This window comes from Chaetodon auriga, chromosome 6 (assembly GCF_051107435.1).
Source record: "Chaetodon auriga isolate fChaAug3 chromosome 6, fChaAug3.hap1, whole genome shotgun sequence".
Classification (NCBI taxonomy): Eukaryota; Metazoa; Chordata; class Actinopteri; order Chaetodontiformes; family Chaetodontidae; genus Chaetodon; species Chaetodon auriga.
The window spans coordinates 4,065,374-4,183,805 of record NC_135079.1 but is presented as its reverse complement, the minus strand read 5'-3'; the positions used below and the strand labels follow the sequence as shown (position 1 = coordinate 4,183,805).

Here is a 118,432-nt window from a genome sequence, read left to right as displayed (position 1 = left end):
GAAGCTATTTAAAGCTAACAACTGATAATGCTAACTCCCTTCATAAAGCTATTTAAAGCTAATGATTGCTAAAGCTAACTCCCCCGATAAAGCTATTTCAAAGCTAACATTTGATAATGCTAATGCCCCTGATAGAGCTTAATCCATCACAAAATGGAAATCAGAGGAACGTATATCTGTCTGTTACGTTTGTTTTTAAATTAACCTGCAGTTATGTGTTTGTCCATCAAAGAGATGAAATGTGCCAGAAATGGCAGGTTTAGCTAACACTGAACACTTAAAGTAGGTCAAAGAGACATTGGGGTATTACGTAACTTCATGGAGTTTTTGGAATATTTCATGCCATTGGTCAGTCAGTTTCTTCACAGAAGAAACTTGAGTAATATCTGGTCAAATATTAGCTACATTCCCTTTGATTCTCAGCGCTGCACCACCAATGAAATTGAAACTTTGACACAGATATGAAACAGTGAAGATGCTCTATGATCATCATTAGAGTCCTGGTAACAGCAAGCGCACTTGGCTTTTACTGAATATAGTGGGAGACGACTTTCACATAATTATGCTTTTAAAGCCAGTTTGTTGCATAAGCATTTTTGTGCGTGTCATCATTTGATAGCCTTACTCACACAGAGGTGTTTTGAAACCAAGTAAAAGCACACTGAGAACAGATTTTAGACAGAGATTCCTATAAATATTCAAAGTAAGAAGTAAGGTATTTACTGGCCAACAGCACTAAATGAACAATATATCTGTGGTTGGTTGACAGTGTTGTTGATCAATATCAATGACGTCTCTGCCAGGTGCTGAGATATCTGACTTTCAAAATCCATTTTCCATCTTGCACCCCACCCGACGGAATTTCAGGACTCTCCAAATCGATCCCTGACGTACTTGCACTTTCAACGCAACAATGAAAGACCAGTGAGAAACAGTATCACGAGGCACGTCAGCTATAAAACACAAACGTGTGTCAGTTTGAGGTGAAAAAGTAAATCTGGCATGCTGATATATCACCCTGTTCTCCTCTTCTGTTGAGGTTTTTGGCAAAGGAACATCTCTCCATTATGAAAGTGTGACTTAATGTGTCCTGGGGTTATTAAAGCTGTATCTAATAGCTTTAAAAAAATACATATCTGTGCTCGACCCTCATACACTCAAACCTTGAAGGAAAAACAACACCAAAAGCATCAGTGATGGCAGGGATCAGTACCTGGATGGCGAGTACACATAACACTGACAGTTCTCCAGAGATAAATTCACCATTCCTGCGGCAACACTCAACACATTTTACCTCAATGACCATCTGACCTTTACAAATTGATAAAAACTAGACGCGAGAAAAAAGTTTGTTGATTTGCTCTGTAAATTTATATTCAACAATTTATTGTTTAGTCATAGATTTTATCGCAAAATGGACTGGCACAGATTTTTTAACTTTTTTTTTTCATGGTTCCCAGACAATGTATCCTCAGGACTTTGGTGACCTACAGTACAGGTGTTCCTGCTCCCCAGAGAATCCACTGCCATAACTTGAATCCCCCGCTCTTTCATCTAGCACCATCAAGTTAATCAAGTCAGGTCAGTTTGTTGAACATTTGGGTTTAAGGCCTAATACCTGCAAAAAGAACGACATTCACATCAGCCTCAGCACATGCTAGAATTGTCGTTGTGAGCATGTTAGCATGCTGATTCAGGATTTAGCTCAAAGTACTACTGTGTCTAAGTACAGCTTCACAGAGTTGCTACCATAACTGTAGACTCTAACTAACCCTAACCCTCTGTTAACACTTCATACACTGGGTAACTACATTTACTTCTAGATAACCTCTTAAAAATAAAGACAAACGAATGCTCAGAAATTTGTTTAAAAGCAACAATAATGGCAAAACTCCTCTGACTCTGAGAAATGTTATAAAATTTGTGAAGCTATCTGAGCTAACATCTGGTCTACCAATAAGCCAAAAGATATGAAACTGTGGGTACAGTATAAACCACTGAAATCAAAACTATTTGCCATCTGTGTTGATATCTGTGTAATTCATGAAACATGGAGGAGTCACACCACCGCAACATATAAACACCACTTTTTTGAGAAATACCGACAGCGCACGAAATGGTCAGAATATCAGATTAAATAACATCTGTCACTTATCGCTATGCTGAGAATTCTGGTCTTTCTGGTTGTTTTGGAAAAAAACACTCACCCCCATCCCCACTGATATGACACGGTACTCACATTTTTAACCGCTTAATAATGAAAAACTGTGCTATGACGGGGCTACTCACAAATCATTTTAGCCTTGATCTTAGTGTTCAAAAATTAAGCAGTGTCAGCCCCCATGCATCATTTTCAAAATGTGCACATTGTATGTCATCTTGTGGACAGTCACAAAAAATCCAAAATTCAAAACCCAAAGACAATTTAACAGGACGTCTGTGGTAAACCAAAAAGTCCAGTGAGGTAAACCTTTGAGTCCAGCTTTCTCTGCAAAGAGCGGACCCTCTGCTGTTTATGTGGCAGTTTGGATTTTAAGTTTGGCATCTGGACTCATGTCTACAACAGTTTGTGATGAAGGATAATAACCAGATTTATCTTTAGATAAAAATCTAGAACAGTTTTAAAGTAGCACAGTCACATACCAATCTAATTCAGTAATTGGTCTCTTGAGACAGGATAAATACTGATGGTTTGACATCCCTTTAATCTTTAGGACAGCATGATGCAGAAATGCTGAAGCCCAAAAGTCATGAAGTCTGTCTAGTCAGCATGTTTCTTGCAGCAGTTTCCTGGTGCAAGCAATAATCAGCAAGATATACTTTATTACCAGGCGTTCTGATCGAAAACTGCAGTACATTCAAGGAAAAAACACAATGGGCTGGTGGAGCATGTCGCACATTTAGAATGCAAAAGACAAGATCCCACAACTCTGTAAAGTTGGGGGCCATCATTTTATCTTCCATCTCAACAATTGCGAGGTCAACAGCAAAACTACAGTGTTCATATTGCAAAGTAATGGACCACGACTGTCAATTGCACATATCTGCTAATACACTGCAATGCCAAGTGATGCTGCACTGCTGCAAAAGGTGAGTCACATTGAACCTGCAATAACTGCTGGCCATCAGTAGCAGAAACACTGACATATCATATCAACTATTATTTGATTTGGCAAACTTAGTAGGACACAGCTCCGTCTTCACACATCCAGCAGTTGGAGAGCAACATTGAGCCTTCTGTGACAGGCTTTTCCAGACCAAGTGTGATCTGATGAAATCTTTCCATCATCTTGTGGGTCTGCCAAGACCACATGGAGGTAATATAGCTGGCATTCCAATCAGATGCATGAACCACCTCAACTGGCTTCTTTCAACACAAACGAGCAGCAGAATTATTCAGAGTTCTTTCAAGGTGCTCCTCACCCTGTCTGACACCCTGCAGAGGAAACTCATTTTGGTCACTTGTATGTGTAACCTCATGTTTTCTGCTTACTGTCCAGGTGTCATGACCATAAGGGAGGGTTGAAAGTATAGATGGGTGGCAAATTAAAGGAAAAGACAAACACAGAATCAACATAAAGTGACCGGCGCTGGGGCACCACAAGCCACAAGAACAACTTCAGGGCTCCTTGGTGGAAATTCTCCAAGTCTCTGAACTGGATGGATAAACACCATTCTTCTAAAAGATAGTCCCTAATTGTGTTTTTTGTCAGTAGGTATCCTGACAAATCAAGAACCTCAGCTTTGTTGCAGCAGTTGTGTACAATGTATGCATCACTGCTGACATAACACAGCCCCCTCTGATTAAATTAATCTGAACCTCACTTAAGAACAGCCCATCAAAACACTCAAACTACTTTAGGAAGTTTCAAAAAGCTTTAACTTCAAGAGTAGACAAAGCCAGCAATGTTTCAGACTCCGTCCCTCAGGGCTTTATTCTCAATCAAAGCTTCTTATCATAAACAACACAATAAGGTCACGCTGTAGCAGAACACACCAGACTGTCTTTCTATCCAGTTGCTCACCATGTGACTGTGGACAGCAGAGTCCTGCCGTGTGTCATCTATGCTTCAAGACCAAAGAAGTAAGTTACACTGGAGTTACTGATGAACGAAGTGAACAGGAAAATGTTGGTATCTCCTGCCATTTTCACACTTACTAAAAACATCTACTGAAGGGTCATAGAATGAATTAATGGAATGATGACCTCAGTCACAACAATACTGGCAGATAAACAGACTCTCCACATTTCCATCGCCTGACACAAGATTTACTTTAGATTCTGACTAAAGGTTCTGTCCTGCCTCATTCAGCTCTGATGGACTAGTCTCTCAGGGCAGCTGCTGAGACATTGGATTCTGAGTTTATGTGCTGGAATTCCCTTGGCAAACTTCTCAGGACTCACAGGTCCCATATGGTGTAAATCTGAAGCGCACAGCAATAAGCCATGCTCTCACTGGGCAGGAACTGTGGATTAACTGTTAGGGGTGGAAATCTTTGGCAATCGATTCCATTTTGGTTCTTGGTGTCACAATTCGACTCTGAATAAATTCAAAACAATTCTCAATTCAATAAAAAGAAAGGGGGACACAATAATTTGGCTCTTGTAATTTGTGGTGCACTCTGTGCTAAACCACTGCCTCCTACCCTTTGCCAACTGAGCTGCAAATGAAACATAACTGAGTTAATCTTAACCCTCTTGATGAACGTCACAGTCTGACCAACAGAAAACAGCAGAGAAAGGTGTGTGAGAGTTATTAAAAAGTTATTCTTATGTTATTTATGTAGCTGCATTAACTTGGAAGTATCTTAAGTCTTCTTCCTGTATGAAAATAATGATACGAAAAGGTAATTTACTGACTAACATCACAGCCAACATCTGTTAATGTTTCCAGCCATGGAGAATATCCTTTCTACTCCAATGCTTCTATCGGGGAAATGAGGAAAATGTTGTAGAGGTGAAAGACTTTTCAAATTGAACAGACGATGCTTTTTTTGTAAAGTTTTGTAAAGAACTGCAGTGCTTGTTATTCGGTGTCGCTTGTGCTCCAGTTTGGTGCTCCACTCCGCTAACGTTTGTCTGTAAGTGACTGGGTACAAAGTGTTCACTGAATAGTTTCACAAATCTAATTTTCAAGCTATTTAAGTCAAATTCTGGCAAATAATGAATGTGCACATCTATTCAACATTATGTACAATCAAACAGGAAAAACAGTCTAGAGCCATGCTAGTGGCTCTGTGAGGCTGTTGTTAGGCACAGAAATGCTATTGGGTAATGCTAACGTTGCCATACTAATATACTCACAACATACTGATGCTAAACATGTATAATGTTAACCATATTCACCATGTTAAATTTGGTAAGTAGTACTAAACACAACGCACAGTTGAAGCTGCTGTGAATACTATTCATTTTGCAGGGATTTGGTAATGAATTAAAGTACTGAACAAATTCAAATTCTGAACAGATGATGGCACAAGAGGAAAAGTAAGGAGATGGCAATCCATCCAAACGTTGTCAAGACATTTCACTCAAAACCACAGATGTAAACCCCACGGTGACACTAGAGGAAATGTAAGTGATCACAAAAGCCTGTAGGATGCTTTGGAACCACAAGTGTCTGCACCACATTTTGTGCGAATCCATCAAGTAGATGTGGAGATATTTCACAAGACAAGTGAAACGTTGACCTGCTGGTGGTGCTAGAGGAGAAGTCAGGGGATCACCAAAGTCATGAGGAGTCATCTTCTGGTGACCACAGACATCTGCATTCAATTTCATTAAAATCCATGTGAGAGCTGTTGAAATATTTCAGTCGAAACTAAACTAAAAATTGAAATAAATGGTGGCACTGGAGGAAAAGTCAGGGGACAACAAAAGTCTGGACGATTCATCATCTGGGAAACACGAACGTCTGTGCAGATCCATCAAATAGTTGTTGACATATTTCAGTCTGGACCAACGTGGTGGACTCACCGACAGACAGATGAATCGACTGAATGTTGTGGTCATGCAGCAAAATTAAGGAATTTTGTCTTGAAATCTTCTCATTAATTTCCACCTGTCTCAGTAAATCAGATCATCCATGCCCCCTGCTGGCCATTTTTGGTGTCTGGTCTCCTACACTCAAAAGCAGGGGCAGATGGCATTTCCTCTGCCATGTTTCCTGTCTGACATTAGCTCCTTTTAAAATAGAAACGTACATTTACACCAATCTTTACACAATGGGTTCATGAGTTACTGTTTTTCATTAGATTGGGAAAATAACACTTTCTTTGACAGGTTCCATAAAAATATTAACTAAAAAGCCCTTTCCTGGTTCACATTAGAATATCCAGCCGCTCACTACTTAAAAAAAGACATAATGACAAATTATGATTCTGCATATGTGCACTATGCAATATGTCAATTGGTGACCATATTAACTGTCAGTGGTTAAAAGGCCAATCAGTCGTTGCTGCTGCCCCTGCGGATTTCAAGACTATTTATTTATTTATTGGAGAAGAGGACAAAACGTATTTATGATTTATGGCTGTTGTTGCATTCCACTGGCAACATCTAAAATATGTGTTTTACATTTACAATGAAGACAGAATACAAAAGATCCTTAGTTCTGCTGTCTCCAGTGTATTTTTGGTATGTTGGTACTTTTGAACATCGTCCAGCACCAGATGTCACTCAGCTCTGCCTGCTCGCTACGTCTACAAACTGCTGTGAAGTCACGTTTTTTTAAGGGGGCGGCTAACTCGACTGAAAAAAGAACACAATGTTAAACCAGCCTAGCAAACACAGATTCAACAGCTACATCACTCAGTCTAACTCTCTGACCATGGGAATATGTGGAACGCTGTCTGATATTTTCCACCTGTAAATGGTAAATATCTGATGCTGTATTTTTCCATTCAAAAACAACACATACTGTGATTTTCCATTGTTTGTAAAGGAAGTAAGAGGAATGTTTAGGCCTCACATTTAAACAAATGCATATCACTCAGTACTATGGGAGAGAGTATCCTCTTTCAGAGCCACATGAGCACCATGGTATTACACCACGTAGTACATACCATGAAGGCAGAGTTAATAAAATCCCTATAATTCCAGCCCTTTTTTTAATTAAGTAATAATAAAGCCACAGAATGAAATGTTGAAATATAAATAGTCACTGAGTATCTAATAATATCACATAATGGGTGGCTGCCAATGTTGAGCTCACACTGTGTTCTACTGACCCCTGACTGTGAAAATCAATCACAGCTTCATCCGTCCCCTTACCAAACACCATATTGTCTTGATTTCTTGTACCTGTAATGTAAAAGCTATTCCTGCAGTAACAATTTGGGGAGGGGGGGGGGGGGGTGTCCTTGGCCAACTGATATGGACACAAAAAACATTTATCAAGCGTTAGTCAGATAGTACACTCTGCTTTGTAATACGGGAATTCTGCAGCACGAGGCACGCCACGCAAAACAGTCTATGGACTGATCTAAGAGCTGGAAAGGATCATGTTAAAACACAGATCACTGAATCACCCTTTTTGGCCTGTGAAGCGTGCCGTGCTGTTGCCATGACCACACTGTGTGTATCTATTCAAGGCATCCAAATGCATGAGTCATGTGCTTCTATAGACCGTTAAACCTTTATGTGTCAGTGGGTTTTGTAAGGTCATATCAAAACAGAGCTGACATTGGCACCGTTTCTTATAGAAATTTAGCCTACAGACACGATGAGGATGATGATTGTGGGGGTGGTAGTTGTTGTAATGTGGGCTGGGATTGCATCAGCTGTGCGCAGGTCAACACAAGTTGGAGGCAAAAGATTATGTGCAAGCTGGGATGGTCTCCATTACTTTAAATCAACTATCACTTCAGTTCATTAAAAGACCAGGATGTTAACTGTGCTAATTAATGGTCCCGAGGACAAAAAAAATGTCCTCACTGCTGTATATTTCCTGGTTAATGTGGTCTCTAAAAGCTCTTTTCCTTCTTATTGTTGCTTTTCTTGTTTGTGGCAATATTTACCATTGACTGTAACTTTGGAAACATTAGCTCTGAGTTAGCCTGGGGGCAGGGCTGGCTAACGCTTTAGACTTAAAAAAAAGCTAGTTTTTGACTTCACTGCCCAAACTGCATTAGACTAATTTATGAGGCAAATTAAGACTGTCCTAAAACTACAGACCAGTCTAAAGTATCTATGACAGACAAGCATGGGCAGAAATGTAACCACCCTTGACTCTTGAGATGAACTTGAACTGAAGCACTGATTCTTAAAAAAAACAAAAAAAACGTATTTTCAAATTGGGAAAGTTATTCTGCAGCTAACAAAGAAACCCACAATGCATGCTAATCTTCACACATGCAGAACACAGTGCCCCTGTGAATGCTTGGAAGTAACTACTGCTGGGTGCAAGTAGCACTCAGATGTGATTAAACTGGTCATCTGGAGGTTTACAAGTTCAGTGTAAAGCACATGTTCCTTCCCTAAATTTTCACAGTGCATGCAGTTGCCATAACAACTCAGTCCTAATTTAAATATACTTAACCTTTGGTAGCGAATTAAAATCACAGATGGCTAACTTGGACTGAAACAGAGCCATCCAAAAACACATGTCCTTTAGAATTAATGCAGCTATTAACAACATTTACACCCAATTTAACTGCCTTACAGCACGCATTGGACAATGAACACACACTTAAAACGACCAGTTACAAGACAAATATGTAAATGGACTTGGTGCACATAAATCTTCTATTTGCACAGCCAAAAATAAACTTTTGAGAGAAAAAAAAAATATGAGCAATTTGCAAAACCTTCAAATGCAAAACACCAACACTTTCTGAAAGAAAAAGGCTGTCTTAAATCAGAATTAAGATTTGCATCAACTAATAAGCAATAGTCACGTCAGTTTTGGGATTGCTGACTCGATTCTAATCTCTATCTGCATGTTTCTGGTTTGACTGTCTACATGTGGGGTGGACGGGGTTGACATGAACTGTCCCACAGTCCCTCCCACTGGGTCTGGCATTCAGGTACAGCTCCCTCCCTCCTTCTATAAAGCCTCTCATGTTAGCAGTGTAAACTTCAGACTTCAACTCATAGTAAACTCTGTACAGCCTTGGAAATAACACCTTACTCTGCTAAACAGTACACAACACATTTGGATGTGCACCAAAAACTCTCTACATCACAAAACAAGCTAAAGCCTGAGGTAAGTGACTTTTTCCACAATTTGGATGTAAGGTTAAGATTATTTTTAAAAGACTGCTGAAGGATTCTTCAAATATTTCATGATGTAAATTGAGGGACTAGGAGTTCAGTATGGATTTGAATTTTTAGTCAGTGATTTGGGGAAAACTGATGACTGGATGTTTCTTCAATAACATGCATTACAAATCCATTAATACTTATTTGCAATTGATAAATCAACAGAGTGGGATTCTTAAGGGCTATTCAACTGTCTCAATGCTGTCTTAGCCTAATCAATCATCAGTTGGGGAAGCAGTTTAAAGCCAACCTCCTAAATATTATTCCTTTATCTCTACCACTGACAGCTCCCAGCCAAAATGAGATTAACCCTGCACACAGTCATCTGCTGCTGTGTTTTCACCACCATCCTGCCACTGGTAAAAGGTGCCAAAGGGGACCTCAACACCAGCCTGAAAAAAAGGTGAGCTGCTTAATCAAAAAGCACTGTGAGAACATTGTGTTCATTCTGAAGACAAAGCCTCATCCTGCTGCCCTCGCGTCCAAATCAGGTGCTCGCACTGAATAACACAAGAGGAATTTCTATCAAGTTACGTCTGTTAGTAAATAAGAACAAGTGAAGAAAATATCCCAGTAAAGTCAGAGAATTTCAGGTTCACTACAGATCGACAGATACTGGATTTCTGAGGCCGATACTGATGGATATTTAAAAGTTGTAAACATCTGATGACTGTATCAGCCAATGCCTGAACACAGCGATAAATTATGTTGTGAACGGAGCATTTTACAACTGAAAAATAAACTTGTCAGTGTTCTCTGGGGGACAAACTATGCAACAGAGACACTGTCTCCAAAGTACCTCGAACATGTCTTTGGCATGCCTCTGCTGCAGATACTTGTGACTCATTAGACATTTACACAATATTTGCTGATAGCAGCTTTGATAGCTAATATCAGCTGATATGTCGGCCCGGCAGATTTGTTGATCGGGCAATTTTTGATAGTCACAAATCAAATAATATTTTCTAGAAACAAGTCAAGACCGGCCTTCCTTTGTGATAATGCTATCTGATCCAAGAACATTCTTGAAACTTCTTGAGCTACACTGGTATCAAAGGATATCATCTCATCTCAATCATCTTGTATTTTGGGCGTGTGATGCTGTGTCATGCTATGATAATATTGCGTTATGTCTGTACCCTGCACTTTGTCTCTGTGAACTAGTGGCAGTTTCTGTTATCACTACCTCTTTTGTTCATCACAGGTTTAGAGTATGGCTGCAGAGCCGTATGAAGAGAGACCTGCGCAACAGCTTAGTGACAGCCAATCAGGAGCACTCTGACACCCATGTTGGAACTCAGCAGGACGGGAATGCAAAAGCTGTCTCACCTCCATCAAGGTAACAAGGAAAGCTGCATAAATTCAGGGTGTTTTTGCTTTCATTTGATGGCTGGCAGAGTGGAAACGTGGGGAGAGAAAAGGGTATGAAATGCAACAAAGATTGCCACCTGGAATTGAACCAGGGGCAGCCCTTTTATATGCCGAGCCACCACCACATACACATAGATTACCAAAGACTCCCACACCACTGCAGTTTCTAAGTGTTTGAAGGTGCCAAAGTTCATGTCTGGAATTCCAAATGAAATGTCCACCGTGTGAGAAAAGACAGATATTTTTAAGATGGGTAACTGAAGACTGGATGATCTATTCTCTATTGCACTGATAAATCTACATGAATCAGATAAATCTTGATGACAATTTGGATTTAAACCCTGTCAACACATTACGTCTTGCCAGGTCAGATTTAACAAGCCTGAAAAACAGTCTGAATATGGAGCATAAATATGTCTTTTGCTTTTCCAGCTTTGAGCTAAATATCAGACCCAGGAGGTCAACATCATCCAAATCATCCGGCTGTGTCCTAGTCACATGTGCATACCACGACCTGCTCCACCGACTGCACCAGATAAACCAGTGGCAAAAAGAGGCCAGTGCCCCCGAGAGGAAGATGGGCTCGAAAGGCTATGGCCGCCGACGCCGGCGTTCACTCCAGGATGTTGCTCAGCTCGCCCTCCAGACAGGAAGACAAAGACGGAGCACTGAAGCTGGTCAGCAACTCTGCAGACACACAAGCGCATGCACAGTGGCCTAAGACAGGAATGGAAAGGCAAAGGAGAATCCTTGTTGGGGTTATTTGCTCACAGCAAATGAAGATAAGTCTCCTCAGAGGTTTTATTCCATAGATTTACGACTAGATTTGCAGAAAGTACGGCTGCTACATCTGTAAGGTCCTGCAGAGGAAGATTTGCTCAGGTCACTCTGGATGAAAGCGAGATTCCAATGACAGATACTGTTTGTGCATGCTTGGGTGCAGGTTTCAGTGGGTCTGTGTGTGATTTATGGATGAATTCAAGGCAGACCCGTGCGACTTCACAAGAATGTCTATCTCTTCTTCAGCTTCCAAAATGAGCTTGGCAAATGAGACAGAAGACAATCCCTGAAGATCTTCTCTGACATGTCCATGAACTGAGGAGGAACCAAGGCCGCAGCGGGGGAGGATTTTTTTCAACAAACTGAAATTATTGGACTCCAAACTGCAACAAGCAGGATCCTTTCAAAAGCGAACTCAATGTAATGAACTGCTTGTTTAGTGCAATTTATACAGTATGCACTCGGCCTATACATAGTCAAAAATATATAATTATCAGCTTGTATATAAGGATATATAAAGCCACCTTATATTTAAGCATATATCTATATTTTTATACAGGCAAAATGCATATTAAAAATGTCTCTTTCTGGATTTTAACTTCAATGAAGTATGTATCTTAACTGTGTAAATAATTACCTTGTCCTGTATTCTTCATGTGAATTATGTCTCTTCTAAGTTCTGTCTTTTGTCACCAATTGCTTAAACATTATTGTAATGATTATACCTTACTGGAAATGAATCATATTAGACATGTTTTACAGTTATTTGGGTGTGAAAGTCAAACATGGCAACTTAAAAACAACTGCAAAGTAGTCATCTAGTTTTTTGGCCAGACTCTGGAAGTTATGGAAAGTGATGGAGAGTCTCTTTTTGCTATGAAGTAGAAGAACTGATGAGCTTATGAAAGTGTTGTGCTGCCATCTAGCTTTACAGTAGGTAACATGTGACAAACGCAGGCCAAGTGGTTTCAAAAGTCAATGCAGCTTCAACAAAGCACTTTCTGTGGTTATGCTAAATATTTAATCTTAAAAGCCTTCATGTGCTTCTTTATTTGAATGTAATAAATCCTAATTTACTCATAGTTCAGCTGAAATTACCTGACATAACATGATTTATGTCTTGTTGTGGTGAACATGGCGGGAATTGTAATTGTTTTCAGCTGGCTGCGGTGTCCTTGTATTTGAAATAAATGAATGAATGCAACAATGAAAAGATCTTGAATCGACTTTGAAGTTATTTGGTGGCCTAACATCAAATATTCTGCTTGCACGTGCATGTGCTAGTTTTAGGAGGCTCATAGGCAACAGCACGTGTGCCTCCTCATTTCATGACGGTATGTGTGAGTTTTAGAAGTGTACAACCTATGAACCAATGGTGTGCATTCCATTCTAAAAATAACACACGGTTTATCAGCCACACTCTGCCAAAGAAATGCATGCACTGAAATTAAATTTGTCTTGGGTCGACATGTTCCGTAAATTGAGTAAACACGGCATTTCACAAAATGAATTATCTTTTGGCAAAGACAATCCGAGTTTTGATGGATGGAGAGAAAAAAGCAGCGTGCTCCTCGTCAAACCAGGAACACTCGAATGAGGATGAAATACAGATTATTAATCACTGTGGAATTTGACCTCCACTGATAATATGCAGAGCGGTCACACTGTCCTGAAATTACAAACAATTTCACTATAAATCTGGTTATTTTCATTAAAACATCATTATCTACCCCCACTGGAATGAGTAGATTATTATATAAAGAAATGTGAAAATGTTTGTTTGCAAAGACATTAAAAATAAAGAGTACCTTACTATAATCAACTTCTCTAACAACGTCCAGCAAACCAAACTAAAAGAACATGACTGAAGTTCTTTGCAGAACTATTTGGGTCAACTGAACAATTCACCACATACATATAATTCACAAGGCACCACTTAATGCAATAACATTTCAGTGTCAACGCTTTGCTTCCATCTTCATGCCAAGTGGGAGGAATTGTAGTCCTCAGCAATTCCTGACATACTAAACTCGTAATTAGACACAGGCTGATAAACGGCCGATAAGTAAGAAATTGCAGTACTTAAATGTCAAAGGAGGTTTCAGTTATATAATTTGTCCACCAGAGAGCAGTGGCACAGTGCCTGTTCAACTGCAAAATGTCCTGCTAAGTGTGTGTCTTTGTCACAATTCTTTACAAGAAGAAACAAATCAAAGGGATCCATGTCAAGATTGTTTTTGTTAAAAAAAATATTGGCCAATATAATTTTTTTATTTTTAAACAAATCCAGTATCAGTCAGGCTACAGTCATAATTAAAAATAAGTGTCACAGAAATGTTTTTTGCCCCAGAGAGTACTCTGCTGTGATCTTAAGCAACGCTCCGTTACTTTGAAAACTGTACTTCTGTAAAATCGACCATTAAAGGGAGGAGGAACCAAGTGAACGATGATGCATGCTCAAGTATCACGTCGTAAACCGCTCACTCCTCAGAGTATAATGCAAACATGAACACTCTTTGTGCCTTCATTGGCAGCCAGAAAAAGCAGCAAGATACAATGTGGCACTGTGTGCGTGTACAAGTACTAACTTTTTTGACCAAAAGCCACCAAAACTAAATCAGTCACTTCAGAAAAATTAAAGTACATGGAATTTTACCTGTGTCTTAATTAAAATACGATGTGAAATACTATTGTTTTCTGAGAAATACTGTAACAACAGTGCAGCCATCCGGGGGCTGAGAGGTATGGGAGATTTCCCTTTACTGTCCAGACGGTGGTGTTGTAAGCCTTTCTCCAGCACTCTCAAACCACCAAGACCCCAGCATGCATAGGACACTGTAGACAGCCCCGTCAACAAATTTGAACCACTGATGTTCATCAACAAACACTGACAGTAAGTTTGCTAAAACAAATTTCAGGAAATTCCCAGTACCCTCTCACTTTTGAAAATGATCCCTTTTTCCTTCCTGTGTATTTCTATATGAAAAGCACTTTGATAGGGATCATTTTTACTGTTTGTTGATAAGCACTGAAAGCTAACTGAGACTAAGGAATTACCTTGTCAACAGTACTGTACAGTTTTGATGAGGTAACCATGCAATATACAATATACAATGTACAATATACTTATGTGTGTGTATGTACATCTACATATACATACATACACACACATACACACAAAAAATACATATACTTACAAACACACACATACATACACACACACACACACACACACACACACACACACACACGCACACACACACACAATTATGCTTAGATAAACACTTGTACATACATATATATGCATATTCATTGCCTGCACAATGAAATACACATACATCCTGAATAAACAAGAAGGGGCGTGGTCTACAAGTAGTTTACATGTTGTTGAACAAGTGACAGAAGTCCTTACAACCTTCCGCTCGGACTTCCTCTACTGCACTAAGCAACGCGGATGCACATCACTTCCTCAAACCTTCTGTGAGCGCTATAAAGTCTTTATTGTAAACTGTTCAACCGTTACATTTGTTCAGACTGGTGGTGGGTTAACCTGCTGTGCCTCTGCATGCTGAAGAAACTGCCCTGTCAAGACTCGTCTTCTGTCCTGTGAAATGTAAAACGGGTCTCTACGGTCTTCAGAGGTGTTAGCACTGTGCACAGTTCTACAAACAGTAAGTACACTGCTGTCACTGCTGATTCTTTGCACCTGAGTTTTGTACTCTTTCCTCTTCTGTCGCTGTTCCATCTCAGGCCACATCTTATCATTTTCATCACTCTTGCATTCTTTTTAGTGCTTGTTCTACTTTGTCTGGTGGTTTCTGTTCACAGAAATACCTTAGCTGTATTTTACATTGGAGGTTAATACAAATCAAATATTCTAAAGCAAAGACGCACATTTCTGAAAAGTAGTAGATGATTTTCAGTCCGACATTATTTGTTTTCCAGACTGGAAAGCATCTAAATATATTAGAATAGAAGAATTTAAATATTTTGTAGTTGTTTTATTTCAGAGACTAAAAATTAAGAATTCAAGTGGTACTGTGTTTAACACTGCTGCTTCACACCAAACAGTTGCAGGGTGTTCACTTCTCAGCCTCAGCTTCTTTGCAGTTTTTGTAGTATATTCTGCTCATGTTTGCATTCTTCTTGTGTTCGCATAGTCTAGACACAAGTGAAATGAGGTCCATTAGAGACTTCACATTCACATTTACCACAGCTGAGACGGAGGCAAATGCACATACTAATCTGGTCCCTAACTGAAACACTTTAATTTCCCACCACTCTTTTTCACAGTCAGACCAAGGTTTCTACTTGCGGCTGCTTGCTGTGAACCTTTCATTGTGCAGAAAGCTGCCATTGTGTTAGTCCAGAGGGGCACATATTTGTATTTTCAAGGAATTACAACGAATGACAGACCCTCTCTGTTTCTTACAAGTGGAGAATCAACCAGTCCCTTATTAGTGTGGTCTCAATGGCTAAAATTTATATTTCCATGAGCACTTTTCAATTATCTTGGACTTGGAATTATCTTGCCATGCTAGCGGCTCTGTGAGGCTGTACATGAACTAAAAATTAATGCCAGCATGCTAACGTGCTTGTGCTAACTATGCGTGGACTATGAGTGCTAGAGAGGGCAAAATTACATGCATCTTTAGAAGTTTAGATTATTTTCAGAAAAATACACTTTGGTCAATTGTAATAATTATGTTTGACCAACACTTCTGTTGTCTTTGTGTCTGCATTTTTTCTACAGTTTCACACATTCTTAAAACGCACACAGTCATCCTTTATTATGTCGAACTTGAAAAGAAAAAAAAAACAAGGAAGAAATAACAACAGCCATGGTGCTTATCTCAGTGAAAACACTTGCAACTAATAGCCATACATTCAGCGGAAGGAGGTCAACTCAGATTATAATGTCAAGTTCAACTGTTCACTGCAAACAAGAACACTTCTTAATTTGGTTGCCTGGTAAATGTTTGGTCGTTGGTCATATTTCATTTTGTTTGTTCTGGATGTCAGTTGGCAAATGTGGTGCATTCCATTACCAGGCCAGAACTTGTGGTGCAGGCACGTCCCTTAAGAGTCTAAACATGCCTTTTAAGAGCCAGTTGTAAACAAGAAAAGAGCGGCTGTATGATCCTGTGCAGCAGGGGCTCTTAAAGGTCAGATGACTCAGTGATAATTTAGGGAGACAGCAAACGATTGAGGGCTGCACAGGGAAATTTGTGGTCACATAACAGTGTTTTAACATTAAATTCCTGGAGAACCGAAGTCACCTGCTTGCAGATAAGACAGATCACTTTATCTAAGAGTTGATCCATTATTCCTCAAAACTCCTTTTGTCCTCAATCATAAAACCTTCATCTGCCGTGGCTTTTGCATCCCACTTCAACATTAACTTGCTGAGATGTCCAAAACCACTGGCTAACAGGACTAGCATTGAACATATCATGTACTAAGAATCAGGAAAAATAACTAAATCTAACCTTAATATAGTAATATTACATCAAGAACACTTTATTCTACATGTCTCGTTTAAAATTTCACCAAAAATCAATCATTTACACCAGCCAGATTCTGCCAAAAACATTCTGTGCTCCTCAGCGCAACTGGGAAGCCTCGAATGATGACACTGTGGACTGCAATCACATGAATTGGGAGGAGGAGCCAGCAGCCAGGAGGAGAAACCAAGTCAGAAGGTTTATGGAGGCTGTAAAAATTTTAATATTTCAATATGTATATTTCTAAGTGCTTCCAAAGGCAACTGGACTTGTTTGTGGTCCTAGCAGACGTTGAGCCTCTCACAGGGGCAGCTGTGGCTCTGGAGGTAGAGCGGGCGTCTGCCAATCCGGACGTACAGTCATCGGTGTGTGAATTCATATGTACGTCACTTTGGATAAAAGCATCTGCCAAATGACTAATTGTAATCCAAAAGGCTTCTTCAGTTCTAACTGACTGGTGGGGAGTCCCAGACATTTGTCCTCTTGCAGGATCACAGCTCCACCCAGCATCATGTGAGTCGCTAGGGTCACATGAGTCAAGGTGTGGCTGGCACAATAGGTGTTGATGTCCCAGAGGCACTTATTATTTATGGCATTCGAACTTTGTTATACTCAACACAAAAAACATTTGAGTTCTCTGCTTCTAGCCACGACTGTGCCGTTTCCATAGAGGTACAAAACTTAAATACTGCAGTGGCAATGAGCCCACAGTGAGCATAAGTGCGATAGGCCAGAAACTGCTTGCAGGTGATTAAAATATAATGGATGCATTTCATGTCATGTTTGAGGACCACAGAAAATCTTTAAAGGGACCGCCATTGACCCACAGGCCACACTATGAGAAACTATGCTCTATAAATATTTGTTAGATTGACTGCTGGCCTACTGAGTGGAGAACTATCACATAAATTAAGTAGCATGGTTACTTGCATTGCCTGTATTGTTAAGAATCTTCATGTTTACTTTAGCACAAGTCACAGCACACTCATGAGCCTTCTAAACCCTCATACTACATTAACTGTGTTATAACGTTTGGGGAAATTTGAATATCTAAATATACACAAACCCACAAACAACTCATGTTAGCATAGTGACACAACATGTGTTGAGGGCAGAGCCTTCAGACATACAAAAGAGCAGTGTGACCCTATGTTGCAATGGCTGGCGGTGTGTAAATTCTTGTGACAGAAAAATACAGGAAATTCCTGTCAACACTGCATCTAATGTGAAACTTTCTCAAGCAAACGGTCAGTCAGGATTTCTCTTTTCCACCTCTTTTACTCTCACAGGTGTTGGTCACTTCGGAGTTGTATACTAATGGGACAACTCACATCAGCCACCGTTCAGTCACAGTTTAGTTGCACTAGTGGTCCACCTCGAAAAATCACACTGCGTGTAGACAGTACATAAATGCAGTCTCTCTTTGTCTCTCTATAATAGCGTAGTCAATCCCTACATACTCACTTTCTGAACAACAACCAACACACACACACAAACCAACACAATCATGGTGGGAATTGAAGAAACAAAACTTCCTGCTATGTACGTGTCAACGTGTTATTTCCAGGCCAGCTCTTCTTACCTGACATTCCACTTTTTTAACACCACAGTGTTAAAACAATGGAGGGAGGGAAAGGCAAAAACTAATAGGCAGAAAAGGTAAAAAAAAAAAAAGGGGGGGGGGTGCTTCAAAGCACGCTGCTTTACTGTACTTCCTGAAAAGCTGAAACATACTGGGGTTTTCTGTGAATATTCTAAGTTCAGTTTGGGGGCTCGAACAGCAAAGGCCAGGTCACCTTTAGTCACAACCAATGGACTGCATCCACTGATCTCAGAGAATGCATGTGCACAGACAGAGTCAATAAACCCCTTAAATAATTTGGATAAAGGCCATTTGATGCTTTAAAAATAAATATTTAATAAAACAGGCAGCCAGTGTAGCCCGCTGGAGCCATGTGTTGATATTTCTCTGAATTCAGCCAGCAGCGTTCTGCACCACTTGGAGTCAGTGGAGGGAGCTCTGATTTACTGTTATAGCCAAGGTGAAACAAATATTCCTTTCATAGCATTCACCAGCTGCAGATAACATCAATCTTGGCCATAGGCACCCTATCAAAACTTCGGTGGAACAGCTGTTGTTGAACTATGAGGCTCTCAAATTTTACTGTCATGTTTCAGCTTTTCAGGAAAAGATATGAAAGGATCTCTCTATGGCAAAATACACCGGCAAACAAAAGCTAGTGAAATGGAGATTAACCCGGAAGTGGTGCAGGACATTGCCTCTCTGTACATAACATGAAGTCAGCATACTGTACCACTTATCTCTGACCTTAGTTGGTTCTGTGGACATGAGTGAATCCACTACTCTACTACTGAACTATGAATTATTCCACTGTTAATCAAAACTTTGTTTCTTGGGTCAATGCAGATTAAAATGAAGAGAAGTGACACACCCCTTTGTAAGCAGCAGTCAGTACCCTGCTTTGGGAGAGGTGAGTAAACACTCCAGTGTGGTATGAACATAGCATACACAGGTGCACACACACTGATACAGAACAATGGTCTCACTGACGTAACACAATCACAACTCTTACTTCTACTTACTAAACGGCTGTCACAGCTCACCATTAATCAGTGCACGGTGTTTGCAAATCAAAGAGACAAACAAATCCAACTCTGTCATCGGTGCTGGACAAGAATTTCACTGTACGAGCCTTCTCAACATTCTTCCTCCACTATCTTATTCTAAGAAAGACTTCATTGATCGCACGCCAGGGAAAATTCACAGCAAGAATAAAACAAGTAAAACAAAAACACACTAAGGAAATACAAAATAAAATCAAGAATAGAGGCTATGTTATATACAAAAGAGTATAAAAATATTGCCTCGTGAAGAATGACTCAATTTCATTTTGAACTGCATATGAGCATATACACACACACACACACACACACACACATACATATATCACAAGATAAGTTGCACAGATGTAATGGATATTAGCGTATATATATAGAGAGAGCTAAATACTGTGCAGGAAAGTGTTTGTGTGTCATTGGTTGGCAACATGTTATGAAGAGCTACGATGACTTTGACTTACATGTAAGGGTAATCTAAAACTACAGTGCCCAACATGACATTTTCCCCACTGGCCCAGATGGTGCAAAAAATGAAACTAATTAATTCTTCCATAATTTAATAGTTTAATTGAACATACACTCCACTCCATCATACCTATCAATGCTCTAGTATGTTCTGCAGAGCACGTCCTGCCTCCACATCCAACCCGTGAGCCCTGTAAATGATTTTTTCATGACCACACAGTCACACCAGACACGCCAGTGCTCCCACTACAATCCTCCCTCCTTTAAAACAATTTGCTTTCACTTTTAGTCAGACTGGATTTGAGTTTTTGGAATACAAGGATACACTTTCTGCACTGCAGTCAGTATCCATGCACATGTAAGCATGAATTAATCACTTTCAAAACACAGCTAAGCATTTAGTGGACATGGCTTCAACTGTGCTTCTCTTAATCCCTTATCAGATTAAGGAAAATTAGTTTCTCATCAAAAAAATAGTTTGTTTCTGCAGTAAACACATTGGCTGTAGCTGTATAAATCTTCACATGCTTGCTTAACCTGCTTAATGCAGAACTGTTTTCTTTTGGCAAATAACAGACTAATCCAACTAAATGTCTCAGTAAAAACTGTTTACATTCAGTAAATAGCCTGTCTTTATGATCATTGGCCAAAGCTATATTTAACTCTGCCAGATGGGAAAAAGTAAGTTTTTCATCTGTACTTTCCCAGGACCTTAGAACCACAGTTTCATTCCGTCCTTATTGCCCCAGCTCACAGATAGCTGCTCACATGTTGGCAGCCAGTTGTGACATACCAGCTTGGATTAGTTGCCCCTGCTGCCATGACGCTCTCAACACCCTAAAATAGAGGCAGAGAGAGACACTCAAGACAGCAACAACGAGCAGCTGCATTATACATACAAGCACTGGACCACATAAACAGCAGAGCAAAGCCTGACTCACGCAGTCGGAGTGAGAACCCCGAAGAGACGCATCCCACACACGAGAAAGATACAGACACCCGACCTGAGGACGGCCTTGACAGTGTCCAGAGGTTTCAGCAACACCATCAAGTGCTCTCTGAGACACGACAACAAGTGGCAGACATATGAAAATAGTGGAGCCACAGGCTAAGTGCTAGGGAGTCTAGAAGAGACAGAAGCAGACACATGCAAGCTGAAACACTTGACTCAACAGGCAGAGACTGAGACTCAAACATGGCCAAAATCACAGGAGAAGGTAAGAGACAGGTTGAGCTTCCTCTGCTGATCCTGGAGCTGTGTAGTGACACTGAGATGCAATGCAATGACAATTACCAGTTATCCAGAGTTTCATTCGATGTCTATGGTCTGATACACTGAGGAGGGGAGATATGATGGAAGGCTCACTTCCTGAATTTAAGAGGACAGCTTTTATCCAAAAGTGACCAAAGGGGGAAAAAAGAGCAAATATACTATTAATAGCAAATATGGTTAATTACTGAAGCATTTTGTTGATGTAAGAAGTTGTGTTAAACATTTTTCCCCCCTAAAAACAGATCTGCATATTAATTGAAATTTTATTACATGTTAAAGACTCTCCCACCCTACCTAGAGTGCCTCATGTGGGTCAGGTTTCTATAATGGGGGATGTAGGTCAAGGTCATCCTAGAGGCTGCTCAGCTGTTCCAATAGGGTACACGTGCTGAGAGGCTCGTCAGGAATGACCGCTTCAGATATGTGCGAGCCAAAGAACGGGCAGAGAAATGTACCGATATGAGGGCAAAATGTTGATGGTGCCATCTGTGAAGGAGCCAAGATCGTTGACAGCTTTCAGACAGATAGAGTTTCATGTAAACCACTTAGGACGTGAGTCTGCAGCTGAGTAGTTTGCCACTTGATACTTCGGTACTGCAAATTCTGTCGTGTGCTTGTTGATTCAAATGCCTCCACAGTGATCGAGGCAGGAACTGGACGCAAGACCGACACTGGCTGCAACGTTAATATTATTAGTAACAGTGATGGCACGGTGATCAGAATAGCCAAACATCTCCACTACTGATGGGATGTTGGATAGCAACAGCACTTTTTACACCAGGGTGCCCATCATGTAGTCAGATGAAAATATAAATTCACAGGGTCTCAAGTTTAAAATAAGACACTAGTTCATGCCATGGGTATGTAAGAGAATCAGCTCAACACAAACAAACATGACTGTTTTCCTACCAAAATGTCGAGGGAACCAGAATGATGGTATGTGGACTGTAGGTCTAGGGTCAGACATTCCTTTTCCATTTAAAGTCAAAGCTCGAAAAATCTGAATCAATACTCCTCTGCAGATTCTTTGGAAATGTTTACTTAGTTTACTGTTGTTGAGTTTGTCTGGTTGAGATTTTCTCAAAAAACACTAACTTAGAGATTGAGCTGGAGATAAAAAGAATTGACTAATTTAAAAGATTATCATGGAAAAATCAACAATAAAGAAAAGTATCAATATAAACTCAACTGGCAATCAACTGTCAACCAAGCCTCTATAAATCATGGCCCCTAATAAAGCAGTCATTAATGCAGAGAAATTACAAACTCATACTTTATATAGTACTTAAACTATATGATAATGTCATGCTATTGAAATCAAAGCAACTACATTGACTTAACTGCTCGCTATGTTCCACATGAAACAACTAAACACAGTGATGCACCAGCAGACAAATTGCAGATGGTGGAAGAAAGATGTTTTCTGCTCTCTCGGTGTTACATACCATTCCCAGTGCTGCGTAACCACAGAGAGGGTGACACTTAGGGGGTTAAGAGGTCATACTACCGGGCTCGGACACCCGGGACAGTGATTGACTGTGTTTACTGTAACTTGCCTGACACGTTGGCAAAACACGTAGCCTTCACTGAAACACAAGTCAGCCACTCAGGACATGTTTACTGGAGCGAGTCACGATGAGGTGTTGCAAAACGTGCCAAGTTCATCCCTTAACCCCGCCACCGCCAACCACAAACACATATTCTCAGGTCTCATGTTTATCTTGGATTTACTGTCACCACTAACGTTATTTCTCCTTTAACTGCTGCCATATTTCATCACATTTAAGATGAAATCCAACATGTTAGCAAGTTGCTCAAACTCTAAAACAATGTCACTACATTGAAACTGTAATCTGATTACACAAACCACAACATACTTCAGTGCTACCGCTAATGAGTGACCAAACTAATTTCCCAGTGATCACAATTACTCTACAATATCACAATGGAACAAGCACGTAATTTCTGTAATTTAATCTTTGTCCAGCACCAGTGAAACAGAGTCTGTAGTTTGTCTCCTTTCCATTGAATTCCTCACCTGACATTAAACTATGTGAAGTGCACCAGCAGGACAATTTACATTTTATCTGTAAGGAAATGACTCAGTCTTTATCAGTGTAAAATAGGAACAGAAATATACACTTTTTTTCTGAGATGCCTTTTTAAAACCAACCTTTCTTGGCAAGACAAAAAAAGCATTCACTAAACTTCAAACCTTTCTCAACTCCCTCAGAAATGCCACGGCTTTTCCCAAAAATGTCAATGAGTCAGGTGGATGAGAAGGTACGAGTGCTAGCAGAGAAGGTGTTCGCCTCTGCCCTGAAAGAGGAAGACACCAAGGATGCTCTGGCCATGTACACCATGCCGGAGGACTGTCCCATCGGACTGCATGAGGACAGGGAGCGGGCGCTGCAGAAAGAGCTGGCTGAGCAGCAGTCCCAGGAGTCTGCTCAGAGGTAGGAAACTGAAATATGTTTGATAAATTATGTCTTTCTGCATATCATTTGCATTAAATCACCAGGCAAAAAAAGGAAAATACTACAAACTGCTATTTTTTGTGATGGACTTTTAGATTGTCAGGACGGTAATGTTGTTCTCTCTCGTGTGTCACTAGAAAGAAGAATTTCATGTTGAAGCGTTCGCAGTCGGTATCTTTGCAGATACCCGTCAGTGGTGACTGGGCCCAGTCTATAGTGTCCACAATGGTCTGCCCACCCACACCCGAACCTATTCTCCCAGAAAGCATTGCAGACTTCCAGAGAGTAATCATCAGTGGAGATTACTGTGCAGGGGTAAACAGGATTAACACTCTGGATGGATGAGGTGTTTTTAGATTCTTTAGAAGACTTAAACTGTATATGACTTTTCCAGATCACAGTTGAGGACTATGAGCAGGCTGCCAAAAGTCTCCTTGGGGCGCTGTTCATCAGAGAGAAATACTCCAGGTTGGCCTACCACCGCTTCCCCAGGACCACTGCCCAGTTCCTCCGCAGTGCCGAAAATGAGAAATGGAGGGAAGAGGATGAGATCATGCCAGGTATGGGCATTAAGAGAACTTCCTCTATTCCTCATTGGAAAAACTCTACAGGTGAATACTTTTTTGTCCAGTCTTTATTCTTGCACATCAAATAGAGCTACAAAGTGTGAGGAACTGTTCACTCTTCCCTTAGACAATGACAGGTGACTAACAGTTGGAGCATTTCTATGGCTTCGATCGACATGAAACACTCCCAGTTAAATCATCAGCACAAAAGATTAAAGACTGCATTTGTCAATCCATGAGTCAATGCCACAACACAACCAGAGTCAGGACTGTGCCACATAGCTAAGTCACAACCAGCCAGCCAACCCCGCCTGGTCTTAGGTTACAGTTAGTTAGCTAGAGAGCCACCGCTGCCTTGCATCGCTCTTGGCTGGTAGAAAACAATCTGCTTCTTTGATGAAAAAGTTCAAGGTACCAGCCTGTGTGCATAAAAACTTAAAAGGTAAGACAAGACACATCAACTCACAGAGCTTAAAGAAGCCAGATTGGTGGTAAAATTTGAAGGGACCAAGGAAATTAATTAAATTTTGGTTGGATCAAGGTAAAAATTGTTTTTTTAAATACAATATTTCGAATAGAGTGCAACATTAAGTTAAACACATTTCCAGTCAATGAAGTTTTTGTCCATATAACTCCACTGTGAAGCATTCTCTATAGTTTAACTGACTGAATATTCCTCATTTGCCATTTTGTTTTGTTTCCTTCATCTGCAGACATCTGGCCTTTCCCTCATGAAGGGGAGGACCCATACTCCATGGAGGGTATTCCTGAGAACCTGAACTACGAGCTGCAGATGAAGGATGGCATAGTTCATGTTTACGACGATGCCGAGGCCCTGAAACAACAGAAGCCTCACAGTCTCCCTTACCCCGACCTTGAGACCTTTGCCATAGACCTGAGTCACGTCCTCGCAATGATAGCCGACGGCCCAACGTGAGTACAAAAGTGTTTTAAATATCCTTAACAACAACAACAACAGGTCAAATAGACATTACAAAGACAGTTTGAATAGCTTTCTGTCGATGAACTGTGAAGAGAGTATGCCTGGAGCAGAGAACTAGCCAACAGAGTGGTGCTAAAAACTAAAAAAAAAGGCACATCTAATTTGCCTACATGAGATGTTTCTGAGCTTATGTTGTGTTGTCTCACAGGAAAACCTACTGTCACAGACGGTTGAACTTCCTGGCCTCTAAATTCTACCTCCATGAAATGCTGAATGAAATGGCAGAGCTAAAAGAGCTGAAAGGTGTTCCGCACAGAGACTTCTACAACGTCAGGAAGGTTGGTTGGTACTTTTCCATCTATTCAGTATGCAACTGATAAGTTAGAGTGGAAACTGTTTTAAAAAAGTAATACTAAGAAATACAACTCATCTGGCTGACACAGTTTCAGCCTGAGCCCTAAAGCTGAAGGGCTGTCTCACTAAAGCAGAAGATATTCTTATTTCTAGATCTAAAGTAATTTGTTCAATAATGTCTTGCACATTGTCACTGTTTGCTTTATGTGAAACACAGGTGGACACACATATACACGCTGCTGCCTGCATGAACCAGAGACATCTGCTGAAATTTATACAGACCACATACCAGACAGAGGCAGATCGTGTCATCTTGGAGAAGAGCGGTCAGAAGATCACACTCAAGGAAGTCTTCAACAGCCTCAACATGGACCCCTACGACCTCACTGTGGACTCTCTGGACGTGCACGCTGTAAGAACAAATTCATAACCGTCAATTCTTCAAAACAGAAACAATTCCAGTAACATTTCTGCCAGATTGCTGAGGCCTACGGCAGGTTTATCTTGTACAAAAAGAAACACCCTTGAGGAAAATAGAACAGGTAATCACATAATAACTCCATGTGTCTGCAAAGAATTAATTTGTCGTTTTAAAATAGCTACAGCTCATTTCACTAACCTGTGCTTATTGACACAAGGATTCAATTATGGGTGTTCATACATTTCATATGGTGTCATGCAATCAGTTTCTATGTTCCATGCAAAGTTTTCTTAATGTGTAATCTGAAAATAATCAATACAGTCACTTAGTTGGAATGAGAATGTGCTCATCGAGACACAAGATTCACTCTCTCTCACGATTTACTCTCCTAGGGCAGACAAACATTTCATCGGTTTGACAAGTTCAACTCCAAATACAACCCTGTGGGAGCCAGCGAACTGCGAGAGATTTACTTGAAAACAGACAACTACATCAAAGGAGAATACTTTGCACGTCTCATCAAGGTGTGGTATGAGTAAAAGCACTAAAATCACTGAAGGGCCCTGAACACTGGTACTTCCATTTATCCAGTCTAGTTAGATTTCTGCTCACGTTTAAGTTGGATGTAGCCAAACTGGAATTATGAGAAATCAATTAACTCCATGAACGAACATGATAATGAGGGTCAGGGAGAGATCGGTGAAGTAGAAGCTGGCATTATCCACTCAAGACAGCATTTTGCAACTGCAGTTAGGAAGCAATTCATCCACATTAGCAAGCAAGCTAATTTTATCTAACCATAGCCAGCTAAAACCACAATACATGTAAACTGCTTCACGCTGTCACATATTGCACATTAAACCAGAGAAACAAATTACAGCTGTGATTACATTTTTGGGGGGATCAGAGCACAAAAGACAAAACATGAAGTTATTTTGAAAACATTCAATAGTGCATGGGTGCATTTAGAGTACATGAAGTTTCCTTCATGTCTATGTTTCTTTGGAGCATAAAGTACTCTTGCTTTTTTTGATGTTTAGAACCAGCACGGATGTGAATTATTTGCAATCTGTCCTGTGAGCAATTACCCCTTATCACTTCTGCTTTATCAACAAACATCACCAGCTTCCTGTGGTTTGGCATCTGTTTCAGGAAGTCGCCCAAGAGCTGGAGGAGAGTAAGTACCAGCATGCTGAGCCACGTCTGTCGATTTATGGCCGCTCTGCCAGCGAGTGGGAGAGCCTGGCAACCTGGTTCATCCAGCATAAGGTCCACTCACCCAACATGAGATGGATGATCCAGGTCCCCAGGATCTAGTAAGTGCTCAGTGCAAGCAGTGGAAACCTATGGCAGGCAGGCCACGGTTCTCTGAACAGAGTCCATTTAAATGTTCTTCTAAGAAATTTAAAAAAGGAACATCACAAGAACTGTTGCAAAAGTATTGCAGCCATGACTTTAATTCATATATTAATAAACCAGTGACTCATCTTCACAGCTGTTATATTGTTTCCTTGTTTAAGAAATGGATCGTGAAATTCAGCTAATTAATTTAGGATTAATATTTTTTCGGGTCCAATTTTGCATTTCTTCCATTAGATACATTTGTCAGTGTTACCGAAGTTTTGGCTCTAGATTATTAAACTCCAAGCTTACAATTAAGTTAGGAATAATTATATTACTCAGTGGGCTGTTCTCACTAAGCAAGCAAAGGCTAAAATGTTTGTGTTGTTTGAATGGGAAGATGAGCTGATTTGATTTCTTTTGTCTTGCAGTGACATCTTCAGGTCAAAGAAATTAATACCACACTATGCAAAGATGCTGGAGAATATTTTCCTCCCCCTCTTTGAGGCTACAGTCAACCCGCAAAAGCACAAAGCAACACATGTATTCTTGAAATACGTAAGTACTTTTAAGAAGGGCGGAATCTGTAACAAACAGGACACGTTTTAAGTGAAATAGCAGCTATATTCCAGATTATTCTGTGATTCAGAAACATGTTGGGAACACACTGAGCAGACAAACCGTAAAAGACAACATTAAACTACATATTTGTGCACCGTTGAAGAAACATGCATGCTTGTATCATACTCGTTCTGCAAACGTGCTGACATTAAGTTTGTTTTCCTGTAGGTAACAGGATTTGACAGCGTGGATGATGAGTCCAAACACAGTGACCACATGTTCTCTTACAAAAGCCCAAAGCCTGAGGCCTGGACCACAGATGACAACCCTCCCTACACTTACTACCTGTTTTACATGTATGCAAACATCATGGTGCTCAACAATCTGCGAAAGTAAGTCCGACATGTTCATGCACGCAACAATATTCTCAAGTTGTTTCACATGACTTAAATGCTTTCCTCCAAGTGGAGGCAACAATGAAAATACGTGATTTACACAGACCTAAATAAGAGTCAGAAATGAACATGATGATACATGTTTTATAACTGGCACTACATAGTACCATTACTGATCCCTCCACAGGGAGCGAGGACTGAACACCTTTCAGTTTCGTCCCCACTGTGGTGAGGCCGGCTCCATCACCCACCTGGTTACCGCCTTCCTCACGGCTGACAACATCTCACATGGACTCAACCTCAAGAAGGTGCAGTTCTGAATCCATATTAGTGCTTTACGTTTGAATGTCGATAGCTCGAGGTGCTGCTATTTTGCAAAATATGACGACAATCATCCCCATTGTTTTACTGCCAAACACACAGATACCAAAGGCAAAGTGCAAACCCACAAGGGTTTGCTTGTTTTAATTTTTACACTTAAACTCAGAAGCGAGCACTGCTTTGGCATCTGACTGCAGCCGTTGGCCGAAAATACCACTGGCACAAAGACAGAGAAACAAAACTAAAACCCAGCAATCCACAGGGCAAAGTTGAGAAAGTATGAGAAAGTAGTTGCTTTGATTTATAAACATGCTTAAAAGTGACATGAATTTCTCTAGGTGGCACTCTTAAGTATATATATATATAACTCCTCAAGCTGATACACAGCATTACTCACATTAGTGTGGTGTCTGCACCTCCTCCTCTCCAGAGTCCAGTGTTGCAGTACCTGTACTACCTGGCCCAGGTACCAATCGCCATGTCCCCGCTGAGCAACAACAGCCTGTTCCTGGAGTACTCCAAGAACCCTCTACGAGAGTTTCTGCAGAAAGGCCTGTGTGTGTCACTGTCCACCGATGACCCCATGCAGTTCCACTACACCAAGGTCTGAACCACAAGAAGGAGAATGGATCACATGACAATTCATTTTCCTCATCACCAGGGTTTAGAGTTGAAATAACAGTTTGTCTTGGTGACACTAGTCCACAGATACATGCGCAACTAATCAAATACTCAGTTTGAATAATACAGCAGATAAAACTGTGTCTATCAAGATTTTGCATAATACATGGTGCAGCAGTAACAGGACCTCATTTAAAGTAGAGTGAAACACAAATATATGCATAGTAGGTCATGCTTATTTTTCATCATATTTTTTTTTAAATAATCAGCTGATCATTTCTTCAATTTATCAATTCATTGCTTGAACAATAAAATATAAAAAAAAAATAGTAAAAATATAACAAAATGTCCCAGGGCCTGAGGTCACATCTTTAAGTGTCTTTTATCTGACCAGAAGTCCAAAATCCAAACATATTCATGACAAAGTGAAACAATAAATCCTCCCATTTGAGCAGCTGAACCTTAGAAACTAGTGTGTTTCACTATTTTTGCTGAATAAATGGCTAGTTCTAACAGTAGTATACACATAAACAAATTATTTTCATACAGATACGTCACACATACCCACTTAAAAAGTGAAACACATTTTACACCTGATCCAAAAACCAACATCCCACCTAAAATGCTGCTGGTAACAATTTAAGACAATTGTCCCTCTGAACCCTTTCAGGAGGCCTTGATGGAGGAGTATGCCATCGCAGCCCAGCTGTGGAAGCTGAGCACCTGTGATTTGTGTGAGATAGCCAGAAACAGTGTGTTGCAGAGCGGACTCTCACATCAGGTAAAGTCCAACGTTTTTGCTCAATTAGTTGCATAACTGGATTTTAGGGCTGGAGAAATTCAAAAAGGGTGAAGGAAGAGAACACTATTAAACTCCACTCATAATTTCACAGTTAGCTGACATGACTGCCTTTATAAAAGTCTGCAGGCTGGCAGTGCCAAACAGTTCAATTCTTGACTGCTGGGCTCCATTGATGATTCAAATATCTGGTTGTTGGTTGAAATATTGGACTTTTTGGCCTTGAAAGTTTAACAAAGCTAGTCTTGTGAACTGCATGTCTCTGAGTGAGTGAGCTGGTAATGCCAATACCAATAAATATTTGAGAATGAAAAACAAAAATGGTAACAGATGGTGTTCTATTTGTTTACATGAGCACGTAACATATATTTTCTTAAGTCCTGTGACAAAGATATTGTTTATTGTGAGATAGACATTTTACAGTTGAAAAAAAACTTGCCAGTGCTCTCTGGTGGCCAAACTATGTGATGATGACATTCCTTCTGAACTTTATGGGTCAGTACATTGACTCATCCAAATTTATTGGTTCGGCTCTACTTCATGTCACTGCAAAACAGAAAAACACTACAGACTAAACAAAACCTTTCCCTTAATAGGCAAATTACTGGTCAAACTCAGGATATCATATTGGTCCCACCTGCATTATAATGAGAAGCACTTCTTTTGTTGTACAATCCCAGCCTTGGTTATTTAAAAAGCCTATTAAACCCTGTGTCTATCCCTGTAATTGTGTCTTGCAATAACATTCATATTCTGACTGCATCCTAATTACTGAATATTATTCAGTCATGCCTTCGACCAAGTAGTTAGACGGCTTGTCCACAAAGAGAAAGGTCAATAATTCAACCACACAATTGTTACCATCAGCCATGCTGAGGTCCCTGAACCCCTACCTAAAAAAAGAGCTTGCCACATACTGAAAAGATTTTCACGTCTGTGCAATATCTGCTCTACATCTTTTTTCACCTTTTCACCCTTAGGAGAAGAAACACTTCATTGGTTCCAACTACCTACAGGATGGACCGGAGGGCAATGACATTCGACGGACAAACGTGGCACAAATCCGGATGTCCTACCGCCATGAGACGCTGCGCAATGAGCTCAGTTTTCTCGTGGACGCAATGAAGACAGATGTTGGCACTAACCCAACTGAGTGACTGACCACAGCAGCACAAACTGCACCTGAATACGTCCTCAGGGATGGAGGGGCATAGGTTGGACGGCACATGTTTTTTTTGTTGTTTTTTTTTAATACATATTATTACAAGATGTACTGACCATGATCTGAAAAAAATGTGTTTTTACTATTTTACATTGATCTTGGTGCAGAAATGTGCTTGGCCTACTTCTTGTGGCATGACAAAACTTGATTTTTAGACCATATTAATACTGTATCTATGAACTTTGCCTATCACTGTGTGCCTCATTTTATTGGGCTAGAGTTTACTTTGTTGTAAAGGATGTGAAGTGTACCAATGGATTTGGATATACGAAAGGGCATTAGCCTCAAAGCCTAAATTTGGGGGGGTCTTACAATTGTAAACTAGGTAGTGCTTGCTGCACATGGCGGTATGCATGTTACAAAGGACTTTATCTTGACTAAAGGTCTGAAATGAAGTGTAGAAAAAAGAAAACAATATACGGTTAACGTGCCTTTTAACTCTGAATTCAGACAACTGCATGATTTTAAATGTAGTTTTGTGAGAGCTTTGTGGTAGTCACAACTATGAACTGTAAAGACAAAGTGATTAGCTATTTTCTTTTTTATGTTTTTCATAGTTTTTCATATGTAAATGAAGGTTGCAGAAAAAACATTTTTAGTGCTGTTTTAAACTGTGTATGTCCATGAGAATACATTTCATTTAAATTTAATCTAAACTCCTGAAAACCTAAAAAAAAGGCTCGTAACAAGCCCCTAATCAATGGTGATGCTTACATTAATATTAGTGAGTAGTCATCTGCTGTCTGCTGGCATAAAGGAAAAGGAAACATTCCCAAATTTCCTATTAAGATCACAGTGACAATCATTAGTCTCTTAACTAGTTCCTACTTCTTGATAAAGGTGATGATTGATAAATCATTCAAGTGTTTTAACTGTATCTTAGCTGCTTGTCTATTAAAACTGAAAAGCTAACTAGCCAATGCTAACTTCAGTGCTGAGGGGCAAGTGTCACTTTGACAACAACTGAAAGCAACAGAAACTAAAAACAAACTATTATAGCTGAGTTACCTCAAGTGTATACTCTGCTTCTGAAAGACTAAACTATGGTGAGATATATTAATAATTAATGCCTAATTTCAATGTATATAGTCTTGACAAATTTTTATTGACTAGCTTCATGCTTATTTTAAATGGCCAACGTGACGCCAGTTCAAAAGGGATTTTTAAGATAGCTACAGTGTGCCTGCTTGAAGTTTGACTGCTTGAATCATACGTTAACTTAATAATTAATTAATTACTAGCTAGCTAGTAATTAATTAGCTTGTTAATGACCGTGGTCAGGGAAACAAGACACTACTCCCGCCATGACGACGTTAATCCTCCATAGGTGCTAGCGGTATGCTAGCAGTTAGCATAGCCCTGATCCCGGACCGTTACAGTAAATAACGTTAGCTCAGTCTCACTTCAGTCAGTGCTTCATAAGTTATGTCCCCCATTTCACGTATTTAATGCACATAAACTTCGAATAAATAGCTACTCACTGGAGGGAAAGTGACGATGTCTGCGACCACGATGAGGTCAAACTGTGCCAGCCGTTTATGGTGGAGTAACTCGCCGCATTATTTCTTCCTCGTCCACTGACGACACAGCTGCTCAGTGCTGCCACCGATGGCCAAAAGCTGTATTGCAGCATTTCCCTAAACTTATTTATTTCAAATGCAATTCCTCTATTTCAAAATCAATAATTTTCAATGAAAATATTTCTATCAATTATAATAAGCACTAAAATTCAATATTAAGATGTCCTATCTATCCAGTAAATAGTGTGTGGTATTGATTTGGAGTCACTGGGTCACATTACATGCAAGGTACTGAAAAAATATTATTTTCTATTACATTTTTTACATACTAAATTAATTACACAGTAGTAATCAAACTAAATTAGCATGCATGACAGAATTTAAGTTTTCATTGTTTAATGTTGTTAAAACAAGATGGATAAATGGCTTTTTGTTGCCAATAATACTTGTTTTCAATAAAATCAAGCGTTAAAAGACATTGAGTAGTAATTTCAACCTTTTAATCCAACACAACACAAAGCCATAAAGTGCAAAAAGTGAGTATTTCTTTATTAAGGATAATACAGTAGGATCAAGTCATTTTGATTACACCTCTTTCCATTCAGCAAATTTACATACGATGTGCATATGTAGGATCAGATGCTGTATATTAATCTATCATGAGACATAGCCGTGGAGCCAAATGTTACATTTTCTTATTCCTTAAATATTAAATATATAATACTGATGTACTTGTACGGCTTTGTTTTGTAAATCCTGAATGGACCATGCAGGAATGCGGCCACAAGATCACACTCCGTCTCTAATTCTGCTAAATTCGGTGAAGTTTCCTTCTGCCGCACATTTTTTGTTGTGTCTGACCTCAATATTACAGCATCAGATAATATTTTCCACAACAGAGAAGATTCATCTGTTTTTGTGGTACACAAACACCAAGAAAGCTACAGTGAGGTTTCAAAGTGCGATTTGTCAGCATCGAAAACCAAAAACTACAGGCTTATATCACATTACTCTTGAATAATTGTTGAGTGACTGTCTCAAACTTGGAAAAAGCTGTTAGGTTATCTGTTAAAAGTGATCAAACTCCAATCATTACCACTTTAAATAATGCATTAGATTTCAATAAAATGGAAATTTACCACTCTAATGAAAATTAAACTAAATACATTTTTACATTTTATGAAATACTTCAGCATGGATCCAGTACTCATAAATCATAACCACATCCTCTTTAACTACGATCTGGAAAGCAAGCCAGAAATACGTATTTAAAATAAAACAACCCTGCGGTTTTAAATTCTACTTCAATTGTACAAGAGTTCATTTGTACCTGAAAGGCTGCCTATGGCAATAAATCATAGGCAAGACAAAGCAGAGCAAAGCAAAGCAAAGACTGGTTGTTTTGTATTAAGTGAAGACTACAGTACTTCTACAGCAATCAGAATAAAATAACCCTTAGAAAATTACAGTAAATTAAACATATTATGTAAAAAGATGAGAACAGCATAAACAGCAAATAGTGGTTATTTCCAACATTGAATAAAACGCTGCAGAAAGCCGTCGTTCAAATGATAGAAAACGATTTAGTAGTGTACACCTAAAGACCATCAGCCCGCCTGTCGGGCTCTGAGCTGGATCAGAACATCAGTTTTCATGTCATGTGGGATATAAACATGCAGGGTTACGTTGCACAGACTACAGAACAGCTTTACTGGAGGAAAATGAATTTGGTTTTACACTTTGAGCAGAAACATTTGCACTTAGAGCAAAGTTTGACGTTTTGAGAAATACGCTCATACAAGCAGGAGGAAACAGCTCGCCTGAATCTGTCCAGCACCTCTGAAGCGCACTCATTAACCTGCCTCGTTTGTTTGACCACACCAGAGTCAAAAAGTACGAACGTATTACGTGTTATCAGTTTTCAGTCTTTGTGCTAAGCTAAGCTAAGCTAACTGACTGATGGCTGAGGCCTTATAATAAGACCGACATGAGGAGATGGCAGACATGAGCGGTACTGAGCTTCTCATCTATACTCAGAAAGCTTTTTCTTCCAAATGTCAAACTACTCATTTAAATGTTCCGATTATGAATATGTGAGTCACACTAATCAACCCTCTCTGGATATGAGGGCCGACCTTCGCTCGCCTCCTTCGCCTCCGCTCCGTTCCATTCATATAAACATGAAAGGCAACTTTTAAACTGGATCATCTTCCCTCATGTTGGTTAAATGAACCCACGAATAAGTGTAAGACCTGTACTTTTGGTTACTCTGTGTGTTAAACTAAAAGACTGTAACATATCACATATGCTCAACGTATTCTCACACACAGTTCCCATAAAGCAGCACATCTACAACACTTGGGTTACAAAGGGCATCCTGGGATTTTTAGGACTTAAACGAGACCAGGCTTCATTTTCCGATCCTGTCACTAAGAACATAAGGAGTAGGAAACCCTGCTGGTTTCTGCTGCATTGTTAGCTTTTAAGAAAAAAAAAATCCTCAGTGAAGGTGACATTTTGTGTTGCAACACGTAAAGTCTACTTGGGTACGGGTCGATTTCCGCTGCCATCTAATTGACTCGGTATGCTGCATGCGTTAAGGCCTGTGTGGGTGGCCCGCCTCATCAGCCAAGTTGAGGATGTAGCCGGCGATGTCGTCCTCTGTGGGAAAATCAGACATTACCCACGATTCGTTGGCAGCAGTCACCTGCAGACGGCAGATGGGACAGTTTCGGCTCTGCCCGCTCCTGCAGGAACAGAAGAGTGTGTGTAATAATCACTGCTAGCTTTTGTTCACATCGTTTGACCAGAAGCCGGACGCATCATTTTACCATTTATCAATGCACTTCTGACAGAAGCTGTGTGCGCAGGGCAGAATGAGGTCGGCCTTCCCGTCCATGCAGATGCAGCACTCCTCTTCATCAGTCAGCTGCTTCACTCTGCACAGCACACAAACACAAATGAGATGAAGTCTAATTATTTTCTAAGGAGGAAGGCACCGCTTTTTCCAATAATCTCCACTGAGGAGGTGATGTTTTCAGTCCGATTTGTTGGTTTGTTTGTCTGTCAGAAGGATTACGTAAAAACTACTGGCCCAGTTTTCACGAAACATCTCTTTGTTTTTGGTCACGGTGAACATTTATTCAATACTAATGTTTTACTCACTTGAACACTGAAAAACATTTGAAAATAAAAAATGTGCATTGTATCTGACATGTCTCTCAAACTAAGGTGTGTCTATGGAAATGGAAATACACAAATATCCTGCAACTAATTACTCACATCCAAATGTTAACTGTTTGCAAAAAGCTCCATCAGAGATATTTAGGAGAAATGCTTGAACTCTATGCTTCACAAGAAGCAACAATAGAGACGGTGAAGTTTGTGCTCGCAAATTTGCATATCATGTTTGTGGAGGTCTGCGCTCTCACAGTGCCCTTCTACTTTTGGAAAGAAATGCCTGATGTGGGATGAATCTTGATGGTTTGCAATCAAAAGATTTGCCTGAAAAAAAAAAAAAACCTTCAGCGTTATAAAAATGCATGAAAATCTAAAAATGATTCCTTCAGCCTCCCCAGCTCCTCCGATGGATGGGAATCCATCCAGGGGGATAAACTGCCTCTCTGCTGCTAAACAAGTTGTAAAATCCATCATTTTAACAGCCTGTGTGACATTTGAGAACCCCTTTTCTAGGTGGTGAGTCGGAACAAAACACCAGCAGCTTGTATGGTAGCTCGCTTTGAGGAGACCTACAGCAGCAGTGTAAATGTAACGTCGTACAAAATGCATTGATACCTAAAGTACGCACACAAATGGCCCTCGATTGGAAACGCTGGCTGCTAATGAAAATATGACTTTCCAATTAAAACTCCTCCTAAATATGAAAAGGATGCATTGAGGTGAATTAGGCACTGGTCATGGGGTCTTTGCCTGTTTGGGGGACCACTTCGTGTGCACCTACCTGCCCATCCACATGCTGGCCTGGCAGGAGTCGGTGGAGGGGAGCTGGGCAGACGGGCCCTCCGTGGCGGCCTCTGCACACAGCACCTCAGCTGCCTGGCTGGTGATGTCGCGGTACAGCTGGATGAACTGGTACAGGTTCATGATGCGCGATGCTTCCACCATGCCGTTCTCCTTGTTGATCTGGGAGAAGGTAAAGGAAATTACACGACGCCTACGACGCACTGGAGCAGTATTTTGTACCAATGAGAGCTTTTGACAGCCAATACAGGTGTTCATTTAAGTCAAGCTGCTGAATCTTTAAATTTGGTGATTTCTGGGTCTAAACATCAGAATCTGAATGTGGGACAGTGAAACAAGGTTTTTCTACAATCAGTGTTGTATTAATTAGGTGTGGAAAAAAAAATCATAGTTCAGTTTGGCTCTATTCTTTAGACCAAAACCCAACTAGATTTACTACTGTATTTCCCTGTATACGTGTATTTATTTTATAGATTCCTTGTTATGAGAATAGTGTTGCTGTTACAGGAGAGTGAATGAATGAGTGGTGTGGAAAGAAGAACATTTTTAGAGCAAAGCCACTTTCCCCTTTGACAAACACAAATGTATTGAGGCATCGTGGCCAACATGTAGGGCATCAAGGCCAAAACAAACGGTGCAGTGACAATAAGTGACAATTACATATTCTGAAGACAAACAACAATTAGGAGTCAGTGTATTGAAAAACAGGACAAGGTTTAATAAACCTGGAGCCTGAATGTTTGACTTTTCCACTAATTTCTGTCTGATTGATTTCTAAAATGTGAACAACTAATTACATTAATCATTATTGATATAGTTTAATGATAAAGTCTATAAACGGGCTGAGAATCAAGATTAATGTGAACAAGTTTCACACGTTCTCCTGCACATGAACACAACATACGGGTTCATTTCCTCCACCTGCATCTGTCCCTCTCTCACTCTTACTCTCTAACACAAAATCAAAGGTGTGGGCAGATGCTCTTCTTGGCATGTGATGTGTGTGAAAAAGGTCCTTTGGTCTCACCTTGGTACAGAGGACCCTGACAACCACCTTCCACAAGGCTGTGGCATCGGATCCTGGCTGCACCTCAAACAGCAGGTGCTTCTGCTGTCCAGCAGCTAGTTTGGCCGTACTGAGAGAGATGAGAGGGTATGTCCAACTCAGTAAAGCTTATGAGCACAGCAACACGCACACACACACACGCACACACTCTGAATGATGGCCAAAACCGCTGCCTGTTGTTGACTGTGTGCACTCTGTTTAGATGCTGTTCATTCACTCTGAATGCTCTGCTGTGATCTTAGTTTTACACAGTCCGTACAGATCCATTAAAAAAACTGATCTGGTCAGATCCAAATCCTGCACTCATTGGCACTGGATATTCCAAGACGTAATGATATGCTGCACAGACATTTACATGCTGCAAATCCAAATATCATGTTTGGATAAATGAAGCTTTTACACCAATGCTGTCTCATTTCATCTGACTTTCTTTTGTCACAACTGAGAATAACTCACTTTTACTGTGTTATCCTGCCTCTCCATTAGTATCTCTGAGAGCTGGTGAGCTAAAATTAAATCAGCAGAGGCAGGCCCTAAAGCCTGGGGAGTAAGACGGGCCAAATCCTGGCTGGTGGAATGGTGCTGAAGCTTTCTGTGCAGAGTTTAGGTCCCAATCAGAACAGTCTACGGCAGACGCCAAAAAGAAAAACACTTAAAAAAAAAAGTGAAAGTAAACTCAAGTCAGCATTCCTCGCAGTCATCTGCTTCAAACTGTTTTGTTCCAAAGTAAATCTGTTCATTCCTCTGTCCCTCCACTACATTAAAGCAAATGGGGAACAGCTGTATGTTTGCGTGATTGAACATCTGTTACTCCTGATGGACAGTTATTTGTTCGAGTGAACGGCTACAGAATGTGTCCGGAACAGACTGTGACTTACACGTCGTTAAGTTCGGCCACTCTTGCCAGAAACTCCTCATAAGTTAGGTTGCCGCTGTCACGTACGAGTCCAGCGTGTTTCACCAGCTTCTCAGGCAGATGGGTCATCACCGCCTGACCTGAGAGCTGCTGGCCCATCCCGGCAGCAGCAGCACTTACAACACAGCACTGGCAGAAGGTTCATTCAGTTCTGCAGAGCCTGGAGGGAAATAAACACTTGAAAGTTAAGGTTTTTTTTGTTTATATGTGATTATTTCTCTGGGGAAATCTAGCCTTTACTCATTCAATAGTCTCTTTGAATCATTGAAAACATCTGACTTGTCAGCCATGACTGAAACATTAGGAGCCAGTCTGGGACAATCCAGAGCTCAGCATCTTAAACCGGACTGATCTCTCATCAGAAGCTGTGGTTTAGTCTAAATACTGCCAAGTCTTGTAGAAATGGTCTAAATCTATCAGATTTGCTTTAAATCACTTTCAAAGCTCTGACATTTGGATATCTGGATCTGGCTTTGTATCACAATGGTGAAACATAATGGGATGGACAAATGGACACACTATGGTCTAAAATATGACGGCAGAGCATTAAGATTTCAAATTATAGCTAAGGGGACAAATCAACCCCAGAAAAGCAGGCCCAAACTGAAAGGACTCCGAGATTATTAATGGACATGTAGCTCATATGCATCCTGAAGAAAATTAGTGGATTCAGTTCACCTGAATCTGCCAGTTTTTAAAGCACAGCGAATGAAGCTAAAGCCACAGTTGAACTGAATCCGTGCCAAACTGAGACAGCTCGTGAAGCAACGTTATCAAAGTAACGACCACTGAGCTGAACACACAAACACACATCTACAAACACCCACAGCACTGAAGTACTAAATCTGAGTAAAAACCGACCACAATTCAATTTTTATTGAAAACTCACAAAAACAACCAAAAGCATAACGTTCACACGAGGGCTGTACTTCAACTGACTTAGCTACGCATTGTATGCATAACGTCATTATGTGACAAGGTCCAGCTGATTAGTGACGTAGCTAACGGTGCAAAGGTTAAATGTTGGTCCATTACAGCAATATTCTTGTTCTGAAAACATTTCAAAAGCTCGTTTAAGACGCCATTAATTCACACAGAGGCCAGCAATGAACCTCAGTTCAAACGCGACATGCTAATCTTAGCAACAGCGTAACACTTCTGAACGACAGCTTGCTAACGAGGGGCAGCATTATTATGCACATAATTTCAACAAGCAACGGGCGGAAAAGACACAAGAAACATAAGTATGATCCTCTGTCGTTATCGGAGACGGAAAAAAGGTTATTTTCTTACCTGATACTCAACATTAGAGGCAGGAGTTGGCGTCCAAACTTCACCACTAGCTTCGCTGTTTGCTTCTGTTTGTGTTGACACAACACGGGCGCACTTTGATGACGTCGCGCATACGTCACATTACAGTTTATGTATTATTTATGAGTACTAATTCACTTCCCTGTGATTTTTTACAAGATTTTTTAAAGAGTTGTGTTATATTTGTCAAGGGTAACTCTCCTACAGAAAAATACGTTTGATTTTAATGAGGCAATTTTTTTAAACGTAAGTGAAAGTTATGCAATTTTTGTTTGTTTATGTTGTATTTTTGTAACTTCCTGTATATCTAATACTCTGATCAGTACTCTTTTGATTATGGTGTCTCTTTGTTGTTAAGCTGTATTCGTTTTGTCAACAAAGAGGCTCCATGATACCGCTCTCTCAGTCCAAAATACTGATTTAACAAGATTCAGAGTAGATAATGAATCTTCGGGGTTTGTAACGCAGATATGATAGGATGATATAACCTTTATGGCCACCTTAATTCAGATTTTTAAAATGTACTGTCATCTCTGAGGTGAAAGAGCAATCACACTAAGTGGTATCAAATAGATGCATACTATTTCAGAGTGAGAGCACGAATCAATGTTTTGTTTGTTTGTTTTTTTAATTGTTTTGTAATGAGTTGTTTTTCTTCATGCCGTGGTGCTCTCTGACTGGAGAGCATAGAGCTCACCATCCTTTTTCCTTAACTGCAGCAGCGAGATAATGGGAGATTGATTCGGATTACATATGGCTGGAGGAGATCGAGGAGGCAGCAGGTGGTTAAAAAAACAAGAGGAGGTCGAGAATATAATGAGTAGAGAAATAAGATGAGGGAAATTGGATTGGACTGGAAGGCAGCAGAGCAGAGGAGACCACCTGGGGACACATATAAGCGGATGATACATGAGTCAGGAGGAAGACGTCAGAGTGAAAGAGAAAGAAACTCAGAACTATGTGTGGACTGAAATGTGAAGAAAGATGTGAGAATATGAGAAGAAAATGAGGCTCAGGATGTTGACACGATGATGTTAAACAGATTAAAGTCTGATGCATCCCAATGAAATGTCACTGTAACAGAGTTAGAGAAGTTAAGTAAACTTATTTCCCTGGTGGAAAGTCTATTTTTCACCAGGAAAATTCATTTTGGGTTTGGCTCCATCTGCAGCCAGGCCATCTGTTTTATACTGGCAACCACAACACCTGAAGGGGACTCACACAGAGAGGAGGCTGCAGCACAAGTGACACCTGTAACTCTGTGAGACCTGAGGACAAGAGGGACACGATCATCTCCAGATCCAGAGTTTTCATTCGCTGTTCACATGTTCGCACTTTCTTTAGTTATTTTCTGTTCCTCCATTGTGTCATTTTGCTGCTTTATTTCTGTTTATATACATCTGTGGCATGTTTGTTCATCCTGGAAGGGGAATCTGTCCTCTACTGCTCCTCCTCAGCTTTATTTCCTTTTTTTTTTCATTAAAGGTTTTGCAGCCGGGAGTTTTCCTTCTCATAATCAAGGCTCTAAGATCGATGGTGTTGTATGCTGCCTTGATTGTAAATCCCTTTGCGGACCATATAAATAAAACTGATGATGTGACACAAAAGCAGGATGCCTCAGTAAATCTCACTGCTGTGAGTTTACAAAGCTTCTAACTGCTGCTGTAAAATGTTATAACCTGTAAAAATACGATGTTTCTTTTTAGATTGAAACACAGCTAATGTAATCCTTTCATTTTAATGAAGTTCATTCAAGTTAAAGTGCATCTACATGTAATTGCTGCCAGAGATGTAATCATTTGTGTAAATGCAGTGAGTATGCAAAACGTCCCTTACCTCTGCTCTCTGGTGCATTCAAATACAGTCGTTACAATGCAGGTCACAGGACATTTCAACATTAGCTGCACCTCTGGCTCTCACTGAACTTGGCAAAAGTGGGTTCAAAGAGCATGCTGCATACAAATGGAATGAGCTCCTCTGTCTTATTTCATTTTAATGTTTTGTAAGGTTTTGTTAACATATTTACAATCACACTTGTAACTGTTTTTCCTGATCGTAAAAATGTATAATGTGTGTTATGAATTATCTGTGTGGCTGTCTATGCTTAAATGATAAGTTCGTTGTTTTGTACACAGGTCTCTCTTAAAATAGAGATCCTGATCTCCATGAGATTACCTGGTTAAGTAACGAATTAGTAATACTTCTACTACCACTACTACTAACAGTGATAATAATAATGTTTGTGAAAGTCACAGAAAATTCAGTTGAGCTTTTCTTTGCTTCCATAAAATGCAATAACCTGTTTCTCTTACTGGATTAACATTCCATATAAACACTTAATCTAATAAATGAAAACACATTATTGGGTAAAATCACACTACTACATTAAATGCTAATTATTACTGTATTGTAATAATTGGTGCTGTCATAATAGCATTGATTCATGGTGTTATAATCAAGTTATATGTGAGTTTGTTTCACTTTCAAACCAAGAATTAAGACATTTGGTCTCATTCAAAGGAGTAGTTCAGTGAATCTCTTTTTTATTTATTTATTTATTTTTTTTTAATGTGCCAGCAGGTGGCAGCAAAGGTCCCCAGTCAAAACTAAACTGAGGCTGAAGTTAAGAGATAAGATCTTATAATACATTCATGGTCAGAGCTCATACTAATTCTGGATATATAAATATAGAAAAGAAGACCTCAGCAGATGTGACCTCATGAATAAAAATAAGTGCTTTTTACAGCAAGTTTTTGCAATGATGACAAATAAAGTGAAGCTGTTAACACTGTCGACAGAACCCAGCACCTTTTCCATCGCATTAAGAAAATTCAGCTGTACTGCGACGTGCCGAGCTGCAAACTCCAGGTTCCCTTAAGAAAACAGCGATTTTAGTGGGAAGTAAATTTACCTTCACTTCTTTAGGAATCAGGTAATTATTGCCAAGATGTTATCTACTGATTGCTGCATTTGCAGGACGAACGAGTCACCTGGTTTTGACTTGATGAAAGTCATGACTCGTATTAAATGAAATTAAATGACGTGGGTTTTTTTTTTTTTTTTTTTTTCGCATATTCTCAAACTTCCAGATGGGTCCTCAGGCTTATTCTGATAGCTGTGCCTCCGCTACTCACAAGTCCTGACAGACTATCACATCAAGACACCCGAATGAGCCATTAAAACTTTCCCTGCTTCGTTTTTTCCTTTCATAATTTTTTCAGCTTGTGTTTAATTTTAGATGCAGGAAACAGCTCTAAAGTGCAGCACTGAACCCATCCTCATTCATTTTCAGACTTAGAAACACTGTACGAGAGGCAGCCATCGACTGACTGAGTCTGGAGGCACGACGCCCTGAAAAATGTTCGCCTGATGACACTGAATTGGTATTTCATTTCACTTTATTATTCCGTTTTACAAAAGTTTCTAGGCAGCTATTCAAGACATTTGGTAACCAAGCTATAAAAATGTCTGCCTGAACTCAGAAAACAGCACACTCACAAGACTCAGGTTGAACATTTCGAAGCTTGGATTCTGTGGAATGGCCCTTTAGGTGCTATGACAAAAGAAAACAAGAAAGCAGTCAAGTAGGAACAGTTTTATATACAGATTTTCACTTTAGGAAAATGAAGATAAGTAGAAAGGCTCCTTACTGTACAGATTGGTCATTTTAATACATCACATTGAAAACATTACGCCGTTCTCTGAACAACCCAAGAAAATATGGATTGCTTTGAATCCCAGAAACACATATTTCCCAGAAGTAGTCCGAAATGAACTTGTAGAAATTGCATTCAAAGTAGATACTGTACATACAGATGATCATTTAAAAGCTTACTTTTTAAACTGGCCTACAGGCTGTGCGGTCCATAAACTGATAGTTCTTATGATGAGCCACTCTTTCTGACTGGCGGTGACGACTATTCGTACGCACTCGATGTCAAAGCCGATCTTGTGGTCCACATTGTTCACCTCAATGCTTCCGCCTTTAAACTCTCCTAACGTGATGTAGGATGAGCACTGCCTGCCCTGTTTGGTTTCCACAGACTTCTGTCCTACTTCCAGAGCTCCGTGGTGAAGGATGTCATTTTGCCTGTCCTCTGTGCCCGTCACTATTTTAATTCTGCTGATTTTAGTTGACTTATTGAAGATTATGACAAAGAAATCTCCAGTGCAAGGAGGCTTCCCCCAGAAATATTCATCAACGATGCTACTGTAAGCCTTGGTGGCGTCGTAGTTTTCAAAGACGTTGATGTTTGTGTAAAGGCTGGCAGGAGGGTTGTCGGGGATGTCGATGGAGTCTTCCTCGAAGTCGTCGTCCTTCAGCTTGTTCTCTGCTCCTTTGTAAGAGGAGTAGTAGCCCATGTGCTGGAACAGCGAGGGCTTGAAGCGGATCACGTCCTTCTGGGCCAGCAGACCCCTGAAGTGGATGAGGAGCCAGTCGCAGGGCATTTCCTGGTAGAACATGAGCAGGAAGTGAGCCAGACGCGGCAGGTCTTTGGAGTGGTACAGCTTCCCGATGTAGCCCAGCTTGGAGAACTCCAGCATCACCCAGTAGGAACCTTCTCTGGAGGTGATCACCTTCTTCAGCGCCGTCAGGAAGTTCCTGGAGCAGCGCACGTCGTCCTCTAACATCATGTAGAAGTGAGAGAGGTTTGTGCAGAAGTTGAGGAGGAAAGCGTAGTCCACGTTCTGCTTAGAACGGAAACGGACCCGGTCCTCCGGGTCATTGTAGTTCCTTTTCAAACCGTCCAAAGACGGATAGTACTCCTCTGGAGTGTGGATCACCAGGAGGCGTCCGGCTATGATGTGGTGAGCAAACTTCCTGGTGATTTCCTGCACCAGGTTCTCACACCAGACCAGGTCAAAGTCCGCCAGGTGGACCACAACCACAATCTCTTTGAGCTCCTCGTAACTGGACTGATCAAAGATGGATTTGATCGTCTCCAGAAGGTAATTCCCCTTTTTCCTCTTGACAGATGACAAACCGATGGTGAGATACTCTGTGAACAGAAGCCACTTCAGTTACTTCTTTATGGATCTCAAAATATTTCATGCTGATAGTGATTCAATATGTTCAGACATCAAAAACTAATATTAGCACTCAGAGCATCATCTCGGTAGATATACCTACTTTTGCGTGGCAAAGGAATTCCTGCAAGGTAGCGATACGTCACATTAATGGTCCCAGAGAAATTAGACAGATCTCTGAATGTGTGGACGTATCTTTCAGAGCTTGCAGGATGCATCAGTGTCTCTCCCAGCTGCCTTTTTTCAGCCTCCTAAAATTACAAAGTGAGCAAAAGCAGAATGGCGAGAGCAGTAATTGGACAGAAGAGTTCAATGATCATCATCACAATGCTTCAGAAACCGAGTATCGACCTTTCAACGGTGCAAAATCTTACCAGCACGTATCCATCATCCATATAAAGGTTGAAAAAGAGCAGAAAGGTGATGAGGAAGCCGAGGAAGGGGAACATGGATCGCTTCCTGAAACACCTCATCTTGTCCATGGACTTCCACATTAGCCTCATTATCACGTCTCTCGCTGCAGGAAGTCAAAGATGAAACAGAAATTTGGTCATCAAAAGCGAGTAAGGATGCATGAGAGCGTGTACACATGGCTAGCTACATATTCTTTAATCTACTCCTTGTGGACATTTGGGTAATGGCATTGATATTCAGGATTATGCGAAGGCTTCTGTGAATGGAATAAAAAAGAGCTCATCACCTGCTCTAAAGCATGAACCAGAAATGCCTCACTAATCAGAGGAGAACTGATATTTTACTAAACAAAAAGAGCTTAAATATGTCATGAAAGTATCTTAAAACTGAAACAACTAGTTGATGAATCAGTTGGTCAATTAACTGAAAACAAATCAGCAACAATTTGGACAACATATTCGTTATTTAAGTCGTTCAACATGCAACAAATTCCTATAAATTCACTGGTTTCAGCTTCTCAAATGTCAGAATTTCTCTTTTTCGGTATTGATGCTACTGGATATCTCTTGGTTTTGGTGGTTGAACACACAAAACAAGCAATTTTTTTATGCTTTGATTGGACAGTTTACATTTTTGACGGTCCTGGAGCTGAACTGAGGACTTGGTGCAGTATAGACCTTATAACCACACCACAACACCCAACATGTCATCATGGGCTCTCACAGTACTCTCTGACATTTTATGGGCGAAATGATTAATTGATGACTTAAAAAAAGCTAAATTTATTACTAAAGCAGCGATAATGGGCATTTGTGGCCAGCAGACAGGGGGCCAAACATTCATGGAGTCTGCTTCTGGCTGTGAGTTAAATGTAAATCCAATATTCATTCTCCTTTTATTTCTGTTTGGGCATCACCAACTCCTGAAGGACTTACTCGGCCATTCAGGTGCTAAACGCTCCACTATGTTCACCAGTTAGTCGTTAACTTTGAATGTTTGCTGTTTGTCAGGTTGTTGAGGGCCTAGAGAGCGAACCAAAACAATACAGCTGTGGGCTGTAAAACCAAAACAACGAGCTAAAAGATGCTAAAACGTTAGCATAGAGCTGAGAGAAATGGCAGCGTCGGATGATGATTCCTCGCTGGTTCGTCACTATGAGCCATTCCTTTCACATTACATGTAGTCACTTGATCCATTGTTAATATGAAAATATTGATCAGAGCAGCTTTAATTAAAATAATAATTAGTTGCAGCCCTGTGGTATCAGTCACAAAGCCGGATGGATATTCATCTTTAATTGGGTTATGATGAGGTGCTCAGCATGACAGATGTGGCCAACGGCACTGACACAGAGATACAGAAGGCTGATTTTCAGGTTTATCTTTGGATTAAGCAAAATGGATCTAATAATGGATCATTCTGGTCGTTAATCTAAGCGCTCACAAGGGGAACCGCCAGTCATCTGTTGGGTTTGCGTGCCCGGGTGATGCTTGAAAACTCCCATTTGATGGAAAAACAAACTCTTCCGGCCCCGTTCAGGGTGATATTTACTCAGCGTGCTGACAGTCTTTTAAGTAAAAAAGAATTACTGCGCTCACTATCTGTTCTATTTGGCACCTCATCTAAAAAAGTGCCTGTCCCACGACGCCCTCCCCAATTCTGATGTTGTGTAACACAAAAACGCAGCCTTCGATGTGAGAAGCCATTAGCTCCCAGGTGACAGGGACAATTTCGGCATGGGCCCGTGCGGCTGCTGCCGGGCCCCAAAAAGCTCAATACACAACTCATTATTCATTGCGTTATTCATTTCTTGAGTTCCATTTTAGGGGGGGAAAAAAAATAAAAGTCATCTGCCATCTGCCAGAGAAGTGAGCCATTTTGTGTTTCCGTCACGAAAAAGCTCCACGGTGGCAGCTGAGAGATGCTGCAGCAGGAGTAAGTGGAAACACAATGACAGCTGTGAGTCAATATTATGAAAGTCCTCACAAAGAGCATCTACACACACACACACGCACACACACACAACCACACACACACAGCACTATTTGAGACAGCAGCCTGCAAAATCAGATACTGAGACGACGAAAGAATATCTAACAAGGCAAAATAATGGCCACATTCCTTCTCTGCAAGAGAAAATACTGCGAAGAAATTACATTTTTGTTTGCTTTCTCTGAGTGAATCTAAACAACAAACAAGCCTCCCATAGGTCACGTACATTTATATGGAAATGAAGGTATGTCTATGAATAAATAAGCACCATTTGTTGGGTCTATTTACTTTTGTTTACAATGCTTCTCTGCCAAGTTGTTTTTTTTTTCTCCTCAGCAAATTATCAGCGTGTGTGCCCGGTGAGCTCATTTCTACGACTGAAGTCATTTTAGATTAGAGCCATTAAAATAATAACAGGTAGAGGGGAATACCAATGAGTTCCAGCATAAAAAAAATAGTATCCGTCCCTTTGGAGGGTTTATCTTCACTGGTGCACATTAACAGCAGTTTCCCCTGGACAGAAAATGAGAGGAGATTTGTCCTGTCCATTAATCTTTTGTTTTAAAATGTAAACTCCACAGAATAGGGGAATTACAACGGTACTTGATGGTCGTACAAGCCTCGCTTCCTTGGATTACAGATAAATCTTCTGGATGAAAACTAAAGCAAACTGAATTGGATGATTCAAACAAGTAATTTCTCGGTGCATTAATATTTCCAGGATCTAAATCCAAGCAGTTTGAGGACAAATTAGATTTATAGGTACAGGTTAAACTGTCCTTAAAGCTCGAGTGCTGCAGCAATTAATTGATTAAATTATGGACATCTACTCTTAAATTGCACATTCAGGCTGTAAACATGTTGTTTGTACTGCAGCTGAAAGCCTTTCGATTTTTTTTCTCCTCCCATAGAAACATGTTTTTTTCCCGATCAGTCTGAAGAGTGTAAAGCTGTACAGCCACGTTTCTTTCAGTTCAAGGTGGAATTAGTCCAGTCTCTGGCCCTCTGCCGGGGGGACTCGTGAGAGGCCATCGTGACCCACAAACAGGACAAACAAGAGATTAACAGCGACTGAAGTTCTTCTTAGGCACAGCTGTCTTATGAGCTAAATGCTAATGCTAGCAACATGCTAACAATGAAAACTGCATTGAATATTTATTATTTTTTTTTAACTTTCACGGGTCAAGTATAACGTGTCATTTCTTTATGTGCATCCAAAGTGCTGCATCTCTACATGAGCCACGCGCCAGCCAAGGACACCGTCTGCACTGACAGACAATAAAGTTTTTCAATCGTGGTCATTACAGACGCCGTTTCATTCACACTTGTATGTGCAACATTTCAAACCTGCCTCCCAACAGGAGTTGATGCAACCAATCATCTTGCTTGACGCGCAGGGCTGCATGATGCAACGTTGAAATTTGGGAGGTGTGTGCGTCGGTTCCTTCTGCAACCCACCGTTACCCATAACACCCCTCTCTGCATAATGTTTGCAGGGACGTGTATCATTGGAAAAGTCCCAAACATGGTCTTTCTGTTATCAATTTGTAGTTACTTATTTTCAGCTTTGACATTAGATGTAATCCAGGGTTTTGCAGGATCATCCAAAGTCAATGTTTTCAGGCCATTATGGCAGAAATCTCGCCTCAGAAAAAGCTGATGTGAGGGCGACAAGATGCAACAAAGACGGAAACCCACAGGGGTCAAAAGAAGCAGGGCGACATCAGATGAGTTAGAAAACATCTTTGCTGATGTGATTCTACACATTCGTGGATTTTCGAACATCTCTGTCAGTACGTACTGGAAACATACTGAAATGAAGATCGACGGCCAGAGAAGTCTGATTCGAGCAGGAAGTTGGAAAATTGACGGCCTGCAGGCTGATTGAATGTTAGGGGAGACGAGCTCGTTGCTGGAGGGTTTCAGAGTCAATAACCAGGCCGGCTGTGAAAGTCTGATTGTGGAAAATGAATGAGTAATGCTTTAAATTCAACAGCTTCCATCAAGGTGCCCTTCAGCAAGGCACTTAATCCCCATCTGTGTCTGTAGCAGCAGCAAAATTCTCCACCAGTAAGGAGACTGTGGTGGTGGCACTGGGAATGCATGTGACTGTATGAAACGCTGACACACACAGTGAAAACCGTCCCCGAATAAATGAAGAAATAGAAACGATGGATGGGACACTTGTTGCTGCAGAGACAAAACGCTGTGAGACTCCACAGTGATGCATCGACTCGACGGACTCGGACGATCTGAAGGAGTGTTTTAGTTTATTCGCTCTGCAACTAAAGAAGTTCACAGAGGAGTCAACAGACGATGCATTTAATGTTCAACTTCATCAGCCTCATTGATTTTTGTTGATTTAGTTTGGAAATGACTGCATTCAGTTTTTATTTACGTTTCACACAGCGTCCCAACTTTTTTGGAATCAGGAATGTAGAAAAAACTCTGCAGAGGAAGAAGACATGAGGCTTTGGCCACACAAACAATATTTATTAGTAGGATCATTGTTGGTTTTGGTCTTTCTGGGATTTACTGACAATAAGAAAAACAGAGATTGGTGTTTTTATTAGTGACTTTTGCGACACTTGAGTTTTGCTGCTTTGTCCTTTGATTCTGCATAAACAGGGTTAACAGAGTAAAACGAGTGATGTTCCTTCAAATTTCTTCAAAGTTCAAAGTCCACTGCAACGTGAGCAGTCATAATGAAAAAGCTTCTGCAGTGAGATCCTTTCAGGTCAGGCTTAGAGTTGTGAGATGTGCTCTGGAATCTGTGCCGAGGGCTTTTAATGGCTTTTTTTTAAAATCCCCTCTAGTTTATGAACTTCACAGTCTTGTGGAACTCACTGAATGTAATTTAATATACAATGCGCGTCTTAGACACGATATCCAGCTATTATTCTCCATCTCCATCCTGCCTCAGCGGGCCTCGGGCAGAGAGCTAATGTGGGTCAAAGCACTGACTGCTGAGGAGAGCCATCCTCATTACAGTCGCCACCACTGGGACTGCAAAAGCCTTTCATGTTCGTCTTTGACCTGAAAGGTAAATACACTCCAGATGCAATTTACATGTACTGCAGGCCTGCTGCACACAAAGTGCCACGCTTCAGAAGAAGAGAATTATGTCTGCTTCGGGCCAAAGCCTCGTTTAATCACCGGTGCTGTGCTGCTGCACGTTGCAGGCGATCATGATCAGCGATTACAGGTCTGACTTTTTGAAATAATGCGACTCAGATCACCGTTCTTAGTTCACTGTTCTGAGTTTTAAGTTAAGGCTAGAAACAGTTTTAAACAAAGAGCCTGACTGACATCACCAGCTGAGTGTTCTCCTTCCTGCAGATATAACATAGAATTATCTGCTCATCACTGCAGGAAGGCCAAAGATATGGTTAACAGATTTTTCTCATACGTCGAATGGCTGCAGCAGAACCACAGATATCCTCTTTTCTTCTGCATATTCTCTCTTACGTGGCACCTGCAGTACCCACAATGCAACCCGACCACCGTCAGATCAGTTGGGGATTTGGGTGTTATTCTACCAGCAGCTAATGCAGCCTCGAGCCGTTAGCCTCGGGCAGGCATGAGGAGCGAGCTGCAGAGGTCTGCTAATCCCGCTTCTCTCTGACTCCACACCACCACATTTTCCTTCATCCTCAGACTTGGAGTCTTCATATTTTTAAAACTTTTCTCACATAGACATGGTGGAATTGCACTTTTAGGTCATTTGCTGCTGTTGCATAGTGATGTCCATTCAAGAGCCATAAAAAGTGTGTTTTTCATCCTGCTCAGTACATGTTTTGGTCACAGCTGATTGGCTGGAACAGTGTTGCGAAGAAAACAGAACAACAATCAGCCTCCAGAAGGACTCAGACCTCCTTTAAGAAAGTTCTCCTGGTTTTGAAACTTTCAAACATCAATATTAGTCTAAATTATCCAGTATCTGTCAGGCTTTACTGATGAAATCAATAAAAATGAAAGTCGACAGAAATGACTGCAGGAGCCTTTTACTCATGAACAGAAAGTAAGAACAGGCCAGAACGTGCAACTTAGTTCCATAATAAAGCTCAAGTCTTATTTAAGCTTTGATGGTTGGACTTTAAGCTCATTTTCAGTGTTTTACTTGTGTGTAGTTTATGTGTAATGTACCATTTTGAAATAGCAAGACTCTATATCCTAAGACGGTATTCTTATCAGCAGGTCGTCACAAAATCACTGGAAATTTGTTGAACCAAGACACGTATCTGCTAACAATGAGCAATATCACAGCACACTCAATATAAAGCCACATAATGCCTTTATAGGATCAATGGCTTCGGCCCTTGTAAGATAATAATATCTTTGACGAGCGTGATCTTTTTCTGTTCTTTACCAGGCTTCTGCTCTTTCTTCCATCCTGTAAATATTCTTTCAGAGTTTAAAAAGCCAGTGACGGGAAAACGAAGCACAAACACTTAAATGGCGATAACGCTCTCATGTCCCCGCTGTGAAACGGAGGTGGAGTCACAGCCGGCGGATAAACAGCATCTACAGGATCAACATTTTGGCACAACAGCTGGGAAACAGTGAAAAGTGACAGTGAAGAAGAAACGCTGTGGAGCGTCTGAAGGAAGGCTGCCTCTGCTCTGTGCACATGTGGCCATGACAGCGAATCTGGCCGTCAGAATGCAGCACTTTACACGTTTTTACTGAAATGTTCTTTTTTAGTAGTTAATTTGTTTTGCAGTCAGATGTTTTAATGAGATCCTTATGACTCACTTTTGCTGCATTTTAGTTTTTATTCAGTGCAAAAATAGTGAAGAAATCAGGATCAGGGACGGATTTTTTGTGCAATAAATAATTTTTATATGCTGAATAATTTAAAGGAACAAACAGTATTTGGTTCATCGATGCTGTTTAGTTGGTCGTTAATTTGTTTAATTAGTTCTGAAGTGAGACACCGCAGACATTCTTAATAACTACTTTAAGAACAGTATCGATCTGACAGTCAAACGCTTTGGTCCAGACTTTATATCTCACCAACTATGGGATGTCAGGAAGTTTGGTTCACATAATCATGGTGCCCTGAAGATGAATCCTACCGGCGTAATGATCCTCTGACTTTTCCACCAACAGGTCAAAAGTTTATATATAATCAGAAGAACAGCTTAATATCTTTGGATCGACTGCCATGTAATTTGGGACAGACGTTCACGTCACCTTTGGCATTAAATTTAATAATTTGTTGACCTTCATCAGCTCGAAATTATGTTGGTTTATGGTTAAATACCTGAAAAAGTGACGTTGGCATCAGCCTCAGTCTTTATCACTAATTAGCAAATGTTAGCATGCTAACACGCTAAACTGAGATGGTACACACACCTGATAAGCAGCAGCATGTTAGCATTTTCCTTGTGTGGTGCTAGCATGCTGATGTTAGCATTTAGCTCCAGCACAGCCTCACAGAGCAGCTAGCATGGGTGCAAATATGAGCAGGTGAGACGATCCAACATCAGTGCCGGGGTTGTATTTCATGAGCTGTATTGAATTTAACTTGAATTAGAGAGGATGCAAAACTTTTGACGTGACACATGTCACATATTTTATTCTCACATGAAGTTCATGTAATATGAAGCTTTCTCGACCGCTGTCACCAAGGTCAAGACAGACCTCTGGACCTCAGCACACTCCAGAGTTTGACCGCACACAGAGAAAAGAGGCACATCGGGCTGACGGACAGTGGAAGACATACTGTTGGACGTTTCATTAATTTAGCAGGAAACACACTGAGCCTGTTTTACATCCAGAGCAGAAAAGCTTGTGTTTGAAATTCAGCGTCGGTCTGCTCACCAACACGGCTCCGCCTGTTGGCTCATTTCCCAACCGTTTCTAAGCTTCCTGTAATATGAATATGTAGGGCTGTTACGGTCACAGCAAATCCATATGCAACGCAGAATAATAATGAGGAGAAAATGCTTTCAAAAGATGCAATTAATCCCTTATAAAATGGCTACTCAGGGCCTCTAATGAGATGCCATTTTAATAAGCCTGGGTGTTGAACAACAAAGCCATTTGGTAAACACCATTGTTCATTTGCCTGTTGACATCCAAGCAGTGCACAAATCCACATGGAGGCTGCAGAGCTGGGGCGTCTTTGTGTTTGTGTGTCGGAGTGTGTGGGTGTGGCAGGAAAACCGGCAACAGGGAAGCTGTTGATGAAGAGTCGCTGATGAGGACGCTTTGCTGCTGCTGCTGCTGCTGCTGTTTTGTCACTAATTTCATTTGAATGAGCCCCGAAAAAACGTTTAATTTAGCTGAAATGAACATGAAAGACATTCACACCTTTCTGCGAAATGGCCCAGCTTTAACCTTGAGCCTTTATTTTCAGTAAGGTCTGTTTACACTGGAGCCACAATGATTTGATGAACCCCTCAATAAATGAGGAGCAGATGAACCTGAACAGATATTAAATATTCAAGAAACCTTCTTTAGACACACAACAACAGGTCACGCAATGAAAGCTGAATCCACTCCATGACGTATCAAAGCAGAGTTAGTGAAAAATACAAAGTTCTGGATAAACTTTAAAACTTAAAAATGAATCTAATCTGCTTCACCTGAAGGCAATCAGGGTTTTTAAGGTCGGATTCAGAGCAGGGACGTCCTCCTTCTGAGAGCCAGAAAAACAGGAAGTAAAAGATGTTTTCCAAGTCGACTTAGATCCATAGCAGCCAGTCTATGATCCAGCTCGGCCTGCGACTGGTGGAAACGATATGTTTGTCCTCCTCGGCCTGCAGCAGTGATGTACTCTGGCACAGGGCACTAAGCTACATCGCAGCTGGCTAGCCAACAGACCGCCCCGCCGGGATGCTGGCTGTAGTCAGACAGACCTGTGCCTTTCAAGCCAGAGAGGCCAGAGCAGCTTTTCTTTGTTCCCTTGAAAGTATGTTCACCTGCTCGCTGCTAACTCTGTCTGCTGTTTGGAGTTGATCAGGTCGCACGCAGTTTATTCATCTGAGCTTTTCTGCTTAAAACAGCAGCGACACAACACGCTGACGAAACCAAACAACGAGAAGAAAGACGCCGCAAAGCTCCGCAGAGCTGAGAGGAACTGCAGCGCCGATGGAAACTCTCTGTGGGTTTGTTACTACAAACGACCTTTTTCACATTACACCAACACTCATCAGTCATCAGACCCCTGGTTAATATACAAATATTGATTAGAGCAGCTCTGAGTCATTTTGACTCACAAAGCAACCATCAAAGTGAAAATCAGACAAAAAAAAAAAAAAACAACACCCAGAGTTAAAAATTAATCTGTTTAAAATGCAGACTCAGATAATCTGCTTCATCAGCCTCCGCTCTCCTTGGCAACATACGCAACAACTGTCATCCGACTCTTTCATTGTTACGATCTGATTGGTGCGTGGAGGAACCTGACATCACCGTTTGACCAAACCGAGAGAAATCTCACAGCCTGTCACGGGCTGTGATGACGTGTCCCTCTGCTTCAGACAAAAATCAGTTCATGTAAAAATGACTGTCAAAAAGACGCTCGAGCAAAACCTTAAAACCACAACGTCAACAGCCAGACATCAAAGCTGACGCGAGGTTTTTCTACTTTAACCAGGGCTGAAACGCAGTCTCCTGGCCAGAATTAAAGTTGATGCATGGCTCCAGACTGAGAGGAAAATGTTAATAGAGTTCAGAGGGAGCGAGCTGACGAATCGTCAGCGAGTAAACAGCATTTCTTCCAGAAGAAAGCAAATCTTTTGCTTCCAGCTGAGAGTTTTACCGACTGCATCTCTGCCTGGTGCGATGTGTTTACTTATTCATCAAGGTGGAGGGGGCCGGCTAGTTTCTCAGACTCCAGGCTCTTGCAGTTACCCTCTTCCTGCTGTTGGACAAGAGGGGGCGGCCTGATTAAAAATGCATGTGAACAGGCACGGCTGCAAGTCCTGTGCCAAATATTCCTGCACCTGCGCTGCATGTTTGGTTGTCAGCGTGCAGAGCTGATGCGACTCTCTCAGCAGAGAGAGGATTGAAGTCGATGCAGCGTCGTGTTGCAAAGATTCTCCCAAAAAACAGCGTCTTAAAAAAGGACCGTGCCAGTGGTGATGCATGATTTAGCCAATTCACTACAAATCATGTTTTTCTGTGAAATGTTTTCATTAATTCTGCACAGGCATAAAAAAAACAGGTTCAAATAAAACCAAATATGATGAAAAGCAGAAAAGGGGCCTGTGCATTTGTCAAAAGGACTGAGGAGCAAAGACGATTAAAAAAACAATAACATTAACGATGAATTAATCTACAAACAGCCATGCTAGTGGCTAGCTATTTAGCTTTCAACTAACTGCTAATGTCAGTATGCTAACATGGCCACAGTGACAGCGTTAACATGTTGATGTTGAAGGAATGACATTACCCATGTTCACCGTCTTAATTTGGCATGCTAACAATAATTAGCACCAAACGCAAAGTGCAGCTGAGGCTGATGAGGAGGGGATTCATTTTTAACGTGTTTAATGAGAAACCAAAGTGTTAGACAAAGAAAAACAACCATAAAAAAACACCAACCTCATGGTGGCACCAGAGAAAAAGTAGGAGGGTCATCAAAGTCAGAGGGATTCATCCTCTTGGGAACATGAATGAGTCGTTGGGATATTTAACATTGACCCAAAAGAACTCACAAACTGGACAGAAACCAGACTGAGGTGGTTTAACAGTAAGAAGACTGTATTATAATGACATTAAAACAGCACATGATTCGTAGTTAAGGAGCTTAAAGTTGGGAACAGACGGCGCGTCCTTTAAGGAAAGATGAAAGCAGAACTTCCTCTCATCAGCTCTGATATTATAAAGCAGCAGAAAGCAGCCGTAAAAACGAGAAGGGAAGAAATCAGTTAATTGAAGTCATGAGTCTTTTCAGTGACAGCAGTGATTTCTTTTGTAGCCGGGGGAAGACAAGGAATCACAGCGGGGAGGCGGTGATGCAAGTCTCAGTTCTAACGTTTGATATCAGTAAAAAGCTGCGATCAAAACAACACTTGACAACCCGCATGACACAAACGTTGAGCTGTAGGGGTCTGATTTGTATAAGTAAGTGGAAAATGGCATCACAGTGAAACTGCAGCAAGGTCTTAACTCGCAGTTTACTGCCAGAGTCCAAAGCGGCTGTCTGGAGCCACGTCAGCCGTCCAGTTTGTCCCCCAAAGCTGAGAGGAGCCTTCAAAGGTTCATGGATGCAGACGCTCAGGCGAAGGAGCGACGTCAGTCCTCACGAGCAAACTGCAAAAGTGTCTTTTAAAGCTTTGTTTTTCACATAAATAAATGAGTCCTGATGCTTTCAATGCAGAGTCGACACGCGTGGCTCTGCAAGGTCCCTGACACTTCTTATTTGTTACTGGAGGACTGATTTACTCAGGCAGCCCGTCCTTCAAACGTGGCTCTGATTCAGACTCACATTTCCAGGCTCAAATAATCCTGTTTATTCTCATCCAGGTAAACCGGCTCTTTGAAAGCAGTCTGAGAATAGATGTGTGATATTACCAGTGAAAGTGATTACGGGTGATGTTGAGTGCGTGATTGGTGTGGGTTCCCACTGGAGGTGGAAGCGCTAATCAGAAGCCTGCTATGACAATGAAACCTCTTCAAAATCAGCTTTAACTGCATGAACCATTTTCATTCTCAGCTCACAATTTAACAAGTTCTAGTGTTCAAATGGCAAACTCCCCTTTAATCCTCTGGCTCCGCTGGTCGTCTACGTTGTTGTATATCACGTATAAGCACAGACAGCTGATCATTATGATGATTACACCAGCAGATCATACTGGTTTCTCAGTAACCTGCATGTGCTCATCTAAAATCAGAATTACATGCTCTCTCACAGTAAGTGAGTTGATGTTTGAGGTTCGCACTGAAACGTCTTTGTCGTGATCCGAACTGTCAATAAATGTTTGGTCTTAAGGATATTTCCATTTCCTTCCATTTCAAGCAGCTTTGAAGAAGCCAAAACGTCCACGTCTGCACATTCCTTCCTCACTTAAAAATATCTGACATTCCTTTGTAAATCTCTACATATGATTTTTGACTTTTGCACTAATTTTTTCTCTTTTCTCTTATTATATTTCTTGCCACTGTTATGCACCAAAACACCAAGGTAAATTCCTCACGCTGCATGTGAAATCTAAAAATCTCTCTTCGTTCAGTGAATATTTCCGTCTGGACCAAACCAGAAATTGCTGTTCTTTAGATCCATGCCGCTAACATGACTAAAAATACATGAACGCAGTGACACGTCATCAGCTGCCATCATCCATCTGTGCAACTCAAGCGAGCCTTGGCCACAGTGCTGTTTGTTTTCAACTTAAAAAAGTAGCTCAGAATAAGAGTAAAGACACCAGTGTGGTACCTGTGAGGACGGACGTCTATAACGTGTTCTGAATCACGTCATTCAGTAATGTAATTGGTTGATGCAGGTTGTAGCAGCTTTTGTCAAAATTTGGTGAAGCCCGTCTTCGTCCGAAGCTTTAAATCTCATGAAAATGCCTCTGAGTGCACCCTAAGCTCCCTGTTTTGGACAGACAACAAAGTTTCCACCATGTGTCTCTCATGATTTTCCACTTGTCTCCAGGACCGCCCAAAATCACAAAGTGTAAAAGCCTCAAGAGCTGAAGCGTGTAGCCTGTGAAGAATGTGAAACAGCGGTTTGGTCGATGTGATTCAGCCTCTTGTCAGTAACTGTGAAAGATGCTCAACAGCATTGATCAAATCATCACACGGATGAAATATTCATGTTCGTCTGGAAACTGTTTACACCAGTCAAGTTACTGGAGGCAGAGGTTGTCAGTGTCTGTTTGCACTGCCACAGGCTAAGACACATTTCACACTCATTATTTTTACATCATTATACAATATTTCAAAGAAATCATTTGCAGCAACTTTGACTTGTTTTATTCATCGGTAACAAACTGCAACAACACCCAAACGTCTGCGTCTAAACTCAGACACACACGGAGTTCAGACAGGAAGAGGAAAGTTTCACGATAAATTAATCAGTCTCCTGAAAAACATTACACTGATTTCAACACCGCGGCGTCGTTCAGAAAGGCTGCTTTTTATCTGCTTTGATCGCTCATCAGCCAGAACAACATGGCTGACAATGTTTTAAATGTAGGCAGTGAACAGGCTCTCAGCTGAGCCGCAGAGGACGAGGACATCTGAGACATGTCTCATACAGCCTGACGTGCTCTAAAAGAGTCCATTTTTAACGGCTTTGTTATTCACGTTTTTTCCTATATGAAAACGTGTCTGTCAGCACTGGGACTGGACTGTCCTGGACTGTCCCTCCACCCTGACCACTGTCCACGTCCTCCTTACATTTAGACAAGGTGACACGCAGTGAACCCTGAACTCACCACCAGGCAAACACTTTGAAATATCAGAGCAACAAGCATCACTGGATCCTTCATGAAGTCACTGAATACTATTTTCCATTCATTTGCCATCAGTGCAACTGACCGGTCACGCTGTTTTGATGTCAAAGCTGAACGACGTGGTTAACGTGGACAATATGTCCACACAGGACATGAGCCCCAGTCTCCACCACGTCCTGCTGCCTTTGTGGACCTCGCCTGTTCTTGATCAGCCGCAGTGATGATCCTGCAGCGACGTTAATTATGATGTTGATATCAGTTAAGGTGGAGCACGCTTCTGCACCTCCTGGACGCCCTCATGCTCGGCAGATTTGTCGGTTTTCCCTGAACTAAAATCTGTGTGGCGCATTTATCTTTGACCGCCGCTGCTCTTCATTAAGCACGAGTGAGCCTCCTCCCGTGAGGTGAGATACACAAACTTTTAGCCTTTTTGGCAGGAACTCCATCCCCCTCACATCACTGGATGGTACAACTAATGTTCTACAGACCGCAAGCTGCTGCACATCAAACAGGCCGCTACGCCTCCCGTTAACGCGCAACCTTTTTCATTTAGGTTAGAAATATGGGAGATTTCCATGAAAATGGGAGGACAGCGGGAGAGAAGGGTTGGCAGGACTGCATTACAGATAATACAGTAAAGATACCCCCAGGCTGAAACCGATGCAGAAAGTGTCTCGACTGTCACAGTGTTTGACTCCATGTGTGGCTCCGTCTATCTGAGGCAGGACTCAAACAGCTTGTCTGATCATTATGTAGCGTTCAGGATCAGTGGTGGGGCACGATGACTAACTCAGACGGCTTTTTTTGTCCAGCTGTGTGACGTCAAAGCCGAGCTGAGCGGCGGAAAATGACTGGTTTGGGTGAGGGGTGGTGGACGGGAGGTGGGTGGTGTTATGTTGGTGAAGGGGACATTTAGCCTTGGAAACGTTAATAACCTGAGACCACTTCGATAACATTTTTGTCGTCTCTTGATTTATCCGGGGACAGTTTGTCAACACCCGGCCTCAGACGTGTTCTGAGAGTCAGGTGCCTTGCTCAAAGGCACGTGGGAACATTTCAGAGAGAGAAAACGAGTTGTTTCTCTCTGCTGTTTCAGCTCCATTAAGCTTTGTGGTGCTGCTTTCACTTGCCGTGCTCTGACAGACGTTAAAAGGTTGTTTGTATGTCAGACTCGCTGCATGTGAGTGTCAGCCAGCAATGCAGGAAGTGCTCAAACCCTTTACTTAAAAGACGGAGTGCTAGTTATGGAAGTTATAGTGGTAAAATGTCAAATTGTGTACTTAAAATAGCGAAAACCAGAAATAAGAACTGAATATAAAATCCAGCACTGAAGGTACAATTAAAAAGAAATATTGGGGATGTTTTTGCTTATCTCACGTGAAGCCAGCAGTGCGGTAAATGTAAAAAAAAGTCTCCTCATCAGTCCTTTAAACTGCACTTGAGGACAGAATTTGAGAAAATATGGACTGACGCTCAGAGTGCTGGAGGCTGAGCAGGTGTGGTTCAGCATCTCTCTGCTCCACATCGCTTTCATATCTTTTACTTTCGGCCCCTGACTCATTCAGCTGGGCAGGTGTGAGGTCGTCGTGTGAGGTTCAAGGACTGGAGGGTTTATCTGTTTGGTGCACTTCCACTGCTGCAGAGTCCTGAGTCCTCATTCTGTGTTTTTTTTAAAGTTATATCATGCAGACCTTCTTCTTATTGTGCAGTGCAAGCAGAAAAACAGAGAATCTGATCTTTTGGGGCCTACGTGCATCCTGATGTGTGTCTGCAGACTGACCAGCCTGATTTGTATGTCATAGTTTTAGCGTAGTTCTTCGTCCTCTCTGCTATCTGCATTGTTTTGATTTACCTTGACTGTAAAATATTAATCAGTTGCACCAATAAGTTTAATTTAAGCCCAGCGCGATATGTGACATTCACCGCTGCGGGATGTCAGGCCCGATTCTGCTAACATAAGTTCCTGCATTTCCCTTTTCGCTGCCAAAGAATTGACACACGGCTGATCCACCTAGGTGGAAATTTGTTTGTGAGGCCAGTTATGGAAGCACTCTGACTCATTAATCATTCATCGGGCAGAGGAGCGTCTGCTGAGAGCTGATTCTTGGCATTTAGACGAGAGTGAGACTACAGTAAACACATTTTCTGAGTGCTGCTCTGTGGTCCACATATAATCAATTCTCCTGTTATTGCGTTTCACTTGCTGTGGGGCAATAGGGCCAAGGGATATGATATCACCCAGGACTTGCCAATAATAAAATTCTATCAACAAGAAAGCACCAGGGGGGTGCTGGGAAGTGTCAAGCTAGTCCGAACCACATTTTCAATAACAAACAGCCCTCCTGTGAGAAGTCAACAATGCCCCGAGGTGAGACGCGTGCTATTTGTCACTTTGGACGCATGACATTGTGTGCCGCATAAATGCAAAATATGTGCTATCCGCCCGCAGGGGGACCTGAGATTTCACATCTGAAATGAAACGGCCTGAGAGGGAAATGTAGAAGTCATTAAGAATTCTCAAAGCCCATCACTTCCTCTCAGCTCTGCAGGAACGGGGGAAGCAGACAGCACCGTCTCACTGCCGCTGGTTTGGGAGGTACGTACGTGGGAAACGGAGGGATTTACTGTTGAGATGCGATGGAGTATGGGGGGGGGATGTTGGTCTCCATGGCGACGAGTGTAATGGAAACATCAGTGCGAGCTCAGCAGCGGAGCGGCGTTGAGACGCCCAGAATCTCTGTGACTCTGAAACGACACCGCTCGCTGTAAAATCATCCCACAGCTCAGCTCTGGAGAGAGGAGGAGGAGGAGGAGGAGGAGGAGGAGGAGGAGGAGGAGGAGGAGGAGGGAGAGGTGTCAGAGCGCACAAAGCTCGGCTCTGAAGCTCAATCAGCCCCTTCAAATTTTCTCCTTTTTTTTCCACGAGGTGATGATTCAGAGATATGATAATTAAGGAAAGCAGAGATTCACACGACAGATCAACGTGTCCCGATTCAGACTTTCATTTCCCTGATGAGCGTTAAAGAAAGTGATGATCCGAGGCAGCGTGTGATTCAACCCCCAGTCCAAAAAAGCTGGGACGCTGCATCGGACAGAGTGTGATGACTAACCCTTTTCTGACATATACTCACTGAAAACAGCACAAAGGCAATATATTTAATGTTTGACCTCATCAGCCTCGTTGATTTTTGTAAATATCTGCTTGTTCTGATGCAGCAACACGTTTCAAAGACTGGGAAAGATGTGGAACGCTCCAGAAACACCTGTTTGAATCATTCCACAGGTAAACAGGTTGATTGGTAACAGGTGAGAGGATCATGATTGGGTATGAAGGGGCATCCTGGAAAGGCTCAGTTGCTCACAAGCAAGGATGGAGCGAGGTTCACCACTTCGTGAACACATGACTGGATGAAGGAGATTAATACATGAGCTTTGTGAATCGTTGGTTGTAAACACAGTTTGTTTGCAAATGCTTGATTTCTGGTTTGAGTCCAAACTTTTCTGGAGTCTGGGTTGAGGAAAGAAACGTGTTGTCTACATGTTGACATGTAGATGAGAAGCCTGGTCGCCCACTGAGATCACACATGGCCCATTTTCACACTACAGCAGTGACTTTAAGCTCAAACAGTACTTGGTTGAAGTTGTGGAGGGATCATGAAACAAGCATTGTTACAAGAAGTCAAACTTTGAGCAAGAAACGCCAGCAGTCGGGTGACCACACAGGTTCGTATACGCAGTAGAAAACCAAAAGTGAACCATAAAATGTGAGTAATAATCCTTCACTGCACAGGGGAACTGTTAGCATGCCAAACTACAATAAGCCTGTCAAAGATGAACCAGGAAGTGGGTCCGTAAGCTGTGATGGACGTCGACAATGAACGATATTTTACTGTTAATTGGTTTGTTTACAACCTCTCAGACCTGCTTGAGTTTCTTGCCCTGTCAGATTTTCAGCTTTTTTAAGTGTTGCATAGATTTTTTTTAATATAATTACTCCAATAGCTGTTATTTCACTATCAACTCTTCAGCTAATGTTATTGTTTATGTGTCACCTTTAAGTTACGTCGCCCCGCCTCGGAGTAATTAGAGAGTTTGTCACTGTCTTTCCATGTTATTGTTGATTAAAGGAGAATATTCGCAGTCAGAGACACTAACCCACTTATTACCCACATCCCAGAGTCACTGCACAACGCTTCCTCATCCAGACATCTGGCATACACCTCACGCTTAGCAAAATAAACTACAGAAGACAAACAGGCTCCAGCAAAAAGTTGGCTGGTGTTTTTCCACAGACTTCATCCAGCGACGCCGCTGTGAGCTCAAATACAGTCAGCTGACGAAACTTCGCCCAAACCAACGCAGCCGCTTGCGTTTTAAGCACAGTTGTGAACACTGTCTAATTCACGGTCGTATCTATCAGGGTGGAGGAGGAAAGCTTTCATATGATTTGCCCTCAACATGCCGTCTGCACTCGAGAGCTCACCTTCACTCCACTCTGCTCCTCTTCCATCCCTCACTCGACATACCGTCATCATCATCTTGATTATCGCCGACTTGGGTGTAAATTTGGCAGCGGGTGAAAGTCTGGAGGCTTTTCTTACTCTCTGAACGCTTCCTGACATCGCTGTCAGCTCATATTGACAGAAGATTATTTCATTACATCCGAGCGGAGACGTGAACGGCAATCCAAAAAAAAAGGAGCCAAAATTTGGATGTGAGCCTGAAAAGCCATGTTGTGAATGTAGCCTGAGACCGCAGAGCAACAAAACCATCATTACTCAGGTGCCTGCCAAGAGTGTAGCAGAGAAGCTGCTACTATAAGATGAACATAATAGGATGCTAATAAATCCTCTGGAGATCACCGCGAGTTGAAATGATGTTTCCCAGAATACTCATCAATCAGACGAGCGAGAGGCTGACTCGCTCTTGGAAGGCGTCCTGTTTCAGCTTCGCTTCGTCTCGTGTTCAACCCACACTCCTGTTTTCCTCTAATATCTCAGTTTGATGTAAATAATCGTCATTTGATGAGTAATGCTACAGTCTTTTACCGCTTCACTGCCGCTCAAACTCGCAGCACTTCCCGTCCCCGTCATGTCCCCGTCTGATCTGATCCTGGGTTCTCCCGTCTCGTCCTGCTGTGCCTGAGAAGTTTAGGTTTGTAGAGTCAGTGCTGTTCTTGCACATCTTTAATTGATCACATGAGGACATAGTGTCAGCGTGGCTCTAAGGACGGCATTATCAATCCGTCAGTCAGTCGACCATCACTTTGGACCAGACTGAAATATCTCAACAACTCCTGCATGGATTTATTTAAAGTTTTATAAAGGCTTGAGTCTCAATCGTCATGACATTTGGTGAACACAGTAAGGTCCCCCTCAGGAAGAGCTGCAATAACTGTGATAAGTTTTCATTGAGCGCCACCATCAGGTCCAAAGGGCAGCGTGTCCACTTTGCTTTATAACTTTATGAACACCTGCAAAACTAACGACATTCCCATTAACCTCAGCTGTGCTATTTGGCACGTTAGCATGCTAACCTGCTAAAGTTTGATGGTGAACATGTTTAATGTTATTCCTGCTAAACGTCAGCATTTTAGCACAGTGGCTGTGAGCTTGTAAGCATGCTGACATTAGCATTTAGCTCAAATCGTGTAGGTACAGACCCTGAGCCTTGTTATGAATGATCTTTTTCTCAGTGGTTGTTTATTCTCTGCTATTTCAGCCACTTTTTTTAAGTGGTTTGAGGAGTGCATCCTCCAGTGCAGTTGGATCATAGTAAGTGTCCTACGCAAAAGCTTTTCAGTTTAAACTGAGCATGAAAGTTCATTTCTGACCACAGAAATCTTAATTTAAGGTCCACTCACTGGCTTTTTCTGGAGCTTTCAAACTCATTTCTCTGTATTCCTCAGCAGGTGGAGTTTGCTTAGTTGGCAGTGAGTTAAAGGCCTGAGAGATGTGCGTAAGGTGAGTTGACATCTTCTGAGGTCAGTAATGATTCTATTCTGAATTTATCATCAAAGTGGCATGAAAACCATCAGTAAACACTGATTCTACTGATTAAAGCGACCAAGAAGCCCCTTTTTAAATGAGCCTGAACGTTGAAAATGTCACATAAAGGCTTCTGATTTGTTCAGAAACTGACTGACTTGAATTGGATTGGATTACTTTACATTAGATAAAATCGGAGTGGACTGGATCGGATTAGATTGCACTAGACTAAATTAAATTAAATTAGATTTTAAAAAAAGAAAGAATATGATTTAAATCTGCAGAGACAAAAGGAGAATCAGATTTAATCCGAGGGGATAAAATTGGAAATCCTCCATTCTTTCCACTTTGGTCCTCAAAGGCAAAAATAACTCGACATTCTGCGCCAACCACAATAAAAACACTGTAAAAAGATCACGACACATGCACAAGGCACAGGCTAAGTTAATCAACAGCCAGATAATGTAAAAACATCATCTATGAATTAATAACGTCTCATTAATGAGGTGGTGTTCAGCCTGTTCGCGCTGCAGCAAACTATTTAAAAGATCATTTCAATTTGTACAGCTTATTACATCATCTGTGGGTGAACACATAACCTCGCTGCTCCGGAATACAAAATGATGCCATTAAAGAATTTCATCTGCATTAAAACTGCATATTTCTGGATGGGATTTTGTTTTGGTGTTCTCAAAAGGCTGAGCTGAGGACAGCGCTCAGTCTCACAGCGCATCCTTCAGCCTTTAAAGTGGAGATGTGCTGGAAGAAAACATTTTTTGTTGTTTGCTGAATTCGTCTCTTGACTGAGAGCAGCAGCTCTCTGCGTGACTGGTTTTCTTTACCGAGAAGCTGCTTTGCTGTGAAGAGACCGTGGGGCCGGAGAAGGACCTCCGCAACAGCCTCAGCTCCACCGGTTAAGATTTTTAAGTCACTTTCAATCCCAATCTGAGGGCTGCATGTCTGTCTGGAAGAATAATGAGAGGCTGACTACCAGCATAACAATCCACTGCAGGAAGTGTAAACAGTCTTCCCTGTGCTCACAGGATCAATTCTAATTTTGCCTCTTAAGTCAATACCCTCCTCCTATCCCTTATTCTTCAGCTATAGTATTTATTGAGCCTTGTGTTCATGTAGAAGGTCAAACCAAATCTCATTTTCTGACTGAGATCATAATGTATGAAGTGCACAGTTTCATAAAAGTACTTTTCCGCGTCTATTGTGGGACAAGAGCTGAAACGTCTCTCGTTCAAAGACACTGCTGACTGCTGATGAAATGAATGAATGAAAGTCTGGTCCACTGTGATACTGAAGAAGAAATGTCATACTTCATTAACAAATCCTCGTAAGTCGTGGAAAAATTAGAAAAATACTCCCTGCAAAAATGTTTCTGAAACTTTATGACACTGGGTCGAGGTGGAAAAGTCGGCGTATTGATTGGAAGAAAATGCAACAAAGTGCAATGAAAACAGATTTTGCGAGTAAATCACGATGTACATGAAGTACTTCAACATCCAACGAAGAGACAACTAAACACTCTAACCTTCCTCAGATCATCACACCAATACGACGCAGTTAATCCCTCACTGGCTTCCCATCCACAGACCCAACCGACCGCCATGCTGGAGTTCAATCGTGGGTCGTTGCGGGAACAAAGTAACAGCAGTAACATGCATGTAGCTGTAACTGATGCTACAATAATAGCATGATAATGATGTTCTGAATGGGTTGAAAATGGACAAAATACACAAGTGCAATGTGTAAAATCATGCTGTTAGTGATGGTTCATACAAGAGAGGTTCACACTAATGATGCAACAATAGCATTTCACTAATGGAATAACTCTCATCACGAGCCCACGAGCTCCCATGAGCTGCTGCGCTGTAATTAAATAGTAAAGAAAACACCAGCTGAAGTGTAATGGGATATATTATGCAATAACTTCAGGTCGAATTACATTTTCAACACAAGCTGATTAATATTTTTGAAGTGATCAGTTGCTCCGAAGCACTCATGACAGACAATCCAGAGGTGTGTGCTGTTTGTTTGGTGCCTGTTCTGGTAGAAAAGCTGCTTTTTGCCGCGTGTTGCCGCTTTCCGCGATGATCAAAAGGTTCTGTCGGGAAAACGACGAGACTGGGTCCTCCAAAGGTGGGGACGCCTGGCAAGCCTGCCGCCTTCAGAGGAGACAAGCTCAGCTTATTAAGACTTGAGTAGCTGCGTTCTGTACGTCGCAGCCTGCTGGGACATTTTAAAAGTGGCAGCGGCTCATACCTCGCATCGTCTTACATAGAATAACTCAAAGAGACGTTGAACAAAGCTCACAAAAAGTCACTGAGCAATTAACAAACCTGCAGTCCCTGTCAATGTGAGTGTAATCTTCTTTATGTTACGCATGGCTGCTTACGCTGACAGATGAAAACGGTCTGCTGCTGTATTATGTCGACTTGAAACTCTACAATACTGTTTACTTTCATTTCTACCTTTTTATGTGGAGCTTCGTTATGCGATGGAGTGATGAGAAATCTCAGCATCTTTAGTCCAGTTTCAAAGGCTGCTGGGAAGAATGTCATCACCACATTGAAACTGCGCAGAGAAAAATGAGTTTACTCACATCCACAGCTGCGAACTAATGCACACAGTGAATCCTCAGAAGGACACGGCCCTTCAAAGCTCTATTTTTTCATGGAAGCTGAAGGCCAAATCTGCTCCAAAGGCTTCAAAGACAACAAAACTAAAGTGTGTTAAAGCTCACCTCGAACGGCAAACATTTCCACATTCATGATCACAAATGGCCCTGAAGCAGTTCCACCACACCTGAGGAGGTTGTGATGGTTCACTGCAGCGTGACGGACAGCTTTTAAACAGTGTACGCATTAAAGGTAAGTAGTGCACAGTACATCCACACAGCTGTTACCGTACAGCAGCATCAGCAAGTGTCAACAACATATGTTTACGTTCAAGTGCCCCTTTTGCCCCCGTTGGCTGACGTAATTATGACAAAGGAGGATGTCAGGTGACATAATTACAGAGCAAAGTCCGCAAAGAAGAGACCGGGATGGACGGCTGGATCAACAAAGCATCATCAGACTTCACCCTGAGACACCGCTGATTCAAAAGCAAAGGTCAGAAAACACTTTGTGGTATTGTTGTCGAGGGAAGGGACAAAAAAACTGTTGTCATGCACAATGTCAGGACCACGAAACTGAAGCAGCTGAATGGAATTCAGCCATCGCTGGTCTGATTTTTTACATGTGCGATGGACAGCCGTCCAAGAGGTACAAGAGTTTCAAGGAGGGATCGAACAGTGTGCACTGTTGTGTGCACACAAACACGTATAGACACAGATATAGATATCAATAGATAGATATTAGGATATAGATGCAGTGACGTTTAAACCGGAGTCAAATTCCTTGTATGTGCACACATACTTGGTCAATAAAGCCAATTCTCATTCTAAGCTAACAGGCTAACAAGTTTGCTAACAGACCGTTAGCTCGCCTCTTAGCTCGAAGCCTCTTTCCATCTTGAATTTTCCTGAACAAACTGCCAAAGGGAAGTGAGCGAATCAGTAAAGATAAAATGGAGAGAAGCTCCAGGAGCTGCTGTGACTGATCAGTGCAGGGCCAACGGGGCTAGCTAGCGAGCTAGCTTACATCTGGCATCCACCGCACCACAGCTACATGACAGCTGAAGAGCAAGTGTGGAAATCACAGCCGTGGTTTTCTGCCCAGTTTTCTAATGAAGACAAAAGCACGGTGACACTGTGCCGTAACCACAGTCGGACCAACGCCGCTGCAGCACGGTGCAACTGAGAGGGTAGAGATGGAAAAGAGGAAAATTGAATTTGAGAGCTCACTGGCAGGCAGGCAGAGGTCTGTGATGAAATCCTCTGTGGGATTTGCAAAACAAGGTAAAAGCGAGCTCTGAATGTCAAACACTTATCTGATCCGATCACTGACGGGCTTCAGTTTGTGTCAAAGAAGAGGAGCATATCCCCGCTAATTAGTGAAATAATCCCTGATCTGAGTCGCTGCCACAAGCGCGGCACGCAGCATGTGTTGGGAATTTGACTTGTGTGCTCTTCACAGTTCACCAGTTTGCTGATATAAGTGGAAGATTGATAAGCTCCCATCTGATTGTCCTTCTGGCTCCAAATTGATGACACACTTACTGATTACTGAGCTGTTAAGCAGCTGATTCGGTTATTGCTCATTATGTACCATGATATTACTGCTTATTATTTATTCATCTGAATTTGTGTTGGGACAATTTGACGTCTGCGTTGCTTTGTGGGGATTCTTTTCTGGAAGCTACGACATAAGATAAGAACATAATAAGATGATGACGATTTTCATTGTTATTAGTACTATTTTTTGAGTACAATTTCGAGGTACATTTCAAAGGAAAATAGGGCCAGCTACTACTTAATTTGACCACTACAGTGATAATAATAAGTCTTATCACAGATGAAGACTTGACACACAAAACACATGATCATCCTGTAAACTATGATGCATTGCTATTGATTAAATTATCCATAAGTACGTTAAGTAGTTGAATTAGCTTCACATTTACCAGCTACAACTTTAAGATGCAGTAACGCAACATTTAGTAGTAATCTATTATAATACTGATATTGGTTATCCTGCCTTCATGATGAGCACTTTTACTTTTCATACTTTTTCCTTTTGTTGCTAATAATTCTGCACTTTTACTTAAGTAATATTTTAATGCAGCTTTAGATCTTGTTTTGGAAACTTTATGTAGTATCTCTGCAGTATTGCGAGTTGAAGTGAGACTTTCTGCCATTTCCAAATGCAATATAAAATGTAGGCTGCGTGGGTCAGAAGTATGTTTTTGCCTACATCAGGAGCTCAGTAGTTGCTTTTTTCTTTGTTGCTGGGATTTCATACAAACCAATAATCGATAAAAACACTGCCGATTATTGAACAATCCCTTCTGCTCCTCCAGTACACTAAAACAGATTTCCCCACCTGACAAATATCCCATTAGTTTACATGATTAGATGATCCCTCCCTGTGCCGTTCAGCAGCATCACAGTTGGTCAGGATGCTCTAAAACAGCATTTTATTTTAACATTTAACATCACTAATTTTCATCAGAATAAAAACAATCTCCTCCGTCAGATGGATGGTGTGTTTCTCACTCGTCCTCTTCCAGCCCCACATGACTTTGTCATAATTACTTTTGCCAACAGAGGTGAAAGTGGATATTTGAGTCATTAGACACGGACACTCAGCTCACCTCTTCTCGTATCTGATATCATCATATATCATCATTTGGTGCCGTCTCTAAAAGTTAACCTTCAGTGTGGAGGTGGATCACACCGTGAAAATGACTGTTTCTTCTGCTGTGAACCCACTTATCCAAACACAAGGAATATCAAACTATGACAATATAATAACTGAAGATTATCATTATTCGATAATAACACAAAATCCTAAGTAGATTTCTTTTTGGGAGCAGATTAGTGCTGTCAAGTGCACAACCCAAAAGCTGCTTTTTCATCTGTTAAGCAGCTTAGCATGACGACATCTCAGCTAAAGGACAAAGTTGCTGCTTTTCAGGTCAGACGTCGTAGAGGTGATATTTCCTCTGATTCATAAATCTGCAACAACCACCGTCACAGAGTTGAAAGCACTCTGCTGAGTCGCCTCTCTCGGTTGAGGCAGTCAAATGTGAGCATGTTTAGGCCTTTAAACAATAAATGTTGTTTTAAAGGGGCTGAAAGCACACTGGAAAACGTCTACACGTTCCAGCCAAAAAAGTGGGATGCAAACCACATTTTCTATCTGGTTTTAAGTCTTCTTGGCTACATCAATGGCAGCACCCAATAAGACCCGATGGAGAGCGAAGTTTGTGATCTTATTTCCAGCAGAGGACATAAAGACATGTTTGATTGCACAGTGAGCTTCCCATTTTTGCGAACAGGATTTATTATCGGTGTGGAAGGCTTCATGATTGGCCCTGTTGGACTGTTTTTAGTGAGGAGTTGCAGCAGAGTGATTTTTCTCGCTTTAACAAGGTGTAGGAGTCCTCATCATCGACAATGTGTCTGCTCCTCTGTGAATATACATCAGGCCTTCGCAGATTCAAACGCCTTCCACAATATGTCTCCTTCCTATTCATCGTTTTTGGTGACATTGAGATAAAATAGAAAATCCAAATAAAATTTGTCTGAAAAGGAAAACGTGATGTTTTACTAAAGCAATATTCTTCTTTTTTTAATAATTAGATATCATGATTTTGGATTTTTATATCATGCAAGTCGTACGTCTAATTTCTGGCACAGCTTTGTCTTTCAAGCACTTCTCTTTTTGATATAAAATGTTAAAATGTCCTTCAGCAAACATCCGAATAACAATTTGGAGAACTTTTGAGCAGTACTTCAGAATGGCATGATGATGAAAGAGGAGAATTTGTGCAGAATTGCTGCCTCTGTGGACTATCCGCAGAGGATATGACTAAAATGGAGCAAATGTAAGAATGGACTTGGTTATTAAAATGCCAAAAAAAATATATAAAAATGCAACACTGCTGCAAAAATGTGAGGTTGCCACTCTGACCTGTGTTATTTGATGAAAGCTTTAATGTGATTCACGCCTTCGGATATGTATTTGCAGTAGGATGAGTGTTCCCATTGGGAACAGGCTGGTCAGGGATGTCTTGCTCTGACCACTGAGCTACACAGCACCAGCAGTTTTTGGCTTCCACCAGAGAAATGGAGAGGATTATGTGCTCCGCCTGCCAACACAGTCTTTTGATCAGAGGCCAGGTAATATCAGGCAATCTACATTAATCCTACCATCTCTATCTCCTCTTAGTTCCTGTCCTCTTCTCGGCCTCCATTCTTACCAGGTTGTTATCAGTCTGAGGGATAATTAAGCCTTGTGGGACTGCTGTAGGCTTTCCTCTTCTGAGTTGTCAAAAGTTAGAAGGAGGCAGATCAAACGCCTTTGAAACACAAGAGAAAATAAAACGCTAATCTGGCGGAGACAACAGGCGTACTGCTGAAGATGCGCTGCTCTCCTTTGACTCTCATCGTGCACTTCATGATCAAAGTTCACTCAAACTCTGGGCAGAGTTCGAAATCACAGCCCTCTAAACAGATTTACAGCTAACAGGACACATCAGAGTTTGACACTGAAAAAGTTCAGTGCTTAAATGATTACCAGCTGTTTTCATCTTATGGGCATCTGTGTGTGTGTGTGTGTGTGTGTGTGTGTGTGAGCGGCATCGTGGCAAACTGTGGACATGGAGACACCTGCTGCAGCGGGAACCACCACAGACGCAGTTCTGTGTCCTCATTGGCCAGAAATACTGAACGTCTTAGAGCAACTGAAAGCTGTGGAAAGGTCACTGCAGTGAGAGCGGGTCAGAGCCGGAGGTGTTGACGACATCTGTGAGATCAAATGAAAGCCCAGATCGAAGATGGGCGCGGCCCGACCGAGGAGCACCGAGCGCTCGGGGGTCAGAACGCCTCGACGGCGTCTCGGCTGGTGTGATCCCGCCACAAGCTGGTCCCCAGTTGGTCGATTAATGCATTTCTCACCCGCAGAAAATCAATTAAGAACAATGTTGTCAACTGACTTATGGTTGAAGTGACTGATCGAGCAAAAAGCTGAACTCTGGCTTCTCAGACAACACGAAGCTTAAACTAAAGTCAAAGTGTGGATTCACAGTCAATTCAAGTTTCAAGTTGAGTTAACATGATGAACTTAAAACAAGTGCTTTGCCTCTTCAGCTGTTGTTTAAACTAACCAGATTTCTGCGTCAGCTTCCTTTTGTGAAGTGATATTCGAGTGTTTTTAAAGCCTTTTACCTCAGTTTCTTCCGAACGTGACGATTTTGATCAGTCAAACAAAGAAATGAATCTCCGCTGCTCGCTCTTCACAGTTATTCTGACGCACAAAGGCTGTGCATACAATTAAAGCTGCGAGCTGTCACATCTGGATGAAAGATGACACAGACTGATAAGTGCCGCTACTGTTGTTCTGGTGACAAGTCGATTAAAATGTGCCATCACAGCTAACACGAACACAAGGTGAGAAAAAGCTTCACCATCTGAACCGGAAGCACTTCGACAGCCTGCGACGAGCTGGAGCTCTTACCTGCCTGCTGATGTAGTCGGGGTGTTTGCTGCTGCTGGGCGGGCTCTGTGGACTGGCATGGATCCTGAATCATAAAATGAGACAGCCTGAAAGAAAAGACGCAGAGAGAGGAAGAAAGAACGTTACACGGTGACACTTCCTGCTTCATAACTCAAAAGACTGTAATGCATTTTCACCCACACACCCTCTAATGAACTATCTGGCCATTTGATACAGAGGAGTGTGTGTTCGCTCAGACTTCAGCACCACACACACACAAACAGAGCGTCCTCCGTTGAAAGTGCTCTTTTCCGAAACACTACACTACAAAAAATAAAAAAAACAGGCTCATTATCGACCATCTCCGTGACAGCCACGTTCTATCATCTGACAGCATGCACGTCTCTGTGTTTGCTCTCGAAACTCACGGTGTAGTTTGCCCTACAACTATCACAGGAGTACATTTTATATTTACACATACTGAGGAAATGCACTGCCCACCTAAACTTCAGGCATTTTAATACATCATTACACATATTTATATCTTATATCCATCTACATTTCCTTGTCTGTTTCAAATTTTTTATTACCTTTTTGGCCTGACTTCACCCTGCATTTCACTGCACATGCTGTATTTGCATTAGACAAATAAGAACTTTGATTTGATTTCGTTTGGTGCTGTCAGTCATCACCTCTTTAATAAAGTATGAGTACAATATTTCATTTTGAAGGCAAAGACTTTAAATAACACTGTATGTGTCTGCGTTAGAAATCTCTCTTTTATTAAAAAGCGTGAGGAAAAACAGCTGCACAGCACAGCAAGTCCCAAAAAATACTCAAAAATCTTCAGGAAAATGTCACTTTTATGTGCATTTACATAGACAAGTGAAGTATAATCATTGCTAACACAAAACCTTCTTTTGTAACTCAGTAACATCTAAATCCCTCTTTGTCACAAAGTTAGAGAAGTTCTATAAATAAAAGAGGAAATAAGTCGCTCAGGAAGCGCCGACACCAAACAACCTGCAGCAAATCTCAGATTAATTTGCCAAACGCAGCATCTGTCTGTGGCGCCGAAGTTGGATTTCAGCTCGGATTTGATGCACCTCACATGTTATGCTGAGGGTTCTGTTCGCTCTCAGTGCAAGATGCTAAACTGCAAGAGTGAGAGGGAGTGTGGTTCTACTGAGGCTGCAGCTTTGATTAAAAACAAAATTCTGGAGCGAGCAGATGGCGGCGTAGACTTTGCTTGCTTGTTTAAAAGTAGGCAGTCCACCCACCTTCCACATTTTTCACACTTTATGTTGTCGCAGGGAAAGCTGAAAAGGGGACAGACGACTGAAGGCCAAGAAAATGAGAAAACACACTCTCCATTGTTCCAGCGTGGACGGATACTTTCGAGCTGTGAGGTTGTTCTTGGCTATTTTGAAATGAAACTTGACCTTCGAACGCTGGTTTATGCTTGTTTCTTGTGTTGTGTTAGCGATGAGAAACACCACTAACTCGGAGCTACATAATGGTTTTGCCAGATGGAAAGTAAATTTGTTGATATTTAATGAGTCAGACCTGAATCATAATTTGTCTGGAGGTTCACTAACAACATAGTCGATAAGCACTCCGTGTGCAACCCCGTCTCCTCCTAAGTAAGAATATATCTTACTAATTTGTTTTTGTGGGAGAAACAGAACTGCTGCCTGATGTTTGTTTACTGCTGATGTTTTTTCCGATACAGAAGTGCAAATATTTTCCAGCCAGCCGTGGAGAGCTGGTCGAGGCGGATGCTGGGCGTGCAAAGAGCGAAGTTCAGAGCTCAGGCAAAAGGTTGTGACTGTGGCTGAAATCTGAAAAAGCAAACACGCCCTGCCTCCTGCTACAAGCTTGTTTTTGTTGACTTGTCACCTTGCTGCCGATGCAGAGGTGCACTCATCACTGCTGGGCGTGGCTACAGGTGCAGCAAAGCATTTGAAAACGCACAGGGAGCGTCCGAGAGCACGTGAGGCCGATGCAGATTTTGCACCCAGGAGAGGATTTGCAGCCTCGTATCTGAGTGAGTGATGTGACTTGTTTTACTCACATTCGCCGCACAAAGTTTCTGGAGTGTGGAGGAAAGAGTGAGAGCACACTGAAGATCAGTCCTGCTCTTAAAAACTGTCCCTGCACGCTCCGAAATCTCTCTCCCTCCAGTTCAGTTTGTGCTCCTTCAGCTTTGGCATTAAGGAAATGACGCAGATTTGTAAGCCTACCTGCCTCCACGCAAGTTGTTAAATTTGTTTACAAGCCGCATTGCTTCGCCCTCACACTGCTGCTGCCTGTTTATTGATCCTTGAGTGTGAGCTATTTCACCCAGCTGCGATACTGAAACTTTAATTTGATGTCTTGAATTTAAAGGAAGGCGGTTAAGGCTTTGGAGAGTCCAAGGCGGCTCACGCAGAGCAAGAAAAACATCTAAATCTAAAAACATGTCAGGGACGCTCTTCCTCTCCACAAAGCACACAAGTGAGGTCAGTCCAGGTAAGAGCTGGGTTCCTTTATTGATCCCAGTGTAAAATCTATACCAATCACAACAGACGGGATGCAGGTGAAGAGAAGCAGCCAAGTCAATGAAAAGGATTTCTAAGCTACAGGATAACAGGGATGTGGAGGAAGGGGCTGATGATCGATATGCGGGAGATGACCCTAATATTGTGCACATTCAACCACGGCCTGCGTTGAGGTCTGTTTTGTGGGCCAGCCAACAGAGATAAAAATATCCTCTGGAGTTGTCCTTTATGGAGAGAGTGATGGAGGTCCTCGCTGACGGTAAATCCAGCCCGCAATAAATGTAATTTCTAATTTTAAGAGCTCCATTAATTCTCGTCCAGCACCTCTGCCAGTAGTAGTTTTGATGGGGGTCACGGGGAGAGCTAACATTAATAACAACTGCCATATTACAACTGGATGTGGCTGGCGACAGTGTCCCGTTTGACAGCGTCCTCTCAGAAATGACATATGATGCCATTAGGCACCATTATAGGTCAAACCCCACACAAACACACCCGGGCTGGCGGGGAGCAACAGTAAATCACTCTAATCCAACCATGAGATGATGGCAGGTTGTTCCCACATGGCTGAGGGGACGTGGATTTGTGTCACAAGCTGAGCTGCAGTTTACCAGCTTGAGTCATGATGCACGCCGTGACAGAGCTCAGCTGTCACTCAGGAGGGCCCAGCCACAGAAATCAGCTGCTTTGTGCGCCTCCGAGAAGCACCGAGCGCACGCCTCGGTCGGCGTGGACGCCGCGGGATGCCCGGGGAGGGATCCGGCTGCTTGTGCCGGTGTGGTTCCTCCATCACACACAGAATCGAGACAGGCACGTTTTCACATCATGTTACGAAAGCGGAAAACAAAACAAACAAAACTGCAGTGTAAAATCTGACGAGCAGCCAGGGCTTATTTGCGCAGGATTATCTTTTTTTTTTTTTTTCTTTCTCTGCTCTCCGACAGATCGGGATGATCACCGCTGATGCTGCTCCCCTCCTGGTCCCTCAAGCAGAGATTTGACTCATCTCCCTCTCATCCTCTTCCAACCCTCAGTCCCACTGAGCCCGCCTGTCAATACAGAGGCACTAAATGCTGCTCAGACTGTCAGAGAGAAGCTGCAGCATGCCTTTCACACTTTACCCAGTCCCACTGCACAGCCTGCATGTGCACTAACCATCCCTCCACTGAGAGGAGAAATTTAAGGGAATGAGGTCCATCAGAGGGGTGTGCCGAGGGGAGGAGGAGGAGAGGGAGATTGACCAAACTCTGCAGAAGTTGTTCGCTCCTCTTGGTGGAGGGCAGCAAAGAAGAAAAAGACAGATAACAGGAGAAAATGAGAGCCGGAGAGGGACGCAGAGCGAGCTTACCTGCCCACGGCGCAGACACAGCAACTGATCTGAGGCTTTCGGCGACGCTCCGCTCACCTAAATCACTTCCATGACTCACGCAGAGGGAGGATAACCGGCTCTCAGGGAAAGTGGAGTAAACAGCGGCTGCAAAGGCAGGCAGGGCGCTCGCTCTCGCTGCAGCGCTGCTATCTCTCATCCTCATTTCTCCTCCTCTGTCTCTTTCTTTGCTTTGATCTCTCTCTCTCTCTCTCTCTCTCTCTCTCTCTCTCTCTCTATCCAGTGGTGCCCCCCTCTCTCTCCATCTCTGCCACCCCCACACTCTCCACCACAAGGTGTCACAAACAGAGTGTGTCTGCGCCCGCTGCCTCTTATTGGCTCTCACTTGTCTCTCTCTCTTCCTCTCTCTCTACCCCCTCCACCCTCCCCACCACCTCTCCCTCACTCTCTCGCTTTGGATTGTCTGTCTTAAAGAGGCAATGCATCACGCCACAGCTGCTCAGTTCAGAGTAAGTCCACACTTTTTAAAAAACGCTGGTTATGTGTGGGAAACAGCACATAAACAGCCTTTTCGTGCATTTTAAGACCTCAACACCAATCTGTTCCTCCTCCTCCTGAAACTCACAATTTAGTCGTTCTCGTACATCATGGGGTGATCATTGTGCAGACAGAGCTGCAGATCACTGACAAAACAAACATGAATTCAGTTTAATCACAGCATCTGCATGGAGCGATGAAACTGACGTTAGCTTAGCTGCGACAGAAAGCTGCTCTTAACTTTAAAGCCACAGAAACTCTAAAACTTGAGGCCGGCGTTTCCAGATTTACTCAATCTGGGGAAAGTTTTCCTACTTTTATTTTGTTTTTTGGGCATGAAAAACTCTTAAGGGATCAGTACACTTAAAAAAAAAAGTGCTCAGATCTGATGCTTCGGAAAAAGGTCAGAGGTGAGAACGTCGATGGGATTTCTTCACATTACTTCCATCAGTTTTTGTGTCTACAACTGATGCTCTTGACAGGAGACTGGTCAAAAGTGTCTCCCAGTATTCCCTGTTATCATGACCAGCGCCTCAGCTTTCCGCCCTACGCCCATGCCTGACCATCAGGAGCTGCTATAATCCCATGGAGCTCGTTTCAGGCATGCAGCGGCCTTAACTCCAACAGCCAGGAGAAAGAGGAGGAGGAAGATTTAACCCTGAAATGTATTAGCTCTTCAGGATTTCTAGAATTTCAGAAAGCTTTGAGGGAACGGCTGCTACGAATCGCACCAGTGGCAGCTATTAAGTATATTAAATTAAGTGCTCGAAACCTGATCCTCCATCATTTCTCCAACAACGTAAGGATTAAGAAGCTCTGCGATGAGAGAGGCACAAACATACAGGACACAAAAAAAGGCCTGGGATGTGTTTGTAGTTGAAGACATTTATCTAAAAATAAAGTATGTTTAAGATGCAGGAGTCTAAATAATAAATAACAGAAGTCAGAGGATGTGCAGACTGTGAATTTTGAGCGGATGCAGCCTTTAATGAACAGTTCAAACTGGGTCTGCGCCGAGAGAGGGCCAGGAGTCAAGTTGCCAATTTGCAATTATAATTAGCCTGCAAGCCCCTTCAAATGTAGATTACATATATTCTCCATGCTGCCATGTCCTCGTGTGATACTCGTCCTAATTCGCCATGAAAAACAGATTAATGGCAGAATGGCAGATGTGCTGGTGTCGAGAGCGTGAAGCGCCCTCCGTGTCGTCGTGTTTGTGTCTCTGCAGCTGCTTTAAAATGTGAGCGTCCTAAATCATTTAGATCACACCGTGTAACACCGCGCGTCAACACCGAGTCCCTGCTGTTACAATACTCCTGTAAGCATCACACTAATTCAAGTGCAGCAGCTTTCAAATGAACAGGAAATCGGAGAGGGATGCTGGAACATCTGCCCGGCTCTTACTGGGAACCAGAGTGTCTGTGCTGATCAGGAGCCGTGTTATCGTCCTTCTTGTTAGTTTTTATTTGTGGGCTTTGTTTACGGCTCTCTGTCTGCCCGTCTGTTTAACAGCCTCCAGAATGAACACTTAAACTTGGTTGAGATTTGGTGCACAGACTCCCCTGCTGCAGATCCACAGTTAGCTCTGTACCATTGCATGATCTGTTTTTTTTAGTCTTGAGATGCATTTCTGGCGTGCAGATCTTCATTGCAAATAAACCCTGGAGGACAGATAAACACACATCGTGAGCGCTGGATTATTGTACATCATTTTTGACTTCTCGCAGATGTTGGATATTTCAATGATTAATACTTGTTTTTCCAGTTGATGACTGAGCTCATGTTTTAACTGTTACTGCAGCGCCTTGTGTTTTTAGGTTTATTTCCTACCTTCTCAGCAGCCACTTGCTTCTATTAACTCGCAGCACTAACTATCAGTCACTTCTAGTCATCTTCTTGTTGCTAACTTTGACCCATTTGAAAACTGTATTTTACCACTGAACAGCTGAGTCACTGTCAGCAATGCATCACACTCATGGGCTGTTTCAAAATCAAACCTATAAGATAAATAAAAAGAAAATGCAGAAGCTGTGAAAAGCAGTGTGAACGTAGTTGTTTCCCACGTTAGAAATGATGCTGTTCAGCAGCTGGCGGCTCGAGTCTCACACGTCACGGACTTCTCGGAGACGTCACATGGAGAGTTTTTAGAACATCCCTTCAGGCGACCGCCACATAATTACTCTGCAATAATGTGTAGCTTTGACAACAAATACAGCTGGTGAATGTTCGCTGGGATGGATTATGCATCTAAAGCACATTTTGGTCACTGCTGGTTGGTTTTCATACAGCTGTGAAATGAGCTGAAACCTGCGTCTGCCTGGCAGAGATAAAAATCAATGGAGAAAGGTGTGTTCGGGAAAATGTTCGCAGTTAATGGGCTTAAAAGTGAAAACCTCTTCACGGCCCTTTAACGCATTATTAAACTGTAGGTTTTAACTGTGAACTGATATTTAGTCAGAACCTGTTTTAAAAACATGAGACTCATGAAAACAGTCATAGTCCTGTATTACATATGAGTACTGGACCACGTATGTTAAAACATATGAATAAAAAATGCATTTTTTCACACAAGCCTGAATGCTTTGAAGTGTGGTATCACTGTATTTTTACAGTTGTGTTTTATCACTTCATTGCTTTCTTTGCCAAATGGCTGCAGGCGAAAATTAGCCAGCTGGCTAACACGGGCCGGATTACAGAAACGAGCTTTGCAGTGCAACAGGTCTCTTTTTAAGATAAGTTAAGGTATAAGTAAGTGCTCTTATTTGGGCGGTGCTGCTTGGGACCAGGCACTGACACTGCAGCGGGAGTCAACATGGTGATTGCAGCGGGCGCCTGAAGCGGCTGTCAGTGCTGAGTCCACTCAAACAGAAAAGAGGCCGCGGCGCCCGGCAGACCCATCAGCGCCTCGGCTTTCCCCACACGCCTGATTAAAGGCATTATTTGCCGTAGTTTGTCTCGGGAACTTATCTGTTAATTCTAATTCCAACAATCTTCTCTTGGGAGCGACTTCATTACGTGCAAAAGCTCCTCGTCAGCTTCTCCGAGCGGCAAACAACCCGGAACCATTAGCAGCCGTGATGATGAGTGACAGTCAGCTGACTGTTGATACAACGAGGGAACGCAATTACACATCAGGGGCCTGGTGTGTACTTTAGATATTCATGTGTGCTTTGGAGACAAGCTAAGCTAATTCATGAATAGATGAATAAATCAATTAAAAATTGATGAGGCGATGCAAAGTCCTGCTCAAAGACATCTACGGGTGACTGGTCTCTTGGCGTTGCGCTGCGTGACCTTCTTCTCCCTGAAATATGAATATGGATTTCCTGCCTGAGAAATCAACAGCGAATGTGTCAGAACAAGTCTTAATTAACTGTTTTAAAAGTTCAAGTTGCTCTGAGAGCGTTTTAGGTCGACAGATGACACTTTAGACCGTCGCAAACAGAGGAGTGGGGGAGGAGGGCGAGGAGCGAGGAGGAGATTGAATTCTCTCAAGCCGTTTGACACAGCCTCGACTTGTCTCGCCGATAACGGATGCAAATTACTATTTCCTCCATCTGGAATGCATTAAACAGAAGATCTTATCATATTTAGCTGCCAAACAAAGTCAGAGCTATGACAACTGGGTGCATGTCGAGCCTCGCAGCCACAGAGAGGATGAGTAACAGCCACAGTTACAAACACGGTGACAAAGTCTAGTCTTGCTGTAATGTTTCCGTCTGATTCGCGTCATCGCTGACTGAATTTCAGAGTTTTTAAAGCTCCTTTTCAAAGCACTTCGCTCCCAGTTTGCCCTCCTTCCCTCACAGAAAAGCAGCCAGTGGTGGGAAGCAGCTAAGAGCATTTATTCATGTTCTCTGCTTCAATACGGTTTTGAGGTACTTGTATTTTATTTAAGCATTTCAGTTTCCTGCAGCTTTATACCTTTTACTCCACATTTATCTCACAGCTGGAGTCACTCGCTGCTCTTCAGTTAAACATAAGAAATCAACACATTGTTAAAGATTAAACCAGTGATTTCTAATCATTGCTGGCTTGTGTGACACCCCCCCCCCCACCAAAACTAATACCTGCTAAAGGTCTCTAAGAAATAAAACTCCTATACTTCATAATTCAGATTGAGACAGGTTATTAGAAAGAATATTTCGACAGAAAGTTCCAGAAATAAACACAGACGTGTGCAGCCGAGCTTAGCTTTCCTTCAGTCATCATCATCTCAGCACCGCTCAGACTTATCGTGTGATCTTCGGAGGGGCTCGACCACCAGTGAGAGCCACTGACTCAACTACAAAGCAGTTAAAACGAGCTCAACCTTGACCGGCCACAACAGTAAATTCGCTGCTTACACGCTGTTGCATCAGGATTCACGATCTACTACAGTAATATAAAGCAATACATCGCTTACACAGGCCAGTGTTTGGCAGAATGAGTACTTTCCCTTTTAATATTTGAAGTACATTTAGCAAATAATTATTGTGTAGTACTTGAGCAGGATTTACAATGCAGTATTTGTACTTTTTTTACAGCGTGGTTTGTTTAAGTAAAGCATGCGAGCGCTTCCTCCCCCTCTGAAAACAGCATTAATTCCTGATGCAATGAATGATTAATACAGGACCTTGAGGTATGCAATGGCAGCGATGATTGTGCGAGGTAAAAAAGTCAATACTTTCCCTCCGTCTCCTCCATATATCATCAGATTTCCAATCACAGAGGGAATGTAGTGGATCATAGCGGCAGCGTTGAGATTTTTCCTTCATCTCCGGCCGGCAGCACTTTACATCAGCAGCACGGCCGAATTTGAGCTCCATCCATTCGCTTGTCAGAAACTTTGAATTGGAATTGATCCCCCTTGCCGTAATTATTCATCCGTCTCGATTATTTATTGTTGTGACAATAGAGTTGGTGCGTCTGTGGAGGCTGTTTGGTTTGATTTTTGGGTGCAGAATTAGGATTCAGACAAAGGTGTGCACGGCCACCGAAACACTGAATACTGATCTGTCTGGAGCAACAGCTGGGGAGAAGTCAGCTGGTTAAGACTGCACACATATCAGTGATTTACTGTGTCTGGGTCTGCTTTTCCCCAAACTGATTCACAATGCACCAGGTTTTATTACATATTTAGTTAGTCGTCTTTGCAGCTGTCCCAGCTTGAATAAAACAAGGACGCGACAACTGAATTTTTAAGGCGACGTGTTTTTCATAGGGATGAACCCATACTGTGCTCACGTACCCGTCGTGTTAATCATGAAACGGCTCCGATGCAAAGGCACCGGAAACCACTTTACTGCAACATGGTGTTAAAATCCCATCAGCGGAGCAGGATAAGTGACAAAAGTAGAGCAGACTGTAAACTATGCTCTGCTAAACTGCTACCAGGATGGTTGAAAAGCAGCTCCTTTAAGAGGAAGTTTGATAAAAAATCTAAAGAAACAACACAGCGCTGAGTTTAAACAGTCTGCTAACGCTAGCAGCGGGAAACAACCGAGACAGCGAACGTGAGAGAAGACGTCAGGAGACAATGACGGCCAGCTGTCGTCACTCGTAGATAACATGTCGTCTTCTCGGCGTATCGGAACCCAGGTATGAGGTTTCCACGTGCTCCAGTGTTTTTGTATGTGTGTGTGCTGAGCATGTTAGAATAATGGAATTATTGAGTACACGTATGGGTATTCGATAACAGCGAGTACCTAAACGCAGGTATTCGTGGTGCATGCCTTGTGTCTGAGGTTCCTGGAGGAGACTTGTGGTTGCTCATGTGGGCGACGGGTGATTGACAGGTAACAAAATACAGCACTGATCATGAAAACACTCCCCGAAAAAAAAAATGATGAAAACACAAAGTCCAACCAAAACAGCGCATGTTTACTCTGATGGGTTATGTCACTGTGAGGAAGTACGAGTGGCTGCTTCTGAACGGAGGGTAACAAGCTTTAATATCTCGTGCTAAGAACGTAAAGGAGCGGTGTAATCGAAAAGGAACAAAAGTAAACAAGGACACGGCGTCTGGAGGTGAAGCATCCGACGGCTCAGCAGCACTGCAGAGGAGGAGGGCGAGGAGGAGGAGGAGGAGGAGGAGGAGGAGGAGGAGAAGTGAATGATGTCTGCAGACAAAACCACAGCAGGTATCCTAACCTATGAGCCTCCTCACTGTGAGCCCCTGACTGAATGAACGGGTGGATAAATGAATGAATGAGAATCTGAATGAGTTACTTGTTGGATGCGAGAGATGCTTCGGCATCCAAAACACACAGGGATGTTATTTTAAATGCTGGCAAAGCCGACTGCTTCCTCTTTCCAGCGTTAGCTAACAGGCTGCACTGACAGCCAAAGCTCTCGACTGCTGCCACAATAAAGGGAAACCGAGAGCACGGCTGGAAGTCTGTGAAGAGGGAAGTGAAGGGAAATTCAAGGAGGCAGGTTCGAAACCTTCAAAGTCACTCCCCACGTTCACCCTTTACGTTAATCTGAGGGAGGAATGTGCATGTTGAGCAGCCTTCAGCGATCACTCCCTCCATCCTCATCTCTCATGCACAAACTCAGTTTAATGAACAGTGTGAACGAGCCCATTTTCAGTCGTCGGGGAGATTCTTCTCACATCAGATCAGTCCGTAAGAAATGTTCTCCCGGTGCGACCGGGGCAGAATAGGCTTGAAAACACCTCAGATGACCCGCAGTAATGATCTGACTGACGATGGATGAATAACTGAATATCCAGCGAAACATTTCCATAAATCACGAGAGCAAATAAGGAACTGAAAGCGTCCCGAAGAACAGAACAACGCTGTGGCTCGTCTCATGTTCGCACGGAGCACACTGACGTAAAACACGTCTGAATGACAAACTGCCATCACTTTAACAGACATATGAAGCCCTCAGTGCTACATCCTCCATGTCTGAGAGAAGCATGTCTTCCTTCTGTCCACACTAAGGGGGAATTTTCACACCCTAAAATAATGCAACAGACTGGATGCTAATGTTAGCTGCCCACGACTCGGCCTGTGGGACTCCAGCGTCACGCTGCACTTTCACAGAGCGCTAAATTTATATCACATATTCATAATAAATACGAACATCCAGGAGGCTTTAATGCCATATTTACAAGTGACCATCACTTGTAAATATGGCATTACCATAACCCTAACCCTTAACAGCTCAGAGGACCTCACAGGGGACGTTAGCTGTGGCTAACAGCTGGAAATGCTGAAGTGCACGTATGCATGCAGTTCATGATTCTGTTTAAAAAAAAAAAAAAAAAAATCAATCTGCCAACCACTTTGTTTACACTAGAGTCACAAGATAAGTCTGAGGAGTTTGCGAGGAAATGACCAGGATGGGAAAGCAGAGAGAAAATGTTCTCCAAAGGAATACGTTGAATCTTCATGTGCTCATGTTCTCCAATCTTTGCTTTGCTCCCCTGTGAGTTAATGGATATTTTTACTAATCCAAGCCTCTAAAAACTGAAAATGAAACAGAAAAGCAGGGAAAGGTTAACAGAGCGGTGACGGTAGCTGCACGAAGACGCTGGTTACGGAGCCACCAGCTGAAAGTTTGAGTTTCTTCACTCTCGATCGTCTGATTTGATCTTTGAATCTGTAAAGATTTCTGCATATTCAGAGTGGAGTGGAGCGCTCTTGCTTCAGGGGCTAAAGCGGGTTAAGAACATTTCAAAGAATCTACTTTGTATTTACACGTCTGACTCCTCTCAGAACGCGGTGAGTTTAACGGCTGTTTGTATGTTTAATTATAGATCACTAACGCAACGTCTGATGTCTTAACAGCAGTCCTGAGCTCACCAGCTGGCGAAGCTGCTCCTCTCTGCTTCATTTATCTTTTCTCAAACGTTCAATCCCCACGAGTTGCTTTCAAAAGCAAAATCCAAAACACTAAAAAAAGCGTAAACTGACATTCAAACATCGTGAACATCTCCATCCTGATTAAAAGGTCGGGCAGAGCCCTGTAATTCAGGCTCCCGGTGATTTCCCCGTTATTTTTCATCACAGGTAATGAATAACAGTTCACTCAGTTACAATGCCCCCCCCCCCCCCCAAACTACTAATTGCTCTATTTTCCGACTGCCCGCACCATAATTACATGCTTGAAAGGCGTGAAGGGTATCCATTAATGTCAGCTTGTCGGTGTAAAAGGTGAATGCAGAGTTGCAGCGAGCCAAAGGGAAACTCTGTCGCCCAATCAGCTGTCGGAGCTCCTGCTGTGTTCCTGCGCCGTCCCCATAGAGACCAACTCTGAATATTTCATAACCGATCATTTGAAGGGTTGCGAGAGCTCCCAGTGTGACTAAATATTCAGTGAACTGCTACTCACATTTTTACCTGGTGGAAGAGGATGAAAGGCGGCGTGGAGACGTGAGCCGCTCGCCGTCACCTGGAGGCCAGAGCTGCCTCTCTGCGGACTCCCAGGGTCAGAGCTTCTGAAATCAGATCAATTATTCAGCAGTCAATCTAAAATATTATTAATGGATGTTAATAGCAGTGGTCAACATTATATGTAAGTCACTAAACACTGAGGGAGGGAGCCCGAGGTGAACTTGATATGCAGCAGGGTTTGCAGAGGATTGAAGATTTTCTTTGCTTTAACGCTGAAACGCGTTAATTAATGGATCAGCCGATCAGCTCAACATGAATTAATCATTCAAGTAATCCATCAAGCTTTGCTTCTGCTTCACATCAGGCACGCTGGACTGTCCTCATGATGAATCAAACAATATGAAGGCATCAGCTTGAGCTCAGGAACAGAGTTTGTCTGTCAAGGACGCTGTTTACCACAAACTTTACACCTGCAGGGTTTGTTAAGGGAGACTCGAACAAAAGACCAAAACCAAAAAAGAGCTCCATTATTGTCCAAAATCTAGCATCAGTCTTGCATGTTTGGACAGAGGTTGACATTCAGCAAAGCTTCCCGGCCGGACTTGAACCTGGATGTGTTGGATCAATGGTCACTTTTAACCCAGAGGCCAAAAAAAGGCTTAATGCAAAGGCTTCAAAATACTGAATCTGGAGCTCCTGACACGTTTTGAATTCCAAATAAAACACAGAATATAAAGCTAAGCACACATAACTAAGGCGTAGGTTTGGTTTTGGATCCAAATCAGTGGAGCAAATGACAAATTCTGATAAAATTGGCTATTGTGCTTTTCATAATAATGGTAGCAGAACAAAAAAAATAAAGAAAAATGTTATGTAAACCTCCATATTGTGACCCGTCTTAAAATAATTTCTGGTTGTGTTTACAGAGACCTGACGCTGACAGATGATGTCCTATTTGCTTCTTTACTACAGAGAGCGATGCTCTGATGTTTTACTCTGGGGTGATATTCAGTTAAAGCATGTTTTAGGAGAATATTAACAATAAATAAACTGACTTTTTAAAAAATATGACACACAGTGCGTAGATTGAGGTACCTCTTTTCAGCCCTGAGCAGCATCTGCAGGTTTTATTCAAGGCTGAGTAAAGACCCACAAACCTTCACTGTTCAGGTGAGGCAGCCTGTTTGTGACCTGGGAGGCAAAACCGAGGGCAAACCAGCACCACCAGTACTTCACAAACTGAAGGCCAGAACGGGTGGAGACTCCTTCAACCACAGCTTCTGTGAGGGTGAGGGCTGGAGCCTTGTGAGGTCGCTCAGAACCCTTCATCTTGTCTGTCAGGTGAGCAGATATCAATAAAGTCAGCAACAGCCTCTCACGTCACACCTGACCTGACCTGCTGTCAACGTCAGCTCTGACACGGATTCAAAGCTAACAGGCTTCTTTCTAACCCCCAGACTCCAGTTACTTCGGTTGGTCACGTGACTTTCATCCGCTTTTCCCCCGCGGCATCCGTCGCTCTGTAACCCTGACCGGGTACAGTGGACGAATACAAGCCAGCGCTGCTGTCTAGCTTTAAAGATAATTCATAATGCGTGAGAAGCATCCAGCTTGGTTCATTTCCACAGCATCTGACACTCCAGTCGTACTTGACTGCAGTGTAATAACCTTAATCAAATAGAAAAATATCATGTTGTCTCACCATAATGCCAGCCTTCTCTGTGTGGAGTGAGTCATTTGAGGCTTTCCTCACCAAGTGAAAAGATGACAAACTCAAACTGGCTGCTGATGAATTTCAGCTCACGATGTCCTGCGCCGGCAGACTTTTCTTCATTATTGTGCATTATGGAGAGTTACACCTCTAGCTTAGTATGTTTCAGCCTTTTTATTACAAACCACACACTCTTGGCACCATTTTTCTAAAGCATGTTTGTGTTTTCAGCCTTGTTTTTCTTCTTTCCAGCAGCCACTGGCTTCCATTCATCTATGTGTGATTGCTGTGAACTTCTGCTGTTAATTATAATCATGCAGTATATTATAATTACGTTCTACTCTCAATCAAATCAGCCTACACTTTCAAAATCAATACCATGCTACAGCAGTGTGCTCTTATCACGCTGTCACTGTGTTGACTGCAGTGGCTTACTGGACTCAGGCTCACAGACGTCACACACACATAAGGCTCTTCATTTTTACCAAATGATTTGGATAAAAGCTCACTGACACCTGGATTCCCCCACAACCGAAAACTGCTTCCTGATCAGTGCAGGTTGCAGCAAACCGAGGCATCAAAAAGACTCAACAAAAACAATTATTCTTGGTGAGACGAGCAAAGTGTCCATCGATGTCAAGTAAAATAGCATTTTCTTGTTCTTTGCAATCAAAAAAAACACATGAAAGAATCCTACTATCAGAATTTAAAGGGTAAGGCTGACAGACACCACATGAAGACAAAAACACCATCAATGCATTCGTCTGCCTGTTTCTGACTTCTCTACCCTGCTTCACTCGAGCCAAATCACTCCAACTGAGGGCCTAAATCCTTCAAAATGGGTCACAATTATACAGTTTCATTTTCTGAAAAAGGCTGAATAATTTACTGTAACAGCTGGACCCGCTAGTTCTCAGCAAAACCTACTCAAACGGGAATAAACAGTGCATTTGCTGAGGACGACTTGCAGCCGCAGCATTTCCAGCAGCGGTGCCACATGTAATCCAGTGCAACACTGATGTGTTTTTAGTAGATTTTGGACAATAATGGAGCTCTGTGGCACACAGGAGTACCTTATAATAGGCTGTGCACACAGACAATAGTCGGTGAGTATCACTAAACACACCCTCCAGGTGTAAAATCTGTGGTAAATTGGCTGCCAGAAAAACCTTCTGGTAGGTCAGGTGGAGGCAGCAGAAATCACGTGACTGTCCGGTGATGTAAACAGCTGCAGAGAAGTGCAGCAGAAGGCGTGAAGCTGCAGGCTACGTGGCGTTTGGGAGACGGCGATAAGGGTTTGTTAAAAAGGTTTGAGCATTGGTCCACACAGAGGACGTTTCACCTCAGGCCGGCGTGCTCGCGGAGCTCTGCTCTGATCAGAGCTCGAGGGTCCTCCAGAGGCTTTTCACCGACATACGCCAACCCATCTGCCCACGGTGTGCTCCAGGAACAAAGCATTTGGCTCAACCTCTTATCTGGTAATCAATGTGAAGAGACCACTCAACATAATTGATATAGGATGTGATGGTGTGGTTTTTTTTTTCCTTTTCTTGCCTCAAGCACACATACACCAAAGCTGAAGCACCCAGCTAAGTGGAGACAGAAGAGGAGGGCGTTGTTGTAGAGGATAAGTTTTCATTTGCATATGAATAACAGCCGATAATGAATTCCTCCTACTTGTTATTGTTCCAAGTGAAGCAGTACATGTGTTCCCTCTTAAATGAAGTCATAATGAACAGTGAGGCGCTCGCTGCCATTGTTTGAGATGCATCACCGCTGTATTACATTAAGGACAGATTTTACTCTTCCTGAGTGAACGCACTGTAAAACATTAAGGCCTATTGTAACACTTCTTCATCCACTAAAGGATCATAGCTGTGTACGGCACTGACGATAATGAATATTTTATGTACATTGTCCACATTTAAAATGCCAAATAAGACGAGGAGCAGACACACTGTAAACAAAAAGCCACCTCTGTAAAGGAAAGTTGGTCGCAGACGGTGAAATCGCCGACGCTGAGCTGAGAGCGAGCAGATCTCCCAGCGGCTTCGACTCGCTCGTCGGAGGGAGTCAAACACAGCAGAGCAGTGATGGACGTGGCCTCTGTCTCACCGGCTTTCCTCCACTTGCTCCTTCTATGAATTATGGATGAAAAAACCGTCGTGGAGAGGAAAAAAAAACCCTTTCAGCACACAAGTGCTGCGTCGTTTTTACCACATTTCCACAGTGTACAGGCCTCAGCGTGGCCTAAACTAAGTGCTCGTCTAATAGTCTCAAGGTATCTGAAACCAGCACAATGAGAGACTGTGACCAGCAATTTTTTACTAAACACACAATCCAGCAATCCTACGCCTTAAAGCAGCGACCGACCAGGTGTGTGGAGGTGAGATGCATCACTTTTGGATCTAGGCCTTCACCCGGAGCATCATTTTCCTCTTACGTATGATTCGTCTCTTGTCTGTGTTTTGGCCTGTGGTTGAGCTCGGCCCTTTGGAACAGCTCAGAACACCTTTGGCCTTCAGATCAAACCTTCTTGCATTACTTGCACAGACTGGACCGCCTGTGCAGTCATTCAGCGTAGCATCATAAGCTCGTCTGCCCTCTGAACTCATCAGGAACTCCACTTCTTCCTGCCTTTTCCTTCCCTTTCCTTGCTTTCCTTGAGCAATGAATCAAGAAAGGAATACGTGCTGGTGAGGTTTGGTAAAACCTCGACCCCCACGCATCAAAATGACCGTTTAAGGTCAGACGATGTGGTGACGTGGACCTGAATGATCACCTGGAACTGGACGGATGACTGGCTGAAAGGTGTGGAAATGCGCTGCATGACCGCATCACATCTCTGCCCAAACAGACCGCTCGGCGGCAGCTTCTCGTGAGGGTCGACTCGGCTGGCACGCCGAAAAGCCAGTGCATCAAAAGTTCACGTACCTCTGGTTCGACACTGTGACCGCTGAGACGTAAAGAAGCATTAAACGATTTATGTGAGCGCGCCGCCCCCTCCCCTCCACACACGGCCCTCCCACACATTATGAGCCAATGTCACCTCTCCTCCACTCAGAGCGGCCGTCCGCACTGATGCTGTGATGAGCCGCTCTTTGTTTGGCTACAGGCCGTCTCAGATGACACACGATGCTGTCACTCATGGCAGCGGCCCCTGCTGGCGCTGAATCACCATCCGAGCGTCTCACCGCTCCACGTGTGATCAAAGGCAAGTTCTCAAACAATTTCAGCGTTATCTCTGGTGTAAAATGTCCTCATCCTGGGTTTATTCCTCCTTTCTGAGCCCAGACCGTGCTCTTATTTACACCGACGTCTTGTGAGGTTAACTGTGGGGGAGGATGTGCTACACACTATTCATCTGCCAGCACCCACATCCACGATCTTTAAGTGCTGCTGGCCGCTTTGCCGGAGCAGTCGGGGGCTAAGTGCCGTGCTCAAGGGCGCATACGTCATAGTTTCTGACGCTCAACCCGACGCACAACAGCTGCACAGTCCAGAGTGTATGTGTTCGATGAAAAGCTGTAAACATGTTTTCTGGCTTCTATATAATTAAAGTCATCAAAGCGCCTCTGGAAGGACTGAAGTGTACCTGTCATTGCATGAACACCTGTGTGGTAAATAGCTAAACAGTCTGAAAGGTAAGGCTGCATCAAGGTGTTTGCTCAAAGCTTAGATGCTCTATTCATATCCATACACGCATCAAGTCAGACCTTGGTGTCTTTTCCTGTTTCACTGTGTACAGAGAATCTAAAGTCAAAGGCCCGCTTACACGTTTTCATTTGATAAAAGGAGAAAAATCTTTTACAGTGAAGCCGCCTGAGCAGAGGTCAAAGGTCAGAATATAACCTGAGAGCGACGAATGAACGACACCGAACAGAAGCAGCATCGGAGTTAAAAGTTAGACCAGTTTAGGTCAAGGCGTGATCAGTGGGCGCAGACTGGCTCTCCTGAGGACTGCAGTGGTGCGTATGGCGTGCTGTCCGACCAATCAGAAGCTTTTGCATCCACATGACCTCACGCAAAGGCTCGGAGACAAGGCGGCCATGTTGCTGCTGCTGCTGCTGCTGCTGGTCTAGACTTAAATTTCTAATCTTTTATAGTTGTTTCAAATGTTTGTTTTACAAGAGATTTTAAAGAACATTACTAAGAGTGGATTTAAAAACCAAAGCAGGAAAACTAAATTATAAGAGACATTTGACCGGCCCACTAGCCAACGTGTTCAAGTGTCCTCAAGCAAAGAAGTGACGCCACCAGCTGGTCCTCCTGGTGAACGCCGACGTCTTCCATCGTCTCAAACGGACTGAATTTGTTCTGTCCAGATGTCCTAACAGGCAGGCAGTTGATGGCTGTTGCCCTCCTCAACATGCCTGGAGTCGTGGTATTTCAGTGGAAGGACACTCCTGGTCTGCTGCGGCGGCTCGGCGTCCTTGAGAGCTCGACTGTGCAATGAAGCAACAAAGTGCTTTATTAGACGTCCTCTGATAGATCTGGTCTGAGGTAGAGTTCTTGTCCCCGGTAAGAGGAATGATGGTTGGCTGCGGCTCAAGAGGGAGGGTCCACGGGGGTATCTATCACCAGGGGTGACTGGGTGTCAAATAAAAAAGCAGCGCTGGGTAATTTTACAGGATGAAAGTCAATACAGTCGATACAGACAATCATCTGAGGGACGCCTCTCGCCTCTCCTCCACATCCTCACAGCGAGCGCGCTGATAAGACAAACTTCAGTCCAGTTAGAGGGAATAGTTCGATTTTTAAATCAGTTTTTGTGCAGGAAAACAGTCACGTTTTTGTGTTTGGCAAAGATATTTACCTGAAAGGTCAATAAAGTCAATAAACACACATTTAAAAAAAAGAAATGAGGCCAGAAACAGACTGAGACCTCATCAAAACCTGACCTGAACCTGTCTGAAAGAGCAGAGTCCTTTTGAAACTGACCTGACTCCCTGGACTCTCTGCCGCCTGCACAGCTGTTTCCCCCTGCTTCCTGTCTTTATGCTAAGCTAAGCTAACCGGCTGCAGGCTGCAGTTTCATATTCAGTGGAAAAGTGTAACAGTGGCATCAAACCTCTCATCCAACTCAGCAAGAAGGCGAAGAAGCAGATTTCCGCGAACTGTCAAAACTAGATTTCTCTGAATGGCAGCTAACGATGTGAATTATTGTAATCGAGTAAATTCTCTCCCATGTGGTGCTGGAACTGATTTTCATCATTGATGACTATGAGGAGTATCTTACCGATTAACTGATTAATCATTTGGCCCATAAATTTTCCGAAAAAAGTGTAAAAAAAAAACCCAGCAAATTTCTCACAATCAGGATTTCATAAAACATTTTTGGGTTTAGCTAACGGATGTTTTCATTAATCCAACTGCTGATTAGTTTCTTGATTATTTACCAGAGTTTACAGGAGCCAAAGCTTTTGCTTCTTCATGTGGTTTTCATGTCATTTCAGAAGCCAAAGACGTTCAGTTTACTGTCATAAAGCTGGAACAAAGACTGACTCACAACTAATTACCAAAATACTTGCTGATGAACGTTCTGTCGATCCAATGATCGGCTAATTGTTTTAGCTACAGATCCAAACCACTTTAAATTCACTCTATGATTTATACTTTATGACCTCTGACAGGCTGAAAAGCACAATTTAATCCTTTGAATTACGTCACTAAAACACAATAATGCAGAACATTCTTCACATTTCAGTGACGTGCTGTCAGGAAACTCTAAATTCGGCCGTTATCGCAGCCAAACGCCCGGCGCTGGTTTGAGTTTCCCCCTCGGAGATGACGGGGATAAGAAGCCCAGACTTACTTTCATGTTTCCAATTTTGAGTGGGCAAAACAGGAAGGGAAAAGGGAGCAAAGCAGCCTTTGATTTATATTCAAATGAGAAGTATACAAGGGAAATTGGATTTCTCTTTCATTTCAGAGAATGAATTTCCTGGTGGCAGATCGTATTGTATCATCTCGTGGCGTTAATATCCCGCTCTGAGCATCAGGAGCTCCTCTTCATCACAAAGACTTGGAGGAACTTATAGACCTCCTCGCCACAGAACGCAGCGACAATTTCCATTTCTGTTCCAACGTTCAAACAATACCCCTAAGGCCGTTTAAGACGTTTTTCAGCCGTTTTAATTTACACATGAAAGGCAATAACATATCAAAGGAGCTCTGCTTTAAATTCAAAGAAAACTTGTCTCTGCTTGTGTCCCTTATGTCAACGGATCCAGCTAATTCTGCACCTCAAAGCGAGCCAGCCGGAGGACCATCCTAGGTGTAATTGAGTTCAGCGTATTTATACACTGATGAAAAATTCAACAACGTACACAGCCACTCTAATCAGACTGCAATGCCTCATGGGAGAAAACACTATCCAGCGCTGAATCCAGAGAGGAGACACTCTCCATTAGCAGGAAGCCCTTCCTTTTGATGCCTTTAACGGCTAATTCTGATTCGTTTGATACACGCGTGTTGTAGTCACTGAGCGACTCAGCCGGACTCGTCTGCTGTCGTCACAAACAGACGCTTTGACGAGTGGCCAAACCCACCAAAGCAGAAGCAATAAGTTCTATGCATCAGAACGACAGGATTAAAACCTTGTTAAACATGGATTTGTGCTCCAGCTGATGACATGACTGCTGGTTTTCATGCTAATGTTCTCACAGTAATCTTCAATCGCTGCAGCTCTAAACAAAGCAGAGCGACACTTCACGGACAGGTTCAGGCTACAGTGAGCTGGTTAGGGCTGGGGGGGGGCACAGAAAAAACATTTTTGCATGACTTTGGACTTTAAAACCTTAAAATGTGTGTCAAAACGCCACAGACACTTTCTCTGGCGCCACCTAGTGTCCGTACACAAGCCTGCAGTGAAACACCGCTGCAAATAATGACAATTTTTCCCTTTTTTTGTCTAGTTTTTTTTATTGCCACACTGAAAACGGACCAGTGATTAGGTAGCTAAAGTGTTCCTTCAACCCAAGTAGGGAAAAAAAAAATATCTCAGTTAGCTTTAGTGATATAAAGTCATGCAAACAGCTTTGATTTCATTTGCACAAGTTTTAAAAAGTCCAGCTCTGACGTTTCTGCTGCCACCAAATCTAATAATATGAATGAAGCATTGAAAAGTTCATTAACAGTTCAGTGTTCCAGACACAACGTCCCCCTCACTTCTCTATAATCAATAGTCTGTATTACTGCTGAAAGGTGTTTAATGGGTTATCCCGAGAAACAGGGACATGCTGTTGATTAATGTGACTCTTCATCGCTTTAAGCATCACAAATAAAACCGAACTGTGGCAGCAGAAATTTCATAGACAGATTTGTCAAAACTTGGACAAATAAAACCCAAACTATCGACACAGACGGCACCTCCAGAGGTTTTTCTTTTTATCACTCGGGTGAACTGACCTTTTGAGACTAAAGAGCCAAACGTCTGATGCAGAAGCAAAGATTCAGAGAAGTTAACGTGATCACTGTCCTCAAAGAGACCAAAGATACGGCCGTTTCTAAAGTGCCACTTATTATTCAGGAGCTTGCGAATCTTTGGTGTGTGTGATGTTTGGCGATCACTGTGACGAGCGGAGTTGACGCTGCGGCGCAGAGATCGGACAGCTCGTTCGGTCAGAGACGACTTTTCTGTCCACATCTGCAAACATTTTCTGTGCCGATCTTCTGAAAAACTGAAGCATCAGTGTCTCTGTTCAGTCCTTTGTTTCACTTTATTTGCTCTTTTGCATGCAAACAGGTTTGGCACAGCTGCTAGAGCAAACTCATCCAAATAAATTAAAGTTCTCTCATCACAAAACTGAAGTCCACAAGTTCATGAGGAAAATCGAGGCCGTCTTCTGTCCACAAAGACGTTTCTCATTTAGTTCCAATGGGCAGTGAATCCATTCACTTTTCATAATCCAATGGCAACAATCCTTCATCCTCTCCGTGAGCCTCTTCATCATAATGTTCCGAAATGATACACTGACAGTGTTCAAACAGTTAAAAGCTGTCGATCTGCATGCAAGCAGTTCGTGGAAGGGATCTCCAGGCAGTGAGCGAGGCATATGGCGTGGGAGCGGGATGAATGCCACAACCACGAGCACATATCTGTAATGTGCAAGATGGCTGGCTCTTGAGCTGCTTTGATATTTTGGGGGGTGTGCACAAACCTCCAGAGCGGCAGGATTGTGAGACACTTTTTAAGTCGCTCGCAGCTGTTTGAGTCTCTAAAACCTGCGACACATCTGCAGGACAAGTTCTGGAGCATATGGAGTTCATTCTGACTCAGTCGAAAGAGTTTGTCCCTCCCCTGCCTTTAGATTAGTAAGACAGGCCCGTCCCGGGAAGATTGCCAGTTTGATTCCCAGCAGCAAAAGAATAAGAAATAATGTCCAGGGCCTCTGCTGCTGGGGTACATTCGATGGCAGCACTTCATAAGCTGGCAGGTGCTGCGGTAGAGCTGCTCAGCGGCCCGTAGCAGAAGGCTGTGGTTAAACTCAGGTATGAATGTGTGAGAGCTGAGAGGTGCTGTGCAGTAAGTACAATGCTTCTGATTAAGAGCATGAGTGTTCAGTAAGACTCCCTGCATTAATTATTACACTTAGTAATTAATTAATTAAAAGGATAAAAGAAGTGATCGTGACCCGGAGACCTGACGAGAGCGGTCTCACACATTTAAACCTCTGCTACGAAAACAAAACTTTAACGGGTTAAGACTGTTTGTACCCACACAGACTGAGTATCCCTCCAGCTGGACAGACCTGCACTTCATCCTGGACAGAGGACTGGATGGAGACTCAGGTAAGAAGCAGCAGCTGTGTTGGCTTAATGGAGGCTACTTGGTGGCAGAATCCCCATCAGGCCTCATGCTGAAGGGCTCGAGGCGCTCGCTCTCGGGCAGCATGTTGTTGAGGCGCTCCATCAGCGGCACCGTCTGGTCGATGCCCATCTGGATGCGTCTCAGGATCATGGACATCTCGTTGACTTTCTGGATCTGCTCAGCGTACTTGGCGTAGCGTTTCTGGCGCTCCTGCATTATGCTGAATAGCGTTTCCACTGACAAGTCCATCTGGAAAGAAAGAGGCAGTTGAGACACAGTGTTTGACTTTTGGTGACACTTTGAATCATCTCAAAGTAAAACAGAGAAAAACAGCTTGGAAAACTGCTTCAGCACTAATACATGAATATCATTTAAAACAGTAAAACATATATAAAATATGAAGCACATTTTAGTGAGACTGACACATAAAACAATTGGGACAAAACCAACTGCCTCATCCCAGATTCAACCGTCTTTATTAAGTAAACAGAAACAGAAAAATTCTTTTCACATGTTAGAAAAATTAAGCCACGAAAACTTCATGAAGTCTCGCACATCTGTCAGCTTTTTTTGGCTTTTGGAACATGGCTGCAACTGTATATTACTTTGATCACTGATCATCCTCTTAGTGACTTTTCTCAATTAGTCGATCGTTTAGTCAGCACAATGTAAAGCAAAACTGAAACATATAAAATTTACAGTGATACAACAGAGAGAACATCCTCAACCTCTGACATCTGAGAACTGAAACCAACACGTTTGGTGTTTTTGTGGCACTTTATTGGCTGCGAAAATAACATGTTGTGCACTGATTTTCGAATCAATCGACTAATCGCTTCAGCAGCACTTCATCTGACGTTGCTTCCCTGCTGCTGCTGACAAACATTTGCTGATATCGGTGGTTGAACACAATATTTGATATGGTTGTTTTAGGACCGTGTGGTAAACGTCTCATGCACACTACGGTATTTTTACCTCTTTGATCCTCTTGACCAGCGCGTTCTGGTCGAAGGCCACGGCCTCGGCACACTGGTGCAGGTGGTCCTGGTATCGGATGCAGAGCTGCAGAACCTGGGCAGCATCCAGTCTTTCCAGACACACACTGCTGGGTGACGTCTGGCCGCTCAGCACTCCTGTGGAGAGTGAAGAGCGAGTGACTTACACGGACATGCTGGAACAGAGTAACACTTGACAACAGCGTAACACTTGGTAATTATTGTAATTAGCTTTGCACAAGATCTGACAGAACTACCCTCCTGCTATTTCAGAAGTGCGCCTACACAGGAAACTTGGCTCATTATCCACTTTCCAATACAGCGTTAATGGGTTGCAGCGATTAGCCTGAGTGCACAGAATTTCAAAATGGTTGAAAACAGATGAAAGTCTCAGTATCTTCATGCGGAAACTGAAATAGTAGTGGTCAAATAAAATATCTGCACAATGTACTGATTCCTCTGAATAAATCTAATTTAACAGAGCAACACGTCAATCTCAAAAAATGGTATGTCAACACTTCAAAACACTGGGAACTGATTTTTCATTTCTTGGAGGCTATCAGAGCAGTGTGCGGATATTTTGTCAGACGTCTGCTTTTACTTTGTGTGTGTTTAATCTTAGACTTGTGAAAGTTGATTCTGGGTGTGTGCTGTCTACACTGTGTGATCAGTGTTGGTGATTTTACATTTTATTAATACACTCAGCTCGATGTAGCCACTGTCTGTCTTCATTAATGGTTTCTTAAATATCCAGTCAAAATCCACGTCAGCAGCTGAGACACATAAGAATTACCCTTCAAAAGCGGCTGAAAGGTGGGTATTTCTTGAAGCTTGATGACATCTGGGTCATTGTGGATGTTTCGCATTGACTGGGTCCCCTGGGCCACAACCACAATATCATCCATTTTTGCCTTCTGCTTGGCTGGAGAAGGCACCACTGCAAAAAATAAACCATTACCATGAAATCAACAGACCTCATAACACAAAGGCATCACATCATGATGTGTTTAGAAACGTTTCAAGATTACATTCAGTAAACACTTTACAGTGAATCCAGCTACACTTTCTCCAATGACGCACATAACATTTGGCATATGACAAGTACATTAACTCAAGTACTGGAGTTAAGATTAGAGGAAATTCCATTGTACATTACTGAATAAATACTTCAACTCCACTGCATTTCAGAGAGACTCTACGTCTTTAAAAAGCTCATGTTGATAGATAACTAATAGTGATACGCCGATCATTGTTAACACTTCTGCTCTTATGTCACTTGACTGCAGGACTTGTACTTCAGTATTTTTACACTTTGGTCTGTTACTTATAGTGAAGGATATGAGTACTTCCTTCCCCACCGTATCTGAAAATGTTGGTACTTAACATACAAATGGCAACTGCAACACAAAATTCTAACTTTATTTTGGTTTACGTTTATGAAAACTCATTTTAAAAAAATATATAAAACTAATTGGTTCACATGAGTACGCAGTCTTACTCACCCGATGAGCTGTAATCGGAGTGTTTGTGCTCCGCATCTCCACTCTGTTCGGCTCCCATGGTGCTAACGGTCGGTTAGCTAGCTACCGGTTAGCTTTTGTCAACGCTTCCAGAAACTGCAGCCATAGAAATTAAAGAACGGATAGACCGTCCGCGGAGTCTTCATATGACTTCAAAACACACCAAAGCTGACAACCACACAACCATGTCCTCGAGAGGGGGGTTGAAAATTTGTGTTAGCGTTCTGCAATGTCACTGAGTAAAGGCTAACGTTAGCTAACTAAGCTAGCAACGTCTCAAAATGTCCGTGCTTGATTAGCCAACTGGCTACCAGACGTTCCTTTCAAGCTAAGTCCGGATTCCTACCTTGATAGTAAGTGATACCGAGCATCGTTTGAGGAGTTAACGTGCTGTAACATCGACATGAGATGCTAACTGAATGACTCGATACCGCGACTTGACTTCATTGAGGCAGCACTTCCGTAAATACTGATCACGGGGTTGTTTGTGACTGCCCAATGAGCTCGTTACCGCCCCCTACTGCTACCAGGTCTAATATAAGCAAGACAGTATCAGCGATGCTTAACTTCTGCATCCATTTTTGCCACTTTTTTGTTAGACAAATAATAATAACAACAACAGGAAAAGCTAAGAACAGTATTTAACTAATGATATAAAACAATAAAAGGAATTAAGGAGGTGAGAATCATGGCCTTCAGGTGGGTAAAACTTTGATATTTCTGGTGTAATTGTGCCCCTTTGTGGCCAATGGAGACCTCCTGAAATAATACACGCAGTTAAAAAGCACACAGGACGATGAACTCTGTATATTTAATGAACAGGACACAACTCACACTGAAAAGCATCAGTTCAGTACAAACAATTCAAGTAAGAAATACAAACAAGTAATAAAGCAACACTCATCATCTTCAATAACGTGGAACGTCCAAAAGAGATAAACAAGAACCATCGTTTGAGAACCCTGAACAGTTCTCCTTTAATACTGCTATATTTGCCATTTAACCATCTGAGGAGCACCATCGCTGAATTTAACACCATCTCTGTGGGTCCTGCTATTGACAAAACTTGCCAGACCTTTCACATGTAGACAGATAGAAATCCAGTCAAATGCTAACTACGCTGGAGAGCACTCCCAAAAACGACAAAAATCTTAAAATCAATTGAGTAAAATCAATTTAAACATTAAAACATTAAACAGCCTAAAATGGAACCCAGAAATCAATATTTGGTGCTTAAAGTAACAGCTTTGGCTGCACACCCAGAGCCACAAAGGGCACGGGCTTCATTCAGGTGATTCTAGGCTACGCGAGTCCCGTCCTGTCTTTGTCCCGCTCTGTCTCACTGTCCTCCTCAGCCAGAGGGTAGGGTCGCAGGTCCAGGGTCAGCATGCGGCTGAACATGCATTCAGCAAACTGTGGAGAAGAAAACACCACAGTGACCGCAGCGTCACGACATACTGACATGAGGAGTTCTTCTAAAAGTTTGTTACATCAGAGTAGACTCCCAGCAAGGCGTCACTCCTGGAGAAAAACTGCTCCTTCAGGGAGATGACGATGATCTGCGTGTTCTCCCTCGTCTCCTCTCTGATGAAACTGGTCACCTAGACACAAACAAAACACCCACACAAGGTGTGCACAAATATGATCCACAACAAATAAGATGACAGGATAACAGTGCACAGTTGAACACACACAAACTATATAAAAGGTACTGAGGCGTCATTTTAATCTCAAACAAAAGCCAAAGAGCGCTAATGTGTCACCTGTTGATTTTTAAACTTTAAACTAAACTCAGATTTAAACTTAAAGTCTTAATGCAGCTGGAATCTCACCTTTCCAATATTACTGTTGTCCAGGGCTGCATCCACCTCGTCCAAGATGAGGAAGGGAGCAGGGCGGAAGCTGGGAGAAGTGACACAAACGCCACCGAGCCAAACAGCACAGACACAGTGAGCCAGCAAAGAGCGGCAGCCATTAAAAATGATGAACCGTACCATGAGACGTATCAGTCAAAAGAGGTAAAAAAAAGTCTTCAAAATCATAGTTTCAGCTCAGAAGAAAATAAGAAAGCAGCAGCGATGGTGGATGGAGATGAAGTATCTCTTTAGAGAGAGTTCACAACACGTCAAGTTGTGAAAGATAAGAGGGTCGACGGGCTCTTCAGATTACAGAGCCGTCACTTTATTAGTCCACTCAGCAGTTTATAAACTCAAGCGAAGTACCCCCAGTCTCCCTCCAGAAAAAAATGTCGTTTCTGAAAGATATTTCATGGTGTGTCAACAGCTGTGCTATAACGGCAATTTACGTTTATGTGTTGGGTTTTGTTTTTATAGCTATGAGGGATCCAGCTGTCCGGCTGAATTTACGTCTGACAGACTTTGTTAAATGATTTTGGGAACAGGGCGGTGGTGTAAGTCAAATCTGTCATTAAAGAAGCATCATTATATCTGTTGTCATTGCTATCTGGTGCTATTACATTCATGACACGCAGTTTTTATTATTCTGTTTAATTTCTCCTAATGTTGGAAACATCTGTTTTTACACCCAGTCTCCCCGACTCTAATCTGATGTATTGTAGTCTGGTCTGTTTCAGGGTTTGACTGTCAGCCCAGTGGTACCTCTGGATGGCAAACACCAGTGCCAGGGCAGCGACGGCCTTTTCTCCGCCCGACAGGTTGTCCATGGACATGAAGCGCTTCCCCGGTGCCACGCAGCTGTAGTTGATGCCACCGAGGTACGGCTCGTCTGGATTCTCTGCACTCAGAATGGCCTGGAGCACATACGAGTCCATGTCATTGAAGGCATCTTGTTCTTGTTAGTTAACCTCACTGCTAGATGCCACAAAATCTCACACACCGGGCCCTTAAATAAATGTCTTATAAGTCACTCTTGCCAAAGAAGGTAACATAATGGTGAATTGGCCCACAGCCCTACTTTACAATTTATATATACAGCACAAAAACCTTTAACACCCTGAAGTGCAAACTAACCCAACTGGCTGGTTACTGGGCTGAAAATGTTTAAGTCTGTCTACTAAAGTTGATGTTAAGCTCATTTTTTTACAAACACGACAGTGGCGGAGAGAAGAAAAGCGACTCAAATGGACGCAAACACGATGAAAAACGATAGACTTGTGAGTGTGTTTCTGTGGTTGAGGCTTCGTTGCTTCACCTGAGCGCTGCTGTTCCTGCATATCTTTTTATAGATCTGATCGTTCACGACAGACACGTGGTCAAAGCACTGGCTGAAGAGGCGGAAGCGCTGAGATTTGACCTGCTCGAACTCCTGGCTGCATTTCCTGGCTGCTCTGGTGCTGGCATCAAAGGCTGAGTGAGAGGCAGGAATCAGAGGTGAACAGCAGCACTTCAGTTCTGAATGAATGAATCTATAAACTGTGGTGTATTATAGCAGACCCATTCCACCAATCGAGCTTCATTCTGAAATTAAAAACTTGTTAGATACACTGAACAACAAAATACCTTCCGTCACTCCCTCTAACTTGGCATTCACCTCCCTCATCTTCTCCAGAGCCTTCAGGTTGGGGGCAGTGGTGCGATGCAGCACTCCCTCTGTGGAGGAAAGCGACTCCTTCAGCCTCTCCAGGTAGGCCCCCACCTCCTCCTCTGCCTGCAGACTCACACAAACGGACGTCAACACAAACGAACAGCACTAAGAGAAAATTCGGGCGCTGACGAGGCTCCATGTCTCACCCTGAGTCCTGCCTCCACTCCAGAGTAGTCTATGAGTAGCTGTGCCTCTCTCTCATAGATGTCCACGGTGGCTGAAGTGCTTTCAGATTCTGTGTCCAGCTGCACAAACCAGAAGAATCAGTCATCACGTTAGACTGACACCAAAAGTTATTCCAGCAGTTTCTTTCCTTCTTAAGTTACTCAAAATAAGTTGGAGCTCTCAGTCTTCATTACTCTAATGTGAGGGTTTATTTTATTAAGTTCTTTTTTTTTCCCAAAAAATTGTGCAGGACCGGTGCTGAACCGGTAATTCAGAGGAGACGAAGAGCAGTCATCTGTCAAAAGTGGCATCTGCACGTCTCTCCGTCCTACCTGCACCTCACTGATTTCATCCAGGCTTCCTGACAGCAGAGGGATGGGCAGATCCTGGATCTTGCAGGCCAGCAGTAAGTTGTGTTTGGCAAGGCGCTGCTGCTCCAAGGCCGTCTCTGCGGTCATCACCTCCCGCTGAAGCTTCACCAACTCTCTGAGGGGAAGAGGAAATTTGGCATCTTTTCTTGTTGTATTTTATCATTCTGGTCATCGGGAATCTCGACATTCTTAAAAATCATAATATTTTGACAGTTAGTTCGTGGAGAAACCAGAAAAAAGAAAAAAACCCACTAATGTCCTGTTTAAAGCAGAAATTCATCACATTGCAGTGGTAAGCTCCTTGTGATTTGAAACCATCCGTTTAATCGATGATGACTCCTCCCCAGATGTTTTCACATCACACTGAGTGAATGAAGGGTTTATTTCAATCAAACCAGAGTTGGTGGTGGCTAAACTAAAAAAAATGCAAATGTTTTTATTGATTTTTATGTTGTATGTTTCTGTCAAGTTTGAATGAAGGATGTTTTCTGATGATAAAATGACTGTTTCTGTAAATGGAGTCTGGTGGCTTTGATAAGAGAGACACAGCAGCTGTTTCAGACCAAACAGTAATGGACCAATTTCAAAGGTTGTTGTCCCTCTTAGTCACTTGGGCACAAAAAGAGCATCCATGAGCACTGATAATATTTGACAGGAATTTCTCCCATTTGTCCGGGACACTGAAATCTTCCAGGGCAGGTGGAGCGGCACCATTTTGGAAACCCTGACGTGTGAAACCCTCAAACAGAAGCTGCTTTGTTGGCAGTAATAACAGCACAGCAGCACAGTCACAGTAACAACTGCACCGCAGCATTAGTCACAGCATTACTTGTTGATCTCTTGGACGCTTTGGGTCTTCTGGTCCAGCTCAGCTTTGGCAGTGGCCACATGGCTCTTCTTCGACAGCAGCAGGTTCTTCAGCTCCAACAGTTTGTTCTGACCGTCTTCCAGCGCCACCAGCAGCTTCTCCTCATCCTGATTTGAAATGGAAACATCAGACTGAAAATGCCTGCAATCACTGAAAGGTTTGATTTCACATCAGCTACAGCATAGATTAAATACAGGCTTACGTTTAAATCTCAACTGGAGGAAATCAATATTCCAAGAGAAGACGAGTGAGAAACATTTACCATGTTTGTTAGCTGCATTTTGGACACCTCTTACCCATATTACAGGAGCTACATCTGGAATAACAGAACGAAAGCCTGACATGACTACCTTCCTCTGCTCGGCCATGATTCTCTCCTCGCTGTCGATGCATTCCTCCATCTTGTGGAGCTTCTTCTTCTGCTGCTCCAGTTGGTTTTGTTCGTACTCCAGATGCGCATTCAAGCGAGCGTACTGACTCTCAAACTCCAGCCTTAAAGGAGACATATCAAGGTGTTTAGGATGTAGAACAGTACGTGCTGCAGTATGTACACCTAAACATGCATAGAAATTAGGGGTGTCAATGGTTATGCACGTCGTTTTATCGGATAATTTGCATACACACACATTGTGATGCACTGCGATGCCATCACCCAGTTGGCGTGCTTTATGATTGAGATACATATGCTGCCAATCTGTGGTGGAAGGCAAGGTGCTTTAAAGAGGTAGTTCGGTACTTGGAGCCCAAATAGGTTTTGCCATCGAGAGCTACTGTGACTAAACGCATTTAAAAACACTGTGAGGAGAAGGAGCGCACACTTAAATTGACATGATTTTTTTTAGATGGGCCTTTGTTTAGGTAGATAAAATGTCTTTTGTGGCTGCAGCCAGTATAGAGCAGTACACTGCTTAGCTTCCTACACTGGTACTGCCACTGCTTTTCCAAACTGGGTGCCAACAGGCATCTACAGTAGATAATACACTGACTACAGATAAGTACTTCATACAATCCCAAAAAACAGAGCTATCATCTTTATCATACATTCATCACTGATTTTGCTGGTTATGTTTAGCCCATATAGAAATGAAGATGCTGATGTGTGGTTGTCGTACCGCTTCTTGTCAAGCTCTGTCTGCTGTTTCAGATGCTCCTGTTCATACTCTCTAATGCTGTCCACACCGATGTCGGCACAGAAGTCAGAAAACACCAAGTCTTCCACCTAAAGACAGAGAGCATCAACACCGTTAAAAACATGCAGCCAGACATTTGACAATCGCTGACAGGAGTAAAGAAGTTTGTCTACCAGCAGCTTTAGCCGACATCTAGACATTGAAAATGATGACGACACACCAACCAGGTGAAACACGAACAAAATTTCAGCAAAAGATATGAACCTGACTGTCTTGAGGACGGTGTGCAGACAGTACCTGGTCAATCTGGCCTCTGATCTTCTTCATCTCTGCATTCTTTACCTCCAAACTCTCCTCCTGCACCTGGATCTGAACGTGCAGGTTTGCTAATTCACTCTCCATCCGAGAAATCTCCTGAAAACAATTAGGAGGACATGACAAGACAGAGTAAGTACTCAGAAACTGTGTCAGTACCTGTCTGTTCCTGTGTCACCACAATGCAATACATCTGTATATCTAATAAGCTTTAAACCAAATAATCAAAGAACACAGTCTCAATGATGGTATTATATTTACCATTTGGCATTTCAGGACGTTTTCCTTCCGAAGATTTTGCAAGTCAGTTTTGGAGTATTTGAGGCGGGTCTTTGCACCCTGAGCCTGAGCGATGATCTGTTTCAGGTCTGACTCCTTCCGCTTCAGTCTCATCAAATCCTGCCTCAGGACCAACACAGACAGTGACAGTTAAATGAGAATAAACTATGCAATCTACAGTAATTTGTTTAAAAATTATTCAGCATTAGAAATCGAGTATTTACTGTATATGCCAACACATGATGCTTGTTAAAACCACAAACATGTAGAGAGGGAAGGAAGTTTACTTTACTTTGAATTTTACATTGTAAGGTTATTCTAAAACATTTGACATTTTGTGTGTTTACTCACACGCAGCTCTGCTGTCAGCTGGTCCTTGCGTTCCTTCAGCAGCATCATGGCCTTCATGTCCCAGCAACGAGCTTTGGTCCGCAGGTCACTGGAGCCTCCAGAGATCACGCCTGAGCGAGCAAACAGCGTCCCGTCCAGAGATACTGTCTGCAGAAAACAGTAAAGGACAACATTAGAAAAATATGATTTAACTGATCCTGACTCCAGCGTCTGTCGTTGAGGACCAAGCTTACCTTCATGCGCTCCTGCCTGTCAAAGGCCACGCTCCTGGCTTCTTTCATGGTTTCACACACCAAGGCGTTGCCACAGACAAACTGCACCACTCTCCTCAGCTGAGCAGCACCTGCAGCCGTGTTAATCTGTACAACATCAACAACCATCTTGGCACCTGGCACCTCCCTCAGTCGCTCACTCAGAGGACTCACCTGGGCGCAGCAGATATGGTTGTCATTAACACAACTTCACCTTCTTTTTAAATGTACATTTTTAACCATCCAGAAAGGTCGTGGCTTGATTTAGTTTGAACTCACATCCAAGTACTCGATGGGCAGGAAGGTCTCCGGCTCAGCTCGCTCCTCCTTTAAGAAACTGATACAGTCTCGGGCCACTTTCTCTGAGGTCACTACTAAGGCGTTCATGTAGCGGCCAAACACCCTGGCGACGGCCACCTGGTACTTCTTATGGATGGGGCTGCACAAGTCAGACAGGCGTCCATACTGAGACAGGAAGGAAAAATAAATGAAAAGGGAAAAAAAAGAAAATGAATCCTTCCTACGGGTCAAGTGACATTTACCAAAGACTATATAGTCTTCAGATTGCCTTTGTGCTTACACCACAGAAGACTTATTTTAGCTCTTTTTGTTGTTTTCAGCACCGCAGCACCAAGTGAGATTAGCTAGATAGCCTTGTTGGCTGTTGTTTTTTTAATTTCACAAGAGGAATGACTTCCTTAAACACATCTTCTGCCTCTCACTGCTTTCTTACAGTCATCCTGTCTCATTATGCTTATCTATCTCTTACCACAGTCTCAGGGTTGAGTCTGCGGAGCTTCTCGAGCATCTCTTTGCGCTGCAGCTGGCGTCTGCTCTCCTGGTTGTCCAGGCGTGCAGTCCTCAGCTCCTCCAGCACCTGTCCCAGCTCCTGGTTCACCTCCTCAGTGCGCTGGCGGCCTTGCTGCAGCTCTGCACCAAGGCTTTCTTCCTGCTTACGGAACTCTTCAAGGGACGAGCTGAAACACACAGTAAATCAGTTTCCTTCTGTGATGTTACATCCTGATTTTAAAGTATACAATTTGCAACTGGTAATTGAGTTTTTTACTGACTGGCACTACACTGTACAGCCATACAGGATAAGGGGTGCACATGACATACCTGCAGTTCTTGGTGTACTCCTCTAGCTTCTCTGCCCTGCTTGTCAAATCTTCCAGCTGAGTCTGGTTGTTCCTGATAGCAGCCTACAACAGATGACGTTCCAATGCCGTAACTATATATAGTAACTAAAGTTTTTACAGTAACAACATATCACATGACAAGTTTCAGCTACTTGTTTAGCTGTCCTTCCCACAACTTCATTGTTCTGGTTCACTCTCATCGCTTATGGTGCTGTTTTCGCCTTTTGGAAATATGACAAATAAAGTAGTGTGTCACTGACCGTACCTCCACTTCCTTCCTTTTGCGCTGATCAAAAGCCATCTTCTCGCAGTCCGCTCTCACCTCCCAGTGCAGCTTCTCTGCCTGCTGTCTGAGGACAGCCCCTTGCTTTCGAGCCAGCTCCTTCAGCTCTTTGTATCTCTGTAGCTGTAGCAGAAACACACGCAAACACAAACTGAGGGTGTTATGACAATGTCACTTTGTCCCTTGTCATTTAGAGGTACATGCAGTTAGGTAGCATGTGCAAAATTGGGATTAACATTGACGTTTATTGTTGTCTGATTCATGGCCTTTGGCAGTAGGAGTTGCAAGATAAGCAGTGGATATTCAGAGTTTGCTGAGTTTGAGTTTGAGTTACCCTCAAACCTCTAATATATATTTGGACTGAATTATGTGAATTTAAGTGTGGCCTAAAAGAATCAGTGTAACTCTGCCAAGGAGCTTTCCAAATACAGTGGCCTTCCATGAAATTAGTTTGGAGCCATTTGTAATGTTTTATGTACAGCTGTATAACCGATTCCTACTTTTTGAAAAGAAAATATTACATACATACAAACATTGATGTACTGTACACAGTGTCTGTGTATAATGCACTGTAGACCCTCACATGCAGTGCAGTGTTTATGGTTTATGTACCATGTTAACTGACTTTCGGTTTGTCTGAATGGGAAAGGAGGAGGTGTTGTTTGACTCACCTGATCCTCATCCAGCTTGACGTCTCTCCCCCGGGATGCTGCCTTCTCTTGTACCTGCTTTTCATAGGTGCTCCAGGTTCTCTCTAGCTCAGTGATCTCCTGCTGTGCCTCTGCCAGCTCCTGCTCTTTAATAGCCATCAGCTTCTGACTCTTCCTCAGGGAACCACGGACTTCCTCAGCCTTCTTCATGTGATGGGAGGTGTTTACCTTGGCTTTGATGTACTGGGACCGGCACTGGGACTGGATATGCTCCTGGGCACTAAGTGACAGAGTGAGAGGAGGTCGAGGTGAATTCTAGTTAACTGCAGACTTACTGCACATTTATATTAAATGCCAGTTCCATCAAGCTAAATAGATGCAATCATCTGAGGCTTGCCTTTTAAACATTCGTACACAGAGAAACTTAAGGGCTGGTGAGGGACAAATTTAATGAGCTTTTACTACTCCATTTGCTATACTTCAGTGTACTTTCTGATGTACTGGTTAATATTTGTTTGACATGTTTTATTTCCAGCATTATAATTTTCAAATCATACTGTTTATTCCCCGATGTTAAAAGCAAATACTTTACACTGTTCCACATTCCATTAAAAATACACACAGACAAACACGCACCGGATCTCCTTTTCTACATGCTGCTGATCTCTGGTGAGGCGTCCATGTTCCTTCCTGCAGGTTTTCACTATCTGTTCTCCGTTCACCAGTTTGTTGTTCTTAGCAGCTGCAGCCTGCTGTTTCTCCCTCAGGGTGTTGCTGAGGGCGTTCATGCCCTTCTCATTTTGGTAGAGCTCAGCCAGGCTCAGCTGCAGGCGGTTTTGGTGAAGGTCGTTCACCAGCGCCTGGTACCTCTGGGCCTGGAAAAGTGGGAGGCAGGGGGACCAGTCAATCGACGGACAGTAAAGCTCAAGAGAAACTACAGCAAATAAATTACAGTCCAGTTGATGCTTAACAGTCCACGATGCCATTCCTGACAGCACACATACATCAGTGACTTAGGACATCATAAATTGAATTCTGCTGCTCTCTCGCCCCAGAATGAACGCCAACATAAAGCTACATTACAGGAAGGAAAGTCAATTAAGAGCAAAGTTTTAAAAAATTAGCAAACTGATTCCCGGTGACCATTAAAGCTGTATTCTACAGTAACAGTCTGTAACAGTAACTACTTTATCATGATAGTAACAGCTGGAAAGAGAGGAACAGGGGAAGCTGGGGAGAGACAGGGGATGGTATGCAGCAAAGGGCCCAGGCAGGAACTGAACAAGCCACTGTAGATGGGTGGACAGAAAGATTATGTTGCTCCTTTTATGTGACATTACCTCCATTTTTTCCTGAGACACCTGTTTCTTCTCAACAGCAGCAGATTTCTTCTTGTTGAAGTGAAACTGAGTGTCCTCTTTGGCCTTCAACATGGCCCTTTTCTTCTTATCATACTCTGTGGCACAGTCTCTCGACTGACTGATGCACTCAAACATCTTGGTCCTCTCCTTTGGGTCCTTCAAAGCGATGGACTCCACCGCCCCCTGGTGAGAGGCATAATGAGTAACAGACTTGTTTGTGAGGCGTTATTACTATCATCCATTGTAATGGCTCAACAGAGCACTACAAGAAAGTCCCTACACACAGTAACTCTGTTATAGAAACATTATTAAAAGTTTCAAATGGGTGCATATTGGATTGCATGCAATTGATTTTAGCCCACAGATTTTATAAACTCTATCATGTAATTTCAAATATTGAGAATACTGCATATATTCTCCAACCTACAGTATACATGCTGTGGTCTCCATCATTCTATAATGCAATATGTTATTACTGATATATACACTCATTTCTACAACAGGGTTTACCTGAAACACCACACAGTTTCCAGCTTTGGTCACAATGCCAATCCTCTCCAGCTCCTCCATGTACTTGGCCAGAGTGACAAGTCTATCATTGATGTGATACGCAGACGTGTCACCTAGAGCCAGAACAACAGGAGTGGTGGCTTCCTCACCAATTAACCCAACTATAAAAATGTGAGTACTGTGTGCAGTCGGCAGTCATTACACTGACCTGTGATGGTCCGGGAGAAGACAGCTTCCACGTTTTCGAAGTTGCTAAACAACATGGCAACGCTGGCGGTGTCGCCCACCGGCTGCCCGATGTGGGCTCCGTGTATCAGGTCCCTGAGGTGCTTCACCCGGAGAGACGCAGTCCGCTCCCCCATGGCAAAGCTCAGGGCGTCCATCACATTAGATTTCCCTGGTGTGATTTAATGGAGCGTTTTCAGCAAAACTCTGAACAACTCTTGAATAAAGCGATGGGTTTGAAGCATTAGCTTAACATTTAAGCTAACGTTAGTTAGCTAACAGCGGTGTAATATCGACAGTATAACCCATTTGGGAAGATGTTTTTATGCAAAGTAATGACACTATGTGGTTTTAACGTACTCTGACATTATATTAAGTGGTTTATATGAAGTTAATCCTCTTCATACGACAGATGTGCAAAAAAGGATCAACTTAGCAAACTCTTGACCAAAAATGTTAAAGCTAGTTTAATATCATTCGTCTAAGCTACTAGCATTGACAGCTAAGTTAGCTCGATAGCGTGCTCGGGAAGTTAAGTGTAAAAAAAAAAAATGACTTACCAGCGCCATTTGTGCCAATTATACAACTAAATGGCATGAACGGACCGATAATTTGATCCCCTCGCCATGACTTGAAGTTTTTTACGTGGAGTTCTTTCAGATACACCATTATAATAAGTCTTACTGTGGCGGGTCAGGTTGCTAATTTACATATCAGAGGCGAAATCACTGAACTAAAGCAGGCAGGATGTCGAGAGGCGGGAAGCGCGAGACAAGTTTATCCCCCTTTAGCAGCTCAAAAAAAAATAAAAATAAAAATAAAAAATAAAAAAAAATCAGTTGAATTAATTTCCAGTTTCTGAGGTAAATTACAATTAGTAGTTTTAAACAGGGCCAATGGCCGTCACACTAAACCATCCACTGAACTCTCCTGAAAAAATATTTTTTAAGTCTCAGTAAGTCTTAAGTCTGTAGAAACCCCCAGTAAGCAGGTTTATTTACCACTTTTTTGGACCAAAAGTCAAGTCTGAGCAAGTAACAGAAGTGATTCAAGAACTGAAAGTTCATCCAGCTTTTCCACAGATTATTTTAATCGATAAAAAAGTCAGTTTTGGCATAAAAATCAAAAAAGTCATTACAAGCCAGGCATCTAATTCAGTATTTCTGTGCATCTCTACAAGTCTGGAATAAATAAGACTATCTGGTGTCAGGTTTGACTTAAAGTCATTTGTGACGCAGGTGTCAAACTTCTCTGTCACAAACCTTCCTTCCACAGGTCGACCTTCTGTGTGAAACAAGAATACAGAAGACATACAGAGACAAAAAGCAGTCCTGAAACACAGACGAACGGTATCTTCATGACTTTATTGGTCAATATTGAAGTAAGATGTCAAACACCAGCGTAGAGTGATGAGAAAGTAGTTCTGGCAGCTGAGTTAACTCCTTTTAAAGCTTCTCCTCGGTCAAAGCCATCAGTAAGGATGGTCGCGGACATGCTCCATGATGTGTTTCAGAGCCAGCCACGTCTCGGAGGCGGTGGGGATGATCTGATTGGCTGGCAGGATGAAACCATAGCGGCCGGTGTCCCTCAGCTCGAAGGCGAAGGAGTACTTGATGCCCACGTTGTAAGACCAGTCGATGCTGCCGCCACTGGCTTGATCTGAGAGGAAGAGGAAGAGGAGTGTTAGCAGCAGCTCTGCTAATGCAATATATCAGCTGTTTTTCAGTGTTTTACATGAGCACATTATGACGTCGTATTAGATGAAGAGTTACTCACAGATGATGTTGCAGATGCTTCCAACCTTATATCTGGTACCATAGAGGGAAGTGAGTTTCTGCACCGCTGCTCTGCCAACAGAGTCCTACAGGGAACAACAAAGGAGACACATTCAAGGACCTACGCAAACCTTTTGCAGAGTTTACACATCAAATCAATTTTATTTATACAGCCCAACCCAACAAGTTGGAGGGCTCAGAGGGCTTTGTTATATCTGAGTAACTGCATGTCTGTGGGTCTACGAGGCTGCTTCTCCCTGTTAACGTGCAAGATTTTAAGCAGTGTCGCTGGAAAAAAAGGCTGAGTTAAAGGAGATCATTTGTGGTGGCAGTGATGAGTTTTTTATTGGTCAATTCTTCCGTCCTGGAGCAAATTATTTAAAATTTCAGCAATAAAAATTTAATTAGATAAGAAATCCAGGACTGTCAAAAGGCAAGATATTGCTTTTTTTTTAATAATTAAAGTTAGTGAAGGAGACGTTTCGAGTCAGGTTGTACTCGCTGCATCTTCGTCTTTCAGAGACATTTATTAAGAGAAAATTTAGCAGCCTCTGTGGTTACTCTGCTGTGTGAGATCTACTTTGCAGGCGGTTTCATGCGGCGATGGAGGAAGGTGTTCGATTTAATTTGCAGTGCGTCTTTCTTCCTTCCTTACCAGCTCAGGCTGATCGGCCACGTTCCCGCAAGAGTAGCCGTAGGGGTACATGAGCAGCTGGGAGTAGGCGTGGACGGAGATGAAGGACTTGAAGTTGCCGTGGCTCCGGATCAGGTCCACCACGTTTTTCACCTCAATCTCAGAGTGGGGCGAGGGGCCGTGGTAGGAATCAGAGCAGGGGCTCTTACTGGCACCGGGGCCTGGAGGGGGACATTAAAATGAAAACACGTGTGTGAGACACGACGGGACAACGGACGAGGGCTCACATACATGTTCTTACATGCACGCACATGTCACACAGTTGCCTGTATTGTATTGATTCACGTGATGGGGAACAAAAAACTACATAAAGTTCATGAGAAGCGTTCACTGTCTTTTCTACACTGACCGCCGAAGCCTGCATCCCAGTTCCTGTTGGGATCGACTCCACGGCACGCCGAGCCGGGGTTCTTGGAGCGGGTCTTACGCCACATACGGTTCTGTGCATCACACAGTTCACGCAAGTCAAGCGAAAATAGCACTGACATAGTAAAACAATAACAGCAATAAGAGCTAATATACAGCAGGTTAGTCCAGCATTTTCCACTGAATGCTGCCGACTTACGTTGGTGTGGGTGTAAACGTAGCCGTCAGGGTTGGCCAGGATCAGCATGTAAATGTCCATGGTGTTCAGAAGGGAGGTCAGGGAGGCGTCGGTACCATAATCAGAGGCAATCTAAGCAAGAACACAAGGTGCTGATGTTGCAGTGATGATTCTGATTCTCAGAACAGACAAAACAATGTCTGGAACAGCAGAAGAGGAAACTGTAAGATTATTTATAAGAAAGGAAGAAATGTGAGGTTCAATGCACGAAGACGGTCGATTAACACATTTTGTTGATCCACAAACAAGAACAGCAGACTTCCTAATGCACCTCTTGTCAACTTAACTTCTGATAGATCTTAACCAGCTGACACAAAACGTTCCAATAAGATTCCCAGAACGTTCCTCAGAGGTTTCTATTTGGGAACTTTCCCACAATGTTTACAAGAATGCTGTGCAAATGTTTTTGGTCAATGTATTGGTTTTACGTCAGAAAACATGCAGTTCTCACATTAAGTGAATGTTGAGGGGAAAGGTTCAACTAACCTTCCCACAACATTCAGGGAACTTAACAATACGTCAGAAAAACTTAACGTTAAGGGGAAACCTGTAAGTATCCCTCTTGGAACATTCAACTAACATTCGTAGAACATTCTGAGAACCAAACAATAATGTGAGACTTGCTGTTTTAACATCTAGAGAACGTTAGAACACTGAGAAAATGTTCCCGAAACCAAAAAACAATGTTCCCAGAGCGTTTTGTGAGCCGGGTCCTCCCTCTGGAGGAGATGTGGCACATTTCAGGTGAGTCAGTCAGATTTCTGGTGAAATGTCGCACCTTGTTGGCCGTCCACACTCCGGTAGCCTGAGACACCCACTCTCTGGAGTGGATCCCTGTGTCCATCCAGATGGCAGGACGCTTGTTTCCTCCGGTGCTGAACTGAACACAATGTCAACAGCAGGAAAACTGTTATAGAAATGGCCGCAGAGTAAAGCTTTTATCAGCCTTTAAAGGTTCTCATGAAGGTTGAAATTAGGAGAACTATAAGATACTTCTGGGTTTTACTTGTTAATGTACAAAATACACATTTATGAACCAAACGCATTTCTTACAGTGTAAAGACACATCATGCTCATACAGTACAGGCAGGTAGAAGCACGCTGTCCTACCTTGAGCACATACATGGGCCTGTCCTCATACGATCTCCCAATTTCCTGCTTGGTGACCAGGTTTGGGTGCTGAGCCACCAGAGTGTCCATCCAGCTGTAGATCTGCACGAGAGGCAAATATTACAGGAAAACGTGGCGTGACTGATACTACACAGAAGCACTTCTAGTTTACTTTAGAACTTGTAACAACTCTAAATGAGTCGTTGAAGAAAGGCCTGTATTAACGTTAGACTTTACAGCAGACAGCGCTGCCAGGAGAGAGCCTCTGATTACAGGAGCTATCAGACGAAGCTCAGATGAGTTCGTATCTCCTGATGTGCTGTGTGTGTTTGCGTGAACAGCTCACCGTCTCCAGACGATGAAAGGCTCCAAAGTTGAAGCTCCTGGTGCTGCGCTCCCTCATCTGGCTCCTCTGCATCTCGGCTTTCTCCTCATCGAGAACCTCCTGAATGTGATGTGCAGGAGAGCTAAAATTCAGTGCCGTCGTCATTTCACTTTCCAAATCTAATGAAAACTGTCAGGGACATGAGAGAGCTGATCAGGTGGTGGGGGAGCAGGATGGTGACGCACCTGAAGGTTGTTGATAATGACAGAATAGGTGATGCTGTGGGCACCCAGGTACTCCATCACAGGGCTCAAACTGGAGCGGGGCACTCGGACGTCGACGGGGAGCTCGGTGGAGACCGGGTCGCGCCAGAAGTCCAGCTGGGATCAGACAGGAGAGCGTGAACACTCAGAGGTCTGTTTTTCTACGCAAGCACATCGAGTGCAATGGTGTCAAATTCCTTCTGAGTCTGATCTGCGTGATTTGTATTCCAACAAAAACTCCCAATATGAATCTAAACGACCTTTAATCTGATTCATATAATCAAAGCTCAAGTCAACCAAAATAAACATTTTCTAAAATTTTACGGCTCAGAGGAGCAGCAGGAGATTCAGAGTAGACAGAATAAAACAGGAGGAAAGGTTAATCTCTGGGTTTCTTCTGTGAGTTTCTGACTTCTTGACATGTGGAGATGACTGTTCACCTTCAGCCCACACGAACTCTCGAGCGGATCGTTTTCCAGTTGAACTTGATTTGCCTTTTGTACTTCTCGGAGGTTCATGAGAAACTGTTTGGCTCAAGCATCTGAAAAAACGTGAACCTGAACGCAGCAGTTTGCAAAATGCTGTGTTTGTGTGTGTGTGTGTGTGTGTGTGTACCTCCCACTCCTCCTGAGCCTGCAGAGCCTGCAGGAGTCGGATCTGCTCCTCCGTCTGCACATTGATCCTGATGACCTGATCTCTGGAAGACATTCATTTCCTGAACATTATTATTCACACTCTAGTTGACGCTCTTACTCACGACGGTCTACTGTTCAGTGTTCAGCCACAGAAGGGTTTTAATCACTGCTTACCAAAACGTATGACAAGCAATTAATCACACACACGGGCCGTGGCTCAGACCAACGACTCCCACTTTATTCCCTTAAATATGACTGTATGTATGAATTCATCTTCCTCTAAAGAGGAAAAAGCCGAGTCACGTTCTGCCCATTGAACACCAGCGCCAGCGTAAAACTGGCTGGATAAAACAAGATTTTTTTGTCGACCTCAGAGCCAGTCATAGCAAACACAAAGCTAGGAGGACGACCGAACACCGCAGTAAAGGCGTGTTCTTGCAACGTGAACAGGTGAACTCACCCAGTGAAGACCTTCTCAGCTTTGGCCGCAGCCACGAGCACCAACAGCAGCCAGAGGCCTTTCATCTCGACTGTGTGTCCGGACCGGTGTGGGGGCCACAAGTGTGCTGGCATCAGTTTTCTAGTCTCTTAGTAGAGGACAGGTGGACTGTTCCCATGCAGGAGAGTTATCTGACTCAGCTGATAAACAGCTGTCCTGTCTGGAAAAAAGCTATTTTGAGTGAAAAACTTGCCGATTAAGTTGTATTTTATCTGTCTGCTCAGCTGCAGACTGCGGTCCTTTCCCCTGTTTTCACTTACTTTAGTGAACTATTTACTGTGCAACAATAAAAGTGATTCCTCACTCTATCGTCGCAGCTTGTGCAGGACTGCAGCCGTGAAGGCGATGGGAGCATTTTGGCTTCGCTTCACTGGAACAGCCCATAGATTTAGGACTGTTAACTGAACAAAGTGCATGATCTTACATGCTGTTTCTGTGGGCGAAGCTTCCAAAGTTTACACTCCACGACACGGGAAACCATTTAGATGTGATGATATGCAAAAGCATCCTTAGATCTGAACTCATCACTGAACCCTCACAGCCGACTCATCAGCCCATGTCACAGTTTGCAGGTGCACTTCAATCAAGAAGTCATGCAATTAACATTTTTCTGTGCTTGCTGTGGAAGAACAATCCCATCAAGCACCTTCAGGATGAACTGGAACACAGACTGTAAGCCAGACCTCATCGCTCAACATCAGCATTCAACCTCTCTGATGCTCTTGTGGCTGAATGGGAGCAAATCCCAGCAAACAGGTTCCAAAATGTGGTGGAAAGCCTGAAACCAGAAGAGTGGAGGCTGCTATAAGAGCAGACTAATGCCTGTGGTTCTGGGCTGAGATGATCAACACACCCGTTTGAAGTCAATCATAGTGAGAGAGTTACAAACACTTGCATGTGGGCGCAGCAGCCAGTAGATGGCAGCGTAATACCAAACTTCTATTACAGGGCACCACACAGTAATATTACATCCCATTTAGGCTACAGTGAGTGACATCATATTAAGCAGGCTGGAATTACCCTGAATCTTAAATTATTGATCACCCAGTGAGGTTTTCATCTTGATCAGTTCCGAGTACGAGTGAGAGGGGAGCCACTTACAGAAGACCAGAGCTGAAAGGACTGGTCAGTTTAACCATGAGACGACCAACAGAGAATTAATCAGCGACTGTTCTGGTTAATCATTTGAGTCACTTTCCAAGCAGAAACACCAAACGTTTGCTGGTGGCAGCTTCTTAAAAGTGAGTATGTTGCTTTTCTTTGCTTTATATCATTTTAAAGTGAATATCTTTGGGTTTGGGGCTGTTAATCAGACCAAATGTTTGAAAACAGCACCTTGGGAAACTGAACATTTTCCACTATTTTTCCACCATTCTGACATTTCATAGACAAAAACCAAAGAAAGTAACAGAGAGATTCATCACATGTTCTTGTAATAACCAAGTTGCAAACAAGTGACCACACACCAACTTCACGTCCTCGACAAAGCACTAACGGAGCAATAAGAACCAGATCAACTCTCGGTCTTCCCTCAGTGGTGTGAACAGGGTGTTTTCATCCTGATATCTGCTGACTGACAGCAGAATGTGCATCCCATCAGCTGCTGTGACACGCCGCCAAACCCTCCCTCCTCCTCCTCTCAGAATGAATAAAAAGAGGTTTTAACGTGTCACTTCCCTTCCTTTTCACTCCCAAACAATCCCATGAGACAAAGTGGGAGGTCAGGAGGCGTGGGAGTTGAACTGGGGCTTTCCGTCTTTCTCGGCGTGGAAATCGTTTATAACTATTCGCGCTGCGTGTGTCTAAAAGTTTAATGTCAGCGCGAAAAGTGGCTTTACATGCAAATGTGGGCTGCAGTGTGTGTTTTCCTCCCTCTTGCCCCCCCCCCATCATTCGCCTCTAAAAGCTATATGAACAAGGCGCCCCCGACTCGCCTGCTCCACATGACTTCCTCTGCGACTCTATAAATAGATCCATTTACATTGCATTTCATGGCTGAGCTCTCTCTCAATATTTCAGAGGCCCACCAGTAAATTGACCATTAATCATTTATTGCTCACTTGTTCATCTCATTTTGCACACAGCATATATGCTGAGAAACAATTTGTTTTATCATTTCTATTGTCTTTCTTCTGGATCTGTGTTTTTTTTCCATATTTTCTGTCAGTGCAGGAGATGAAAGATGACCGCGTTGTTCCAGAGCGCGTGGTGGGTAACGTCGGTCACCTGAGCACGCCTCGCTC

General features: G+C 42.6%; 7 protein-coding genes across 12 annotated transcripts; 2 read left to right on the top strand and 5 right to left on the bottom strand.

Moving 5' to 3' along the window:
* Positions 1–9,148: 9,148 nt before the first annotated feature.
* On the top strand, positions 9,149–11,372 carry admb (adrenomedullin b). Its single transcript, XM_076734176.1, has 4 exons — positions 9,149–9,206; positions 9,550–9,665; positions 10,467–10,601; positions 11,066–11,372. The coding sequence occupies exons 2-4, from the start codon at positions 9,562–9,564 to the stop codon at positions 11,352–11,354; spliced, it is 528 nt and encodes a 175-aa protein (XP_076590291.1). The 5' UTR covers positions 9,149–9,206; positions 9,550–9,561; the 3' UTR covers positions 11,355–11,372.
* Positions 11,373–14,879: 3,507 nt separating this feature from the next.
* Positions 14,880–31,751, top strand: ampd3b (adenosine monophosphate deaminase 3b). 2 transcript variants are annotated; one of them, XM_076734174.1, is made up of 16 exons: positions 14,880–15,084; positions 19,346–19,409; positions 23,529–23,751; positions 23,910–24,087; positions 24,167–24,332; positions 25,052–25,271; positions 25,490–25,619; positions 25,853–26,047; positions 26,449–26,580; positions 27,209–27,372; positions 27,829–27,955; positions 28,187–28,350; positions 28,541–28,661; positions 29,105–29,278; positions 29,966–30,076; positions 31,075–31,751. In XM_076734174.1, the coding sequence occupies exons 2-16, from the start codon at positions 19,352–19,354 to the stop codon at positions 31,249–31,251; spliced, it is 2,340 nt and encodes a 779-aa protein (XP_076590289.1). In that variant the 5' UTR covers positions 14,880–15,084; positions 19,346–19,351; the 3' UTR covers positions 31,252–31,751. The 2 variants fall into 2 exon arrangements, with proteins under 2 accessions (XP_076590289.1, XP_076590290.1); XM_076734175.1 differs by lacking the exons at positions 14,880–15,084; positions 19,346–19,409 and adding an exon at positions 20,955–21,239.
* Positions 31,752–33,359: 1,608 nt separating this feature from the next.
* On the bottom strand, positions 33,360–40,192 carry rnf141 (ring finger protein 141). Of its 2 annotated transcripts, none has more exons than XM_076733668.1 (6): positions 40,093–40,192; positions 38,762–38,959; positions 37,845–37,953; positions 36,798–36,979; positions 35,668–35,775; positions 33,360–35,583 (listed from the first exon to the last, which is right to left on the bottom strand). In XM_076733668.1, the coding sequence occupies exons 2-6, from the start codon at positions 38,896–38,898 to the stop codon at positions 35,433–35,435; spliced, it is 687 nt and encodes a 228-aa protein (XP_076589783.1). In that variant the 5' UTR covers positions 38,899–38,959; positions 40,093–40,192; the 3' UTR covers positions 33,360–35,432. The 2 variants fall into 2 exon arrangements, with proteins under 2 accessions (XP_076589783.1, XP_076589784.1); XM_076733669.1 differs by having other exon boundaries at positions 40,105–40,180.
* Positions 40,193–43,490: 3,298 nt separating this feature from the next.
* LOC143322633 (alpha-1,3-mannosyl-glycoprotein 4-beta-N-acetylglucosaminyltransferase C-like) lies at positions 43,491–85,888 on the bottom strand. 4 transcript variants are annotated; one of them, XM_076733945.1, is made up of 5 exons: positions 85,783–85,888; positions 73,078–73,163; positions 45,513–45,655; positions 45,242–45,389; positions 43,491–45,110 (listed from the first exon to the last, which is right to left on the bottom strand). In XM_076733945.1, coding segments are annotated over exons 1-5 (1,548 nt in total). In that variant the 5' UTR covers positions 85,785–85,888; the 3' UTR covers positions 43,491–43,941. The 4 variants fall into 4 exon arrangements, with proteins under 4 accessions (XP_076590060.1, XP_076590063.1, XP_076590061.1 ...); XM_076733948.1 differs by having other exon boundaries at positions 45,513–45,651; positions 85,783–85,874; XM_076733946.1 differs by lacking the exon at positions 85,783–85,888 and adding an exon at positions 76,945–77,351.
* An 8,535-nt stretch (positions 85,889–94,423) lies between these two features.
* Positions 94,424–99,293, bottom strand: borcs5 (BLOC-1 related complex subunit 5). The gene is made up of 4 exons (XM_076734002.1): positions 98,805–99,293; positions 98,096–98,239; positions 97,283–97,440; positions 94,424–96,556 (listed from the first exon to the last, which is right to left on the bottom strand). The coding sequence occupies exons 1-4, from the start codon at positions 98,860–98,862 to the stop codon at positions 96,323–96,325; spliced, it is 594 nt and encodes a 197-aa protein (XP_076590117.1). The 5' UTR covers positions 98,863–99,293; the 3' UTR covers positions 94,424–96,322.
* An 831-nt stretch (positions 99,294–100,124) lies between these two features.
* smc1b (structural maintenance of chromosomes 1B) lies at positions 100,125–110,953 on the bottom strand. Its single transcript, XM_076732418.1, has 25 exons — positions 110,845–110,953; positions 110,268–110,456; positions 110,060–110,172; positions 109,529–109,732; positions 108,825–109,063; positions 108,210–108,468; positions 107,521–107,661; positions 107,236–107,318; positions 106,886–107,093; positions 106,396–106,581; positions 106,099–106,290; positions 105,866–106,012; positions 105,497–105,634; positions 105,218–105,334; positions 104,903–105,009; positions 104,141–104,282; positions 103,752–103,897; positions 102,884–103,037; positions 102,516–102,631; positions 102,302–102,456; positions 101,994–102,148; positions 101,441–101,592; positions 100,655–100,724; positions 100,313–100,423; positions 100,125–100,235 (listed from the first exon to the last, which is right to left on the bottom strand). Exons 1-25 carry the CDS (start codon positions 110,951–110,953, stop codon positions 100,125–100,127), a joined length of 3,744 nt encoding a protein of 1,247 aa, XP_076588533.1.
* An 802-nt stretch (positions 110,954–111,755) lies between these two features.
* On the bottom strand, positions 111,756–116,215 carry cpa4 (carboxypeptidase A4). Its single transcript, XM_076733310.1, has 11 exons — positions 116,151–116,215; positions 115,671–115,752; positions 115,038–115,172; positions 114,814–114,912; positions 114,468–114,569; positions 114,136–114,237; positions 113,319–113,429; positions 113,103–113,193; positions 112,715–112,914; positions 112,061–112,145; positions 111,756–111,943 (listed from the first exon to the last, which is right to left on the bottom strand). Exons 1-11 carry the CDS (start codon positions 116,213–116,215, stop codon positions 111,756–111,758), a joined length of 1,260 nt encoding a protein of 419 aa, XP_076589425.1.
* Positions 116,216–118,432: the final 2,217 nt, after the last annotated feature.

Coding starts and splice junctions, on each gene's coding strand:
- admb (XM_076734176.1), top strand. CDS start 9,562: ATGAGATTAACCCTGCACACAGTCATCTGCTGCTGTGTTTTCACCACC. Junction 9,666..10,466: donor AACACCAGCCTGAAAAAAAG/GTGAGCTGCTTA, acceptor TGTTCATCACAG/GTTTAGAGTATGGCTGCAGA. Junction 10,602..11,065: donor GCTGTCTCACCTCCATCAAG/GTAACAAGGAAA, acceptor TTGCTTTTCCAG/CTTTGAGCTAAATATCAGAC.
- ampd3b (XM_076734174.1), top strand. CDS start 19,352: ATGAAGAGAAGTGACACACCCCTTTGTAAGCAGCAGTCAGTACCCTGC. Junction 24,333..25,051: donor AGAGGATGAGATCATGCCAG/GTATGGGCATTA, acceptor CTTCATCTGCAG/ACATCTGGCCTTTCCCTCAT. Junction 27,956..28,186: donor CACATGTATTCTTGAAATAC/GTAAGTACTTTT, acceptor GTTTTCCTGTAG/GTAACAGGATTTGACAGCGT.
- rnf141 (XM_076733668.1), bottom strand. CDS start 38,898: ATGGGCCAGCAGCTCTCAGGTCAGGCGGTGATGACCCATCTGCCTGAG. Junction 37,954..38,761: donor GTGGCCGAACTTAACGACGT/GTAAGTCACAGT, acceptor CATCTCTCTCAG/TACGGCCAAACTAGCTGCTG. Junction 35,584..35,667: donor CAGAAGTGCATTGATAAATG/GTAAAATGATGC, acceptor CTGTTCCTGCAG/GAGCGGGCAGAGCCGAAACT.
- LOC143322633 (XM_076733945.1), bottom strand. Junction 45,656..73,077: donor CCGACTACATCAGCAGGCAG/GTAAGAGCTCCA, acceptor GACTTCCTGCAG/CGAGAGACGTGATAATGAGG. Junction 45,390..45,512: donor TGGATGATGGATACGTGCTG/GTAAGATTTTGC, acceptor TTGTAATTTTAG/GAGGCTGAAAAAAGGCAGCT.
- borcs5 (XM_076734002.1), bottom strand. CDS start 98,862: ATGGGAGCCGAACAGAGTGGAGATGCGGAGCACAAACACTCCGATTAC. Junction 98,240..98,804: donor CTCCGATTACAGCTCATCGG/GTGAGTAAGACT, acceptor TATTTTTTGCAG/TGGTGCCTTCTCCAGCCAAG. Junction 97,441..98,095: donor CTTTCAGCCGCTTTTGAAGG/GTAATTCTTATG, acceptor CACTCTCCACAG/GAGTGCTGAGCGGCCAGACG.
- smc1b (XM_076732418.1), bottom strand. CDS start 110,953: ATGGTGTATCTGAAAGAACTCCACGTAAAAAACTTCAAGTCATGGCGA. Junction 107,094..107,235: donor GAGTACACCAAGAACTGCAG/GTATGTCATGTG, acceptor TGTGTGTTTCAG/CTCGTCCCTTGAAGAGTTCC. Junction 104,283..104,902: donor ACAGAGCTTGACAAGAAGCG/GTACGACAACCA, acceptor GTCTCCTTTAAG/GCTGGAGTTTGAGAGTCAGT.
- cpa4 (XM_076733310.1), bottom strand. CDS start 116,215: ATGAAAGGCCTCTGGCTGCTGTTGGTGCTCGTGGCTGCGGCCAAAGCT. Junction 114,913..115,037: donor TCATTATCAACAACCTTCAG/GTGCGTCACCAT, acceptor CATCACATTCAG/GAGGTTCTCGATGAGGAGAA. Junction 111,944..112,060: donor AAGCATCTGCAACATCATCT/GTGAGTAACTCT, acceptor TCTTCCTCTCAG/ATCAAGCCAGTGGCGGCAGC.